Source organism: Ziziphus jujuba, chromosome 6 (genome assembly GCF_031755915.1).
Source record: "Ziziphus jujuba cultivar Dongzao chromosome 6, ASM3175591v1".
NCBI classification, from domain to species: Eukaryota; Viridiplantae; Streptophyta; class Magnoliopsida; order Rosales; family Rhamnaceae; genus Ziziphus; species Ziziphus jujuba.
This window is the reverse complement of record NC_083384.1, coordinates 13,511,987-13,645,594: the sequence shown is the minus strand read 5'-3', so window position 1 is coordinate 13,645,594 and position 133,608 is coordinate 13,511,987. Positions and strand designations below refer to the sequence as shown.

Sequence of the window (133,608 nt, the reverse complement as noted above, 5' to 3'; positions counted from 1 at the left end):
CAAAGATTTAGAAACTCAAAATTCCACATTGCCAAAATCCCCAAAAACTTTTTGGACAAAAAAAAAAAACCTCAAAATATAGAGAAATAAAAAGAGAGAATCAATCAACTCATACAAAGTCTATAGAAAATAACAACTCAGAGAATTTGTATGAGAACCACCAGTAATTATTATTAGTGGTTAATTGGATGCTTTAAAACTTCCCTTTTTTTTTCTTGGTTTTTTGCCTTTTTGTGAAAGGATCTTCTTAAAACTTGATTGAATTTTTTTTTTCCTTCTCATACGTGGCAAGTGCTATGTACGAATGATGCGGGTTTTTATATAAAATCTTGAGGGTCCATAATTACCTTATCAGAATCAAAGAAAGACTGATTTGAGAATATGAAACTCTAATTTGTCATATTTTTTTTTTCCCTAGGTACGCAAACATTGTGCTTGTTGACTGTGGTTGATGCTTAGCTAGGGAGGGCCCTCTTGGCTCTTATCTAAGTCTCTAAGATGTAGCTCCCTCTAATCCGTAGAATAAAGTTGATGAATTTCCCAGAAAGAAAGAGAATAAAAAAACACAAAGCAAAACAACTTATTCCAGATAGCCCACCGCTCACTGGCTTTATCACAACTAGAAAATTCACACACATATTTGAATGGCTTTAGCACCATTTTCCATTGGAAGCTACGATAATTATAATTGAACCATCTTCCATTGGAAGCTACGATAATTATAATTGAACCATCTTTCAAAAAAATTTCAAAAAGAATATACATATATATATATACATAATTGACCCTAGGGACAGTCTATATATATATATTAGTTTTCTATATTATATATTAATTCAAATATAGAAGTAACCATTATTATTATTATTATTATTATTATTTGGATAAACATATAGAAGACTGATGTAGCAGTGAATATACACAAGGGACATGGTCGAGAGTAAAGAAAAAAAAAATACTAATAAATAAATATCAATGATTATTGATGATAATCTCAAATTTTGAATTCAAAAAAAATTCTCCTCCCAGTTATCAAAAAGGTGGTATTTGCAGACTTAGTGTGTGATAAAATCCTTAAGCTGGATAAATTACTAGTTGTAATGAGTTGAAATTTGATAAAATAATAATAATAATAATAATAATTGTGGTAAAGTGGTATGGAGTTTCATTAAATATTTAACATTTAATTTATTTAATATAAAAATTATATATGCCAAAGTGAACCGATTCTATATATCACTAACTGTCACTAACTAAATACAAAAGGGATTAAATATGTAACTGAGTAAGGTTAGCATATGCCTTTATATCTATATTTATAAAGTTACAAATTTAAAAGATGTCAAAAGAAAAAATATTGTAAATGATATAATACATATTTATATATATATATATATATATAATAAAATAAAATAAAATAAAAATCGATTAAGTATCCACGAAATCTCCCATTTAATCCCTACAATAGCAATTGTCTTGTAGTGCACCATGGAAAGAGTTGGTGGTTGAAAGACTATTAAAAGAATATACAGAAAAAAAAAATACCAGCAAACCGACCTGTTCTTTTCTCTTGATGACCAAACACTAGTGGTTTCGTGATTGGAGGGCCCTCTTGGCTCTTGTTTAAGATGAAGCGCTATCTAATTTGTTGAATAAAGTTGATGAATTTAGAGAACAAAAGGAAAAACAATTTATTCGACAGCCCACATTTAAATTCCCATGAATTCTTCAATGCATAATTGGCTCTTTAGCTTCTTACTGTTTTGGGCGTTAGTAAATTGAACCATTTGAAGCACATATGATGCCAAAAACGTATGTTAATTGAGTCTCAACCTATAAGATACGGCAAAAAAAAATGTTATTCATAATCGTTAATATTATTCATTATTGATGGACCCTATATAGTTAATAGGGCAATTTAAATGCAAATATTAAGGATCACTTTTTTCCGATAATTATGACTTTCTTTTTAGTGGTTATGATAGTGACAAATAGATAGTAAAACACATATATAGGTTGCAGAAAAAACTTTGATATCATGACTGGTCCAAACGACTGGCTAGGCAATGGCCAATGGGCACATATTCTTATATAATAAATGAATAACTTATCACAAGGATAACTACTACGTTATAGCGCTCTGTAATGAGAAGCGAGAATAATCGAATGGAATAAAGAAAGCAGATAAGTATGATAAAAGTCACAAACAGACAACGACTCTACAAAAAGACTTGTAGTCCTACCATGACTCGACTTTCTTGCTACAAGACACCTACGAAAGCTCAACCGTGTCAAACAAGAATACAAGATAAGTTCGAGTTATATGATAATGACCACATAATTTGGGCATATTGCATTTTGCTAATTATGCTACTGTAATATGTTAAAGTGATATGCCATTTACGTGAAGACAATTCAATAGCAAAACTATTTATTCTGATAATGATCTGAATTTTGTATATATACCTTCGATATATATAAAAAAAGAAAAAAATTAGATGACTTCTCAAGACATAGATATAATCAATTTAAGATTATCCAATTACTATTATTATTATGATTATTATGTCATGAACATGAATAAAAAGGTTAACAATATTGTTATTAGTTTTGGTGGGATATATTGTAATGAATCAATATCGTTCATGTTTCCCAAAATCTCAACAAATTTGATTTTGAAATTATGAATATCTAGATTTCCTGATCATAAAAAATAAATTATATTATCATAATTTGCATCACTTGATTAAGTTGTAACCAGATTCTACTTATTAAAATTGTATATAAATTTATTTAAACCTCTAATTTTACCTTCATATATTAATATAGTCCATGAGAGAAATAAATCGTACCACTTATGGTCAATGGATTGTATAAAATTACATGAATCTAATGAAAACTGCAAAATTAAATATATAAATCTTAATATATTTTTTCCTTTTTTTTTTTTTTCCATATCACCTAATTTATAAGCAATCACCCATGCCTCTTATAACATTTTACTTCATTACACTGTCTCTCATTTTCAGTTCAAAATTTGTTGTTTTATTTATTTTTTTTTCCAGATAAATGTTTTCCATTACCAATGGTGACTTCATTAGCAGTATAATATTTGACAAACAGTATGAGTTTCACTTGATATATATTTATATATATATATATATATATATTATTTTTATGTCAATAAATAAATTTAAAACTATTACCAAAAAAAATAAATTTAAAACAATATACTAACAATAAAATATACAAATAATCTACTTATATATAAATAAACAATTTTATTATTGTGGCCAGTTTTTGTTAGAGACAACCATCCCATATTACGTGTAATTAACGTTAATTATATGTAACTATATTGAATAGATGGTAGATGCTTGCGCTCATTGCGGCATATATATATATATATATATATATATATATCATGTGTCTAACATTTAGAATAAGAATTTCAAAAAATGAAAACTTTTAAAACAGGTTGGAGCGGAAAAATATTGAAAGAATAAGTTTAATTCAAATAATAATAATAGAAATAGAAATAAATTTTCTCTTTTCTTACATGCTCCCTCCACCTATCTCAATAATGGGTCATCATAAAAATTAAAGTTTCCTTTGACCTTTTTTATTTCTTTTATATTGGAAAAATTCCTTTTTAACTTTTTTTTTTTCCCATAATCAGATTCTGCAGTGCATGGAGATTGGGATATGTTGGTCATTAAAATAATTCATGGGGTGCAATCTAGTCCGTTTAATAGATACAATGTACAAATAAATATAGGTGACCAGTGAAACAAACCTCAAACTTGAAACTGTAGACTACTTAGGTGATTGACAGCTTAACCACATTTAATGAAAATTATATGTACCAAAAAAAAAACAAAAAAGCATAATTGATTGGTGCTCTCATGTTCATGGTGCACACAAAATTTCAGTGGACCCTACTATCCTAACTTATCACCGTCAATCACGTGTCCTGTTCAACCTTCATCAACCTTTCTCTTTCCCACTTTAATTCAGAATGGGGTCCACTTCTTCACGTTCCCCATGCATGATCTGCTGTCTTCTGCACCAATATAATTCCAAAAATATTAAATAATTATTTGGATTTGACTTAATTTTATCTGTCATTTTCTGTTGTTAATTAATAGTGTGATTAGATTTAGTTTGCTTTTTTTTTTTTTTATTGGTAAACGTATTCTACTTGCACTTTGCTTTCACTCTTGTCCAATAAATTACAGTCTGTTTTTTCTTTCTTTGAGGGGATTTTTGCAGGGGGAAAAATCTTGAAAATCTAACACTTTTTCTATGTGAAATGACTAATATACTTTTTTTTTTTTGGCATTAATATACTTGCAATAAAAAGAAAGAGAGGATATTAGGAGTCAGGATTTATGTTTCATTTTGCTATATTCATTTTTGGCCGAATAGTAACATCATGTTATCTTATTTTAAAAATTAAATCACAATTATATTTTTTCTTGCTTTGTTGATTTTGTAAATTTGATACACTTTTTAAATAAAATAACATTGTATTACTGATCATAAAAAACATCATAGTCTGTTTCAATAATGCAAGCTCTAAACTACGAAAGCTCTACGGTCCCTTATATTGCATTTTATTTTCAGAATAATTAAACTGGGGCATGTCATGTGCTTTAAATTCAATTAACCAAAATATGTGGCTGGACTGATAATATTATTCTTATTATAATTTTTGTTAAATGAATATAACAAAATCATTGGAAATTTGGACTTATAAGTTTAATATGATTTAAAAAAAACAACAAATAGTGTAATTTATAAGCCAGTGTGACTACACCATAATTTATAAAGTGAATATATATATATATATATATAGATATTATAATTAAGATCATAAAAATGTAATTAACCCTACAATTATTGATCAGCTCAGCCGTATAAAATTTATAATTGTAACTTTCCTTAATATGAATTAAGCCCAATAAAAAATGAAACTTTTAATTCATAAGAGGAATCTCTACGCGCCCAAGTAGTTTCTTCCTCAGCTGTGCCACCCGCTACTGTTTTAAAACGAGCGCGTGAACCGATAAGATTCTTTGCGGGCTTTTGCTTTGCAGCTGGCTGTGGCTTTGCCTATTCGGGTCGGGTCACCAAAATGACCCAACTGGTTAGTATTTCATATTTTTATTTATTTTTTTTACTTTTTATTAATTATTTTTTTGGGGTTCGAATAAGTGTCGGCTATTGGGTTCTTCGCTTTCCGGGTGCTGAAAACTGGAAGAGCTGTAATTTCGCGAGCTCAAAAAAATATAAAAATAAAAATAAAAACAAAAAAAGTAAATTAAAAAAAAAGCACTTTTGTATTGTATATAAAGCACTTCGTCTTTATACTTTTCCACGGCATCTATTTTACTCTTTTTTTTTTTTTTTTTTTTTTTTTTGGTTTTCCTTATTTTTGGGTCCCCACCATTTCCCAAAACCAGAAGCTGAGCATTGCTTTGTGCTTAAGTAGCCATTGTCTTGAACTGGGTTTCATTCCCATTGAGTCCTTCTTTCAGATTTTCTTTCTTTCTTCATTTTTCATTCAGGTACGAAATAGTGGTTTTGGTGAGCTATTCTAATCTTCTTATATCTTTTTCTGCTAAATGTGGGTGAGCTTAGGAAGAATGTCTATGGTTATGATTTTTTTTTTTTTTCCTTTCTTTTTGTGTTTTAATGAGGCTAGCTAGCTGCTTCTTATGATATAGTTTGTGTGTATATATATAGGAGTGTGTTTTTATGTGTTTATGTATGTATAATATATTTTATCTATAATATAGTTTATTATTTAGTTTTCCTTAATGTTTAAACAATATATTTTATGGGGATTATTTACCAAAAATATATATATATATATATATATATATTATGGGGATTTCTATTGTAGGAAAGCTAGCTAGTACTATACATCTAGCAATACAGAATATGGGTTTTTTATTGGTTGAGTTTAGATTGCAATATCTGATTTGGATTTAACGTATTTCTGATTTTGGTTATGGTTTTTTCCTGAGAAACCCATTGATTGTAGATACATCGTTCATTGCTCACAATCGTCGTGATTTTTTTTGTTTTTATTATGTTTTCTGTTCCTTCTGTAGATTCTAAGATGATAGGTAAATGTGTTTTCACCTTAGAATTCTGTGATTACGGTATATGTAAATAGCTTTGCTGATAATTGATAGTTTTAAAAATGCTTGCTCTGTTTTCCTTTTTCATTTTCTCTCGCAAAAAGTTCAACTTTTTTTTTTTCTTTCACATCCCTTTTTTCTTTTATATTAATTTATTTGCTTTCAAATTATTTTCTGCTCATGATTTTACAATTTAAGATTTCCCATTGAGGTATGACTATGAGCATGAGTAGTCCAGTTCTTAAAGTCGAGGTAATTGGATTCAATTTGAGAAGACAAACTAGTTTTGTTCATTACTCTGCTCGTTACTACTAGTAAGATTTGTGGTCTTGTTGGTTGAGACTCATGAATGTTTTGGATAATCATTTGGGTTGAATGTAATATAATCTTCTTTTCTTCGGTGGAAAACTTATGGAGTATATTATTCTGGCTTCTCTCTTTTTTTTTTCAGTGATCTATTTGTTCTAGTTTTGGTCTTATTGGTGATTTCTTACTTATTAGTGGTGCTCATACCCAAATTTAATCTTCTGTTTTACTTTGTCTTCATTTCCTTTTGCGAGTAGTTTAGTGTGTTAATTGCTAATATATATATATGTGTGTGTGTGTGTGTGTACATGCAGAATGGTCAATACAAGATTAGGTCAATGGTTAAGCCTTTTCGTATGTTTACTGGTATTGCTGAAAGCGGAAGGCATTCCTGTGGGAATCACTTATGTCCAGAGTGCGGTAGCCAAAGGAGCTGGTGAGAAATATTGCTGTACCAGTATCTTAACTAATATCTAGTCTTTTTCTGATGTTGGATTTTGCCTGTAATAACATCTTTCATGCATTCACTCAAAACAAATTTTCAGTATTTTCTTTATTGCTTATGTAAAGTTTCAATGTATTGAACAGTTTGTTTGGATGGAAGCCCACCAGCTTATCACTTTAGTGAGGGATTTGGTGCTGGAATCAACAATTGGTTGGTTCACATCGAGGTTTGTTCTTTTCTAACAGATCATATAGCAATTTCTTTCACCTATTAAAAAAAAATAATTAAAAAAAAAAAAAGACAATAAAAGGAGAGAGAGAGAAGGTACTGAAACTTAGAATATCATTTCTCTATCTTTCTATTCCACCTTGAAATGAAAGAAAGCATAATGGTTTTTTACAGATTTAAGAAAAAGGGAAAGCTGAAAACTGTAATGAAGTTATGTTTAAGACCTTTGAATGTTTAACTTTTCAATCAAAGCTTTCCGAAAGAAATTGTCAAATCTCTTATTTGGATTGGTTCGGTTGTTAGGGAGGAGGATGGTGCAATAATGTAACAACTTGCCTTGCCCGTACAAAGACTCGATTAGGTTCATCTAAGCTAATGGTAAAGGAAGTTGCATTTTCTGGGATGCTAAGCAACAAACAAAAATTTAATCCTGGTATGACTTTTATAATCCATGTATTTTGCTTTTATTTCTGAAGCAAAATTTCCAACAGTGTCTTCATCTTTGACTTTTTAACAAGGGCAAAATTTCGTCTTGGCGCTACTTTGTATCTTGTAAAAATAGATGAAGTTCTTCAATTATCAAGAGCTATTCCTTTAACCAAATTTAAACTCTGTTTCCAATGACAGACTTCTACAACTGGAATAGAATCAAGGTGAGGTATTGTGATGGGGCATCATTCACTGGTGATGTGGAAGCAGTAAACCCAGTAAGTTAATTAAATTAATAGATGGTAAAAATTCCTTCTTTTTTTTATTTTTATTTTTATTTTTATAACTTTTTATTTCTTATAGTTCTTTTACTATGAGGTTTTAATTTGAATAATGATATTTCAGGCTACCAATCTTCACTTCAGAGGAGCAAGGGTGTTTGTTGCCATCATTGAGGATTTATTAGCAAAAGGAATGAAAAATGCTAAAAATGTATGATTGGCTGAATGAGTTGTGTAGTTGTATACTTCTTTTATCTGCATTTATGATAACTTATCAGAACTTTTAACTACAGGCTATCCTTTCTGGTTGTTCTGCTGGTGGATTGACATCTATCCTGCATTGTGATAGATTCCGTTCGCTATTACCTTTGAGTACTAAAGTAAAATGTCTTGCAGATGCTGGTTATTTTATTAATGCGTAAGTAAATGTTCATTGTATTTTTTATTCTAGCTACCACAACCTTCTTTCTTTTGAGAGCTGCTTAAAATTTTTCTACTATATAACAGAAAGGATGTTTCTGGAGCGCAGCACATTGAAAATTTTTACAGTGAAGTTGTTTCAACACATGTAAATCTCTCTTCCCTCCCTCCTTCCTTCCCCTTCTTTTCATATATTTTTCTTTTCTGCTTTATGATATCAATTATGATATTTATGTATAATCCTGTTTCTCCTTTTATTTCTTCAGTTTCTTCTGAAAAGGAAAAGAGATCTTAATTATTTATTTGGAGTCTTCTTATGATGATTTTAACTCCGAAATCTGATTGTAATTTTTTTTTTTTTTTTTTCCCCCTTGAAGAGTTCAGCGAAGAATTTGCCTGCGTCATGTACTTCCAGATTGAGTCCAGGCTTGGTAAGTGTCTCCATGAGGTATAATATTTTACTCTTTAATCTTTTCATCTTCAATGGTAATGATTGTTTGTTTCAATATTGCAGTGCTTCTTCCCGCAAAATGTGGCTCCACAAATCCAGACACCGATATTTTTTGTAAATGCAGCCTATGATTCATGGCAGGTGAGCTTATTTTAATTTTGTTAGGCCTAGTGATCGTATCAATGATTTCTACTTTGATGTAATGTGCAGAAATTTTTTCTAAAAGCTCTAGTTTTTTGCCGTAGAAGAATAAAACGTGCCTACTTTCATTTGTCTTTTGCTGGCATTTAATTAGGCCTAATTAATCTATCCATATCTCTCTCTGATACCTTAAACTGTATTCATACAGATAAAGAACATTTTGGCGCCTGGTGTTGCGGATCCTCATGGGACCTGGCACAGTTGCAAGATTGATGTAAAAAACTGCTCACCAGTTCAACTCAAAACCATGCAAGGTGATTACCAAATAACACTTTTATGCCTACTCTACATGCAGTCCATAGTTCGCAACCTTTTGAAAGCCGTGTGAGTAGGAATGAATTCAGCTCATGTTTCATAATTACCAAATAACACCTCAATGCTTCCTTGTTACCTGGGCTCTTCTCATTTGTCTATGCTCAAATTGAACCGCATTGGATCTTTTAAGTTTTTGAGAAATTTTTTTCCTTTTTGGAAGTTCTTAGCATTTTCTGAAAGGGTGAAAGGGCCTCTAATCCTTTAAGACAAACTAAACAATTCGATAAATCATCGCTTTGCCCACCTCAGCAGATAAAAGAACTGCATGGATAAATGAGTCATGGTCTGCAAGAAACAATTAAGAACTAGTTTATATATAAATTTTTCTAGCTCTGCTGTTTCCATAAAGGCTTACATTGATGATGAGTAAAAGATCAGGGACTTACTAAGGATGTTATCTTGGCATTCATTTTCAGAATTCAGGGTGCAGTTTTTAAGTGCAATCAGTGGACTTAGCACCTCGACATCTAAAGGACTATTCATAGACTCATGCTATGCTCACTGCCAAACTGAAATGCAGGAAACATGGTTAAGAGATGACTCACCAGTGCTGGGCAAAACTGTAAGTGGCCAGCCACTCTTCTATCTCTAAATTTATCTGTTTCTTCATTATAGAATTAATTGCTTTTAAAATATTTCTCATAAAACTATTTTTTTTTATTTTTTTAAGATTTTTTATGACTACATAAAAATGTAATTTTTTTCTTTTGGGTTTTTGACAATTCTGTTTCTGCAGACAATTGCAAAGGCAGTTGGAGACTGGTATTATGATCGAAGTCCTTTCATGAAGATAGATTGTCCTTACCCTTGCAACCCAACCTGCCATAACCGTGTTTTCGATTCAAATGAACACCTAGACTAGACTAGAGTAGTAGAATCATTTTGTGTGAGAGTATATCATTATTTATTAGATACATTGAAAGATTAAATGTGATTGGATAAGATTAAAAACAAAATGAAAAAAAAAAAAAAGTCAGAAGTATTGATCAAGTCTACCAAATAAGTGAAAGACCACCTTTGCAGTACCGAACCTGTGTGCTGTTGCTGCTTGTTTTTCATTGTTTATGTATTAACTAAAATATTCCCCAATAAAATTCCTTCATTTCCATCTTTATTCTAGTACTTCTTGTGTTCTTTGGAGATGATCAAAATTCAATGGAATAATAATAGGTGTTCCTTTTTTTTTTTTTCTTTTTTTTTCTTCCAAATATATATACCTAATATATTTATATAAAGAAATTCTATAGTCAGGATCGACCAGATGAAGTTTCATGCGCACTTGGAGCAAAGTTGATGCAAAATCAGCGTTTTTCAAAGAAGTTGATGTTTTTTTTGTGTAAGGTCTGATTTTCTCCTAAGAGAAAAGCCGATGTTTTTTTCTTGTGTAGTGTTTGCTTTTTACGGGTCTGCATAAAATTTTATCCGGACGGTCTTGACTGTAGAATGACTCTATTTATATATATGTATATATATATATATAAGAAATTTTTATGGTGCGTACGGTCCATATACGGACCACATTAAAATCGATATTTTAAAAAAAAAAAAAAAAAACAGTTTTCGATTATTTTTTTCAAAAAGTATTAAAAAACATCAGCTTTGATGTGTCCACATGTGGACTACATCGTTAAAACTGCTCTATATATATATATATATATTACAAAGATCTTTGATATCCTATCCTTAATAAAAGATTTTTTTTAATCTGGACTGCACCGTAAAATTACTATATATATATATATATATATATTACAAAGATCTTTGATATCCTATCTTTAATAAAAGATTTTTTTTAATCTGGACTGCACCGTAAAATTACTATATATATATATATATATATATATATATATATATAGATATACACACCTTAATGAGAGACTTTTTTTAGCCTAGACCTCCTGTTTTGAAAGTGGGCCGCCTTATGACTCTTCTAGGTGCGATAAAGTTGCATTGAGATATTGATTTCTTAGAAGAAGATTTTAATCAAGTAATAAAGCCCATTTTTAATAAATTATACTACAATATATATATATATATATATGCATAATATTTATCGAGCTCCAGATTTTAACTAAATGAAAGATGCTTATGCTACTACTGTTTAACTATTGAAAGCATTAACAATTTTTATTTGGATTTAAATCCAAAAATCTTTAGGGGATGTGACAATTTTAATTTTTGTTATTTAAAAACCTTTCATAATAAAAGAAATGGGAGCTTCTCTGGTTAGGGAAAAAAAAGAAGAAGAAAAAGATCATATTCATTGGCAAAATTTCAAAAATTGATTTTTTTTGCTAAAATTTTGTCAAAATTTCAATTTTTTTAAAGGATGAAAAGGAAATTGATGTTAAAATGAAAACAAATAAAATTTTCATAATATCTATTGAAATTTTTATAATTTTTTTTTTCAAAATATCTATACTAAATCCTTAACCATTTAATTAAAAAATCCATAATTTATATAAAAAATTTCAAAATTTTCATAAAAATTTTGAAAGTATCTATAATTTTTTTTTTAAAAAATTTGTTATCAAAAAGAATTCATAAAATATTATTATTGATGTTTAGTATTTTCTTTTTATTAAATTAACAACTTTTTAATTGTTTTCAAATATTTACTGATATAAGTAAAACACAGTGTATTATATTGAATAATTTGATAGGTTTTGTTGCTTAATAAAGTTAATAGTTGATTATATAAAGATAAAAAATAATAATATAAAATAATAATATGAAAATAAATGATTTATTAGAATCTTATAATTATAAATTAATAATTGACTCTATAAGAATGAAAAAATAATGACATAAAATAAAAAAATAAAAATACAATATTGTAAATAATTGATATTGATGGTATTCAAATTAATAATATTAAACAAATAAAAGGATATGAAATATATTATACTAGACATTAAGAGTAACAACATTTAATATAAGATCCATATGGTTAGCATATAAATAATTATATGGAAACTTATCATGAAGATACATTTTTAATAATTACTTTTTATATTTTATATTTCAAAATAAAAATAAAAAAAGACCAATAAAAAATTCTATATGGCATTAGAATGATATTTATAAAATATAATATAATTGTAATAATTATTTTATATATCTTAATTAATAAATAATTTTATCAAATATATATTTTTATATATTTTTATTAATAATAATTTATTTATAATTATTATTATTTATTATAAATTAATTAATTAAAAATTATAATATTTATTTAATTATTTTAATAATTTTATAGTTAGATTGATAATTGATTGGTTAAATAAATTAATCTTAAAATTTTAATAAATTTTTTTATTTTTTTAAATATTTTTATCGATATTTGTTATTTTTTAATATTTTTATATTTTAAATTTTCAACATTCTTGTTCATATCGAGATATAAACTTTGTATGTTGGCCACATTGAAAAAGATCTTACATTAATAAAAAAATTAAATGCAGTTAGAAAGATTTTATGCTTCCTTTAACTTTCAATTCCATTTGCTAAAGAAAAAAAAAAAAATCAACTCAATGTTATTTTTGCAGAATTATCAAAATAATAAATATTTGCATTTGATAATAATTCGAATTTGAATATCAATATCAAAAATTTATATAAAATAAAATTGCAGATGTTCATTTGCAATATGCAAAAATGCAAATGGTAGGACACCCGTTAAAAATGATTCTATGGATAAAACAAATAAATAAATAAAAATTTTCTATAACCTTTTAAAATCAAATTAAAAGGGTAAATATAGGAAATTAAAGAAGAAAATAGAAGAACATGGTAAGGCAATAACACGAATTTTTACAAATGAAATCAAATTTTCTTTTTTTGGGTGATTACAATATATATATATTCTAATTCTGAGAAATTCTATAGAAAATAACCCCTTTATGCAATTAGAGAGGAGGTTTCGATATTCGATTGTCTCTGCCAAAGGAGGTTTACAGTTGAAGGTTTTACTTCCTTTATCTTATACTTCTTTTCTACATGTATGCGACTATTTCTTTCACTTTCCCCACATTTTCTCGGCAACCAAACGGGCGGCTTTTAGGTTTTATTATTATATTATTATTAGTTTAGTCAAGCAAAAAAAAAAAAAAAAAAAAAAAAGGTTTTGATTTTACATGACGGGTTTGGTTGCTGAGAAAATGCAGAGAGATGAAAAACCAGTATAATCAGAATACAAAATCGCTTGCTTAAATGTTTCTTTTGTTGGTTTTTACATCAACAAACAGAGGATTATATAAATTTATTTGCAATTTCAGTAAGGTCGCAATGGATTGGAGTTTTGTAAATAAAGCTTGGGACAAGTGGGCTTCTGTCAATATTGGCTCTTCTGGTAAGCAAGCTCTTGCTTCTCAAATTTTCAATGAAAGATTTGGGTATTTAAAGATTTTGGCTTTTTGTATTAAAATCATGTAGTTGAGCCATTGAAAGCTGCTCTTCTAATCAACTATGATCCAACCGGACCGTCTCGATTGCTGTCCACCATGTAAGTGAAATTGGAACTAACTTTGCTTTTTTTTGTATTATTTGTCATGTATAATGCTGTTATCAATAAAAGATTTAGTGGTGTTGTAATTTAAAGTTAATTCTTTTTAGTAAATGGAATCTTTTATAAAAAATTCATGCTTGCTAAATTAGAGAGGACAGATGTGGTGTTCCGACGATGATTTTTGTGAAATATATTGTCTGTAATGTAGGGTAGGGGGTATACAAACTCCCTATGAAGTAATGCCAATGAATTTGAATCTTCAAACCCAACTAGTTCCTACATAGACAGAGACCAAAATAATACTTTACTGTTTGTCTAGCTTGAGAGATATCATGATCTATTCAAATCAATTAATATCTTCCTTATTTTGTATTTCTTTCTATCGCTGGGTATGAATTAATTCTTTGAGCTTTCTGCGTATTCTGACCTTTTTGACAAATCCATGGATTATATAGAGGTCGAAAAATCCGGTTTAGAAGGAGCAATGGTATGTGATGTACTAAGATGGGTGCATTGGAGCAAAATTGGAATCTTAAGAATTCTTTTGTCATCCCAGCTTCAGAGTGGTTTGGAATTTTTGTGCCTAAAAATTACTGAACTTAGCCATTCTTCCTGATTACCAAGTACCGATTAAATAATTTCCCACCCGTGTAATTTGCAAGCGTCATGAGCTGGAGATTGATCACTTATTGGTAATGGAGATAAATTAAGCATAATATAATATGGTAACATCGTTGAATGGTCTCTTCTAACTGCCCTGTATGTGTGACTGATATGCTGTTGATTTCTTTACTTAATCAAGAGCATATATACTTTTTTATCTCTTCCACAGGGTACGTCATATATCATCAAAACCCATTTATCTCTTCCAGTCTAAAAATGATTGAATTGTTTTTAAATTTGGATTTCTGGTATGGAGTTATGTTATGGACTTCTTAAGAAATATGTGCCTGTGAATATATTCCTATGGTCAATAATGATCTTCATTTCATCACTGTAGGTCTGTAGCTAATAATGAACTTTTCTTTTCTTTAGTGGTGGTGAGTCGTTTGCATATTTCTCTGAGTGCTTGACTAATCGCAAGAGAATGTCTATTTTGGTTCATCTTTATCATTTTGTTTGTTTTGAATTACTGCTATTGAAGGTTGCTGATTGATACAGTGCAGCACAAGAAGGAATAAAAGTAACACCCATTGAGTTGGCCCATTTTATGGATTTTATCAAAGGTGACAAGATCCAGACAGAGAGCTTCATTATTGGGTTAAATCAATGTAAGTATTTTTGAAAATTTAATGTAAGCTTTAGTTTGGATGCAACCTGTAGTTTTAATGCTAAGTTTTGTTTGCTTTCATTGGTGGGGCATGTTGCTTTATCATTTAATTAGGTCTTCTGCATTTTCACCTGTCTCTACAATCAATATTGCAATTACTTGAGACAGGCTTGACTTTCTCCTGTACCTACACCTTGGTGTTTCAATTCTTTAGTGAATATTATCCAACCATGCACTGAACATTTTGGTCCAACCATATGGATTGAATATCCTTCTCAATAGATGAGGATTTGCTGAACATGTTGTCTTAGAGTCTAAGGCATGTGCTTGTTTCTAAGGAGGCAAATTACAGTTTTGTAGTTTCTGCAGCTTATGCTGTTTGCTTCTTCATCTTCACCTGTCTCCACAATCAGTATTTCCATTACTTGAGCTGGTGATAAAATTTCTCTGCTACATAGTCCTAAGTATTTTGAATCTTTATTGAATACTATTTAGTTGTACGCTGAACATTCTGATCCAAAAAGCAGAGGGTCGTAACCAAAATAGAGTGAATATTCTCAGCTCATGAGGATTGTAAAACATGTTTTCTATAAATAAATAATTTTAAAACATTGCTTGCAAGGAAAACTAAGTCGAGGCCAAGTACTCTTTCGCATTTCATATTTCCTAGTTTTATGGTGAGAGTACAGTACTTTTCAGATTGTGGTTTGCTGAATATATATTGTTCTTTTTAATGTTTTAAATTGCTACAAAGTTCATTGTTTTTAATTTTAATGACAGATATTATCACTTCAATTCATGAGAATTGGTTTTGCGCAAGGTGCATGAACACATCAAAGCCTGCTGGTGAAGGTGCTATTGTTATGCAAACAGCAGCATTTATCTTGGTTGCACTGTAAGTACACTAATATGTTTAAATTTGCTTTAAAGCAGACTTCCAAAACAAGGTTTAGGAATGAGAATCTACGTTATGTGTAGCATGAGGAAGTCAATACATTGTTTAGGTGTTTAAATCCTTTTTCATAACAGGTATGATGGTTCTATTGGCTCAGCATCTCGCGCTATGAGTGCAGTTGATCAGTTTGCATCACAATTGTGTCGAAGAAATCTATAACCATGTTTTCATCTATTATGTGATTGTATTCACTCTTTTTTGTGTTTGATTAATTTTTCTATTGTTTATCCTCAATTTTGATGCAGTTGTAGTCATCACCATCATTAATCATGATAAGGAATATAGTCAGATGTGTTTTTTTTTTTTTTTTTTTCTTTTTCTTTTCCTTGATTTGTACTGTATGTGATTTTTCCTAGTCACAAATGAAGCTATAACGTGACTGATGGAAGAAATGAATTTAACCCCTGATTATGTTTTTCATGCATCGATGCTTTTTAAGTTTTTGTTCTGTGTTGGGTTGCAATTTTAACCAAAGCAAACCAGGTTCTGGAGGATCAATCTCAATTCAATTTATGCAAGCGCTTTTTTTTTTTTTTTTTTTTTTTTGTGTGTGTCCTTTATCTGCAAGTAAATACGTTACATTTCCTTAGTAATACAAATTTTCCACATCCAAACTTCATATTCCTTCTCCCATGTGAAAATAAAATCAAATAAAATATGTGAAAATTAGCCCACAATCTGTGAAAAAATGGGTCCGGCAGAGAATCTGCGAGGCATTAAATGAATAAATGATACAACTTAGCTGTAATACAACAACAGAGCTTTTGGCTTTGTCATATTCACAGTAATTTTTCCATTGGAAACAAACCTCTCTTCCACGTCTCTCCCCGAATTCAGGCTATGGCCAAAAAAGCAGATCTCAAGTAGTTCAGCCTATTTCTACCAGCTTTCTATATACACTAAACAATTTTAGTTTATATTTGGGAATGAAAATACAATTAGCAGAAAGGACTGAACTTCAAAGCATCATGCTAAAAATGAATCAGTTTTTCATTGTCAAAGGTGATATAATCATCTGAGAGGACTGAACTTCCAAGCACCATGCTAAAAAAGAATCAGTTTTCATTGTCAAAAAGCAGAAAGCTTTGATTCCCAAGAGTTCCATAGATCTTTGAGAAGTAGGTATTCACCAACTTAGTTCTCTGTTGGCAGTGAATCAGATCTGCATATATCCCCGCGACAAAGAGGGCATACCCTGCATATCATACACATAAGCAATAAAAAATAGCAGCAAGCAGATATACTGATATCCTTCGATCATAAACGTTAGAGATATGATACAACAAGCACACAACCATGAAATATAGACAACATGAGCAGCTTTCATATTCTTCTACTTTATTCATGGAATCGTTTGATCTAGCGTTAGAGATATGATTCGACAAGCACACAACCATGAAATATAGACAACATGAGCAGCTTCATATTCTTTTTACTTTATTCATGGAATCTTGTGATCTCGAAAATTTATCATTCATTAAATCAACCTTTAGTTTGGATTGATAGACTTCAAAAGGTCAAGAAACATAATTTGACTGCTTATGGAACAAACCATAAATTAAACCAATAAACACCCATAAAATGTAATTAGAACAGCAATCCCAACAGAATAGAAAAATAAAAGAAACGATAGCATGTGTGCGCAAGAGTGTGTGTAGATTAGAAATATTAGAACAACCCAAAAGTAGCAAATTTGTTCTATACCTATGAATCTCCTTTAGCCACTTGTCAACACATGATTTGTGAAATTCATGATGGCAAGGCAATATTCGCATTCTGTCTCCTTCCTCGTACTCCACAAGGCATATATAACATCTATTAAATTGAAGGAGTCCCCAAGGGAAAGGAAAAATGAAGGTTAGTTCAGTATAAATAAGACAACATCGAATAAATTTATTGTAAATTGAAGAAAAACAATGGGTTGCAAAACTACGTTTAACAAACAATATCTTCAAAGCATTAATGTCAACACATATTTATGCAAAAGGTCTTCCATAATTTATTAGGAAAAAAAAATGTGCCACTAAGAACGTGTGTATATATATATATATATTTATTTAATATGATGTCAGATTTACCAACTGACAAAAATGACATTACTTTAGCATGCCACACAATTCAATGAGCTATCGTTCAACTGTTCTAATTACCATACAATTATCCCAACGGAAAGGAAAAATCAAGGTTGTTCAGTACAAATAAGGTACCACATCGAATAAATTTATCGTAAATTGAAGAAAAATAATGGGTTGCTATTTAACAAACAATAGCTTCAAAGCATCAATGTCAACACATATTTATTCAAAAGGACTTCAATAATTTATTAGGATAAAAAATGTGTCACTAAGAACATATATATCTATATCTATAGTCAGATTTACCAACTCACAAAAATGACATTATCTTGGCATGCCACACAAGTCAATAAGCTATTGTTCTACTGTTCTAATTACCATACAATTATCATTAACATTACCACTATTTGACAGCCAGGGTTGTAGAAAAGAGGGTTGAGACATGGTCGTTTTCCAAAGAAACATAGGTCAATGCTCCAATAGCTGAACGCTTTCGCAATAGACCATATAACGACTCTCAATAGGTAGTATCAATAAATACTGATTCCACAAAGTTACATGATTAAAACTACAAATTTAGCATATCACACACAAGAAAATTTACTATTTATTTGTACAAATAAATATATGCGTATATCTATATCTGTATCTATATCTATATGGGGCTGGCCTAACCCTCATGCCATCCAGGCCATCCTAACCCTGGGGACAAATTCTTTCAACCCCTCCAACCTTCCATGACAAAACAACCCTCATTATCCATTCCTTCCCTCAGGATATTTTCACATCCCTACCCCTCAACTTGCTTAACCACAAACGTACCATATTCCCTTCAACAATCTGTATAATTGACCACAAAGAAAATGCAACTGCCAGACTTTATCTAGATACAAGACAGGAAGAGACTACAGGATATGGACTCAAAAATCAAAATGTACTAAATGAATCAAGACCTGAAAAAGGATCTAAACAGAACTGCCATATTAATTAGCAAAAGGAAAACACAACATTTTGGTGTCTAATTATGCAAGGATATGGCAAATATAAGCTAACATTTTTATGAATTGCATTTATAAAATTATTCCTCCAAATAATCACATTTCACACAACACCACCAGCCATTTGAAATAATAGTGAAACGAAAATTTAAGGCACATCAACACTGTTTAGTAAAATAAAAAAGAAAATTAATATTAAACTACCACCATTGTTATTGTGTAGTGAAATAATACCAAAGCAGCCAAAGAGTCAATGAATTTGGTACTTACTGTGCAGCCTCCTCATTCTGCTGTCTTTGTAACTTGGTGTATAACTTGACAGGCAAAGATTCAACAACTTCAATTGGTGCAGGAACAGATCCAATTGAAGATACAGAAGGTCGGGAGGATAAAACCACAGATTGCTGGTGAATTTCATCCAGAACCTAATTAAATTAGGTACAAAGATTCAACTTATATCAAAAATAGGAAAAACGACCATCACAAAGCCAACCACACATGAAGGTTACCTCGAACAGAGCCTCAGCGAGCATGACAATTCTTGATATGCTAGCCCTTGCACTGGTTTCATCATTTACATGGGAATCCCGGCTACTCATACGACAAGTACAACGGCCTGTTCTATGTTGTCCAGATACAATACAAGACCTCTCATGTCCAGACAGGTTTTCAAAACGGCTTCCCAACCGCTGAAGAGCACGAACCTGCATCATTTTACATGGTATTAACCGGACTCAATATATGACATCGAGCAACGAATAAAACAAAGATGGCCTGGAAGAAGTATCTAGCATAGCATATTGTAAAAATGCCATCTAGAATAAATAATATTAGGTTCTGCCTAAAGCAGAATACAGCATCCTTACCAACTGCAGGGTTTTGGACTTGGTATGTTTTTAAGTCCTAAAAAGGAGAGAGGTGCTGGGATCCAATCAGATTATAACCTATACAGTATTTGCTAAATGCTCTATTTGGGTTTAAAATAGTAAAATGATGATAAATTAATAATTATAAAGCTTAGCAAAGAAGTGATAAGCCTTAATTTGTTTATGTTCTGCTTAGTGCTCATTATGTCTTACACTAGACCACAAAATTATGCATGCATACAAACCTGGGATCGTATCCTTCTTCTCCTTTCAAGGAAATTCGACCTATGTTCCAGTAGATCATGATACCTGGCTTCCCTTGACTGCGATGCTTCTGCCTCATAATCTTGGATACCAAATAATGAGCTAGACATACTAGGTGGAGGATAACCAGATACATTTGGGGAGGTTACCCCATTACCTTCAGATGCCAAGGTTCTCGACTCATCCCCCCAAGCCTGTGTCCCACTACCCTGACTGGTTTCTCTCACTTCTCCCACTTGCTGCATGGGACAAAATGTGAAGTCAGACAATGATGATCGTCGGAGAACTCTATCACGTAGTCTTCCCACACTAAGAGTTCTACTAAAACGAACATTCCGCTCAACAGGTTCTCTAGCTCCAGCATGCCTATCAGCAATTCTAGTTCCAATGCTTTCCATTTCAGTATGAGTTCTTTGAGAGCAAGAGTTTATATCAAACCCCACTCCCATACAATCACCATGTCTAACAACATCTTGAGTAGAAGAACTTGTCTGCTCATCTCCCAAGTTGTCAGAAAAAACAGATGCTGGAGTGTCGAGTTGCAAGTTAGCAGAAGTATCTTCACAATAAAGTGTAGGCCTTTGATTACTCAGTGAAGTAGTAAGCCGGTTGTTATTTCGTGGACTTTCATCTCTATCAGCCAAACCATTGGCAGATCCTGTGTGTAGCTGAACCTCGTCTTCATTGTTCAATATTGTGACACTTGTTGAAGGAAGAGGATAAGATCTGGATGACCCTAAACTGGTTGCCCTGCTTAGTCTGAAGCTTACATTACCTGGAATGAAACTAAAGCGAGAGAGGAAGCGACTAGAAGGATGCAAGGATTGATTAGAAGAAGCTCGAGCAGAGCTACTACCACTTCTGGCTGCAGAATCGGTAAGATTACCTTGACCCCACTCCACATTTGAAGATATAGAAGGCACTTCATCAGACTTCTCAACCTTGACCTTTCTGTAACACTCAATTTTTTCTTGATCTGACTCAGACCCATTACGATTTCTGTACAGGGAATTACTTCCATTTTCTTTATTCCGAGGATCACAAACCTGAATCATGAATCACACACCACTTTAGTTCCTTGAGAACTTTCGGCCAATTGACCTCATGCTAGACTACTAAACAAATAAAATTGATACACTTGCAGTTACATGGAATTCTAACGATGGGGAAAGAAAATAAGTTGCTTGAAGCATCTAAAAACCAAAATATAATAATAATAAAAATAAATGAAACAAAATTCTACTTGTGCAAATATATTATATGTAATCATGTGAAAGCTTCAATAAGGCTAAGGAGGTCCAAAATCTACAACAGCAGAGAAGTACAAAATTTTAATTTTCAAAGCGGTTGCATATTCTACTTCTTCTGTGTAAGTGCATCTTGCTGTAGCTAAAGTTCCTATTTTCAAAGGGTCAACACAATATAGAATTAAATTCTGATTAGAAACCCAAAAAAAAAAAATCCTGCTTTTTTCTTTTTTTTTTTTGCTTTTTTCTTCTCAGATAAGTTTCACCACGACAAACTTTCTATTTACCAACAATATGCACAATGCCAAATATTAACATCTAACAATTTCTAACCAAGGTGAAGATTTTATCTGAAAGTACACACGCAGTATACTTACCAAAACAACAAATATACCCCTCCAAAAAAAACAAACTCCCAGTTCGCAAACAACCCAACAAAAGAACAATACTAATAATTCCACATTGCTGATAAAAAAATAAAATAAAATAAAAAATCCAAGCACAAAAATTTATAAATAAATAAGAATAAAACGAAGGAAAAAAGAAAAAGAAAAGAAAAACAGAGACTAAAGTTCGAAAAATGGGTGGATAAAGAAGTAATGGTGAACCTGGTCATCATTGTCGCTTTCGTGAGATCGAGAAGTGGTTCCGAGACAAGAGTATTGGAAAACTCTGTGCCCTTTAGATCGACCCCTCCGACCACTACCACTTCCAGACGACGAAGACCATGTTGTTGTCGCAGTCGAAGACGGCGTCGACGACGACGAGGACGACGATGACGTCGCTTTGCTACCACTGGATCCCATCTCTCCCTTCCAATGCCTCTTCACCCCCAAGATTTAAAAAAAAATAAAAAAATAAAAAAAAAAGTACCTTCAAATGCGATTCGAATTTACATCGAACCCACCACGCATTTCGGATCTAGATGAAGCCGCGGATATGTTCACGATGAACATTTTCGGATTTTGAATCGCATTCAACAATCTCACTGAAATAGTTTTACATTATACCAAAAAAAAAAAAAAACCAAAAAAGAAAGAAGAGAGAGAGAGAAGTGTGGCAGTGGCTGAGAGAATGGGACAGAGTAACTGGCAGAGAGATGTAGAAACGAAAGGCTTTTAAGTCCAAGCGAATGAGTGAGTGAGTTTTCATGGAGGAAGAGGCAAAATAAAAAATAAAAAATAAAATTGTGGAGCTTTTTCTAGGCCTATAAATTTTTTGTGGGATTCAAATTTTATTTATTTATTTTATTTTTTAAATTTTGCTTGATGAGGTGGGGGGTGATTGGGATTTGGGATAATAAAGAAAGTGACACAATTTTTTTGGGCCGTCTTTTCCTTTTACTATTGACTGACAGACATAGCTGGTCATGGGCCCAGTGATGGAGCCCAATCTTGCTTGCCCTTCTCTACCTTTTCAAATTTTTATATTTTAAAAATAAAATGACAGTGAGAACAATAATTCAATCATATCCAATACGCATATGATTCAAACATTGTGATGTATAAGAAATTTGCATTTTCTAGTGACATCTTATATATATATATATATATATATATATATATGTATATGCAAGACATGAATGGCTGGCTCTCACCAAATTTTTTTTTTTCTTTTAAATACAAATTTTCATTTGTACATATATTTTTCACATAAAGATTATTTATTGTTACAATTATGTTAGGAAAACAATATAATCAAACCCAAACTATAAATTAGTAGAACTGACCAAATCAAGACATTAAACAATTTCTAACTATGTGGATAGTTTTTGTAATTTCTTTCCAAAATGGTATTAATAATACCAGAATTTACAATCTATTAAATATGGGTATGCATAATTTGTTAACTGAGTTTTCATTTGATATTTTTTACATTTGAGTATCTCTTAGAAAACTATTATAATTCTTATAAGATAATGCTAAACTTTGATTATGCTGGGATGTTATAAGATATACGAACAGCATTTTTATTTTGTATATATGAACTTCTACTTTTTTGAGAGTATAGAAATACCCCTTCGATCACGAAAAACCAAAAAAATAAAATAAAAATTTGAATATATATATATATATATATAGAAGATAAGATTATACTATGAATAATTTACATGCTGATCAGTACCAAAGTTAATATGTTTTTAAAAAAATATCAATTTTACAATTATACATACATAATTAAATTAATATTTTTTTTTAAAATATCAATTTTAATATTGATCTAAACTATAATCTTGTCAAATATATATATATATATATATATATTTAAAATTTCACTTACAAATCAAAATATCAATTTATCTAGGGTTTAGTGGTGTAAAAAAGAATCAAAATATCAATTTATCTAGGGTTTAGTGGTGTAAAAAAGAAGAAGAAGAAGAAGAAGAAGAAGAAGAAGAAGAAGAAGGAGGGAGATAATAAATATTTTTAGTGGTTCTGACATTAAAAAAAAAAAATTAATGATAATATTAATAATAATATTTAGTGGCAATATTAAAGAGAAAAATGCTACACAGTAAAACAGTAAGAAGCGACGGGATAAGACTGTGTCGAAGTTGAACGAAAAGCTGTGCTCTCCGGAGCGTTAAAACTTCACAGGAAAAAGGAAAAAAGGAGGAAACGACACAAAAACAACATGAACGACGACAGCCTGAGAAACGATCTGGACCCCCAAAGCGACCAGAGCTCCGACTACTTGTCGCATTCACATCCCCATCCCCATCCCCACCACCCTCTTCAGCCCCACCAGCTCCAGCCCCAGTCACAGCCTCAGACTCAGACTCAGACTCGCCGGCCCCGGGGTTTTGCTGCCGCGGCGGCTGCTGCTGCGGCTGCCGGAATGGGCACTGCCTCCGGCGCCAGCTCTGCGGATGCCGCCGCAACTTCGAGTGCCGGGAAGGGCAAAAGAGAGAGGGAGAAGGAGAAGGAGAGGACGAAGCTGCGGGAGCGTCACCGCCGAGCCATCACCAGCCGGATGCTCGCTGGGCTCAGACAGTACGGAAACTTCCCTCTCCCGGCTCGCGCCGACATGAATGACGTGCTGGCGGCGTTGGCTCGCGAAGCCGGATGGGTCGTCGAGGCCGATGGTACCACCTATAGACAGTCTCCCCCTCCATCTCAACTGGTTCGTTCACTTTTTTTTTTTTTTAATAATTTAAATTTGAGTTTTTTGTGGCGATTTTCTGGGTAATTTTAATGCTTGGTCGCCGAGAAAATCGATTGGGAAAGAAAGGAAGCTGAAATTTTAGAAGAAAAAATAAAAATAAAAATTGATTGTCGATTGTATATATACATTTCCTCGGCCACTCAGAAGTTATGTTAAGCTATAAGGGTTTTTTAATTTTTTAGAGGTTTGGGTGGTTGATATTGAAACAATGAAAGAGAAAATTCATTATTGTTCTTAGGGATTGGACTTTTTAATCCAAATATTTGATCAGGATTTTTCAGAAATTCAGCAACCGCGTTATTAGTTCATTAATGATTTTGTTTTCTTTATTTCTTTATTATTATTATTTTTTTTTTATCACGTCAATTAGTAAGGTAGTTTGTTAATTCAGAGCTTTAAAGAAAAATAGAAGAAAAAAGAGAAGGAACAAGAGAAAAGAAGAAAACTGGGAACAACTATGACCTTTTTGAATCCAAACATTCAAAATTCAGTATCTATGTATGCTATTCATAGGTCTTGAACTATAATTTTTCCTTCTGTGACTATCCTTATCTTTTGGTAGATACTTTTATGGCATGATGCTTTTATTAGTGCATTAGACTGGCAAAAATGTTAAATGGAGAAAGTGTCAGATATATAACGTTGATAACTAATTTGTTGCCATAGCTGATCGGAAAACACAATAGTTTGATCAAATTACCTAATTGTTATGTTTTTTTTAACTTGTTTTTATGCAGTGGACTTGAGCTACGTGTTTATCATGCAAATGCATTTACTTTCGTGCTTACATGAAACTTGAGTATTATATTGCTTAATAACCTGTGGCCTTTAATATTACGAAGACAATAGCATATCCTGTGAACTTTGTTTGTTGCATGATAGTTGAGTACTGTTCTAAATAATCATCTGTTTCCTTATAATATTATGCAGACAACAACATATCCTCTGAGGTCAGTTGAAAGCCCACTCTCAGCTAGTTCCTTGAAGAATTGCTCTGTGAAAGCAACATTAGACAGTCAGCCACCATCGGTGCTCAGAATTGATGAGAGCTTGTCACCAGCATCTCTTGATTCTGTTGTAATAGCAGAGAGGGATACAAAGAATGAGAAATATGCTAGTACCAGCCCCATAAATTCGGTTGAATGCCTAGAGGCTGATCAAGTAATATTTTTGACTCATTGCACGAATTAAATCTTTTATAAAGTGTGTGTGGTTCTTTTTTTTTTTTTTTTTTTTTTTTCTTTTGGGTCCTCTGAAAAATGTTATTTAGTTTACTTAGTTATCTAGAAGATTTGAAAATATGCTAGATTCTGATTTTTCTTTGATTGGTACAGCTTATGCAAGATATTCATTCCGGGGAGCATGGGAATGATTTTACAGGCACACCTTATGTTCCTGTGTATGTAATGCTTGCAGTAAGTTTGAGACTTTGCTCCTTCAATTAAATTGCATTGGGGTTTGGAAACGCTGGCAGGCACTCAATATCTGTTTAAATTTATTTCCTTCTTTTTTGTTTTTTTTGGGGGTAATTATCCATTCCTTGTTACCTCATTTTGTTTTGTATATGAATCTATATAAATATAAATCTTTGGAATTTTGTGGCAGACTGGTGTTATCAATAATTTCTGCCAGTTGGTTGATCCTGAAGGTGTGAGACAGCAGCTAAGTCATATGCAGTCTTTAAATGTAGATGGTGTTGTTGTTGATTGTTGGTGGGGAATCGTTGAAGGCTGGAGCCCACAAAAATACACTTGGTCTGGTTATAGAGATCTTTTCAACATCATACGGGAGTTCAAATTAAAATTGCAGGTAGTTTTTTGTACACACACACACAGAGACACACACACACAAAGACATTATATATGTATATACATATATCTATATATATATATATATGTGTGTGTGTGTATATGTGTGTGTATATATATATATATATATATTAAATTTTGCTATGTTGAGCTTGCATGTGCATTTTATGGTAAACTTTGCCTACTTATATTTGCCTATCACTCAGGCGGATATAATGGGGTGATGCCCACCATAACATACGCATGCAAGCCCACTATAGCCGGAATGTATATATATTATAATTTATGATGTTGACTGATATTTTATGTGTTTATGCGCGTTTTATCATATTCTTAGTATCAATGACTTAATTTGCAGATTCAAGACATTTTGTAAGATTAAAAAAAATAAGGATTTGCTTACTAAATTTTCGTGGATTTAAGGAATTTGCACCTTTTCCTTGTACGAACATAAAAACCCCAAGAATGCATCGGCACATATGCTCTCGTTCATTCTTACCTCTTGAAATGAAATTAGCATATTGTGAATGTTTCACTAAATTCTGTCTCTCTGTTAAATGACTTGTAGATTTCTTAGTATTGTTTCTTGGAGTAGATAGTGAACCTGCTGACAATAAAGTATCCTCATTCAATCAAATTGTCAGTTTTGGATAAGATTATTTTATTGTAAAAGTGCTGAATGAGCATATTTCCATGAAATGGAGCTACCTAAATCTAAACACTCTTAAAAAGAAAAAAAAAAAAAAAATGCAATTCATTGGTCAGCAGTATGTTATATTCAATTACATGGTAGTGGGTTCGTGCAATCTTGTCTGTTTGTTGTGTTTTCTCCTTACTAGGCTGTATGTGAATTACCATACTATTTTGTGAAAAATTATATATGCTCTTTATTTTCTATACAGAAACAAATTTCTTGAGATATTTATGTATTACTACATGGTAGTTGGTATTATATAGGGTGCTAGTTTTGAGAATTTCTTGTGTCTTGTTTTACAACAGAATTAGAACCTTCTTATAAGCCTAAGTATTTTTATACGTCTATGGTGCTGATTTAATGTGTATAAGTATTTCTATGTTTTCAAGGTTCTGATTTTTATTTTTTATTTTTGTAATTAATACATGTATAAGTTCCATTCCTAGATATTTTATCTCTATACTGAGTGGTTCAAAAGGAAAAGGTTAGACATATAATTTGTACAAACATCGCTATAGTGCATGTTTTTGTTGGTATCTCAAGTACAAGAGTCACTGCTTCCTTGGATAAGTAAAGTAGTTTATGTTGCATTGTTGTTTATTTTGTGTCTTCTACTGCCATCTACTAGAGTGAGATTCTAACTTCTTGTGAGAATCCGTCTTGTTCGCACAGTTCTATAAAGAATTGTCTATGTTTATTGAGGCATCTTACATTTGGAGTGATATCTAAATTCTATTTTCTTGAAGGTTGTAATGGCGTTTCATGAATATGGTGGAAGTGAGGCTGGTGATGCACTGATCACAATTCCGCAGTGGGTTTTAGAGATTGGAAAGGACAATCAAGACATATTCTTCACTGATCGTGAAGGGAGGAGGAATACTGAATGTCTATCTTGGGGCATTGACAAAGAACGGGTTTTACTAGGAAGGACTGCTATTGAGGTATTGAAAGATTAGATCATATGGTATCTGATCATTCTTTTCCTACAATGGAGCATAAAACTTATAATATATTTGCATATCTTTTATTTTCATTTAAATATTTTATAAATAGTTAATTTGAAATGTTTGTGCTTGTTGTGACTTCATTCATGCATTGGACCTATTTTTGTCAGCTAGATCTCCTAGGTGGTTAGGGCTGGTAGGTTCATTTTCTTTGATGGTAAACATACACACACAACTGAGTGGAACCCTGCTTGGCTTGACAGATGCAAATAACATTTTCCATCCCAACTATCCCATATATGGGACAGCCTACTGTCTTTGTAGGCTCACTTATCTCATTATCATCAATGTGCAGGTCTATTTTGATTTCATGAGAAGCTTCCGCACCGAGTTTGATGACCTGTTTGCTGAGGGGCTCATTTGTGCAGTAGAAATTGGACTTGGAGCATCTGGGGAGCTTAAGTATCCATCTTTTTCAGAAAGAATGGGATGGAGATATCCTGGTATCGGTGAGTTCCAGGTATCTGTAGAAGCTTATTCCATTTTATCCATGTGTCACTTCTATTGAATTCATCGTCTATCATGAAGCCTCATGGTCATATATGTGCAACTTAATTTATTGAGAGGAGTCTTAACCATCTATTCTTCAAAAGCTGCTACCTTAGAATGTTACCAATTTTTTGGCTGAGGTTCTGTGCATTTTGATTTTATGTATGCCATGAATTTTTTCAAAGCCTGCATTGCTCCATGTTTCAACATTTAATCTTATGTTGTATTTCTTGAACTTGTGTTGGTCACTTTTGGACAGTGCTATGATAAATACCTACAACAAAGTCTTAGGAAAGCAGCAAAATTGCGTGGGCACTCATTTTGGGCTAGGGGACCTGATAATTCTGGTCAATACAATTCTAGGCCACATGAAACTGGCTTTTTTTGTGAAAGAGGTGATTATGACAGCTATTATGGGAGATTTTTCCTCAATTGGTATGCCCAGTCACTAATTGACCATGCAGATAATGTTTTGTCTCTTGCAAGCCTTGCATTTGAGGAAACAAAAATTGTTGTTAAGGTAAGAGGGTGTCCAGTGTGATCTAATCTCATTTAATGTTTTAGTATGTTGATTCCTTGTACTTGCTAGAGATAGTGTTTTCTTCTGGTGTCTGCCATGTATTTGTGTATTTTCTTCTGGTGTTTGTCATGCATTTCAATCCAAGGTCCACTTTTTGATAGTATTTAAGTTCAAAAGTAAGTCCATAAACCATTACTGGTTACTCAAATCTTTAGTGTTATGGATAATGGACATGGCTTTGTATGTTAACTGATGTATCAATGGGGCTATTGATGATGAAATAAAAGGGAACTTGTGAGTGATTATTAGATGATACCACCTAATACTTACTTCATATAGGAACTGACTTTTGGCATGTTGAGAAAAGCTCAGATGCTGTCTTAAAAATGAGATACTAATGGTATGTTTGGATATTTGGATGAAAAAGAAGGGAAACAAAGGAAGGGGGAGAGGAGATCATAAAGCATATAATTAAATGGTATTGGAAGAGCGTTGTTAAGGAGTCTAATCTTTTTGAGAAATGTATGCATGCCTATCTATTTTTAAAAATAATAAGAATTTTGAATAATGAAGTTAGATTTTGGTTTATCAGTTGAACCTGGGAAAGGAATGGGCTTTATTGGAATGCCAATGCACAAATAATAAGGTTTTATTCAGTGATTGCTGGCTAATTAAGGTCCGATGTCCAACATGGGGATGGTGGGTGAATATTTGTTAATTGAAGATGAATGGCATTTTTGTCTTTTATACATCAAGCTTTTGACTTAGGAACTAAAACTAAATGGATTCACATTATCAATGGTTCAACATAATGGCATTGGCATGAAGTACAATACTTGAAAAGACGCCTATGTGCAGGTTCCAGCAGTTTATTGGTGGTACAGGACTTCTAGTCATGCAGCAGAGCTTACTTCTGGATACTACAACCCTACAAATCAGGATGGTTATGCTCCAGTTTTTGATGTTTTAAGGAAATATTCTGTGACAGTGAAATTTGTTTGCCCAGGCATGCAGATTTCCAGTCAGGATAATGATGAAGCTTTGGCTGATCCAGAAAGTTTAAGTTGGCAGGTGATGGCTTCCTTACTTTTAAGACTCAGTTTTTTACTGTATTGGGTATTGCAAGCATCCTGTAACATAAGTCAATGTTGAGTAAACCCTGGTTTTTCCTACTATTTGAAACTTATACTCAAGTAATGTTAAGAGTTCGGATGATTGGACTATATGGATTATTTTTCCCACTTTAATCATGCTGATAAAATTTTCTAATATCCCTACAGGTTTTAAACTCTGCCTGGGATCGAGGATTGATTATAGCAGGTGAAAATGCACTATCATGTTATGATAGGGAAGGATGCATGAGAGCTGTTCAGATGGCCAAGCCAAGAAATGATCCTGATCATCATCATTTCTTATTCTTTGTATATCATCAGCCATCTCCTCTTGTTCAAGGAACTATTTGCTTCTCAGAGTTGGATTACTTCATAAAGTGCATGCATGGTAAGGGTTTCTTCACTTTAATCTATTTGCTTGAAGGTATTTTACTAATGGTTGTATGGATGAAAAATTAAATTAAATTCTTTCATTATATTCACTCTCATATCCTTCCTTTCACTTGTGGAGGCATAATAGAAATGTAGCATACTTCAAGCCCTTTTCTACATGAAAATGAAAAATCAATTCATTTCAGTCACTGACAATTCATAAACTTGTTTTCAATGCAATTTAGACCACAAAGCAGTAATAGTAATTGGATATCAAGAAGTAATTTCACAGTAGCTACTTCCTAAATAAAGTCGGTCTAGACCAACTTGCTTAATTAGTTAATATTATATGGTATGGACAAACATATCATTACTGTACCTTTGTAAATAGGCACTGGCAGCAATATTCTGACATTAAGTCTTAACTATTTCCAGTGTGGTAATAGCCAATAGGTGCATTCATCATTCCACTAATTTTCAAAGGGTAAAGGAAAAACATTGAAAGAAATAATTTTATTAGTAATCGTAATGGTAAAAGAATAAAATGAGAGAAATAGGAAAATGCTGAAATGGATTTGTCTCTGTCTAACAATTGTAAAAATATTCTACAAGATCTCAACGATGATTAGATTGTCTGATCGTACAAATTAACTTCCTAGGTACAGCTGCTCTTGACCTGTGGTCTTCCACATTGCTTGTAATGGTAAAAACTATTTATCTTTAATTTTATTGTTAAAAACAGAAACAGAAACAGAAAAAAATAAAAATAAAAATAAGACATATAGATGCATGAGTGTGAGTTAGTGAGTTCTTCATAATGCTTATTATTAATCCTTTGCAGGTGAAATAGCAGGTGATCTTGTATCCTGATAAGTGTGTGAGATTTCTGTTTTGTGTGGGATGGTGTTCAACGATTACAGCAGATCTCAACTGCTTGACATCAGGGAAATTAGAGAGGTAAAGATGGTTTAGTTTTGGTTTAAAAGCATCAGCATAGGCTTCCCAACTTAAGGAAGTTTTGTCTGGTTTTTTTATAGTTCTTATTGACTTTGCTTTATATTATGAACTGTCATCTAGTGCCCAAGGAGAGGCAGTTGGTAAATACTTTGTCCAGGAGTTTGATAGGGGTGAGGCAGGTTTTAGATTCTTAGGGTAACAATGTAAAGTGCTTTAATGTCGGGGATGTATCTAGAAAAGCTCTTCGAGAATTTGTACCATTGACTGAAATTTGAATGGTGTAGAACATCAATCATTTTATTTGTTTATTTTTTAAGTACGCTATAATTCCTGGCATAATTGAATGCGGGTTGGAAGTGTTACATGAAAAATGAAAAGATATGTTACCGTTGGCCAAATTATGTTATTCTATCGTTTAAATTCTGTATATGTAATCATTGAAGTTTTAGCATGTAAACAAATTATGTTATTCCATAGTTTAAATTCTGGATATATAATTATTGAAGTTTTAGTATACAAGTTCATTAAGATTGTAATTTTATTGGTCAAAGTATTGAAGAAATTTGATAATCAGGTTATTTCTTCTAAGCGAATTTGTGGATTTATCATATTATTACTGGTTTAGTAAAATGAGAAATTTAATCATGTGTGGTAGTCGGTTTTATTTTGGAATCTAGATTTTTTTTTGCTGGATTGACAATGCTTGGTTAGGATTTAAAAAACAAATATAGTCTATATAGATGAGGATGAAAAAAATTAAAAGACAAACGGATGAGGGCCTTATTTTATTTTTGTTTGTTTGTATTATTTTGTTTTGTTTTGTTTTTTGTTTTGTTTTTTTGTTTTTTTTGTTTTTTGTAACTACTTTTCAATTTTGAATGAGTTCTTAAAAATAATGGTTCAAATTTTTATTTATTTATTTTTTATTAATATTTTTATTTTTTCTGCACTTACGTCTTCACATACGGTGAGCTGAACCATAGAAGAGGTGAGCCGAAAACCAAATCCATGCAGCACCACAAGCAACTGAGACTCAGAAAGAGTTGAAGGCTTAGTTTGGAAAATAAGCAAAAGATTAGCTGAAGCAATAAGCAGGTTTTTTAACAATCTGAATAGTAGTTGGTAAATTGTTATTTTAAAATTGTTAAAAGTTATAAGATTAAAATTTTAGCGTATGATTAAATTGTATATAATATCTATATATATTATTACTATATATAAATGGATAAAAAAAAAATTATTAGTTGAAAGATATAATAGTAATTTTAATTTTAAAATTCTGATTATACTAGAAGGAGAGTTTGAAAAATTATTTTAACTGCTAAGATTTTAGTTTTAGTTTTTGGAAGGGATAAATTATTAAAAAATTTTAAACTTTTAGATTTACTAAACATTATATTTAATGACAAGTTCTTCTATGAGTCAAAAGTGGAAATTTAAAAGCAACCCCAAGTGCAGCCGAAGGCTAAGAGTATACAAAACGGAATCAAATATCCCAATGCATAGATAAAAAGGATATTATTACAAGAGATCTCAATACTATACTTAAAAGTGACATTATTTTTGAAATTTTTTTTTCTTTTTTTTTTTTTGTTAACAAATTGGTCCTAAACTTATTTGTTTCAAAGTTAGTTGCTAACTAACTTTCTTTCCAGCCAAATTTCCATTATCATGAGTGATCATTTGTGCAATAAACACTAAAAAATACTTCTAAATATATTTTTTAAATAAAATATATATTTTTATTGACAATTATTTAAAAATTTTAATTTTTTATTAGAAAATCATCAAAATAAAATTGGAAAAGTACTTTATCTTTGCAATATATTCTTAAAAAAGAAATAAAAATTTTAAAATATATAAAGATTATTTATTAATGATTTTATTTTTAAAATCAAATATCATTCAGTAAAGTTTCATCTTGCTTCATTCATTTATTTATTATAAAATATAGATTTTTTTTTTTAATTTATGGGAATGATTTACAAACATTTTGAAATTTGTATATTGGTTTTTTATTTTATATTCTCTTAGAAAATTTCAAACTTTTAATGCTCAATTCAATTTTTAGATATGGTTTTATAGACCCCGATTTATCAAAAAAAAAAAAAAAAAAAAAGAGATATGGTTTTGTATAAAAAGTATAACTTTTAGATTTTTATTGGTCATAAAGAAATTATCTTTTAGATTTTTATGAGGCATAAAGAAATTATCTTTAAAAAAAGATCTTTTCAAAAAATATTTTTCTCTTACATTTTTTGATTATTAGCACATATGATTTGCGAATTTTAATAATTTTAAAAAAATTTACAATAAATAAATGAAGTATATAAAATGAAACTTAACTAAATAGCATTTGATTTTAAGAATAATTTTTTTTTGAAAATAATTTATACATATTTTAAATTTTTTATCTTTTTTAAAAATATTTCAAAAGATAAAGTATTTTACCAATTTTATTTTAATGATTTTCCATAAAAAAAAATGAAGATTTTAAAATAATTGTTGATAAAAATATTTATTTTATTAAAAAATATATTTAAAAACATTTTTAGGTTTTTCTTAATGTTTATTGCATATGTGGTTTATAAACTATATAAAAATTTCATTTTAGTTCCTCATGGTAATAAAATTTTGAATGGAAAATTGGCTTGAGACTAACAGTAGTGAAACAAAATTGTACTTGTTAAAAAAATAGTTTAATGACCCAAGTGCCAGAATAGTTTAATAACCAAAGTGTCACTGACACTATAGTTTACCTTAGGGACTTCTGGTAATCTCTAGATAAAACGACAATTGTTAACCTTCATTCATAGCAAATAACACCAAGAATATATATATATATATACATATATATTTTATAACCTTTCTATAGTGATAATTTATATTGAAATGACCTCTACATAGTTATATGAAAATTCTGATTCTAACTTGAGCTAGTTATAAACAATAATGAACTTCATATTGTAATAAGTTTTTAAGATCATATCTTAAAAATGATATTTGTCTCCATTTAGTAATAATTATCTGTATATTGCCATATATATATATATATATATATGCTATGTTACATTAATTAAAAGTTTGACATGAAACAAAATATTAATCTAAAGTTGTTTGGAACAATATATTTATAAAATTTATATTTGAGAGAAAAATATTGAAGAGAATAAAAAAATTTAGTCTTTTGATATCATTTTCATATTTACAATACTACATAAATACATATGTTAGTTTTTAAAATTTATATTTATCTCTTTTGTCAATGTCAGTACTTTGAATTTGGCATGCTCCATTAATTAACTATTAATGTGGTGCATAATTTATTTTTGTGCACCTTGTACTAGGATAACAAAGTAAAAACAATAATTTTTATAACTACATTTTTGATAAACTATATGCTGCTCATAGTAATAAGATTAGTTTGGTCCCAACATTATGATTCTCTCTCTCTCTCTCTCTCTCTTTTTATATATATATATATATATATATATTCCTTTATCCATCTAGATTCCTCAGGTTTTATATTATGCTAAAAATATTTGATCCTTGGATTTTTAATTTTAAGTTAGCCTAAATCATCCTTAAATTTGTAAGGAAAATTGATATCGTTGCATGCCGAACTTGATTGAAACTGATACTTTGCACCTGAAAGAATTTTTTTGGCAATATACACCGTGAACTCACAATATTCTAACACTGTTGGTCCTTCTATCAAATACTTAACCAAAATGAATGCACAAAGTACAATTTTTATATAGTTTAGAGTACAAATTGCAAAACTTTTCAAACAAAAAGTAATGAGAAATAAAAAATAATTAAAAAGAGGATCATTATTTTTTTAATAAGTTAGTTAAAAACTTTAAAAAAAAATTGCAAATGTAATTTTTCAAATATAAAAATAAAAATAAAAATATTCTACATATAATAAATATTCTAAAAAATAAAAAAATTCGAATATTTATAACAAAATTCCATAGATTATTATAAAAATGCAAATATAATTTTTCAAAATATCAAAACAATACTTTGTGCATATTTTAGAGATTAAAAAAAAAAACTATAAAAGAAAGTGATAAAGTATTTCTAACATATAAAAGAAAACTTTGCAAATCAATTTTTTATAAAATATGTTCTTTTATTTATATATATTTTTATACTTATATTTTATAAAAATAATTTTCAAAGTTTTTTTTTAATATTTTAGATATAATTAATCACTTTTTTTTATTGGTCTTTATGCTTTTTTTTAATATCTCAAATATGCACAAGTTATTCTTTTTATTTTTATTGAAAAATTAAATTTGCATTTTTATAATAATCTATGCAATTTTTGTATAATTTTGTTTTATTTTTTAGAAAATTTATCATTTGTAAATTTTTTTATTTTTATTTTTGAAATTTTTTTATTTTTGAAAAAGTACATTTATAATTGTTCAAAGTTTTTATTAAATTAATTAAAAAATAATAATCATTTTTGTAATCTTTTTGTTTCTCATTACTTTTTATTTGAAATTTTTGTAATTTAAACCCTAAACTATATAAAAATTGCATTTTAAACCCTCAGTTTCGTTACTTATTTGACAAAAGGACCAATGATGTAAGGAAGTTGTGAGTTCGGGGTACAAATTGCCAGAAAGAAAAATCTTTAAGGTGTAAAATGTCAATCCTAATAAAGTTCAGAATGCAACTATATCAATTTCTCAAATCAGTAAAAAAGCAAAATTTGATTTGGTTTATTATTATTATTATTTTGATCTAGAAGCGGACCAAATTTTCCATGCCTGAAGGTACTAGAATTTTTTCCCTTGAAGTGAAAGGATTCGAATTATGGATGTTGGTTAGAAGAAATAAAGGCTGATAATCCACTCATGGAATATATCAAAGTTTAAAATATCTGATATTTCTTCGAAATGTTTTCGATATTTTTTTTTTGAAGGGGTCGAAATAAAATTTAGGTTCGAAATGAAAATGGATAGAATTTCCATAATATCCATTGAAATTTCGAAAATTTTGCCAAAATTTCCATGAAAATTTTTGTAAAATATCCACATCAAATCCTTAATGATTTGGTTAAAAAATCTATAATTTCCACGGAAATTTCTGAAATTTTGAAAATATCCAAGGAATTTTTTAATTTTTTTAAAAAAATTCATAAATATTATTGATATTTAGTAAAAAGTTTTACCAAATTAACTTCATTGATAATTTTTTTAACCCTTTAATTGCTTTTTAAACATTTAGTGCTATAAGCAAAATAGAATGAATTAAATTGAATAATATTAATAAGTTCTACTTATTGAATATCGATAAAGCAAAAATATAAAGATTGTAGATTGTATTTTTTAATCTGGCAAATTTTATTATCGGAAATATCTGTTTTACAAATGTGGGTAAATAGATGATGAAATATATAAATGTGAAATAATAATGTTCGTTTGAAAAATAAAAATTTCTGACAATTCACAATTTATTTTTTTTTTTCAATATATTTTTGAAGAAGTTAGGAGAGGTAGTGGCTAAAAGGAATCACCAGTTCGAGAAGTTGGATTAAGTCTGTTTACTGGTGAACAATATTACACACATGCAACACAAGATAAAGATCATGTGAGTAGAGATGTAAGTCAAGGATTCGATACTGTTAAAACAAGCTATATATGTAAAGAAAAACCTATAATGGAGATGTTACAACAAGAAAAAGATTCAATTTCTATGAATTTTGGATCTATGAGGATTAGAAGTCATTTTTATAACCCTTATTCAATGGATATTTATGGAATGTCATCAAGTAGTAACTCATGGGTACCATATCAAACTCAACCATCAGAGAGTAGTATTTATGCACACAGTCAACCAATAATACAAGATCCATATAGTTAACATATTAATAATTATATGCAAAATCATCAGAGAGATACATCTTTTCATAATTACTTCTCACATTTCACATCTCAAAATCAAAATGAGAAACAAACCGATGATTTTCAACCATCCAGAAGTTCTATGTGGTATTAAGATGACATTTACGAACTACAATGTAATTGTAATAATTGTTTTATATATTTTAGTTAATAAATAATTTTATCATATATGTATTTTTTGATCTATTTTTATTAATAATAATTCATCTATGATCATTAATGCTTATTATAATCAATTCACTAAGAAGAATATAATATCTATTCAATATTTTAGCAAGTTTTATAATTAATTTGATAATTGATGGATTAAATAAGCTAATTCAAAGTTTCAATAAAAATTTCCATTTTTTAAAATAAATTTCCACCATTTTTTATAATTTTTTTTATTGATATTCAATATTTTTTGATATTTTTAAAAAAAAATTTCGTATTTTAAACTCTCAATATTTCCACCGATATCGATTTTTTAAACCTTGTAATATATCTTGGCTAGATTGTCTATTTTAATGGACTATATATACAAAATTATATAACATCTAGTTATAAAAATTTATATAAAATTAAATTAATAAAAACATGTTTGATATATGTAATAATTATTTCTAATAAAATAGGAATACATATCCATGACAATTAAGAAAGGGTAAAATATATATATATATATATATATTTCTATTAATATGTTTGGTTATTATCTTAAATTAGGTTCAATGTTTAAATTTTACCCAAAAAAAAAATCTTCCAAAAATATTAAATTTTGTAAAAATTAATCAAAGTCAAAATTTATAGTTATTTTTGTATTTTAATTTAAAATAATCAATCCATATTTAAATATATTTTGAATATAGTAAGGATATTTATCATTCAAATAAAGTAATAACAATTGAGTTTTTTAAAAGAAATAGTTATTCCTTAATATAGGTATTTCTATCCTAAAATTTAAAATATATCAAATATAAGATTAATTAATTTTATAAAATAACTATTTAATTCCTATATTTATTCTTATTACAAACGTGCATTAAATAAAGAAATTATCGGTTAGGATTAAAAAGTAAACAAAAATTACATAACTAAATCAAATATTTTTGTTTTCTAACCATCCCTTCGGCACCTTTTACCAGTCCCTTTATGCTTATTGGACATTTGGAGAACAATAAAGCCAAAAATATATATATATATATATATATATAGGTGTATACATTTGAAGACATATGATTAGATATATGGGTTATAAATTGATAAAAAATCAAAAACTTAATTGATAAAAAATCAAAAACTTACTTAAAACCAATTCCAATTTGTTTTTGTTTTGTTATTACACCTTGTAGAGTAGCATTGTATATTTATATTTGTGTATTATAATGGAAGGGAAAAAAAAGGTTCAATTTTTTGTTTTAGTACTTAAGTTTAGATTGATTGTAATTCTACTTTTTTTTTTAAATAAAAAAATTTAGATTTTATTAGGGTTAGGCTAAAGATATAACATCTAGAATTTATGAATTCGTAAATTAATAAGATATGATTTTATTAGGGTTAGGTTAAAGAGATAACATCTAGAATTTATGAATTCATAAATTAATAAGGTATGTTAAAATTGATATATAATTAGCATCTTTTTTTAGTAAAAATATATATAATTAGCATTGAATAGATAACATTGAAAATTTACCAAAAAACAACAACAACAACAATAATAACATTGTAAAGAAATTGAAAAATTAATGGGGCCATATGTAAAATTATACCTAATTATGGGAGGACAGGGCCATGACCCTATAATAGTTCTATCCATGAGATAAGTATTAGCTAATGGTAATTTGTTAAATATCTTAAGCAACTATTAAATTAAGAGAAAGAAAAAAATAAAAAAGCCAACATAATTTAAAATTATGTTCAAATTTTTTTTCCCCTTGACTTTATTATTAATTTAGGTACCTAATAAACTTTAAACTATGACTAACACTTGACATAAGTAAATTATACATAATTAGGTAGATAAAAATGCAAAACAAAAATAAAAGCCGACCATGTTATCAAATAACACTGGATGCACAGAATATGGCAACCAAAAACAAGAAGAAATGAGGGCTAAAAAATTTGATCCTTTGTATTATAATTATTAATGGAATGAGAGTCATATCACATAACGAACATGCACTAAGATTCTGGTTATAAGGGTAATTTCGTCCTGGCCACCAACGTCACATATACTTTTGTCTCTCTTCACTACCTAGTTTTAACAATTTCAAAATCAATCGCCATTTTATTCTCTCTATAAGTAGCTCAATTTGATCGGATCATCTTAAGCTACTTTCCATCGTTTTCAATGGCAATGTACTCAATTGGTTTTATGATAACTATTATCGTTTTCGTTGGCAATGTACTTGATTGGCTTTATAACAAATATTTCCTAACTTATATTGAGAGATATGATAATGTAACAAATGCTAAAAGTTATTTCATTTTCATTCCTAAACTTATGACAAATATTTCCTAACTTCTAATAAAAGATATATGAAAATATAATAAGTGCTAAAAGTTATCTTATTTTCATCCTCAATAAAGCTTTTTAATTACTTTTAAATCACTAACTGAGATTTCGCCTATAAAGCTTATTATAGTTCTTGCACTACAAAGACACCGGACTACATGCCTCGAAAGTTTGTTTGCTCTGCTCCTTTTTTTTTTTTTCTTCTATTTTTCATTGTATTGATATTATAAATTACAAGCACAAATGCTTGAATCCAGAAAGTGCTACATTAGAGGGATAGCTTTACGAGCTGCTTTTATTTTATTTTATTTTTGATAGTATGATGACCTTTTAATGCTCAAATGCTTAAGTGAGAAAAATGGCATAAATAATATATATAGTAAACAATTGAAGCACCTAAATCCCAATAAAATGGAAAAGGGAGAGAAAATCTAAAATTGATGTTTTTGAGGCTGAAAATTGGTGCATATATGGGCCACTCTTCTACATTAAATATTAAATATATACAACCATTTAATATGCAGTGATACTTGAGACTTGGGAATTTTATTTTATTTTTAATTGAAGAAATAAGATTAATTCATTAAACTATAAAAATCATCAAGAACAAACGGAAGTGGCCACTCGGGCTCCTTCTTCATCCTTCCAAGTACATTAATAACGATTACAATGAAAAGCAAATTTAGCCCATCCATGAGCTACTTTATTTGTAGAACTGAGCTTTCTTTTTTTTTTTTTTTAAATTTATTTATTTATAAAAAAAATTATAATATATATATATATATATATATGAGATGTGGAGACTCAATTTCATAATATTATTTAAAAAAAACAATGATTTTTATGGTTTTGGATTGTTCTTGAAAAAAAACTTAATTGAGCCTAAACTAGTATTTTAAAAGGCTAAAACGTAAACGAAGCGTTTACGTTGTTATGAGGCGAGACATAAATCTTAGAGCTTTGGGGCATAAGCTTTTTGGAAATTAAGTTATAATATTAAAAAATAAAATATATATTTAAATTGATATGAAAAATAAAAGATAAAAACATAAATAATTTCTATAGTGTAAAATAAATCAATTAAAATTTAAGTAAATGTAAAATTAATAAATTATAAATAAATATACAATAAAATATGCACTTTTAATTTATAAAGATAAGCTAATTTTTTTATAAAATAAAATATTAAAAAAATTAGATTTAATTATATTTATGAAGTATACATCTTACTGTTTGAGACATAAAAGAATACATTTTTATACCCATGATATATATATGCCCTGTCTTTTAAAATGTGTGCCTCCAAATTTTGAACCTCACCATTTTTTGTTAGCTTTGCCTCGAAGTGAGTCCTGAACTTAGCCCTGCGCTTCTTTTAAGACAATGGCTTAAACAGCTTCAAACATAAAACAAACTGCCAATAAACGCCATGTTTGTCAACCTAACATTTTAATAACGACCATTGAATCAGATTCCACTTGTTCATTGGAGCAAAATCATAGTCCGGAGCAAAGTGAATGCCCTTAGTCGCTATTTGGGAAGAAAATCTTGCATACCACCTTGTATAAATTAGGTACCTTAATTGCCGTAATTATCTTTTCCAATTCAGAAAATGAAACTGGCACCATTTGGTCTCATTGCATTCTGACTCATAATCCAATTTAATATTAACAATCCCCCAAAGTTTTTTGCGTTAATTTTCATCCAATTAGTTTTTCTAACTTTGCAAAGCTAACTAAGCATGCTTCTCATATATATAGTTTGAGCATATATAAACATAATTTTTTTTTTTTTTTTTTTTGAATCCAACAACTTTATCAATTGGAAATCTCTATTTGTTGCCCACCAAGTGGAAAACAAGCAGCTCTACGGATTTTCCTCTCATATGCGTTATATTGTACGAATTAAGTTTGTTTAATCGGGAAAAACATTATAGCCCCTTCAACATTTATCAATTGGATCAACTATGCTAATTTTTTTCTTTTTCTTTTTTTTTTTGGAAAAAAAATATATTTAATTTTGTCAATTCAAAGTAGTTATCACTGTGTATCACCACTGGTGACTATTACCACTTTATATGTCAGTGGATTTAATATTTATGTGGTTTTTATATATGCATGAACTCACTACCGTATAGACTGTTTTTACTTATTATATACATAGAATCCACTGCTATGTAGGATAGCAACAATCATCATTGATGATAAATATTATTTTTCATATATATATATATATATATAACACGTTGATAGTGCAAATATTATCATGATCATCTTTTCTATTTCAGGATATGAAATTGACACCTTTTGTTCTGATTGGGTCTGACTCACAATCCAATTTCAGTGATAATATTCCCCTATAGTCAGTGTTTCCAACTTTGCAGAGCTAGCTTTTTCTTTTTTTTAATCCAACAACTATATCAATATATAACATTTTTTTTTTTTTTAATCCAACAACTTTATCAATTGGAAATCTTTATTTGTTGCCCACCAAGTGGAAAACAAGCAGTTCTACGGATTTTCCTCTCATATGCATTATATTGTACGAATTAAGTTCGTTTAATAGGGAAAAACATTATAGCCCCTTCGACATTTATCAATTGGATCAACTAATGCTAATTTTTTCTTTTTCTTTTTCTTTTTCTTTTTTTTTTTTGGGAAAAAAAACACAGTTAAATTTGTCAATTCGAAGTAGTTACCAATTGTGGTTAGCAAGGGAACTAATTGTTATTGCCAATTTTTTTCTTTTTTTCTTTTTTTTTTTTCAAGGGAACTTATTGTTGATTGAAATATATATATATATATATATATACACACCGCACGTTGATAGTGCAAATATTATCATGATCATAATATTATCATGATCATCTTTTCTATTTCAGGATATGAAATTGGCACCATTTGGATCTCACTCACAATCCAATTTCAATGATAATATTCCCCTATAGTTTTTTTCCGTTTAATTTTCAATCCAATCAGTGTTTCCAACTTTGCAAAGCTAGCTCGGTTTGTTTCAGCTAAAAAGAAAAATAAAGCTAACTAGGCTTGCTTCTCATGGTTTGAACATATATAAACATAAAATTAGTCAGGTTTGAACATATATAAACATAAAATTAGTCAGGTCTCCTTTTGTTTCAATTAGTCAGGTCTCCTTTTGTTTCCTGTCAAGTTTATTTTCTACTTGTTTCACACCAACTTGAAAATAAGCAGCTCTGCCTACAATAAGCATGCTCTATCTATAATAAGCATACACTTCAAGGTTTGGTTAAGTGGGGCCCAGCTTTCAAACCTTGACATGAATAAAAAATTCTACCTCTTCCAAAGTTGTAATATATATATATACGAAAATTCTATGATGAGGACGGTCAACATAAGAACCGCAGTATTAGTGACCGTTTTTTATAATATTAATGGCGGTTTCTTAGAAAATCATCACCAATATTATAAAAAACCGTCACCAATACCGTGGTCCGCATGAGGACCGTCTGCACCATAGACGGACTGTATATATATATATATATATATAAAACCAAGTGCAGGGACTTTCCTCTCATATCCATTATATTATACTAATTATTTTTTATTTGCAAAAGTATTATGGACCTCCCACAACATTTATAAATTGTATCTCACTTATGCTATTAAAAAAAAAGAAAAAAAAAAAAAGGAACTTAGTTTCGACAATTTAAATTTACCAATTGTAGTTATCGATACATGAACCAATTGTAATTGTTGATTAATATGTCAAAACTCTAAAGGAACCCTACAATTGATTATGGGTTTTTTAAAATCAATGGCAACTTTTGTATTTATGCAAAATCTAAAGGGAGGTTAAAAAAAATTATATATGTTATAAATTTGCAAAAATATAGTATAAACAACAGAAAACTAAAATATAGAAGGTAAGATAATATAAAAATGGTGAAGAGAATTCTATTTTATTGTATATATCACTTCTTGTTTCATGGTCTCTATTTAGTCTATACATAGTAAAAATTACAAATAATATTGATGGGTATTAATAATAAATTGATCAAGTTTATATATGTCATATAAGAGTTTAGGTATTATGAAAAACTTATCAATCTTATGTTATTTATTATTTATTTTATGATGAATAGCTTATCAATCTTGTTGAGTAAACGAAATAAATAAGTATATATATACACATATATACACACAAGTGCTTCCAAAGATGAGATACATGGCAACCTTATCTTAATGTTCACGAAATAACCAAATAAGGCAATATGCATCTCAATAGAATTGTACTATATATATATATACAAGTGCTTCCAAAGATGATATACATGGCAACGTTATCTTAATGTTTAAGAAATAACTAAATAAGGTAATATACACCACAATAGAATTATACAATTACACATGTGTCTTAATATGTTACATTATGAGTGTTGAATTACCATTAATTCTAAAAGTTTAAGCTTATGAAATGTGGACTTTCAATTGATTTATATTTTTTTATAACAATGAGTATATATCATTTTCTAAGTTACAATGGGGTAGAGGAATAGTGAATTCCACATGCATATTCATAACAATATCCATTTTATTTTTATCAATTTTCTTCCATTATTGTGGTGTGTATGTCATATATATGCCCTTGTTGAAATAAGACACTTCATCTCTTGTTAAAATAAGTAAATGGTGTTGATTACTGACATAATGGCATAGTGGATGTGTATAAAAAGCCTCTTGCACAGGCACAGTGGTGATGCACAATACTAATACACTATGTCCACTAATGTTGACTCTTTGTCCCTTGTAAATACAAGACCAACCTTGTGACAATTTTATGCTTGTCTCGTAAGTTTATTCATCGCTCATGAATAGCTCTAACCCAAACTCAAAGCCAAACTTGGTGGTGGTGGAGAGCGTGACGTCATATTTTCACTTGAAGAGCTTATTAGACATTTCATTTCCATATGGAAGAAATGTCATTTTGTGCAAGAGTCGTAACAGAATTTTTGGAAGCAAACCTTCAAATTTTTTTTTTTTTGGGGCTTTGAAATGAAAGTTTTGTAAACAAAAAAATCGTGGAGGCTACAGTCTACAAGTAGGAGTAGGGTACGTTGCCACTCTCCTGGGTGACAAAAGTAGCAAAAATAGTAGGTAGAGAGTCCAAAGACAAGATACAATGATGGCGTTTTTTAGACACCAGTTGCACACAAAATGGGCTAGAAAATTGTCTTTCCTAGGGGACTAAACAAAATACACTTCCTAAAACTTATTTTTCAGTTGTAGAATATCAATGATTATTCCTTCTGCTACTTAATGAGTGGTTTGAGAATCAGGGTTGTTGAGGTTAAGAATTACATTCCTGGCATCTGATTCACACTACACTTTAGTCCAACCTTCCTGTTTTGCTAAAGTCAAGCCCTACAACACACACTAAAGGCTTTGGCCAATTCTAGAATATCTTATTGGAACTAAACAGCCTTGATTTTTATCACTTCACCCAGGTGGTCTCTAGCAACGACTCCGATCATGCTGACTCCATCTTTGATTTCGGCATCCATGTTAATTTTGATAAACTGTAATGGTGGTTTGCTCCATGTAGACCTGTTGGAGTGTAATACCAAACCTTTAGGGCAATTCTTAGAAAATATGGCTTTTGCCTCTTCAAATCTAAGCTTCAACCAAATTATTGTGTTGTCTAGTGAGAAAGTTTTGTTGCCGAATAGGGCATTATTTCTTATTTTCCAAAGTTGGTCCAAAATGAGAGTGGTATAGAGGAAGAAGTCCTTTTTGTCGCTAGTATGGCCCAAAAGAACCCCAGTGGAGTTAATTAACAAATTTAGCTTCTCTTCTAGAGGTTGTTAGCAAGAGAATCCCATTTTACACTCCAAGGTATAGCAAACCATAATGCTTTAGCCACTTGACAATGATAAAATAGATGACTATCAGATTCAAGGCAGCCACAACCATGCATACAATCTTTATAATCGATTGCAATATTTTGAGAGAGAAGGTTGGAAGCAGTTGTAAGACCATAATTGGCTAATTTCCATAAGAAAAACTTTAGTTTTTCATGGATTTTTGAAGTCCAAAGATACTTTCATTAGAAAGAGGTTGGGAAGTTATCCCAATATTCCAACTTGTAGGCTAATTTTACAGAAAAGTAGCCATTGGAATTTCCATTCCATATTAGCTGGTCCTCCAAGTTTAGGTTTGGACTAGGTATCTTACAAATGTTTTTGAAAGTGTCTCTGTCAAACAGGTGATGACGCCTTTCCACATTCCAACTACCATCTGAGAGTCTAAGGGAATTGATCATGCCACACTCTTGACGAGCTTCCTTAAAAATAGGAGTTGGTCCGAAGTTTAGGTTGTTAGGAATCCAAAATTCTTCCTAGATGTTAATTCCATCCCCTATGCCCACTCTAAAACAGAGCCCATTTAAAATGAGCTTCCTGGATAGGAGGATGCCATTCCAAGTCCAAGAACTGCACTTATTCTTTTTGCACCTCGTAAAGGAATTCTAAATATTTGGATTTTAAAGCTTAAACCCACATCTTGTCCAAGTCTGTAGCTAGATACCAACCCAATTTGCTAAGAAACACCAAGTTCATATCCTTTAACCTTCTTATGCCGAGACCTCTAGAGCTTTTAGGCCTATGAATCCTTGACCAAGATATCTGTATGTAGTTCCTGCCATTCACCCCTCTATCCCACAAAAAGTTGCTAGCCATGCTTTCAATGTCATGGCACCATTTCGATGGAAGTTTATAGGTTGACATTGCATACAAGGGAATAATACTGACAACTGACTTTATCAAGGTGAATTTGCCCGTCTGGGAAAGCAACTTGGCCTTCCAATCTTATAGTTTAGCCTCCACCTTCCTCTTCAGATCCTCATAAGCCTTAGAATGATTCCTACTGACAAACATTAGGGGTGGGTTCGGTGCGGTTTGGTTCGGTTTTATAGATTTTTTTAAACCGAACCGACCAATTCGGTTTGGATTGGATACGAACCAAACCAAACCGACCACCATGTTCAACCCGAACCGAACCAAACCGATGATCCTTGGTCGGTTTGGGTTGGGTTAACGGTTTAGATCGGTTTGGATCTCGGTCCAAATTTTTTTATTTATGCTATTTTGAGACAAAAATTGTATACATTGGGTTCAAAATTGTATAAAGTTTTTTTAGGTCTTTTTAATTATCAATCTTCAATCATATTCATGCATTATATTTTGAATTAAGCATCTTTTTCAAGCTATTATCTAAATTAAATAATATCTAAATTAAATAATTTTAATATACATTCAACTAGCAAAAATACCAAATAAACTAACTATTAACTACAATGCAACATGAAACCATACAACTACAATACAAGTAAGATAATACAAAATAAAATCATATAACTATAATATAAGTCTACAACTACAACCTAATTATACAAATACATCATACACCAACAAATAAATTCTATAACAAATCTACAACCATTATTAATTATAAAATAGAATACAATCCATATTTGAAATCTTAAATTTTAAAATGAACTTATAATTAAATAAACTAACAATCCATAAAAATAAAAATTATTTTAAAAAGTCTTCTTCCACACTCTTCAATCCCATTCTCACAATAAATAAAATAATAGTTTTATTTTATAATTATAAACTATATTTATATATAAAAGTAAAATAAAATGTTAGTTTAATTGATGATCGGTTTGGTGCGGGTTGGGTTGGATAAATTTCATCCAACCTACAACCCGAACCGACCGTTTCGGTTTTTTTTTTTATATATTTAACCGAACCAAACCAATTAATAAATTAAAACCAACCCAAACCAAACCAAATATGTCGGTTTGGTCGGTTTGGTCGGTTTGATAGGTCCGGTTCGGTTTTTGCTCACCCCTAACAAACATTGGGTTGCCAAGGTATTTGGCCTCTTTTGACAGCTCATTTAGACCAAATAACTTTTTAATGCTAGCCTTGGTCTTACCCTATGTATTCTTAGAAAAGAAGCACTCAGACTTTGAATGGTTTACTTTCTGTCCCTTCCAACTACAATAAATATTGAAGCATTTGTTCAACTCTCAAACCTCATCCAAGTTAGCCCTGCAAAACAATAAAATGCCATCTGCAAAGAACAGGTGAGAGATTGCTGGGCTGGATCTGCCAATCTTGATTCCGTGATTTTTTCTTCTCTTTCTAGCTTTAGAAGTATCCTGGACAGAAGCTCAAAGTATAGGATGAAAAGAAAAGGGGAAAAGGGGTCACCTTATCTGAGATCTCTTTGCATTTCCATCTTGTTAAAAACACTACCATTCAGCAACCACTCCACATAATCGGTTGATATGCATCCAAGTACAACTGCATCAGCTTGTAAGAGAAGCTAAACTTAGAGATGATTCTAGTTAAAACACCCTAGTCCATCAGGTCGTACACATTCATCATATCAATTTTGAACCTGATAAGACCGTTGCCATTTTTCTTCTTCTTCATCATGTGCAGAATTTTAGCTAAAATGAAGTTTTCACCAATCCATCTGCTGAGGTGAATGCAGCTTGGGAGGGAGAGATGATTTTGTCTAGTAAAGGGCGGATTCTTTCTGCTAAGATCTTGGATACTATCTTGTACATTGTATTGCAGAGGCTTATTGACCTGAGATGGTTAAAGATGCAGACTTGTTTGGCCTTTGGAATAAGCACAATGAATGTTTTGTTGATAGCTCTTGAAATGATAACTGATCGAAAAGCGTTCTAGATCATGGTGACTACATCATCCCCTACTGTGCTCCAATATCTTTGGAAGAAAAGAGCAGATATCTCATCAGGTCCAGGGTCTTTAATGGGATACATGCTCTTAACTATTCTAGAGATTTCATCTGCTGAAGGAAGAGCATCGATCTTTACATTATCTGTGTTTGTAACACCTCCTTAAATGTAGTTATCTAAACAGTTACAGAACACCGTAGGTTTCACTTGAAACAACTCCTAAAACTTCTTTATGAAATAGTTTCCAATTTCTAATCTAGTCTCCAACCAATTACCTTTATCATCTTTAATGGCAGCAATAAAGTTCTCTTTTAATGATCCGACTGCAAATTTTTATCTTCTAGTATTTATATAGATTATAAACTGTCTCCAGCCTAAAAAGATCCCACTAGTTAGGACCCGTATACTTGTTTAGTTATAATAGTACTACTTCAAATTACTTAATGATCCGTGGCATAGTACACTGTAAGTGCTATGCGTATAGTTCATTTATTTTTATTTACAGAGGTACCAATATAACAAAATAAAATGTATTCGGCCAACTTAAAAAGATCCCACTAGTTAGGACCCGTATATTTGTTTAGTTATAATAGTACTACTTCAAATTACTTATCAACAAGCACATATCTCTTATCTACAATATGAACAATATGTTTTTTCTCTTTTCTGCCAAAATATTTCGTACTTTCTTCTTTTTTTTTTTTTTTTTTTTTTTTTGGTCGTTAAATACCAACCTTTTTCATACTACTTTATGCTAAGCTTGCGTGTGCCTGTCCAATACTTAATTTCTTGGTATTAAAAACCAAAAGCCCCTCCTTATATTTTACTCTGTAACAAATAAAGAAATGTCAGTTTCTTCTACAATGAAGGACCAAAACCTGCATTGTGGTGCAAACGCTTAGGCTCCGCACTGCGTACGGCTTTGGCTTGCATCATAGTAGGCTGCACCACACTCTATGGTCCCGTACCTCTCCAGCGCTTGTTAGCCTACCCTGCTTTCTCTTACGTGACCACCATATTGGTAGTTTCGGAAGCAACACTTGGTGACACCTTGAGAAGCTCTTGGCATGTTTTCTATGCCACGGTTTCGGTAATGATCCCTTCTATGTTTAGTCTATGGCTGATTGGCCCGGCACGATTTACAAAGGAATTGGCGGCGGTGGCAGTGGCACTCAATGCGTTCGTGATGGCGTTGCCGGAGTCAACACACTTGATGTCAAAGCAGATTGCTTTTGGTCAGATTGTGATTGTTTATGTAGGCACTGTGGTTCATGGTTCACAAACTGGAGTTTTCATGCACCCAATTCATGTAGCATCAAGCACTGCTGTTGGAGCTTTGGCTTCTGTTTTGGCTATGTTATTTCCATATCCTCGGCTAGCCTATTGCGAGGTAATTTGTTTTGAATTCCTAATTTTTGAATGTTTTAGTAATATTGCATTTCTTTCTTGAAATTTTTTTAAAAGCATATTGGAATGTGAAATTAAGCTTTTTTAGAATGAATTTTTGGTCAACAACATGAGGTCCTACTTGATTTGGCAGTGGCTTCCGCTAGGAAAATATATAAATTAAACTTCTAAATGGACCTTAATTCATAAGACTTAAATGATATAGATACTAGTTTTTATTTTTAAGATTTGTATATAGAAATTTTTATAGTAATGTAATTTGTACTGAAAGACCAAATTACTCTTGATAGAATAAATTATTTTTTAATGCTTTTGCATTATATTTGGAATGACAAGTTCATTATTTTCTTAAGCAAATCTGCCGTTTTCTATGGCAGAAAAACGATGGCTTCTTTTTGCTCATACCTAGGATTGGTATACGAATAGAGCAAAAGAGCAAGCACTTGCTCCTAAGGATAATTTTTAATATATATATATATATATATACATATATATAAATTCGAGTAAGATTTACCGTTAATGATCATTGGATTATATTAAATATTATAATCTAAAATAAAATAAAAAATTAAATATGCTTTTAATAATATAATAAAACTATATTTAGAAAAAATAAATCTTATTGGACTTAAAAATAAAAAATCATTTTAGACCTCTATTAAATATTTTATTTGATCCTGATTATATATATATATATATATAACATTCTCAACCATTTGGTCACTTAAATGTCAGTAAAATATTTTAGTATTTTCTATTAACATAAGGTGTAAATTAAACTTTTTAAGTCAAAACAAAATGTCTTGTCAACTTAAGCATATTAGGACCTCTAGGGAACCCCCCAAAAAAAAAAAAAAAAAAAAAAAAAAAAAAAAAAAAAAAACTCAATCTTCTGCAATGACCTCAAGTTATGCTCCATATTAAAAAAGCAGCATAATGCGTAAAAATTAAAATTAAAGTTCCATTATTTATTAATGCGTAAAAATTAAAATTAAAGTTCCATTATTTATTATTATTAATAGTGCCATCATTAGTTTTTTCCCAGCAAAATGGTTATTACCAAAACAGTGGAGAGTAGCTTAAAGTATGTTCCCTTTCATAAGAAAGCAAATACACGAAACAATAAATAAAACCATGTCGTTGTCGCTAATATAATACATCAAGTCGTATCTTATATGAATTACCAAAATAAAAAAATCGTATCTTATTTGGATTTCCCAGATAGGATAAAGGCACACATCAAATAATCATTGTAGAAACTATGATTTTTAAATGCCCAAGAAGGAATAATCATAGTTACTCCAATGAAAGGCTGAAAAACTAATTGTAGTTACTCCAATGCAAAGCTGAAACCAAGTTCACGGGGTCTGAAACATCGTCCATGATATATCTTTTCTTCTATTGCATCTATTTGGCAGACAACAAGAGCATGCATTAAGCACGTGATGTACCCAGATTATGGTACCTAAAAAATTAGGTCTATCTTTATTTTGTCGCATAAAGGACAGCAAAAAGGACTGGAAGCATAAAGGATTCATCAATCATGCATATTTCTATGAGCTTAAAAGATAAGAATTTTCTGTTTGACAAAAGATGTCCATAAAACTACAATTAGGAGATAATGTCGCTTGGCCAACTTCCTCACAGTTTTTACCATAATCCCTACTGTCTATTCGTAACGCTCTTGTATTTGAACATGGTGCACATTACTTGCAGAGAATAGCATCTTAGGAGGGGGTAAGGAAATAAAATTGATTTTTGCTTCTGTTTCATATGTGATCTTCCTTTTCATAACCAAACAACAGAAACTGAAATGCTTTCCTGTATTCTTTTCCTTTCCCTACTACTTTCATACTAGTAAACATGGTAAAGAAGAAGTAATAACAGTAATTTGTGTATAAAAGTAAAAACTATAAGTTCATCTAATATGACTAGGCTCATAGCAGCTATTAATTGCTGTTTTGCATTCACAGCTTAGGAAAACATGTCGGTCATATGCCAAAATTGCTTCCGATAGGATGACACTTATGGTGGAGGCCATATCTGCCCAAGACAAAACAACTGCAATGGAATTAATTTCTCAAGAGAAGGCTCTTTCCAAATCTGGAGCTAGACTCCTTCAAAGTATCAAAGATAATCTGGTAAGCTTGACATTCAAACATTTATTGCAAACACTAATGTTGGTAATACCCTATGTCAACTTGCTATTTTGCAGTTGAAGCTTGAGATTTTATTTTTATCTTTATTGCACCAAATAGGAACATTAATTTTATTGTAAACAGGCAGGCATGAAGTGGGAAAGATCACAACTGAAATTTCTTAAAGCTGATGACATAGACTTGGGAAAGAGATTGAAAGATATGGAAATACCTCTGAGGGGGATGGAGATAGCCTTATCTTTTTGCCCTTCATTTCCTGTTCAGATGATGGATGATGAACTCGAGCATGTCTTACATATTTCCAAAGTACAAATAGGTTTAAAATTAGAGCAACCCAATTGTCCTGCACCTTTTGATGCAACTACAGTTCCAGAGGAAGAAGCATTAGACAGATCCATTTGGGCAATCAAAACCACCTCTACAACCCAAGAAAATTTGTCAGCTCTGTTCTTCTTATACAACATGGAACTTCTCATAGATGGACCACCCGTTGCCCAAGATTTTCCAAACAGTCTGAAACAGGACACTGAACAATCGAACAAAATGACGTGTGACTTCCAAAAGGCCTGGAGCAATCTAAATAGAGGGGCAAGAAGCCAGAATTTTGGTTTTGCAGTCAAGTGCTCACTGTCATTAGGTCTTGCTGTGTTCTTTGGTTTGCTGTACAATAAAGAAAACGGGTATTGGTCAGGACTCACAATTGCAATCAGTTTTGTAACAGGACGACAAGCCACATTTAATGTTGCAAATACTCGGGCACAAGGAACGGCAATGGGATCAATCTATGGAATTCTATGTTTATTTGTATTCCAAAGATTTTTGGAGCTAAGACTCTTGGCACTACTTCCTTGGATTATCATCACCAGTTTTCTAATTCACAGCAGGATTTATGGCCAAGCTGGTGGGTTTTCAGCAGCCATAGGGGCACTACTGATTGTGGGTAGAAAAGATTATGGCACTCCAAGCGAATTGGCAATTGCTAGAATTACAGAGGCTTCCATTGGATTACTCTGTTTAATTTTAGTAGAGATTCTCTTGAATCCTGTGAGAGCAGCAACTCTTGCAAAAACTCAACTTTCACAGAGTATGGGAGCGCTTGCAGATTGCATCAGCAACATAAGTCTTTGCTCCCAGCAGAAAAACATGCAAGCCTCTAAGCCATTGAGAGATAAGCGGCACCAGCTGAAACACCATGTCAATGAACTAGAAAAGTTCATTCAAGAAGCAGAATTGGAGCCTAATTTTTGGTTCCTACCCTTCCATGGTGCTTGTTACAGTAAGCTCTTGGGATCTTTGTCAACAATGATGAATCTTCTACTTTTTGTTTCCTATCAAATAGAGTTCATTGCAGAAGCATCACAAAATTCTGGAGGTGTTTTAGAGGAGGTCCTACAGAAAATAAATGATGATCTAGAGCATTTCAATGAGAAAGTTGGCTTTTCCTTGAAATCCCTTGAAGAGGCTACCTCAGCATCCTTGCAAGTATTTAAGGAAGCCTCTCAAAGGGATAATGCATCTCATGACATTGAACTTGGAAAATCATCAAACAGAAATTCATTTAACCATTTGACTACAGAAAACAGAGATGTCGAGAACATTTTAGGTTCTTTTCTTCAACATGTGGAGGAATTTGATAAGATATGCATAGAAGAAGGTAAAGACAAGACTATGAGCCAAATGGTTCTTCGTTTGATAGGCCTGGGGTTCTGCATCCAAAGTTTAGCAAGAGAAACTATGGAGATTAAAAATCAAGTGAAAGAACTGGTCAAATGGGAGAATTCTTCAAGCCAGAGAAATTTATACAAAATTCCCAGTAAAATAATTCAGATGCATACCTAATATCAATATCGAATGTTCCCTATTAACATTAAAAAGGTGTGTGTGATAAATTGGTAATATATCAACTTTCATCATCGTGTCTTATTTGAACTAGCTAATTCTACCAATAGATCATATAATCTATATGTGTTTTCCAGTGTCTTATGTAACCCCTTTTGATAAAGGAAACAAGTGCAAATATCAAGCCTTGTTATGAGAGACTAAAATGGCTATTCCTTCCTCGACATTTAAATTAAGATAGCAATATGTGCGTTCATATTCTCTACAAACACAGAGTGGCAACAAAGGAACGCAACATAATAAAATCCTTATGCGAGTCATGAATCTCAAACTCCTGGACAAGTTTTCTCATAATGTTTACATCTATTTAAAACAATACTGCACCACGAGCAGTAAGTACCAATTTCCATTATGCAATCAGAATCTCATCCAATAGAACTGCTACTTCAATAGCATTAAAAAGTCGAGAAATACATGCATTTTGGGGAGAGGGATATATAAAAGAAAAATACAGATCTTAATTGCCTTCATACTTTGGGTCAGCCATTACATAATGATATGCTACTACCAGAACAAATATGAAGATGCCCAAGAAATTGGCGAAGAAACCCAGGTCTTGGTCGTCAAACATTGATGTGGACCTCATGTGGATAATTCATTAACATGCAATTCATGACCACTTGAGCATGGGATCGTCGTAGAAGGAGGTTATAGGAGGAGGTTACTGCCAGTTATTTATTTATATGTATTTATGGAATATATATATATATATATATTTAGAAGTAGGGTTGTAGGAAGGTATTATGAATGAATGAAATTGACTTCCGACCTATCTTGTTCTCTGTCTTCTCTTCCCCTCTGTCTTTCTGTCTCTTAATATCTCTTTCTTGATCTAAATATTTTGGTACACACCAAACATCCGTAAAATCTAGCAGCAGTGTTCAATGCATCACCAAATAATTTTACATACTGTTAAGTAAAACAATATTGACAACACTGAAACAAAACAGATCCAATGCAAAGAAATATATAAATTGCAATGTAGTACAAAAACGACAATTGAGCATACACTAACACAGAGTAAAGATTACCCAATAAATTTAAAACCAAACAAACAAACATACATAGAAGAAAGGACACTCTCATAATACCAGCAACCCTGGTATTACTGCATAAGTTATACTAACTTTCTATATAGCATCAACTCCAAGACTATGCATTTTTCCCTAAAACAAGTGAGATTTTTCTTTTTTCCTTTCTTTGGGAATTCCTAGTTCTAAAAACAAAATATTGCTTCCTTCCACTCTCTTCTCGCCATTGGCCGGGATTTTCATACCCCACAAGAGCTATCTAAATAATTTCCACCCTGAACAAATGGGCATATCAAAAAAAGCCCAGAAATTGATTTTTCCTCTCCACACACACACACACCACCCCCCCCCCCCAAAAAAACCAAAATTAATCTCCAAGTTTAAAATTTCACTACAAAAAAATAAATTTAAACAAATAGTGTAAAAACAACAATAACAACGACCAATGCAAGTTTATTTACCCAAAAAAAAAAAAAAAAAAAAAAGGAAAAACAATGCAGGTCCTTCAAAAAGTTCAAACGTAACTGCATGCACAACCAGATTATACCCCCTAATAAAAATTCTAAACTCTAAATAATTCAGTGATCAAAAATCGCCAAAAAAAAAAAAAGGTGAATATTAAAAGGAATATAATTAAGACAATGAGAAACGAAGAAACCTTAAAGAAGTTGCAGCAATTACTCTGAGCAAAATTGGTAGCCTCGTTACTAAGAAGTTTCTTGTAGGGTTTTTTGGAAAAATAACCACCCCATAAATCGTTTTTTTGAAAAATAGCAAAAAAAATTTTAAAAAAAAACTAGCCAACTTTAGACAAAAATACCTTTAACTAAATTGAAAATTATGCAACATGTTTTTTCTTACCCTTTTCTTTTTCCTCTAAACACCCATTCATGTTTTGTGCAAGACATTCTCTAACAGGTCGCAAATACCCCTTGCATCTCATCTGCTCTCACTCTCTTTTTCTTGTATTTTTTCGTTTTTGAAACTAAATTCAGGTAAAAAATTTTTCTTTTTTCTTGTTAGATGAAACTGAGGAAATATAGATATGTATTTTTTTCTCTTTTTTCTTGTATTTTTAGTTAGTTTTGTATTTTTTAAGATTTATTTAAAATGGATATGTAATAAATTAGTTTATGAGCTGTTATATATGAGTTTAAAGATACTTAGGTTATATGGTTTGAAAATGGGAGAAAAATTGTGTAAAGCTGAAAAATCACGAAAAACAGTAAAAATGGAGAAAAATTGACGAAAAATATGAACTTCAGTCATTTTCCTCAAGTTTGTCAGTTTTCACAAGTTTTCCGCCAGTTTTCTGCTAATTTTCCGTCAGTAGAAAAATGCCATATTTGGCCAAAAAAAAAAAAACAAAATCAACTTTTTTAATACAGTTAATATGTTTGTTTAGTATTATTCAAATTTTTATATAATTATTGATTTAGTTTAACGTTATTCATTGGAGATTGAGAGAACGAGCAAGCATATACATAGTTTTTCCAAAATCTCAAGGATGCCATTGGAGATTTTCCGGATTTGGTGTTTGTGAATGATAGATACTATTCTATTGAAAAGCCAATATGCTGTGCACATACCACATAAGCAGAAATATTAAAGCAAATGGACATACAAAAGATGAAACTATAATACAATGTTTCATGCTCGCAACTAATGCATATTTGGTTGAAAATTTTGAGTTTTATATGGAAAAAATTGAGGCAAAAACATAGTAGGACTGCCCAGTATATCCGATCATGTGACCCTACAAGGTGGGCACGTTCTTTTTCTCCATGTCGAAGGTATACTATCATGACCACCAATTACTCCTTGATCAATATCCTTGTGATCATTGTATTGCTGCTTGCAGAGAACACAAAATTACTCCTTATGGCATGTGTTCTCATTACTACACCGTGGATGCATATCGTGCAGCTTATGCTAAGTCCATTTACCCTGTGTAAGATGAAAACAGTGACATGCTCTGGATGACGTGTCAAGTAGTATTGTTTTTCCACCGAGATAGACATGTAAGCGAGCCGGTAGGCCCAGGATGCAACGCATACCATCTCAAGGTGAAAATGTTATTAGACGTAGATGTAGCCGATGCGGTGGTGTTGGACATTATAGGCAGAGATGTACGAATCCATTGTCTTATGCTTCGAATTAGGAAGTTTTAATTTAGTGTTATGGTTTAATATCTTTTGATAATTATTTCATATCTTGGATGTTATATTTTTTACTCGACAGTAATGATTTATTTATGTTGTAATAATGGTGTAGTACATATTTAGCAATTTTGTTTTTAACAATTTAATCTCAAATGAAAAAAGACATTCTGGAGTTGATTTTGAATCTTTAGTTTACATCTCATTTTATAAAATGTTCAAATGATTTTGAAAAAAAGAAAAAAAAACAAATATATATCATTTTTTTTTCTTCTAATTGGTTATTGATTTTAAAAGTCAATACATTTTTTGTTAAATCCATCTTCATCTTATATAATATTTGTCTCCACTCTCGATTTCCTTACCCCAATATTAATTTAAATAATCTATTAGAAATTTATTTTCCAAGTGGAGAAAATTAGTTTCCGACAGGAGTAAATATTTTCCAACAGGAGGAAATGTTTTCTGACAGGAGGAAAATGATTTCCGCTTAGAGGAAAAAATTTCCGATAGGCAGAAAATTATCCAGAAGCTTGAATTAAGCTGCATATAAGGGGTTTGTGCAAAATGGAATTCTAATAAACATGCCACATTTTGTAGACAGTTAATAGATATCTTTTACATCAAAGCCCATCATTATCTTTGATAAATAAACATCAAAATAATCCATCATTATCTTTACATTTAAATCCATTGGACTTCCATTCATTAGGTTCATGACGTATTTTGTCTCCGCCCTCCTTTTTTTCACCTCAATATTAATTTACTCATCTATTGGAACTTGATTTTCTAACTGGAGAAAATTAGTTCTCGACAGAAGAAAAATATTTCTGTTTGGAGGAAAAAAATTTTGACAAGCGGAAAAATTTACAGAAGCTACAATTGAGCTAGATGTAAGAAGTTTGTGCATAATGGAATTCTAATAAATAAACATGGCACATTTTCTATAAGGTAAATTGGTTTTCCTTACATCAAAATACATCATTATCTATACATAAGAGCAAACTAACAAATGACTTCAACATCATATGAAAATTTCCTTATACTTGGCAAAGACATATGGCAAGGACATCTCCATACCAAACAGAACCCGGCAGAGCAAGCTTCAACCTATACCATGTATTGTCCTATATCCAATCTGCTTTCCTACTTCTATTCCTTGATTGGCCAAACCAAATTAGTGATAAAGCCTAAACCTTGGACCACCATAATCCTAATTATATAAGAATCCAATATTCAAACATGTCAAATCAATATCCAATATCAATAATTACATAGTATTAGCATCCAATATCAACCATAATATCCAACATCACAAGCGGCATAACATATATAATATATTTTCAAAACCACACATCTAGAAATCATCATATGCAATATATGGGCAAAAATAACATGTTTAAAGTGTTCAATTTATATAATAATTTCCCAAAAAAATTATAAATATCAACCCAAATAAAAAAACACACAATTTCCATATCATCACAGCCACCTCAACACTGAGACACCTTAACACGCCACATGGAATACCATATCATGACCATGGCCACATCATCATCTTCTCCAATACCACTTCCAAACCCAATTTCCCACATCTCCAAAATTCAAGAATTTCAACTTCAATCTTCAGGCTATATCTATCAAAATTAGAACTCAAGACTTCAAAACGGAGGATATTTGGAGGGCCAAGATGTTTTACATCTACATGAGGAAAAACAAATATATAAATGAAGGATACCAGATATTAGGTGCAAAGAATCTTGAATACATGCAAAAAGGAAGAATACATGCAAAACTACTCGAAATCGTTTTATTAAGAATTATGTATAAAATGAAAACCAAAAAATAAGTAGAAATTTGCACATATAAATTAGAGTTCTCTTCTTGTAACTCCAAAAGATATGTGAAAATCTAGGATTTATGAAGCATCAGATATACACTTGCAATCACTCATAGCATGCATTGTTATAAACTCTGTCCATAATAGAACATTAGCTTCTCAAAGAACTATAGGGCTTGATAAAGACATACTTAGAAATCTTGCAGTCAATATAGCTTATGATGATACTTATGCTCTACAGTATAAATAAAATCACATATTGCGGAGGCATATAACCGAAATATCACTCATGATAAAAAGAAACCATGAAAGCAATCACCATACGAAGCAACTAATATACAAGTCGGCAACAAAAGGTCATATGCTGATCACCATGTGTACATGAAATGCACCCATAACATTTCATCTATATTTGTTATCAGCAATCAACTCAAATGCTTTTCATCCCCTTCTCTATAAGGCAGCTTATTCCATAGCAACAAAAGTCTATTTTGCAAGGAAATAAGGACCTACCATGACTTAGTAAGGATACATTTTATAGGTTAGCATACAAAGTACATTGGATTTTTTAAAAAAGACACAATCAATGATAACTATGGCTCTTTGCAATTTAAATTGCCAGCTACAAACATATTTACAAATGCATTTTGAAAAGTAAAATTTGAATATGAAATCTTGAAGCTACATAAATTAAAAAGCTGTTTGCTGTCATGAAATCCTATGGCTAACTTGATTTAAATAGTGTAATATATAATATAAAAAAATAGAGTATAAAAAATGTGAAAAGGTAATTTCAAAGTCAAAGCACAGCGACAAATTGACTCGTAAAAAAAAAAAAGGATTGGAATTGCTTCTAGTTTGTTCAAACTTCTAATGGACATGTTCATACAGATGTGAAACACAAAATAAAAAAAAAAACTTGGATAGGTTGGAGGTAACACATCAAAATATAAAGCCATTTTAAAATGGCTTCCCCCCCCCCCCCCCCCAATCATATACCATATCTGTTACATTATGGTGATTATCCCATTAAGTATAAAAAGGCCCAAAACCACGAGCTTCAACATAACTTCTAGAACATTATGGTCATTTTAGTGACCAAAACAAAATACCAATTGCAACAATGTAATAATGATCATCTATTCCATGAGGGCAAAAACACTCTAAAATTTTCAAACAATAACAACTATGAGAAAATAAATAAATAAGTAAATAATAAAACAAAATCAAATAAACCGCATAAAAATCCTACCCTTCAGTAAGCAAATGAAATGTACTAGAAATACGAAGGAATCGAAGCAGAGCTTAATGAATTATTAAATAAAATGATGACAATGAATAAACAAAGACCTACAAGGATTACGAGGGACAAAGGGACAGTGAGGACGAAGATTGCTTCTGGTTTTTGGTGGGACGACGATGGTGTGAGAACAATATTGGCGAACGGGAGGTCAGAGTAAGGCCGATGGTGGTGTGAGAAGGCTCTGCGTGGTGTCTTTTCTCTACCTCTGGGTGGCTCTCACTCTCAATCGCAATTGCCTCTAGCTCTTGGTTAGACGATGGAGGTGCGAGGATGACACTGACAATTGGCAACGATGAAGTGGTCGAAGTGGCTACCAGAGACTATTATTCTTTGAAAGGGAAAGGGAAAGTAGAGGAAAAAAAAAAAACTAGAATGCGTTTTGGATGGAAAGGGGGAAAGTAGAGAAAGACAACCTTAGAACACGGTTGAAATGGCAACAACGATGGTATTTTTGAAAGGGAAAGGGAAACTAGAGAAGAAAAAAAACCCTAGAATGTGTTTTGAAAAAAAACCTAGAATGCATTTTGGAAGGGAAAAGGGAAAAGTAGAGAAACAAAAAACTAAAAAAACAAAACAAACGGTATTTTAGTTAGGATGAAATAAAAGTTGGCTAGTTTTTTTTTAAAGAAAAAATTTTGCTATATTTCAACAATTGAATTGGGGAGTGGTTACTTTTCAAAAAAACCCTTTCTTGTATTTGGAAGAGGGTACAAAATACGAGTCACTACTCACTGCTTGCTGCAAATGCAATTGACAGATGTCGTCATTGTTGGACTAAAAGTTCGGCCGTTAAGAGTGGTGGCCCAAAGAGTTTTATTTTAGGTTTTTTTTGAAAAATAGCCACTTCACATATTCAAACTTGAAAAATAGCCCAAAAAAAAAAATTTAAAAACTAGCCAACTTTTAACACATCTGGACCAAAATATCCTTCATTACCTTTTTTTTATCTTCTTTATTTACCAATACACAGCTGGTTTGCTTTTCTTGTTTTTGGTTTTTTTCTCTACTTTCCCTTTCCCTTTCCTTTTCAAAACACAGCTAGGTTAGGGCTCATTGCAAGTCATTTTTAAGCTGGTATGTTCTCATTCGATTCTTTTGCAAGAATGATGGGATTCATTGGGGTTTTTGTTTTGAAGAAGATGGGTTTTCGATTGGGACTATGTGCTCAAAGAGCTTGGATTTAGCTCTGCCAAAAAAAAAATTGGGTCTTTTTACTTACTGGGTTCTTATAAAGGTTTGGGTTTTTTTTTTTTTTTTGGTTTCTTTGTTTCATGTACTTATAATTTTTTTTTCTTTTCCCATCTCACGTTTCTATGTCTGTTTGTTTCCCGAGAAAGTTGAAGAAATGAGAATTTGGATTTTTTTTATTTTTATATTTTTTTGGCTATTTTGTTTGTTAACATAATCGAAAATTCAGCTTGGGTTGAGGAATTTTTTTGGCTGTTTTATTTGGCTGTTTTGGTCAATGAAGTTTGAAAGAAGTAAACAAAGGATGGTAGCATCATCTGGGAAACTTTCTTCATTCAAAGTTTTATATACAGTCTTTTTCTTTTCTCTCCACCATTTTGATGCATTTTCTGGAAGAGTGGCAGAAAAAAAATTAAAAAACCAAACTGGGTGTTTCATATTCTAGTTTTTCTTCTAGTGAACAATTGTTCATATTATCTTGAATAGAATTTATGACTTTTATTCTTCAAATGTGAAAACTCGTGTGTGGAATGGTAAGATTTATCTGTTTTATTGGCTTTGGGAAATTGTATTTATTGGTTGCAGCTGTGCAAAAAGGTTCCTTGTGGTTGTCTTTTATATATATATATATATATATATATATGTAATATGTTCTTTTATTTGAGAAATTTTCTATTTTAAGGTATCCTAAAGCTTTATCTTTCTCTGCTTCTTCTCTTTCACTGTTATATTGCTTCGGTTCTTGTTCGTGTTTATAACCTTCTCTTCTGTTTTATTTCCCTTTTCGTGTTGTTGTTTAGAATTTACTTTTAATTTGTTATACCACTGTATTGGGGCCTTTTTTTCTTCTTTTTATAGGACATTGTGCATTTTCAATGATAGAATTTAGAGTGTCTTGTTTTCATCCAGAATTCTGAGAATTAGTAATATATTTGATTGAATCAGTATTGTTCTATACAAAATTTTCCTTGGTTCTCTGGCTTTTTATTTTTAATTTTGTGTGGTGATGTTTATCTAGGCTCATTATCCATGATACTGGATTTAGTATTGTATAAGTATTACATAATTGGTTCTCTTCTGAGTTTTTGTTTGAATTAGTAACAACTTTGCTATCAATTAATATTAGACACTATTTCACTACTATTTCAGGAAGAAGTATGCTCATGAGGTTTTACAACAAAGAACTAAGCATATGAGTTAGGTGGTTGATTCATGAACAACATAATATCATTTTTACTTCTTTGTTTTTATTACTTTCATTATGTTTATAATTGCATCTTTTTCTTATATTAGCATTTTAAATGTAAAGATAATGATGGGTTTTGATGTTCATTTAATGAAGATAATTATGGGTTTTTATGTAAAAATATCTAATTAACTGTCTACAAAATGTGGCATGTTTATTAGAATTCCATTTTCCACAAACCCCTTATATGCAAGTCAATTCAAGCTTTTGGATAATTTTCCGCATGTTGAAAATTTTTTTCTCCAAGCGGAAATCATTTTCCTCCTGTCGGAAAATATTTTCTCCTGTGGGAAATTGTCGGAAAATATTTCCTCCTGTCGGAAACTAATTTCCTACACTTGGAAAATCAATTTCTAATAGATTATTTAAATTAATATTGGGATAAAAAAATTTGAGAGTGGAGACAAATATTATACAAGATGAAGATGGATTTAACAAAAAATTTATTGACTTTTAAAATCAATAACCAATTAAAAGAAAATAAAAAATGATATATATTTGTTTTTCTTTTCAAAATCATTTGGACATTTCATAAAATGATATGTAAACTAAATATTCAAAATCAACTCCAGGATGCCTATTTTAAATTGGGATTAAATTCTTAAAAAAAAAATTTGCTAAATACGTACTACACCATTATCACAACATAAATAAATCATTACCGTTGAGTAGAATATATAATATCCAATATATGAAATAAGTATCAAAAGATATTAAACCGTAGCATTAAATTAAAACTTCCTAATTAGAAGCATAAGACAACGGATTCGTAGATCTCTGCCTATAATGTCCAACACCACCGCATCGGCTACATCTACGTCTAATAACATCTTCACTTTGAGATGGTATGAGTTGCATCCTCGGCCTACTGGCTTGCCTATGTGTCCATCTCGGTGGAAGAACAATACGACTTGACATGTCATTCGGAGCATGCCACTAATTTTCATCTACCACAAGATAAATGGATTCAGCATAAGCTGCACGATATGCATCCACGGTGTAGTAATGAGAACATATGCCATAAGAAGTACTTTGTGCTCTTTGCAAGCAGCAATACAATGATCACAAGGATACATGTAGTAATGAGAACACATGCCAAAGGCTATTTCATAAACATTTTTAGATACATGTTCAACTTTCGAAATCACCTCAACATACAATGGAGGCCGCATCATTGTCATCCCTCCATTCCTTACTTCTTGAAGAAAGCATTTCACATCCCTATCACTGCGTATTTCTGTAGGATCCAACTTTTATGCACATTGTCCATATATCCATTTTAGCTTTAGCAAATATTCATTTCGATCTATCTCAATAGAATTGAAAATCTCATACTCTAACTCTGATTTTGTGCATTTCTTGCCGATGGAAACCATTATATTTTTACCATTTCGATACTCTCAATTACCACCATCATTTTGTACCAATGTTACATTATATAAAACTGCAATTACAATATCATCATCTTTCATTTTACTACAAAATTAAATGAATAACATTAAACTAAATTAATAAATATATAAAAATATGAATAATACTAAACAAACATATTAACTGTCTTAAAAAAGTCGATTCTGTTTTTTTTTTTTTGGCCAAATATAATGTTTTCCTACTGGCGGAAAATTGGCAGAAAACTAGCGAAAAATTAGCGGAAAACTTGCGAAAACCGACAAACTGGAGGAAAATGGCGGAAATTCATCTTTTTCGCCAATTTTCCTCCGATTTTACTAGTTTTTGCGATTTTTCATTTCTACATAATTTTTTCCCTATTTCCACACTATTATCACCTAAGTATCTTTAAACTCAAATACAACAACTCATAAACTAATTTATTACATACCCATGTTAAAAAAGAACTTAAAAATTACAAAAGAGATCAAATATGGGAATAAGAGAAAAAGAGAAAAAAAATTTACCTGCCTTTAGCTTCAAAAGTGAGAAAATACAAGAAAAAGAGAGTGAGAGCAGATGAAATGCCAAGGAGAACAAGCTCACTAGCAGATGAAATGCACGGGTTATTTGAAAAAGGAGGAAAAAAGAAAGGGTAAGAGAAAAGGGGGGGGGTGTTGTTGGGTTGGTGGGGCTGAATTTTTAGGTCTTTCTTCTTAGTTCTTAGATAACACCTTTTTTATTCACAAACATTTTCAAAAATATCCTTATTCATTAAAATATTGGATAGAGTTGGATATTTGCTGCTCTGTTCTTGATTTTCAAAAAAAAAATTCTATTTTAAAATCCAAAATAAAATAAAATAAATAAAATTATTAGCTAACACAGAAGAAAATTATTAATTATTTGGTTGAAAGTATGAAGTTTCACCTCCTTGGCGTGCCACATGTCCTATTATAAGTTCATAGAAGATCTAATAATAAAATCATGCATTATTAAATTTTAGCCATGTAATCTTAATTATTTGATATGGATTTGAGTGCATTCCTAATAAAAACTAAGGATTGTAAAAATAAATATATCACATAAATAATATAAATAGTTTTCTAGTAAATTTTCTGTATAGAATAAATGTCCAACTAATATGGCTTAGGCATTATCAAAATAAATATTTACTTTTAGAAGTTTTTTGTTAAATATTTATTTAAAAAGTCGATTATGAAAAAAATTAATTAAATATATAATTAATTAATAGTTTTAAATAAGCTAAGGCACATTATCATTTAAGAACAATTTTATATTTATTTATACATTTATACCAATTCAAAAAATATCAATTTTATAATACATTAAAATCAATCTATATTTATTATTGAAAATGTTATGTGCATCAAAACAAGGTTTAAAATATCCAATATTATTTTCAAAATTTCCTCGATATTTTTATTTTTGGAAGAGGTCGAAATAAAATTTAAGGTCGAAACAGAAATAGATAGAATTTCCACAATATCCATTAAAATTTTTAAAATTTCGTTAAAATTTCCATAAAATATCCATATCAAATCCTTAACGATTTGATTAAAAAAAATCTATAATTTCTATGAAAATTTCTATTGAAATTTGAAAAATATCCAGGGAATTTTTAAATTTTTTTAAAAAAATTCATAAATATTATTGATATTTAGTAAAAATATTTATCAAATTAACTTCATTGATAATTTTTTTACCTTTTAATTGCTTTTTAAAAATTTAGTGATATAAGCAAAATAGAATAAATTGAATTGAATAACATTAATAAGTTCTACTTATTGAATATCAATAAAGCAAAAATATAAGGATTGTACATTATATTTTTTAACCTGGCAAATTTTATTATCGGGAATATTTGTTTTACAAATGTGGGTAAATAGATGATGAAATATATACATATAAAATAACAATGTTTGTTTGAAAATAAAAAAATTCCTGATAATTCACAATTTTTTTTTTTTTTAAACATTTTTGAAAAAGTTAAAAGAGGTAGTGGCAAATGGAATCACCAGGTCGAGAAGATGGATTAAGTCCATTTACTGGTAAACAATATTACATACATGCAACACAAGATGAAGATCATGAAAGTAGAGATGCAGGTCAAGGATTCGGTATTATTGGAAAAGACTATATATGTAAAGAAAAATCTATAATAGAGATGTCACAACAAGAAGAATATTCGATTTCTATGAATTTTGGATCTATGAGGTTTGAAAGTCATTTTCATAACTCTTATTCAATGGATATTTATAGAATATCATCAAGTAGCAACTCATGGGTACCATCTCAAACTCAACCATCAGAGAGTAGTAGTTATGCACGTAGTCAACCAATAATGCAAGATCCATATGATTGGTATATTAATAATTATATGCAAAATTATCAAGAAGATACATTTTTTCATAACTGCTTCTCACATTTCACATTTCAAAATCAAAATAAGCAAGAAACCGATGATTTTCAACCATCTAAAAGTTCTATGTGGTATTAAAATGACATTTATGAACTACAATTTAATTGTAATAATTGTTTTATATATTTTAATTCATAAATAATTTTATCATAAATGTATTTTTTGACATATTTTTATTAATAATAATTCATCTATGCTAATTCATGTTTATTATAAATTAATTCACTAAGAAGAATATAACATCCATTCAATATTTTAGCAAGTTTTATAATCAATTTAATAATTGATGGATTAAATAAGCTTATTCTAAAGTTTGAATAAAAATTTTTATTTTTTAAAATAAATTTTCATCATTTTTTATGATTTTTTATTGATATTCAATATTTTTCGACATTTTAATAGAAATTTTCGTATTTTAAATTCTCGATATTTTTATGGATATCGATTTTTTGGATTTTGCATCAAAATCTAACACATCATCAACTCAGAAAGTTTGAAATTGATAATAGTACCGTCAATGACCCTATAAGGAGAAACCTTCAACGACCATGTATTAATTGCTTTCTATGAAAATGAAGATGAGAATCCATTTAATTTTAACCACAAAAAAAAAAAAAAAAAAAAAAAAAACTTGCGTAACATGCCATAGGGCGTACTATTTGATAGGAAAATTTCCATGGTAGCTCTCCACGTATAGATAATATATTATATATGCCACATACCCTATGTCAGAGGGAACTCTTTCCACCATGGGTGGCCAAAAATCATCTAAATTAATGAATTTGATTTCTCTGAACCCTAGTTGCAGATTGATAATTCCTAATTGAATTTTGTCCACTCTCTGCATATGACTTGACAATCTGATTGTCATTTGAGAGACAACCAGCTCTTCTTCACCAAGAAACTAGAATTACCATAATGTTGAAAATGATGGTTTTTTTATTTTTTTTATTTTTTTTATATATAGTGTTAAATTCTACCTTACCAGATTCATCAAAAACCACACAAATAGCTAAAGCATACTAGGCATGAATGATGAGTTCAAAATCAGAGCTACAACATATTCTTCCGGAGCTTGCTTTTTCAATCCATAAGTCTTTACACTTTGTTTTCTTGGTCAACAGGCAGTGAAATGCTACACCTAGAGGGATAGAAGAGCTAGCTTCAGTACCGTTTGTTACGATAGTTTGGGAGGATGCATGTACATGTGTCCATGACATGCTTTATTGTTTTGTAATTCTTGAAGAAATACAAAAGAAAAGCCAAAAGGTATGAGCTCTAAATAATCACATGATTTACGTGCTATTAACCATATCATTAAGAATTTTATGTTACATTTACAAGTATTTCTATTTAGTTTCTAAATTTTATGATTTTATTATTGTTTCTAAGCCATGCATATAACTTTTTTTTTCTAATATTAATTTTCTTGTTAATAAATACTAGACAGTTTCCTTAAACAATAATATTCAAATTCCCCAATCTCAAAAAAAAAAAAATGAAAATTCAAAATGTTAATTGCTGTTTTAATTTCATGTTTTCCTTTTCTTTTTTAATTTTAATTTTGTTTTTCCCTATGTTCAGTTTGTTAATGTGTGTAGTTTGTTTACATGGTATTTGTTAATGTTTTTTCTTACTAATTGTGTGTAGTTTATATATTTTAATTATTTGTTAGAATAGTTTCTATTCATTAAAATTTGTTAGACATATCAAATAACTACAAATGTAAATAAAAAGGAAAAAAATAAAAACCAACATAATTTCAAAATGCGTTTTATTTGTTTTTTTTTTTTTTTCTCTCTTCTTTAGATTTATAATTATTTAAAATGTCTAATAAACTTTAATTATCACTAACTAATACTAACAAATAATTAAAGCAAGCAAACTACACATAATTTATGAACATCTTAACAAATGGCGCATCAAATGTTAATTTCATTTTAAAATAAATAAATTTCCCCCTATTACTTGCTTAATCCCAAACATACGAATATTAGTGATCGTCACCTAACCATGGGAATGATTGCCGACCCATATATGTGGTATTGATAGCATCTTTGAAATGAGAAAGTAAGTAAGCTATTTGTGTGGCAAGAGAGAGGGGGGGGGGGGGGGGGGGGGGGGGGGGGGGGGGTTGTTGGGTGGGGCGCATATTCTGTGTACATGTGCTATTGGCATATATTTTTGTGCCAGCTTAATAAATTGGCATATTGCATAGAAAGTTTTAAAACCATGTTGCTTCAATCGAACATTCTCTCATTGGCTGTTTTAAAATAATTGGTCCACCATCCCTCATGCTCCTCAACACCAAATACCCTAATAATAATTACCTTCTCTACCTCTACAACATACAAATATCTTAGTTACAAGATTCTTGAAATTAATGTCTTAATTTGGATACAAACAACAATTTCTGTCATATACTCCAACATAAAGAGAACAATTTAAAACTTTTTTCCAGCAATTGAGAATTTTTAACGTCCCAAAAATGACACAGTTTGGTGGTAAAAGTGCAACCAATCCTTGTTATAATCAACCCTTTAAGGTTTTATTATATGCATGTATTTTAATTTTAATTTTACTACATGTCCCTTTGTGTGTTTTGGGGTAAATTTACACTAACAATGATGATTGTTATGCCACAACCCAGCCAAACTTTGCTCCATTGGCTATATTTGAATTCTCAAATCAAACTACATATTAATCATCATCTTTTACTTAAACATATTTATGTATGAATTATATATAGATTTAACATTGTATTGACCTAAAAATGGCCATTTATGTCAATCAATATGATAAAGTAAAATAAAATGTATTCGGCCAACTTTACAAAGATCCAACTGGTTTAGGAGGATATTCACCAGAAAAAAAAAAACTTGTTTAGGAGTATTGAACTGGCATATAACTTTTGAATACAGTTCTTCAATTATAGAATACTACTTGTAATCACTCATCAACTAGCGGAGAGATCTTTTATCCTCCATGAGAAGAACAATATGTTTTTTACCTCTTTATTTGCCAACCCTTTTCATACTAGTTTATGCTAAGCTTCGATGCCCTCAAAGCCTTAATTTCTCGATATATATATTAAAATAAAATAAAAAAGCCCCAGAAGCCAATCCTGATACATTTTACTCTATAGGTAATCAATAAAAAGAAAAGTCAGTTTCTTCAACAATGAGGTACCAAAATTACCATGCATGGTTGTGGCGCAAACGCCTAGGCTCCGCACTGCGGACGAGTTTGGCTTGCATCATAGTAGGCTGCACCACACTCTATGGTCCGGTACCTCTCCGGCGGTTATTAACCTACCCGGCTTTCTCTTACGTGACCACCATATTGGTTGTTTCGGAAGCAACACTTGGTGACACCTTGAGAAGCTCTTGGCATGTTCTCTATGCCACGGTTCAGGTTGTGATCCCTTCTATGCTTAGTCTCTGGCTGATTGGACCGGCAAGGTTTAAGAACGAATTGGTGGCAGCAGTGGCAGTGGCAATCAATGCGTTTTTGGTAGCGTTGCCGGAATCAACACACTTGATGTCAAAGCGGATTGCTTTTGGTCAGATCGTGATTGTTTATGTAGGCACTGTGGTTCATGGTTCGCAAACTGGTGTTTTCATGCACCCAATTCATGTAGCATCAAGCACTGCTGTTGGAGCTTTGGCTTCTGTTTTGGCTATGTTATTTCCATATCCTCGGCTAGCTTACTGTGAGGTAATTAATTTTGACTTGCTAATTTTGGTGTTTTAGAAATATTGCAATTCTTTATTAAAGCAAATTGGAATGTACAAAATTAAGCTTGTAAGAATGAATCCATGGCACATATCTTAAAATCTTAAGCTTGTAAGAATGAATCCATGGTCAATATTAAATCTCAGGCACATATCTTAAAATCTTAATAGACCTTAATTCATAAGACTTAAATGATAAAGTTAGATATAATTTTTTATTTTTTATTTTTAAATCTGAATACGAAAAAAAATATATATATAACAATGTATTTTATTGAAATACATAAATTACCCTTGATGAATAAATTATTTTTGATGCCTTGGCAGTGCATTTGGAATAATAAGTTTACAAATTTCTTAAGCAAGCCTGCCGCTTGCCACGGCAGAGAAACCATGGCATGCATCTTTTGGTCCAAACCTAGAATTGACATGACAAGAAAAGCAAGAAAAGGAGAAAGGACTAGATGGCAAGGATAAATAAAACATAAGATTCAAAAACATGCTTAGATATTTGCTCATTAAATTTGAGTTAAATATTTTATTAGCATTTCCAATTAAGATAACGGTAGTGCTACAGGCACAAAATTATTAACTAAAAACATTTTCCAAATAAGGAAAGATAGTTAGCCATATTAAATCAACTTAACTTTATATAAGATATTTAGAGGGGGGGGAAGCCTCAATCTATTGTCAAATTCATAAAGAACCAAAAGTTCTTTCTTTAACAATTTTTTTTTTTCCCAGCCAAATGTACCTAAAGGTGAAAGTATATTCCTCTTTTATTGATAATAAAGCAATTACAGAAAATAATAATAATAGATAACTTGAAATAGATTGAGAAATTAAGACATCACAACTAATAATAATAATAATAATGTTGTTGTCGCCACTAATACAAGTGGTATCTTATTTGGATTTCCCAGATTAAGGCACTCATAAAATAATCACGGTATAGATTTGTAAGATTTTAGATGCCAAAGAAGGGAGTAAGAGCATTTAAAAAAACCCAAGAAGGAATAATCATAATCACAGTTGCTTCAATGCAAAGCTGGAAAAACCAAGTCCATGGGGTCTGAAACATTGAATGGCTTGTATATGCAAATCATCAAGATAGTCTTTTTCCTTCTATTGCATCTATTTAGCAGAATAACGATAGCATGTCATGTGTACAGATTAAGCCAACTTCCTAACTCTTTTTCCCATAATACCCTCTGTCTATTAGTAATGCTCTTGCATTTTCAACAAGGTGTCCGTGACTTGTAGAGAATAGAACCTTAAAAGGGGCTAGGGAGAGAATAATAAGGGAGAAAAATAGTACGGAAAAGAAAGAAAAGGAACCCCACATTTGTTTCAAGGTAAAAATAAATTTTATAAGCCGTACACTAATTCTTGTCTCTAGTTCATATATCATCTTCGTTATAATTTTCGCATTTTTGTCTACTACTTTCCTATTGGCAAACATATCATAAAGAAGTGATAATAGTAATAAGTATGGGAAAAAAAAAATATATATATATATATATATAAGGTGAGACTACGGTGCGGACCGTCCGTATGATGACTACACCAAAGCTGACATTTAAAAAAAAAAAAATATCGGTTTTATTGTTACATACACAAAGCAAAGCCGATGTTTAAAAGCATCGACTTTGGTATAGATCTGCATGTGGATGGACCGTATCATAAAATTATCCTATATATATATATATATATTGATCTGATATGACTAATCTAGTTGCTGTTTACATTCACAGCTTAGGAAAACATGTCGGTTGTATGCCGAAAATGCATCCGAGAGGATGACACTTATGGTGGAGGCCATATCTGCCCAAGACCAGACAGCTGCAAGGGAATTAATTTGTCAAGAAAAGGCTCTCTCCAAATCTGGAGCTAGACTCCTTCAAGATATCAAAAATAATCTGGTAAGCTTGATATTCAAAAATTTATTGCATTGACTAATGTTCGTAGTACAGTTGAGACTTGAGATTTTTGTTTATTTCAGCCTAATAAAAAAAACATTAATTTCCTTCTAACCAGGGAGGCATGAAGTGGGAAAGACCACAGTTGAAATTTCTAAAAGCTAATGACATAGACTTGGTAAAGAAATTGCAAGAAATGGAATTACCTTTAAGGGGGATGGAGATATCCTTATCTTTTTGCCCTTCAATTCCTGTTCAAATGATGGATGATGGACTAAAGCATGTGTTACATGTTTCCAAAGTACAAGCTGGCTTAAAATTAGAGCAAGCCAAGTGCTCAGCACCTTTTGATGGAACTACAGCTCCAGAGGGCAAGGGAGAAACTTTAGACAGACCTATTTGGACAACTAAAACGACCTCCACAACCCAAGAGGATTTGTCAGCTATGTTCCTCTTATACTGTATGGCACTTCTCACAGATGGACCACCAGTTTCCCAAGATCTTCCAAACAATCTAAACGAGGACAGTGAAGAATCAAAGGAAATACTATACAACTTCCGAAAGGCCTGGAGCAATCTCAATATAAGAGCAAGAAGCCAGAAATTCAGTTTTGCACTCAAGTGCTCACTGTCATTAGGTCTTGCTGTATTCTTTGGATTGCTTTACCAAAAAGAAAATGGATATTGGTCAGGACTCACGATTGCAATCAGTTTTGTAACAGGAAGGCAAGCCACATTTAATGTTGCAAATGCTAGGGCACAAGGAACGGTGATGGGATCAATCTATGGAATTCTATGTTTATTTGTATTCCAAAGATTTTTGGAGCTAAGACTCTTAGCCCTACTTCCTTGGATCATTATCTCCAGTTTCCTAATTCATAGCAGAATTTATGGCCAAGCTGGTGGGTTTTCAGCAGCTATAGGGGCACTATTGATTGTGGGTAGAAAAGATTATGGCGCTCCAAGTGAGTTTGCAATTGCTAGAATTATAGAGGCTTCAATTGGATTACTCTGTTTCATTTTAGTAGAGATACTCTTGAATCCTGTGAGAGCAGCAACTCTTGCAAAAACTGAACTTTCACAGAGCATAGGAGCACTTGGAGATTGCATCAGAAATATAACTCTTTGCAGCCAGCAGAAAAACATGCCAGCCTCTAAGCCATTGAGTGATAAGCAGCACCAGCTTACACATCATGTCAATGAACTAGAAAAGTTCATTCAAGAAGCACAACTGGAGCCTAATTTTTGGTTCTTGCCCTTCCATGGTGCTTGTTACACTAAGCTCTTGGAATCTTTATCAGCAATGGTGAATCTTCTACTTTTCATTTCCTATCAAATAGAATTCCTCACAGAAGCATCACAGAATTTTGAAGGTCCTTTAAGGGAGCTACTACAGCACATGAATGATGATCTAGAGCGTTTCACTAAGAAAGTTGGCTCTTCCTTGAAATCCCTTCAAGAGGCTACTTCAGCATCCTTTCAAGTATTCGAGGAAGCCTCACAAAGGGATAATACATCTCATGACATTGAGCTTGGAAAGTCATCAAATAGAAATGCATTTAAGCGTTTGACTACAGAAAATAGAGAAGTACAGAACATTTTAAGTTCTTTTCTTCAACACTTGGACGAATTTGATAAGATATGCATAGAAGAAGGTAAAGAGCCTAAGAGCCAAATGGTTCTCTGTTCGACAGGCCTGGGGTTCTGCATCCAAAATGTAGCAAGGGAAACTATGGAGATCGAAAATCAAGTGAAAGAACTGGTTCAATGGGAGAATCCGTCAAGTCAGAGAAATTTATACAAAATTCTCTGTAAAATAATTTGGATGCATACCTAATATCAATATCCAATGCCCCCTATATTAAATAGGCGTGTTTGGGTAATACATCAACTTTCATAAATCATGTCCTATTTGAACTGACTAATTCAACCAATAGATCATATATTCTATGTGTGCTTTCGCAATGCCTAATGTAAATTTGATAGATCCAAGGAAAAAAGTGCAAATATCTAACCATATTGCGAGTGACTAAAACAGTTATTCTTTCCTCAATACTATCTATAAACAGAGTTTGCAACATTGGAAGAACACCAGACAATTACATGATGAAATCCTTAAATGAGTCATGAATCTCAAACTCCAGGAAAAGTTTTCTCATATGGTTTACACCTATTCAAAATCGCACTGCATCACCAGCAGTAAGTACCAATTTCCACTACACAATCAGAATTCCTCCAAGAAAAAATGCTACTTCAACAGCATTAAAAAGTCAAGCAGCATATGCATGTTAGGGAGGGGGAATATTAAAAAACAAAACAAAACAAAACAAAAAAAAATGAAAAATTCAGATCTTAATTGCCTTCATACTTTGGGTCAGCCATCACATAATGATATGCTACTACCAGAACAAAAATGAAGATGCCCAGAAAATGGGCAAAGAAACCCAGGTCTTGATCTTCGAACATCTGTAAAATCACATGCAGGATAGCAAATTAGTAGCAGTCTTCAATGCATCACCAAATACTTTTACATACTGTAAGTAAAACAATATTAATAACATTGAAACAAACCGTTCCAACATAAAGAAACGTATAAACTGCAAAGAAGTACAAAAATGACTTTTGAGCATATATTAACACAAACAGTAAAGACTACCCAATAAATTAAAAACCAAGCAAATGTACATGGATCAAGGGCATCCTCATACATACTAGTATCGCCAGTATTACAACAGTACATATATCACAGCATTAGTTATACTAACTTTCTATATGGCAGCAACTCCAAAGGCCATATGCATTTTTCCAGAAAACAAATGAGATTTCCTTCCTCCCTTCTACTGGGATTCCAAGCTCTAAAAGTAAAATATTGTTTCCCACCGTTTTCTTCTCAATATTGAGTCTAGCAACCATTCCTTGATTTACATATCCCACAAGAGCCGTCTAAATAATTTTCCATCCTGAGCAAATGGGCATATCACCAAAAGCCTAGAAATGGATTCTTTCCACCAAATTAATAATCTCCCAGTTTGAAATTTCACCAAAACTAAATAATTACTGTAAAACAACAATAACAACAACCTATGCAAACCCTTCACACCGTTCAATACAAAACAAAACTACATGCACAACCAGATTATTCAATTATCATAAACCGAAAATCAACCCCATGACAAAAAATTTCTAAAACTCTTTTAACATTTCACTGAGAAAAAAAAAAAAAAGTAAGAAACCAGAGAATTACTCAATAAAATAAATAAATAAATATTATAAGGAATATAATTAAGAGAATGACAAATGAAGAACCTTAAAAGTTTCAGCAATCACACTGAACAAAATTTTGGTAAGGTGCACTCGTTTCTAGTGGAGGCTATGATACGAGTTGCACTGCTCGCTTATTATAATTTAAAAATGTCATTGTTGGACTAAAACTAAGGTCGTCAGAGACAGGCTGCCCAAAAGGGGTTTCAATTTGGGTTCCATATTCAAACTTCTTATGGCCCATGTCCAACAATGAAGTATGAGCCAAGACCAAATTAACTTCCAACCCACTTGAACCTTTGTCCTCAATCTGTTATCACCTGAGTGTTGAAATCTTATACAAATAAAATAAAGATTTGCATTTTGCTTTGCCTGCCCTTAAAGTCAATGTTTGGGAGAACTTTTAATTCTGCTTTTTACTTTTAGAGCTTCAGTTTTCCTTCCAAAGAAGCTACATTACACTTCAAGAAGAGCTGTGGCAAAAACTCTTTCAAGAAATCTGTATAAACACTTTTTAGAAGCTGCTTCTAAAACTTGAAAAGAAATTTTTCAGAAACTGAAGCCAAGAAGGGATTAGAGTGGAGAAGAAAGTTGTCATTTCTTTGGAAACGAAAGGGTGTGTGTAGATGCAGAAGCTAACCATTTTGTTGTCCTTTTGGATTTGGGTGAAGTGAAGGTTGTCAGTATGTGTAGTTTTCAATTAACGTTGGCACTCGGATTTAGGCACACATTTCTTAACGTACCATTACCCACACTTTATTACTTACCACTTTCAAACGTTAAAAAAAAAAAAAAAAAATTTAAAAAATCATTCACTTATCATATTTACGAGTTTAGAAATTATAGTTTGAGTTTTGACAAACTCTGCCATTACTTTGAAGTTTCATATAGCAATCACATGTGGCGCATTACTTGCATCTGATGCCTATAATACCATCGAAAAGCATCTTTCTTATTCACTCAAAAAAGCTTTCAACTGTTTTTTTTCTTTTTTTTCTTTTTTTTTTTTTTTGGGTAATAACTACTTTCAACTTTTCTTCATCTGCCGTTTGTACACTCATTTTCATTTAATTATTTTTTTTCATTTGTAATCTTCTTCGGTACTTGTCCTTTTCGTATATTATAATTAGATATATTGGACCACATTGATGAAAAAGACTAGAATCCTTTTTTCTTTTCTTTGTTTGAACAAAAAATTTCGATTCTTTGGGTATATATAGCTTTTTAAAAAGATTGAGAATAAGGCGATGAACTTTACCATATAAAAATACCACTAAAGGACAACTACTAAAATTCTTAGCTATGTTATTAATAAACAGTCAAGAAATGAAAAAAAAAAAATCAATGCTTTAGTTCTTGTTTATATCCATATAATTTCGTTTTTTATTCGAAGGAATTGATACAAGGGAAGGTAACAAAATAAAGAACAAATGGATGCAAATTTTTGCAAAAACATGCATGGCCGTTACTTTCCAGCTAAAATTATGAATATGTCCATCTCTCAGTACAATTTACGACCTTATATATTTAATGACCTATCCTTACATATTTAATAACATATTGTCCTTCAACAAGTTGGACTTTAATTACAAGAACGAACCTTACAAGTTTTTACTGTAACATCCTCGCAACTTCTTCGTTAGGACAAAATCATACACACACTATAACATCCTCCCAACCACCGAGGATGGTAATTTAGCAAAAGGAAGTCGTTTAGGTTTCGCACTTGCGAGTCTGGAAGTTAAGGTTCGAGTCTTGGCATACCTCGTTATTATCTTGGATGATCCCATGTCGCGTGGTGCATAACTACGGCCTGATGCCTATGATATTATCGGGAAGTCTTTTTTTTTTTAGTCAAAAAAAAAAAAAAACTATAACATCCTTGCAACTTCTTTGTTAGGACAAAATCACACACACACACAAATATGTGGTTTGTGATTATTAGATGATAATTTAAATTATTATTATTAAATGATTTATTTTTAATTTTATTATTAAAAATAATAAAATTAAATATTTTAATTATAATTTATCATATAAGATGGTGGTTACTTATGATAACAAATAGTAAAACTATATATGTATATATATATATATATATTGTCAATCACAAATCAAGTTCTAATATTAGAATTTTTTTTAAAATTTTTTAATTCATATTAACGGTTAAAATTTAAAATTATTGAAATCTGATAAAGTTTATTTTATGTAAATAAAGATGTAGTTATTTAATATGTTACTAAATCTATATTAAACTAGCTTTTAAATTTTAAATTTTAGTTATTAATATAATCCAAAAGTTAATAAAAAAAACTTAATTACTAAAATATATTGTTTTAATGTGAGCATTTTATATATATATATATATATATATATATGTATGTATTATGCATTCTTGGGAGCTAAGCACGAGTAAAATCAAACATGTCATGATGCATTGAAAAGAAGTGTAGCAGGAACGTATTTGGAATGCAATTTTATCAATGAGAGACCAACAAGGTAATCATACGGAGGTCGAGAAGGAATTGTAACCACCGGCACAAGGGGAAAGCGAATTTCAATGTAGGTGGGACTTTACTAGTTGTAATCAAGGAAGAAAAAGTCATCGAGAACTTTGAAATTTCGGTGACAATATCGGTTTTTGGTGACCGACGACACCGACAAAGGGGGGGAAGAAATATCTATACGTGGTGCCGGAGAAATATCGTCGTTGCCATAAAATATAGCCGATATCGTCAGAAATCGATAGAAATCTCAAATTTCCGATGGATAATGGTGGAAATCTGGTGGAAATGTCAGTTGTCGGTCGGAAAATTTTAGAAATCTCGGTTGTCTCGCTTTCTCATCTCTCTCGGTGGAAGAGAGAAGGGGACCTGATTACTTGGTTAGAGAAGAGAGAAAAAAAAAAAAAAAAAAAGAAAGAAAGAAAGAGAAGGAGAAGTCCGTTGGAGCAGTGGTCAGAGAGAGAGAGCTTCTGTTCTTCATGGATTCTTCTTTTGGCTTTAGTTTGGCTTTCTTTATATCTGCCAAAATGAAACAAGAAAACATACTCTTCTTTTTTTGTCTTTCTCTTTTTTCCTTGTTCTTCCCGGACCTCAAAACCAACTTAAACTTGGTTTAATTCACTTTCATTGTGCTAAAAAGCTTCCATGCTTCTTTTACTATTCTGAATTGTTCATGATTGGTGATGAATGATTCGTGATTGGTGCAAAAAAAGCTTCCATAATAATTTCCACATTGGAATATATATTTTCTTCATAAATTTAAATTTAATTTGTTTATGATTTATCAAAACTAATTTTACACTTAATTTAAATAAAAAACAATAATATCTAATAAATCATATGTGAAAAAGTAAAAATTAAATAAATAAATAAATTTAGAGATAAAGTTTTTAAAAATATGGGAATGCAGTAAATTGTATTTAAGAATTTAATGTATTTTGATATTATTTGTTAAAATTTTTATATTTTAATGTTAATAGATACTATATTTTTTTAATCTATAATAAATTTTAATATTTATAAACTATTTTATTATCATTATATTTTAATTAATATTTTTTAAAATTATTTTACTATATTAATTATTTTATATATAAAAATTTGTATTCTAAATTAAATATTTACAGTTTCTATAATTTTATCGATATTTCTATCGATATCGACATTTCCATCGATATTTCTATAAAATCATATTTTTGATATTTATATCGATATCGATATTTTTATCACTGGTTTAATTACTCTAATCATGAAAATAATAATAATAATAATTTCAAAGAATGCAATATATATATATATATATATATAGCCACTGGCTTAGCGGAGGGGCAATTATGGATTTGATGATTTTTTTAATTCGTGTGATACATATATTGACTGTTTAAACTTTTAATTTTTATATTTATTGTAGATTAGGTAAATTTTTAATTTGACCAAATAGATTGATAAAAGTTTTTATTTACATGACTATTTTATTTTCATTGATTAACACTTTAATCTTATTTCTCACAAACTTTGCTATAAATTTTTTGATGAAATTATTACCAATTTATTCGGCCATATTGAAGATTGAAATAATATATGACAAATTATAATATGGAGAATATGAATCGCTATTTTTATAATTTAAAAATTTAAATTGCAAAACTTTATAAATTGAGAATACTAAATATAATTAATTTAAAAATTATATATTTTAAATATTAAATTTTTCTATTTGTAACCATTAATTGATAATTATTAATGGAATCATTACAATATGACAATTAATAATTGGTTGCATTTGATTATGTATTGATTTTTTATTATAAACATTTTTTTTTGTTTTTTGATAAATCTATCTATAAATTTTAATTTGAAAAAGCAAACTTTGTTGAACAGCTATTTAAAATGCCTAACGTTATGAGTCCCACTTATGAAATTACTTGACAAATGGCATTTTTTTCTATTTTTTTTTTTTTAAATAGCTTCCAAAGAAAACGCTGTACTTTGCTTTCTTCCAAAATTAAAACAAGCTGATCTTTTATGACGGCCATTAAAGATTGTTAAATGAATATATGGTATATTAAACTATTAGAGAAAACTTGAAAAGAGGCAAAGTAACTAACCTAGCTACCATTACAAGAGGACTAGTCTAGTCTGCCATTAGTAAATTACCTGTTTGATTATAACTTGAAGGGCTTAATCCATCTGAACGAGACCAAGGGAAATTCCCCTCATACTTACATGTATCATGTCCATTAATTATCCATAACCATCAGCTTTTGGGAACATTATTTAGTAGAGATTCCCATTTTCTGATGGTGAATAATAAAACTATATACATTATTGTCGTGGATATAATTTCTATATATGAATGTTTCTTTGGGGACAATTCAACTGCAAAATTTTTTGATTATATATTGAGAAAGCTTAAGTTCATATCCTTCACCTTCACCTTTAATATTAAAAAAAAAAAAAATGAAAGAAAAGAAATGTGGTAGTGATGGACCTAGCAAGTTTTTTAAGAGGGGACACCGTTATATGATAATGTTTGATTTTTTTTTTTTTTTCTCTTTTTAAAATCTTCACTAAACTAGGTAGGATTAAATATTCTTTTTCATTTTTATTCAAAATTTTTGAGAAAAAAATATAATTTCAATTATTTTGACAAATTTGATTTGCCTTCCACTCTAAATTTATTACAAATTTATAAAACAAAACAAACATTTATAATCTTTGAAGAAGAATTAAAGTAAATTAAATATTTTTATTAGAAGAATACTAATTGGAAGAAATATGTAATTAAATTCATAAATTTGGCAAAAACAAAATGTTAGTAGATAAATAAGTATTGTAATAATAATCTTTTTGCTTTAATTACATATCTTTTGTTGTTTAATAATTATAATGAATATATTTCATATATAGGTAAAGTAATGGTTATTTTGCTAAAAAGATTATATGTATATATATATATATATATATATTTATTATATATAGGTTAATAAGTATAATATAGGTTAGAAAAAATACTAAAATAGGAAAAAAAAAAAAAGACAAATAAGTTATGGGATGTTTGGTAAAAGGGAAAGTAGTTGAAGGAACTGATTTTTGGGAATCAATTTTCTGGGATTCAGTTTTCCTGAGAATGATTTTCCTGGTATTTACCTTTTTCCTTTAACATTGTTTGGATAATACGAGGAAAACAAGAAGGAAAATAATGTAAATTATTAAAATACCCTCAAAGTTATATATGTATAAATCATATTATTCTTTTTTATTGTCATTGTATTTTAAAGTATATAATTTCTTTCAACTAAAATATATAAATAATATTTTTTATAATTAATCTTAATTACAACCCATAATATGACACCTCATAAATTATATTTCAAAATAAAAAATAATAACAAATACCCTAATATCAAAAAATAATAAATAAAAAAATATATTGCTGTAAATTATATAATGGCAACAATATGAATAATTAAAATGAAGTAAAAATCATGAAATAATATGTATCAATGATTGAATCATTAAAGCATATATGAGTTTGACCCAAAAAAAAAAAAAAGACACATATATGAGTCAACTTAATAAATCCTATAAATTAAAATTGCCTAAGTTATTGAATTTTAAAAAAAAAAAAAAAACATAAGACATTAATAGTCTATGGAGTTGCCAATATTTGGGCAATCATATTGAGACGCAACTCTTCTGGACAAGTTAAGAACATGTTGACATAAGATGGATCCTTCATAATAACTCATGATGCATCCAATTTCTGTTGAAGAGTTAATTCTTCCATATTATGTACAATTGTAGCCACCTTTGCTAAAGGATCTGAAACTTGGTTGAGAGACACAGTAACAGCTTTCATATAATCTTTTGAAATTTCAACAAGAAAAGAAATTGAAGAGGCCATTTCACTTACACTTCAAGATATCTCTTGAGAAGATTTTTTCCTTTTGTGTGATCTTTGAATATTTGTGGATGTTGAAGGATTTTGAGTAGGCATAGTTGGATTTAAAGAATCTTGTTGTGCATTAAAATTATATTGCATATCTTTAAATATAAGATTTTCCATTGTATCTTCTAGACCATCATTAACCTCCATTGCCGATGTAGTTTCAATTTGTTCCTCTGCATCTGCTAATGAATAAGATTCTGCTCCTGTTGCTCGGTCTTTTGCATATATATCAGCTAATGAATCATAGTCTACAAAAGGTTTCATAAACAAACATTTCACTGCCGGACGAGACTACAATGCATAAATAAAAAGAAAATAAAAATTAATATATAAAATTTTGAACTATTAAATAAATAAAAATAATAATGAAATTAACTTTTACTATTTGCCATTGATCAAATACAGCTTTCTCACAAACTACCCATTTGTTTGTGTCACACCAAGTAAATCCACTACCTTGTGTTAACATCTCATGAATAGCCATACATTGTGTCTTGAGAGTTTTGACACATGATTTAATATGTGGGTCTCCCTTAATTTGACAATCTGGCAATTTTGTGTTCAACATTTTTTCAAGCTCAATAAGATAACCATTCTTATATCCAGTGTCAGCTTTCCATTTCCCATTTAAACTTAACTGAACCAAGCATTCCACAAGTGTAGCATCTTGATGAGCATTCCAAGTGAAATTGGTCTTGGCCATTTTAGATCACATACATGAACTGGGAGTTGAATCATTTGCATCCATCCTAAACAAATACAAATATGATAAAAAAAATATTTAAATATAGAATCAATAAAATAATATCATTTAAAATACTATATGTTGCTAATAAACAATACATAGCAAATTCTTCAAACATAAAGCAAATAGCAAATTCTTCAAACATAAAGGAAATATATGCTAGTGAGTCATGCCCCGCCACTTATTCCACATTTGTGTTGCTAAATTTGTCCTAAATGTTTGACTTGAATCTGATGCATCTATAAATTCGATAGCCTCACCTTGTACTTGAACCCATTCTCTTTCTAAATCATCTAATTGAGACTCATAAGGATCAATTGACATCTCTTGCCTAATAAAATTATGTAAAAGAGCACAAGCCATAATTATCCTATTTTGAGTCTTCACAGGATAAAAACTTGGGCTTCTAAGAATTCCCCAATGCATCTTTAATAACCCAAAACATTTTTCAATAACATTTCGTTCCAATCATTTAGATGGTATCTTTGTCCTCTATATGGGGCAAAAAATCCTTCACTATTTGGATATCCAGCATCAACAAGATAATAATAACCTATAAAGAAATATATAAATTCTATTAGCAAAACAAAATATATATATATATATATATATATATTCGAAGTACTATTAAATATTTTACTAAAGAAACATACCATGTGGGACTCTTAACCCATTTCTTCTAGTAATTTCATCTCTAAGTATCTTAGAATCTACAGCGGAACCTACAGCGGAACCTTCCCAGCCTGGTTGTATATATATGAATTGCATGTCGTGAGAGCACACTCCAAGGACATTTGTAGCAATTAGTACGGTACCTAGCTTTGTCGACATCAGGCACATGTAATTTGATATATGTTCCATCTAGGGCCCCTAAGCAGTTCTACAAGTAAAAAAACAAAATAGTTTAAATATTTTTTTCTTCATATTTTAATAAATAATAATAATAATAAAAAGTTAATGAATCTATACCTTGAACCACTTCCATTTGTTGTCAGTTGAGTTTTCAGTCACTGCTTCAAGTTTTTTGAGCAATTGTTTGTGTAGTCGTATGACGCCATCTAATATACTATTAAAGTGTCTACTAATTGTCTCACCTGAACGCATAAATCTATTTTTTATTCCCCTATTTTTGGCATGATTAGCAAGTATATATAAAAACATTGCAACCATCTCATCTACACTTACATTTTTAGTGTCACAAACCTTTCCAATTGTCCTAAGCATATAACATAATTTTTGGAAAGTACGTCTATCCATGCAAAGTTGCTCATTACATGCCAAATCATCCTCGTACACCATTTTATACAAATTGTTAATACGAGAAGGAGGATACCATAATGAGGATGATTTCCTAAAATGCTTAATATTATAGGTTTCAAATAGTACAATCATAATATTATAAAGTATTATAATAAGATTAAATAAAAATCTAAGACCCTCTACTATTAAAATTATTTTTTTTCTCTTCGATACCATCAATCTTGTCATGTTTAAAATGTACTGTTATAACACAAAAAATATGTTTAATTACACATATAATTCTAGCAAAGATAAGAAAATAAAAATAAAACAAATAAAAAAAAAACACAAAAGAAGAAACATAAGAACCAGACGTAAAAGAAACCAGATTGACATACACGCCATTCAATAAACAATAAACAACTATTCTTTATTTTTTATTATTATTATTATTATTTTTTTTTTTGAGAGTGAAAAGGAAAAGGGATGGAGGAGATCACGTTGGAGACTTCTTATGCTCCATTTAATGATGGATAAAAAAATCTTTTATTCTTTTTTTTCATTTTGTGGAGAGAGTGGGGAAAAAGAAAGGGTGGAAGAGTGGGGACAAGGAGGGACTCTGTTCACGTTAAATATCAATTTAACTGCGGATACGTCTTCTTTCTATCATGAACACATAAAAATTCCTTTTTTTTTTTTTTTTTAGAGCGTAGGGCAAAAGGAAGGGGGCGGAAGAGTGGGGGAAAAAGGAGGGGGTGCTGTTCATGTTCTTCTACCATGGACATATTAACATTACCATCATTATATAAAAAATATTAAAATATAAAAAATAATTAATTTACCTCAAAGTGATGTTGAGTATACTGGTGATATTGAGACTTTTGCAGCGATGAAGATGAAAAAAAAAAAAAAAACGGTAGGTTTTTTGTTTTTTTTTTTTTAAATAAAGAACGACAGGATTTAAGAAAAGAAAATAAAAAGTAATTAAATAAATTTATGCATTAAAATTAAAGGATAAAATTATATTTAAAAAAATACGTAAAATTAAATTCTCAATGAATTTCAGAATGACACCTCTTTGTAAGAATCCACTTTCCACCTCAGTTTCCCATATTGTGAGATTTAGTTTCTCCTGGGGCCTACAAATTTCTCCTTTGAAAAACTATTCAAACAAGAGAAAATTTTACTTTCTTAGATAATTTTAAAATTCTACTAACTTTACCATTATCCAAATACCCCATTAGTATATGGAAGAGTTAGTGGAAAGGGCGCAATTGGGATTTGAAGCTTGAATTAGTAAACAACAAAATAAAATAAATAAAAGTTGAAAATTTTTTAGGGGAGCCGGTCCGTCTGTATGTGGATGATCATATATATATATATATATATTTTTTGATAAATGTATGTGGATGATCATTTAGATACCCATAATTCATGATAGTGAATTATCTTTAAATCAGCTAAGAAATAATTAATAGTCAGTTAGGTGGACCCTTAACTGGATTATTACATCAATATAACTTAATTAAAGACACATCACATAAAAAGAAATATAAAGTATGCAAGTCTTTTTCCTTTGTTGTTTACTTTCTATTGTCTAGATCGTGACTTAATTTATAGATATTAATTTAAAGTACTAGACATTGGCAGTTTATAGAACCAATTATTGAAATAAAAGGGATATAGGTTCACTACTAAAAGGAGATTTTTTTTTCCTTTTGTGAAAGAACTATTTTACAAACCTACATATCATAGGTAGGCCATCGACTTGCGTGTGGAATACCCGTCCTTATTCTGAAGTCGTGTTTGGATAATGAAGTTATGTTTAGATAATATTAAAATTATTGAAAATCTTATCATGTTAAGGGAAATGATAATTTTTTTTATTTTGATATTTATTTTGAAATAAAAAAGCGTAAGCCTAGTTAATTAAATTTTCAGCTGCGTGAGAAAATTGTTCCATGTAAAATCTAGAAAATAGTTTTAGAATTTTTTTTAAAACTATAAAATTATTATTAATTTATTATATAATATTAAATTTAATTATTTATCATTTTAAATTTTTTTATTTTTTTATCAATCATATTAAAAGAAAAAACTAATTCATAATAAACTAATTTTTGAAAAATTAAATCATGCTAATTAGCTTCCTTCGAAATTTAAAATTTTTCAAAGAGGGCAAAAATATATAATTTCTCTTAGTCTATATTATATTTGTCTATATTATATTTATGTTTTTTAGGAGGTTAAATGTACATGTCTTAGGAAATATATATAAACCATTAAATGTACCTGAATCATAAAGGACTATCATGACAACCTGTCAAACAGCATTACATTTATAATAATGAACCTCATTCTATACAAAAACCTTTTTATTTTTATTATCTATTTTCAGTATTTAATATTATATAAATCACATACTAAATACTAAATAAGACATGACAGCAAAATTTGTCATTATACTTATTACTCCGTTGGCATCAGATTATTTATCAAATTTATTAAAAAAAATGATATGTGTTCAGATATTATTGATTAATATATTCATATAAATTAAATACGAATAAGTAAATTTTTAAATTGATAAAATGCTTATATAAATAAATGAATAAAAAAATAAACTAATAAAGTATTGCTATATCATGTGCCATTTTATTTGTTAAATAAATTTTGTGAATACTTTAATAATTTTAACATTATAATTTACATTTAAGAAATAAAACTTCTACCACCGAAATGGTTAGTTTATATTACAACCGTAAACCAAAGTAAGCATTCCGAAACCCATTTCCATATTTCTAATATTTTAATTGTTCCCCTCTTTCTATATAAAAAAACTATCCAAAAAAAATTATATATATATATATATATATTTGTTTATTTCGCTTCCAATAAAATAAGAAATAAGAAAACAAAGTCTGAGAGGTATCCAAGATGTAGGACAAAGCAATTTATTTTATAATTCACCAAAAATAAATAAATAGATAAAAGGACAGAGCTATTTTATACATTGATTGGTTCAAAATTACAATAACTTTTTTAGTCTAAAAAGGAGTTATCTACTATCTTAAAGTTTGTGTAAAAGAAATTATCAATGGACTAACCTCATTGTTTCCAAACTAACAAATTTGATCAAACTAAAACTGAACTTTATAGATGCCTGCCATATAATATAAAACGTGCCTCATGGCCATTTCAGCTGGGGCTTATCACCCAATTTTTAGACCAATCCCATTAGGATATGTCTTGTGACTCTTATCAATTGGATTAGGCTTTTGCAAAGGTTCTTCATTGGAATGTGCCTGATAATTGAAAATAATAATAATAATAATAATAAAAAGGTTAGAAAAACTAAAAACAGTAATAAAAGGACGTAGCTAACGGCGTGGTCAAGAAAGGGGAAAAGGATGATACATATGGGAAGAAGTTAGATTAAAAAAACCTCAGAAAAGAGAGTTGCTTTATTGGCGAGTCTATCTGATTTCTGTCATGTCCATAATTGCTTTTGGACCAACAAATAGCGTCAATGCCTTGAAGCCAACACGGCACAATTGACTATGTAGTAAAATGGTAATAATAATAATAATCTATTTGAAATAATCCATAAAACAATAATTGCATTGTGATAATTTTTAAATTTTGAATTCCATCGTATTTGTTTTTAAAATCTCCTCTCTAATTTACCAAAAAAAATATTATATATATATATATATATATATAATGGAAAACAAAACTCAACTATTTAATAATGGTGGCAGATGCAATGAGTTATGACGTAGCGTTACGCGTTACATTTATTTTGAAAGTTTGTTAGGCTTTTGCTGACTGCTTCAGACTTTGACATACATGAATACACTCTTCACTCACTTTTGTTGTGTATCTCTATTTGGTTCTTCATATCCTCCACGTGTTTTCCTTTCTTTCTCCAAATTTTTTTCTTCTCTTTTTCTTATCCATCTATAACAATATAACAATAAAATAATTGGTGATTTGCAGCAGTGTTAAATTTATATATTTATTTTGTATCTGTATATATAAAACCCCCAAGAAACTCTTTCATATTATATTCTCAAAAGGGAAAAAAAAAAAATGTTAGGCAAAAGTATGAACCAAAACGGTGGTAGAGACGCTGCCTTTTCGTCAATGTCAAATGGAAAGCAAGAACACACAGACATCGAGTTGGGAAACAACGGCTACGTTGATACTCAAAGACTCTTACTCGGAGGTGACAAACAGCTCTACGCAAACTCTCTCACCTCCCGCGAAATGCAATCCCTCACAGCTCTATGTGATACCTTCTTGCCTTCCATCCCGGTTTCCGACCTTGTTTCCGACGAATCTGTGATCAAGTTTTACACAGCTTCGGCTTCCATGGCCGGAACTCCACAACGTGTACGACTTCCTTATCTTTTTTTTGTTTATATATATATATATAGAAATTCTATGGCAAGGATGGTTCGCATGAGTACCACAATATTAATGACGGTTTTTTATAGTATTAACGACAGTTTTTTAGAAAATCGTCACCAATACTATGAAAAACCGTCACCAATAGTATGGTCCGTACGAAAACCATCCGCACCATAAACAGATTATATATATATACAGAGGATAACTTTCTTGTCAGAGACCAAGATAAAATATTATATATAAGGTTGTTCTTGATATTCCTAAATAAAACACGTTTAAGCATTTTTAAAACACGCATATCTAAATATATGTATATATGTGTGTATTTATGTATACATGCAGCTAGCAGGATTGATAAGCAATAGACTGAAGCATCCAAAGCAGTGGCTGATGAGACTGACGCTGTGGGCATTATCAACATGGATTGGAACGTTCATACTGTGTGGAAATCTGAGCCTGTCGAGCAGATTTCCATACTTTCAGAGCTTTCCCATGGTGTCCCAAAAGAAACGAGAAGAGATAGCTTTGTCATGGTCTCTCAGTTACTTTTATCTCCTCAGAATGTTTTTCAAGTCTATGAAGCTTCTCACTCTCCTTGTATACTTCACTCAGGTACTTTTTTTTGTTTCTTTCCTCTTTCAGTTTTTGGTAAGCTAAATTATTCATTGATTATTTCAATTAAATGCATTTTATATCCTCGTCTTTATGCAATAAAACATATACATGTCTTTATACGCATCATGTTTGATTTCATTTTGAATAATATATGCAAATTGCAAGAAGATACTTACTGGATCCATGCTTTTTACTTTTATTTTTATTTTTTAAGTATATACATGCATTTTAAAAAAATAAAAACATATAATTTTATTGTTTTATTTTGTGGATCAATAATTATATATACTCTGCATGATCCCCAACCATGGAAAAATATTGGTGATATTTTTCTATTTTCTTAAAAATTAAGTAAGCTATAACAATACGGACCATATAATATACCAGAAGTTTACAGCCTAAGCTATAACAATATGGACCATATAATATACCAGAATTTTACAACCTACCTCTTTCCATATCCAAGAGTATATTAAATAGGTCTTTACCAAAAAAAAAAAAAAAAAAAAAAGAAAAAAATAGGAGAGAGAATATGTTAAGTAGGTATATAAAATATTTTCTTACGTGTAAAAGAAATTCGAAAACAACAATGATGTGTCTAAACTGTGCAAACCATAGCAATGGCTGCAGGTGAAGCACAAAAAATTGATGTCAAAATCACATTAAACGTGAGTTAGGTGGCAAATGCAACCATAATGACCTGCCCTAATCTCACTCTTAAGTCTCAACCAATTCAACATCCTATGACTGGACCGTATAAGTTTTATTAATTAACGAGGATTTAGTTTTCCATCTAATAAACCTTTAAAAAAAAAAACCCAAAAAAAGAAAAAAAAAAAACCGGGGTAAGAATTACTTAATTTAACAAAACTATTTCAATTTCAAAAATTAATATTGTTTAATTTTATAAACGGTACTACTATACAGCGCGGGTTGGCCTGGCACCAACAAGAAAATGCCACATGGCAAGAAGAAATGCCACGGGTACAGATCTGTCGCTTTTTTTTTTTTGGTAAATGGTACAGATCTGTCGCTTGATATAAAGGCATGCATTATAAATTTATATTTCTGTTCCACCTCTTTCTCTGCAAGGACAAATGTTTCAGTTAAAATGGCAGCTGTCTCCGCCATGTGTGTGTATGCATATATACATGCTATGTACGTTGTGTATATGTACATATATAATAAAAATTGATATTTTTTTTTCAAATAACATTAGCATAGGTATAGTTTACATCATAAAACTACTCTCTCTCTCTCTCTCTCTCTCTCTCTCTCTCTCTCTCTCTCTCTCTCTCTCTCTCTCTCTCTCTCTCTATATATATATATATATATATATATATATATATATATATATCTCGAAGAACTTATCCCATAGATTTCAAAAATAAAAATAATGATAATATAAAATAAAAAAGAAACAAAACAAAAGCTCAAGTTGTGCGACTTCCGTAAGAGAATCTATATATATATATATATATATACACACATATGAATGATAATAATAAACATTAAGAAGTGCATGGTTAAAATACAAAATATGCATCTACTTTTTTACATTGGTTTTTATTTGAACAGTAAAAATCTCCACCTACACACATGAATTATGCATCTTGCATCTTACCAAAATGGGAAAGAAATTAAATTATTTTAGGCAAAACAATCCTTTGCTACCACTACCTAAACTAGTATTCAATTTATTATGCAGTAAATTAATCACACTCACCCAAGTACCACTAAACTCGTTTTCAAAATTTTAGAGGGTCAAGATCCACGTGTACTTCTCTGGTTGAGATAGACGCTACGAGCTTACTTGAACTATTAATTTATAAGATTCTCTCATGAAATAGAAATATTTGACTCATTGGAATCCGTCCGTTAATTAAATTATGACTAACGTGCCTTTGTATTAATTGAAAACCGATCAAATTGAAGGACGTAAATCTTCAATTGGACAAAATATCGTTAAAGGACGAATCTGATAGAGATGTTTACCTGTTGAATTGAAAAATGTAGATGGAATAGTAGTCAAAATAATTAAGTGCATCAGATAGACTAGCATCTTTAACGAACATCTATCAACTCTAATTGACTTTTTGGTATATATCAACTTTAATAGACTTATACCATATATAATGCATATATATATATATATATATATATATATATATATATATATATAAAAAAGGCTTCTTATTGTGAATTTCAAAAGCTTATTGTGAGCTTCACTTATTATATAATAAAAAAATAATTTCCTTCTTTTTTTTGTATTTTTTTATTATTTTGCTTTAATAATTTTTTTTTCTTTTTCAATATGAAATTCATAATTCAACATAACAAAATTTACTGATTGACTCATAAATCTAAATCTGAAAATTTGTAAAGTTGAAGGTTATTTTCATATTAAATGAAACATCAACAAAATAATAATAAGACTGTTACATAAAAGATAGAGAAATACCAATGAAATTTTTTTTGTTTGGATTATATGACAAACAAAGCTCATATAAGCTTTTGAAACTCATAATAACAAGCCTTCTATAGAAAAACTCTCCTCTCTCTCTCTCTCTCTCTATATATATATATATATATATTTTTTTTTTTTTTTGTGGATTATATGACAAACAAAGCTCATATACGCCTTTGAAACTCATAATAACAAGCCTTCTATAGAAAAACTCTCCTCTGTCTCCCTCCCTCTCTCTCTCTCTCTCTCTCTCTCTCTCTCTATATATATATATATATATATATATATTATTGAATATAATCTTAGTTGTCGCCAGAGAGGGACATGTTTCTGAATTTAATTCATATTGTTGATATCAAACCCAAATTTACAGTCACTTGATGTGCAGCACTTGATTTGATGCCACTCTTTTTTTGTCCACTCTGGCCTCTTTTTATTTATTTATTTTTGCTGAAAGTCCACTCTGGCCTTTCGATAACTACTTTTCAAAACAGTTTACCACTTTTGTTCCCTCATAATCATTCGCAGCTTATTAATAAACCCTTATGACGTTGTAGGCTTTTACACCAACTATTGATGAATAGGGATTTATTTACCAAAAAAAATATGATAAATAGGGATTTTTCCTTTATCATAAATTAGGGAGTTTTTAATATTTATTTTATAAAGAAAGAAGAATCTGAGCATTATAAAACTGGGGATTTTTTTTTTTTTTAATTTTGGCAAAGTAAAAAACTAGAGAGCTCAGAATTCATTAATAAAAATTTTATTCGTTATAATGATGACAGATGTGACAAAATGTTACTAATTTTCTATGCAGATTTTTAGTTTTAAAAAATAAAAAAGTAAATAAATAATTAGCATATCGGTTTGATAATTACCTGCAGTAATAACATCAATATTGATGCATTAATCATATTTCCCATTTTATTTTAAGTTTCAAGTCAGTCTAAAGGCATGAATCTAATACTCTTCGTATGGAAAAGTTGAAGTGGTAAATTTTTTACCACAAACCTCCCGTATAAACTAGCTTTGTTCTTGCTCATTGAAATAATTGCATGAAAGGTTAAAAAACCGAAAAAAGAAAAAAAGATAAATAAATAAATAAATTTTATTGAAGCCAATTACCAATTCTGAGACAGAGTTTAATTTGAGACTAACATTAAACAAGTTGATTAAGACTGGTTTCAAGCTCCAAGAAAAGTGATTCCAGGAAAACATGAGAAAATTTCAATCACTTACAGCAGCAGATACGAAGACCCTTTTCCTTTATTTTGCAGGCAAATCGATTAGAAAAATTATATATATGAAAAATAAAAAATAAAAAAAATGAGCAAGCCCATAATCTGAATTTCTTCCCAGTTTTCATATGTAAGAACATGTAACAAAAGTAATTAGTGAATTCATTTTTTCAGGTGGATGAGAATGATGAGAACCTGTCATGGAAAGCAATTGGCTATACCGGACCTGATCCACAGTTTAAAATCAAAACCAAACAACTGGAAGAAGCAGCACCAATTGAATATGGAAGATCAAACGAAAAAAAACAAGAACAAAAAGAAGAGATCATTGGACCTCTTTATAGAGGCATTATCAATCTGAGTAATCCAAGAGACATTACTGTTGAGACTCTAAGAAGAAACGGATTTCCTGTCTTTGTTCTTCCTAAGAAAAATAAGCCACCTAGCCTATCCCATCCTTCTCTAATCATCCGATGTGATGCTGTGGTAGTTGGTTCTGGTTCTGGTGGTGGTGTTGTTGCCGGAGTACTAGCCATGGCTGGTTACAAAGTGCTTGTTTTGGAGAAAGGAAATTATCATGCCAGGAACAATCTTACCCTTCTTGAAGGACCTTCCATGGACCAAATGTACTTATCAGGTGGTCTGATTGCAACTGAGAATATGGGTGTTCTACTACTCGCAGGCTCTACAGTTGGAGGAGGCTCTACCATTAACTGGTCAGCTTCAGTTCCAACTCCCCAGCATGTAATCAATGAATGGAGCAATCATCACGAGTTAGAACTTTTCGACAGTAAATTATACCAAGAAGCCTTGGACGCTGTCTCTCAAAGAATGGGAGTTCAACCCGAAATTCATGATGAAGGAATGAACAATGCGGTTTTGAGAAAAGGGTGTCAAGAATTGGGATATCCTGTCGAAAACATTGCCCGGAATTCACCACCTGACCACTACTGCGGTTGGTGCTCTCTTGGCTGCAAGGATGGAAGAAAGAAGGGTACCTCAGAGACATGGCTAGTGGACTTGGTGAATTCAGGGAATGGTGCAATTCTTCCTCAGTGTGAAGCTGTAAAAGTCATGCATAAGAGAAAGAAAGGTAGAGATAAGAACACAGCAACTGGGGTTGCATTCAAATTTGGTTACAAAGGAGCAAAAGATATCTGCATTGTGGAATCTAAGGTCACTATTGTCGCTTGTGGTGCTCTCAGCACTCCACCATTGTTGAAAAGAAGTGGCTTGACGAACAACAACATTGGGAAAAACTTGCATCTCCATCCAGTGGCAATGGCATGTGGCTATTTTCCCCTTTCATCCGATTCATGGCTGGAGAGAGAAAAGAAAAGCTATGAAGGAGGAATAATGACGGCAATGTCAACAGTAGTTGCAGATCATGACAAGTCTGGATACGGTGCATTGTTACAGACACCGTCCCTGCATCCTGGAATGTTCTCAATTGTAATACCGTGGATTTCAGGCAAAGATATAAAAGACAAAATGTGCAGGTTTTCTAGGACAGCCCATATATTTGCACTGGCAAGGGATATAGGATCAGGAACGGTCAAGTCAGAGAGCTCAATTAATTATCAAATGGAAGCTGTCGACGAAGAGAATCTGCAGAAAGGACTAGCAAAGGTACTAAGAATATTAGCTGCAGCCGGAGCTGAAGAAATCGGAACCCATCATGCCAAGGGGAGAACCTTGAATGTAAAGAAAGTGAGCTCACATGAGTTTGAAAGGTTTGTGAAAGAAGAGAGCTCGAGGATGATAAGAGATCTTTCTTCACCAATATGCTCTGCACATCAGATGGGCAGCTGCAGGATGGGAATTGACCCAAATACGTCAGTGGTGAACCAGATGGGGGAAACATGGGAAGTAGAGGGTCTGTTTCTGGCAGATACAAGTGTCTTTCCAACTGCTTTAGGTGTAAATCCAATGCTCACTGTTCAGGCGATTGCTTACTGCACAGCGCAATCTGTTCTTGATATTCTTCGGAGGAAGAAGAGTAGATGAGGACTAGAAAATTTTGAGGAAAACTTGATCCAGAAATTATTGAGGTCCTTCTACCCACCTTGCTATATCTCGATGGAGGAAAACTTAAGAAAAATATAAAATAAAGTTTTTGTAATACTCTGTATATGATTGAAAAGAAACAAACAAGCTATACAGAATATTAAGGATTTAAAATAAAGTGATATTTCAATATTAAGATCAAGTGAATTTTTCTTTACTGTTTTGAGGAAGAACGGCATCCAGATCAACTTTCAAACTTAACAAGTAGTGGAACTCACTGAGTTTTTCCATCATTGACTGAGATAATCCTGGCAAAACCTTCTGAACGTATTCTCTAAACTCAATTTTTTTTTTTTTTTTCTTCATGTCAGTGGCTAAGTTCTGTGTATTAGATTTTAACCCTGCAATGCAATATCTCCATTTTCTTAGTTTCTGGAACACAAAGTTTAAACATTTTTATTGGCTTCCATTGAATTATAAAGTTTCCATACTCTAAAAATAGAGCTATTTAAACTTTCTTTTTGAACTAAATAAGATGTTCAATTTCCATATGGTAATCTGAGAATAGGTAATTGAGATACTCTCAAGAACATAGTTCCCTTGCGTTTCAGAAAAAAAAAAGAGAACACTTTTAAAGGCTCAAATTTATCAACTATTATATTCCAACAAAGACAATAACTTACGGGTACTTGTTTCCATCAAAAATAGTCTTTCTAATGTACAATGTGGCTTTTGAAAATCGAACATTCAGCATGGCAAAATTAAAATCTTGTAATGCTATTAAAGTTGTTTCTATGTTTACCATGCTTCTTATATATCAAAAGTGCCAGCCCAAAAACAATATTAAACAAAACGAAAATTGGAATTCCTAATTCATCTTCCAAAAACTGCTTTACACTTGAGGCAATGTATGATAATACTCTCCTTGTCAATACTACTAGTAAAGTTTTGAATTTCCTGTTTCGAACCATGCCAACTTTGAGCAGAGTGCCTACAAAGAATCCTGAAACTCTGAAACCTAAGTATAAACGCAGAAACTACGAATAGTGCATAACATCTTCAATTCTCATAACTATCAAAATGTAGAAAAGTTGAAAATTTTGTTGCAAGCGATTTCTATTATTACCATTTTGTTTTAAACATTACTTTCTTATCCAACAAATATACTTGATCATTATAAGAACACTACAATGTCCATTGAATGTTTTTTGACATTTTTTTATGTAATGTCTTTTATTTCTATATGTAGTTGACAGCAACTACTAATTCTAATGCATTACTGTCATGTCATTAAAATGTATACATTAGGTAGTGAAAATCTCAAACTTAACTATAAGAAACAAAAAAATTAGAACAAAGAAACATTAAGCAAAAAATGCATTAGTTTAGTTCTGTCTGAACAAGTTAGAACTCCAAACCTGTTAGAAGTCTGGACATGAAGAGAAATGGAAATCCGCAAAAGTGAAAATCTGTGACCACAAAACGTCGTCCATACAACCAACATTAGGACTCACCATTTCTATGGACCATAGACGCGCAATTTCGTGAGCAACTAGGTACCTGGCAAATTGCTGGCAACAAGACCCAACAGAAAATCCCAAGTGGGATTCTAACAAAATCATCTCCAACGCCCTTGAAACGTCATCCACAATAAGCATTACTGCTAATAAAAAAGGGCCCAAGTTTCCATATAACCAGGACAAAATTTCGCTTAATATCGTCTATCATGTGTTCGATGAAAAGCCCAAACGAAGTTCCTCGTCTGGCTTCTTTTTTACATATGACCAATTTGTCAAACTCGAATTGTGCGTCCGTTTGGGAAATGTCTTGGTCAAAAAGTCAAAAAAGAAAAAAACTTTGACTTTTTTTTTTCTTTCGTTTTTTTAAGACTAATTATACCTATTTTGATCCGATTGTTCACTGAATTTTCAAATGAAAAATGTTATTTGATTGTACTTCGTATATTTAAATGAAAAATGTTATTTACTGTTATTGATGAATGATTATCTATAAAATTTATATATTAAATATTAATTTAAATTATTTTTAACATAAAATAATAATATTTAATAATTTTATTTAAAATTTAATAATTAAAATTTACTATATAAATTAAAAATAATAAATAACAAAATTCGTTTTAAATTTAAAATATTTTATATTAAATTTCTTCAATTTAAATTTTTAATTTTTAAATTTTAAATTGAGTAGTAAAATATTAAAATAATAAAAAAATTGATCAATCTTTTTCATTAATTTATCAATTAAATTTTTTTCCATGTATTTTATTTGAAAATTGAAATATTACTTAATTTTTTTTCAATTTTCAAGCTTTGTGTTAAACTGCTCGTCAATTTGGAGATAAAAAGTTTAATGGGAAATAAATTATAAATTATAAATTTAATATGAAATATTTTAAATTTAAGGATTTCAATATGCAATGCACTTTCAATACAGAGATACTAAAATTGCAATTAATTTTTTAAAATATATTTTAGAAACCTCCGTTATAAATCTTTGATCCGAGCCGCGAAATGGTTCTCTATCTGTATCTCTGTGCACATTATTTTTCTTGCATGGTTTTTGAAAACCAATTCCTTGATCAAATATTCAAAAAAAAAAAAAAAAAAAAAAATCTTGATCGATAGCATCAATGGGCTTGCCTAGATTTGGGCGTCCGAAGGGGGTGGGAGGCTCACAGTTGAGCCCCAACCTTTACGTTGCCAACTGCGGCCCGGCGGTGGGAATCTCTTACGAAACAATTGCTCTGGTTTTCGGGGCGTTTGGGGAGGTCAGTGGAGTTCATGCGGCTGATGAGAGCGGCGCTCGTGTCGTTGTGTCTTTTGCTGAAGAGGGTAGTGCTCGGGCAGCCATGGAAGCCTTGGATGGCCGTCCATGTCAGGACCTTGGAGGTCGTTCTTTGCACATTCGTTATTCAGTTCTTCGGCCACCCACTTCCCTGGTAACCATGATTGCAAAGCCCTTTTACTCAATTTGGCACCTTTTGCTTTGTGGGATGGTCCTAATTGATGAAAGTTGAATTGAGAAAGTTCAGCATTTTCGAAAGTTCAGCATTTTCATTTTTTTTTTGGGGGTGAACGTATGCATTTAATATAAATGTCAGAACCTTTTGCTTGTCTAATAAACATGTTGTCAATGACAGATTTCCTCTGTGGATCCTCGAGGTGTTCGAGGAAATGACTCAACCAGCGGAACTTTTAAGTTTCCATGTGATTAAGAGCGTAGTTATAGTTTTATTAAGTGCTAGTAACAACGTTAGGGAATGCTGATTATGTTGTTTTCTAATGCACTATTATCATACTGGAAAAATGGTTGATCGATATTGCCAAATTATTCTAATACAGTTTCAAAATCCACAGGCGGCTTTAATGGTTTATTTTAGCTTCTGACTAATTCAAACTTTGCTTGAAACTAACAAGTTAATCGACTTCTCAATTTAATTTTTGCTTTTTTTTATTTACAAGTTATGTTGCCTTGTGGGACACATTTGGGAACTTCAGGAATCCGTGGATGTTAATGAGTTGGTGGGACTTAAAACGTGTAGTATATTTGTGATCCATGTATTGGAATTCCATATGTGCTTCATTGTTTTCACAGTAACAAGGATTTCTTTCTTTTCAGGGACCGGTGAATGACTCTGTTTCAGTATCTTTAATGGCTTCGGAGCTGAACATTCCTGGCCTTTACTTGCTGCATGACTTTGTCAGTTGTAAAGAAGAGAAGGTGTGAAAACCCTTTTTGTTGTCACGAAACTTGATTCTGCTTTATCCTTGGCTTTCTTGTGCATGATCTTAGTTATATCCTACTCTGTTGCAGGATTTGCTTGCAGCGGTTGATGAAAGGCCTTGGAAAAATCTTTCAAAGAGAAGGGTTCAGCATTATGGATATGAGTTTTGTTATGAAGTAAGCATTGGGCTCTGTGGGATTTAGCCTCTTTTCCACTTTGTTTAGCATGAAATAAATATACATGTTATTGTAATTTGGATGCCTACAATTTTTTTTGTTGCTAAGATTGGATGTCTATATATATCTATTCTTATACACTCATTCACATTATATCAACATTTTGTTAACATGTGATAGCATTGCCCCAAATACTTTATTTATTTTTTTCCAGGATCTTAGACTCAGTAGCATATTTGTGCATCTTTTTGTTTTCCTTTTCTTTGCTATGTGTGGTTGGATATTTCTCTCACAAGCACCTAGCGGTCATAGGCTATCTTGAAATAAACTGATAGATAAAGGACAATATCCATATGTTCATACACTAAAGCAAATCCACTTGAGTGGATAGAACTTTAACAATTGCCTTTGCATGGAGAAGTGTTCCATATTGCAATTCTTTCATGATTATATCCATTAAGAAATCTCACATGATGGGCCACTGTTGTTTTTACTAAATATATTATTTTAGAAAGTATTATAAAAGTAACATTTTGATGTCTTAATTAGTAAATGGTTGTTTGGTTGGAAATACAATTACACTCTCCATTAAAATTAATCTTTTCGAGTTTGGGTGTTTCTGTTCCCTTTTTATCCCTTTTTTTTTTTTTAATCTGGAAACAAGAATTGTCAACAACTTTTTTCAAGGACCAGGGGAACTATGGATGTCTTAACGGTTCTGTTATTCAGTATATAATTGCTCAATATACTCCTTTTTTTTTTTTTTTTTTTTTTTTTTTTTTGGTACTAATACTAAAGTGAAATATGATTTGTCATTGCTGTTTCATTATTGCTTTGTTGCCCTGTTTATGTTGAATACTTATCTAATTTAGAATTTTGAGACATCAACTTTTCATGTGGGCTTAATGCCTTTTTTCCTTTCTTTTAAAATTGTTGGTGCAGACAAGGAATGTTGATTCAAAACAGCACTTAGGTGAGCTTCCATCATTTGTTTCTCCTGTTCTTGAAAAAATCTCAATGTTCCCAAGTCTTGGTGATGCTGCAAACAAAGTTTTGAACCAACTAACGGTATGAAGTCATATTTATATTATCAATAAATATTTGTACAACTTGTCATTGGCTAGTTAAAATCTTGTTAGCTTACTTTTATTGTATAACAGGCTAGCTGTAATATATTAATTGTTGTGCTTTGTTGTAGAATGCTAAATGCTATTCATGCTATGCACTTTGGAATGAACATATTTTGCCATGCTACAGGTTAATGAATATCCACCTGGAGTGGGCTTGTCCCCACATATAGACACCCATTCTGCTTTTGAGGGATTAATTTTCAGCCTTTCATTAGCAGGGCCATGCATCATGGAGTTCAGGAGATATGTAGAACGTGGTTGGCTTCCTAAAGCTTCCTCAAGTACTGATATGAATATCGAAAATCCCGAAAGGAACTCAAATTTCTTGAGAAGGGCAGTCTATCTTCCCCCTCGGTCTATGCTATTATTATCTGGAGAGGCTCGCTATGCATGGCATCACTACATTCCACATCATAAGGTTTATTTTTTAATAATCCTTGAATTTTAATGATACTATATTAGAGAGTTGTTTTATTTTGATCAATTAGCAGTGGTCCAAAGTCCCGTTACATACTATTATTTCATGTCCAAATCTTTGGCCCTTAAAGTGCTTTTTTGATGGAAAAAGATGGAAAAGTATGCAAATTCTTTATGAGAAACAACTTATGCAAATTCTCGGGCAAACTTGGTAAACTTAAGCCGTAGAGGAGGGGCTCAATTAATAAGGTAGAAGAAATCTACTGCTCCTCAGGAAAAATATGAAACCTGATCGTGCTGTTATTATTTTCATTCATGTATAACATAATAAATTCAGACTTCTCCATACATGAAACAACAAAAAAAAAAAAAATACATAAAATACAACTTAAGACATAAAAACATTTTTTCGAACAGTAAATAAAAGATAAGTATCTTCTTTAAACCCCTTTGTAGTGTACGTAAACAAAGAGGCAAAAACTTGATTTCATCAAAAAGAAACAGCATGTCTTGAAACTTTTCTTCACAACTTGAAGTTTCCTTTTTCAGCTAAAGACAAATTGAATCAGTGAAGTTATTCTGGAGTTTCCTTCATGAAGTAAAATAGTTTATAGTTATTAAATTCATGCTTCTCGTTCAGAGCTTCAACCTATGGAACAAAATAATGAAAATGTAAAAGTGCAGAGTTAATCTATTTATAATATATAGTGGGCCATTGTCCTTTGTCAATGTTTTTAATATTTTAATGTTCTCTCATTCACTTTAATTGACATTAGCAAAAGCATAGCTTTGTGTTTTTGCTTTTACATTGCTATTCTCATCCCTCGTGAAAAAGGTTTAACAAGGAATTTTTGCCAGATTGACATGGTAAAGGACAGAATGATAAGAAGAGGTTCAAGGAGGGTGTCTTTCACGTTCCGAGAGGTGCGTATTTTTCAAGTCTTTGGCTTGTTATTTGCCTTTATTTTTACATTCTGATGTTATTTTGCATATGACTTCTTTATATGTCTATGATTTAAGAGAATATTTATGTATTGCATGTCTTATAAAGTATAATTTGAGTAACATGACTGTTGACTGCCCTTTCAGGATTCAACAACTTTTTCCTTTTAAACTCTTTTTTATTATTATCATTATTATTATTATTGTCATCTCATAGTTGATTTACAAATTCCAAAACCTCTTTTACTTCCCTAAAATGCTTGAAACCTAAACCCAGCAATGTCGAACTGTTTATTTTGACCATAAATAATTGTTTTCTTAAAGAATTGTCGAGTCTATTTGGGATATAAATTCTATTGGCTTTGTGCTTCCATAGATCCTCGAACTAATTCACTAGGCAACGCTTGCTGTGCACTCTTTCAGGTAAGAACAACTCCTTGCCAATGTGACTTTCCCCAATATTGCGATTCTCAGAGATAAGAGAAAGGGTTTTGTAGTAATGCAATATGCATGCTTTTACTATTTGGTGAATGTAAAGCATTAAGCATGAGATGGACTTCATTTTTCCAATTGTCAAGTAGATGATTCAGCCGTAGGAGGTCAAGGTACGGAACTAGCCAACCCAATAAGAGGTAAAAGAAAAATGGACATAAGAGTATGGAGCATTTGACTTCATAGGACTAAACATCAGGGGCTTTATAGATGGCAATTCATTTTGGGAATAGTTAGAGATGGAAAGGAGAGTATGGGCATCAGAATTTCTGGGGGGTCATAGGTGGATCCACCTTCTATTTGTTTATTTATTTTTCATATTTTATATTAAATTTTTATTGATTATAACTCTGTCATTTCGAAATATCACGCAATGCATAGCATAGCAAAACCTTTTAGATGCCTTGGTTTAAAAATGGAGAGAAGAAACCAACCGTAAGTGTTGTAATTTTTAATATATGGTACATAATGCTAACGAAAAGCAGAGAACGGAAATGGATGTTTACTCAGTTTCTCTATTGGAGTACTTGAAACTTTGCTCCATGGATTTGAGATTGAGTTCGCAAGTGGCAACATTTTCTCATTGCTCTTTAATATCTAGTTTGTTGTCTTTCTGCATTGCTGTGCTTATAACTGCAAGTCCAGCCCGCACAAAGGCTTGCGGTCCTGCAAATCTAGCCTGCCTATATTGGAGCCGGCCTGCTAGAGCCACCTCCTTTCTGGACGAGCCGGCTCATGACCGTAGTCGGCCTACAATCGTCAGTAGACCCTGCTGGACTTAGTCTGGAGGCCCGAAAGCGTAAAAGCCCAAATTCCTATCTGTGGCCCCAATGGAGGCTTCCTTAAATCACCAAAAGTAGTAATATATTGTATTCAAAAAAATAAAAAAATAAAAAAATGAAAAATAAAAAAACGGTACCTTTCTTTTTTCTTTTTTCTTTTTTTTCTTTTTTCCTATCCGCTAATAGCATGGGCATGTTCATTTCTTCCGATACGTCGTTTCTAAAGTTTTAACAGAATTGGTAACAGTTCGTTGAAAAACCACAAAAAAAAAAAAAAAAAAAAAAGAATCAGTAACCGTTTTTTCATGAAAAAAATTGTTAAATTTAATTTCCAGAAAGAAAAATAAAATGCTTCGGAAAATATTTTCCAATTAAATCATTCCACTGCCGTTTTTGTTTTTGTTTTTATTTTATTTATTTATTTTTTTCCTTTCTAGAAATTTGCATAGCCGTGGCTCATTTTATTTACTACCATCTGGAAGGTACAAATAAAATAAAATGAATAGGATTGACACGGGACTATTAAAATAATACTTAAAATAATTGTTTCCACGAATTTTTTTATTTTTTTATTTTTGAACAAATTGTTTCCACGAATTTATTTTGAGCTTATTGGTCATTAAATGCCCACCTACTACCTATTTCCTACCAATGCACTTGCTCCCGATTCTTTCCCTTTTTTCTAGAAACATTGAATATGAATATCTTATATCTATAAATATAATTTCAAAATATACCACGCATGTCCCAATAAATAAAAAATATATATCTATATATTATAAAATAATATATATAAAAATTAAAATACCAAGCGAAATCTCAAAGCAGAAAAGACAAAAAAAAAAAACAAACAAGAGAAAAATAAAATGAAAAAGAAAATTGTCAACATTGTATCAAATAATAATCAATCAATCAAAGGAAATTGTATTAAATAACCACCGTGTCATTGGCAGCAACGGTAAGTAATCGACGAGAAAGGAAGTTATGTCCAACTCCACGGATATATACAAAGACAGGTTTTAGACGTTGAAACGGCATGCAATTGTGGAAATTCAGCAACTGGGTCTCTCTTTTCTTTCTGGGTTTCGGTCTCTTCTTCTACTATTTCACATACACATCTCCTCCTTCTTACCAAATGGCTGAAGAAACTTCCAAATCCATTTATGATTTCACTGTCAAGGTATCTTTGGGTGTGTTTTTTTTTTTTTTTCATTTAGTTCCTTGTTCTGTGATATAACGTGTTTGGTTGCTGAGAAAGTTTAAGAAAATAAGTGGAAAGAAAGTTTAAATCTTCTCAGCTGTTTTTGACATACAAACAATTTATTCAGTTGTACCTACTGTTGTATTTGGGCTAGATTTTTTCGAAGGGTCCTAATATTGGAGAAATAAATCAAGGGTTCAATGCTCTAACTTGTTTTTTCCATCGAACCAAATAAGATTGGATATTAATTGCTGAATAGTATTATTTTTATCTTGTTTAGCTTTCAATTGCACTGTATATCCCATTTTCTTTCCTCTGGTCGATTATTTGTTTGATGCCCTCCACTTTTATTAATTATTTACACAAAAGTTTCTTTGCCATCATCTTTAGAAATTCTCTTGATTTTGTGATTCGGAAACTTTTGTCTGAATCTTTCTTTTATTATTTACTCTGTTTATTGTTTGTACTTGATGATAAGCTGGATGGTCAATTATCCATTGGGGATTAGTGCGTTGCAGGCTGTTCGGTTATTTGGTTTAAAATTTCATTTTGAGAATTCTTGTTTCATTCTTGAGCTAATTTCTTATTAATGATTGGATATATTTGCAGGATGTTCGTGGAAATGATGTAAGCCTGAGTGAATACAGTGGGAAGGTTCTTCTGTTAGTGAATGTTGCTTCAAAATGGTAATGGTTTTCATCTGTTTTGGAAATAAGAAATTCTAAATTATGATGTAAAAATTGTTAAGGATTTTGCTTAATTATTCTTCAATATTTTTGAGGATCTAGAGAGCATTTCACATGTGGAAAAGTAGAGTTGTTTCATCTGTGAAATTTGGATACAACTTCTGAAAGCAAATTCGACTTACATTTTTACAGTAAAAGTGGTATTAGGAAATGATTTGGTGTCTGTCAAAAGTAGACTTCTGCATATTACTTAAACAGAGAGTGCCTATATAATTGTGTTTGGAAAATGGAGATACATATGTCAGGAATTCTGTCAATTTTAAAACCAGGTATCTCAGCAAAAAATATATATATATATGTTAAAACCAAGCATAGGGTCACTATTTGATATTGAGATGTGACTTTAAAAGAAATGGATTGGATCCTTTATGAATCCCCACCACCAGCTTTCACAAATATATTTTTGTAGATTTCGTGTTCGAGCATGATAAAGAAGAGTTTGGTGAGTTGTAGTTGTGTTCCTGTTGACCTGCTTGGGTGTATAAGTGAAGTTTTGGCTGGAAATTCTCTTAGGCTAATAATATATCCTCTGAAGGTTCTTAAGTTTCCATCCTATATCTATCAAACTTCTAATGGAATATGGGTCATTCTGTTGGTGCTTAATGTACATGTTGCCACTTTATGATGAACTTTTATCAATAAAATTTACTGGTAGACACGATTTATGATTTGTAATTAATGAGACTCGGTATTCAACTTCTGTCAAAATGCTTATGACCTTTCTATAGGATCTTGTGTTCTTATCCATCATCGTTATTTTTCAGTGGTTTTACAAAATCAAACTATGAGGAATTGAATGTTCTATATGAGAAGTACAAAAACAAAGGTATGTAATTTTTCTTGCATAACCATTCTCATTAAATTATTTATTCATGTTTACCAGGAGAAGACTTTGAATATTCTGTTTTTCGGCAGGTTTCGAGATTTTGGCATTTCCTTGCAACCAGTTTGGTGGGCAAGAACCAGAAAACAATGAGAAGATTCAGGAATTTGTGTGCACTCGGTTTAAAGCTGAATTCCCAATCTTTGATAAGGTAATTCTGATAATTGAAAGGCATAATAAAAGCTATTCAACAATTCATATGCAAAGATCTAAGTGGCATTAATTTCCACCTTGCCACTTTTGATTCTCTCTGACAGTAAATTAAATCCTTTTTTCTATGCACTCATGATACTGTTCTTTCTCGATATCATACATTTACATGCATGTGGCGGTTAGGCCCTGCCTTAAAATATATTTGACCACAAAACCACTGTTGATTTTGCTAATGCCTTCTAGTGTACTCATCACTCGTGCCAATTGTTTAGAAAAATTGGGTTTATGTGTTTATCCAAAAATTCTTATGCAAACTTTATATAATGTTTTTTCGTGTGGTATTCTCAGATTGAGGTTAATGGGAAGAATGCAGCTCCCCTTTACAAGTTCCTCAAGTCACAGAAAGGAGGAATCTTTGGAGATGGAATCAAATGGAACTTCACCAAGTTTTTAGTGAACAAAGAGGGGAAGGTTGTGGAGCGCTATGCTCCGATTACTTCACCTCTTAAAATTGAGGTCAGTATATAAAGTCTTCCTCCTTTTGAGCATGTTGGGTTGTAAGGATGTGCAATATTGTTATAGCTAATTGTTATTTCTTTTTCTTCATTTTTTGTCTATGCAGAAAGACATTCAAAATCTGTTGGAATCATCCTGAGCTAGGTTTGTGTGTTTGATTCTGCAGAAAGACATTATAAACAAAATTTACGTTTTTGGTGTTTGATTTCAAAATGGGTAGACATTATTATAGTTTTGAAGGTATAAATAAATGCTTTTATGCGTTGACCTGGGTGTATGAATAATGTTTCAGATGAAAGTTAAAGTGACAGAATAATAATGTTCTTGCTTCTTTCTTTGTAAATGCTGTTTTTGATTTTCCTTTTGATTGCTTGTGATGATATTGTCGAACCAGAATACCGTCTATCCTTACTGTATTGAAAACAAAATTCGTCCTATTTGTCCAAAACTTGGGTTACATGCTTTACAAACCTGTTTGATAATCTCTTGTTTGGATAATGATGATAATGGTGGTTGGTCTTGCGCTTACTTTGGATAATGTCGTAGCTAAAATGCGAGCGACTGTGAGATTTATCAACTTTAAATAATTCATTTATTTCTTGCTGTTCAAAATAATAATAATAATAATAATAATTATGAGACTTGAATGCCTTCTTATTGTATCCTTCTCACTTGGCAATTGCTATTTGAGACAAAAAGTATCTGCTTAACGGTCCTGAAGTTTAAAGTTAAACTATGACTTTAACACAATTTTTTATTTTTTATTTTTTATTTTTTCTCTCTTGAACAGAGAAGTTGCTTTCCAGATTTTAATTTAAGTTATGATTCTCAATCTTATATCAATAGTGATTTTCAATTTTTCTTTTTCCCTTGAAATCCATATGCTGAGGACTTATTAAGCTGTGAACAGTTTCCTGAGCTTATATTGAACGTGGTGGTGTTAAGACTTTAGAAATGAAATGCTACTTAAATTGTCTCTTTTTAAATTAAATAAAAGCAAATATTCACTTGCGCAAGGGAAAGCAGGGATGAGAAGGAAAAATAAGGAAAGAAAGACTTCAATAATTCCATCACCAATGCTGAAAAGTTTCTTTTGTCATAAGCTATTTACTTTTTTATATATCTTGGGGATACATTAACCTGTACATTATCGCTTGCTTTGCTTGGGAGGGTGGCTCAGGCCAGATACAGAAGCCCTAGGAGAGCAATAGCCACTCTATGCGCAAACAAAAATAGCAGCCAAGCAGCCAAGCAGCCATGTAGCCAAGGGAAAAAGGGAGTGGCTGTTAAGTCTGTTTGACGATGAGCTCAGTATTTTTACCTAAGTTGAACCCTCACAATATAGGTTTAGAAAGATTAAATTTATTTTTTCAATTTGGACACATGGTAGATTTTCGTAATATGTTTTCTTTTCAATCTCTAGAGCCAGAGGCACCAGAATTTCATCTTCAATCCCATATGACTAATTTAAAAAATGTTGGCAACGAAAACCATGATGAAATCTGGCTTCCAGGATAGGCTTGGTGAGGATTCCAAAAGGTTGCAAAGATCTGTGTCTCTTTTTCTCATCTGATCAACGAAACCTGTTACATAGAGAAGAGAACAAACCATTAAATTCAACAAAATGTAGAATGGAAAATAATGCACTATAATCCTTTGAAGATCACAGAGCACAGAGACTTTAAGCGCAAGGCAGAGAAACAACTATTGAATGATAATGTTCTAATCAATTTGGAAACGGTTCCATTTCCAAACAGACTCAAGAGACGATATCCAACCTTAATGCCGCAAAAAGAAACTGCCACTGGCTCAAGTAACTAACTACTCACTGTAATCGCTTTCACAGCAACTCCCTTCAGAAGATTGGTGATAACAGTGAACATCTAGATTGTCAAAAACGATGGTATCCTAATTGGAGCAGGACCATACGAGGTATATGTCTTAGATACTGCAACCAATTTAGGAAGTCAAGGTACTGTTTATATTCACATTTCCTAATTAAAGAGTACAGAGACAACAAGCAATGAAATACAGAAAACAGCGATCAATGCCAGAGTGAGAGATTGAGGCATTAAAGAGTACCAAATTTTCAACTCAAAGCATCAACTACACAAGAGCTCCACAAATAAGCTATAAGCATTAGTTAAAAGCCTTAAACAAACTTGGTCTCCATATTTTCTCTAATTTAGAAGATACTGATGTATTAGATAATGTCCAACTAATCTTAAACAATGGAAATCTTAGAATGAAAAGAAGGAACAAAACCAAGTTGACCAATTAACACGTATGACAGGTCAATTTAGCTTTATCTCAAATTCGCAATGCCTAGCTAGGAGAAGAAAAGGTGGTGTACTGAAGCAGAAAGAGAGCTCTTTACCAAAGATAACATTAACAGTAGAAGCGTCTTGGGATGCAGTTTGCTTCTCCATTCTCATTCTTCTCTTTTACATCCCACTTTATGCATAAATTTCTTTTCACACTTTTGACCTGTCAAACTGCACAAAAAGTAGAGGTTTTATAATAAAGCAGAGGACTTATGGTGCTTTCACTAAACTGATGCCTTCTAGAAAAGCAATAGTTAGGAAAGCATTGCAAGGCATCTCTTGATCAGCAAATCAAGATATGAAGTAATAATTGAATTATCAAACGTGTTGAGGTGGACAATGAAGAGTGAGCCTCAAAACTGGTGTTGTAAAACATTTAACTAGAATTATTTATTCTTCTTCTCTTCCCATTTCTACGTCTGTGCGTTTACTCGACTGCAAGCTAGGATGTAACCCAGCACCACAATTTTGTCACCACTTGTAACAAAGCCCGGTGGCTTACGAATTTATTCACTTTCACTTTGTATCATTTTGTGATTTTGATACTCTGAATTACACAAACACAAGATGTTGAAATTTGAAACATGGATGAACATTCTATTAGGCATGCTAGCACTTAATGATGCTACAAACTAATATTCAGCTTTAAATCCTTTAGAGAAAATGTACTTGGATTAAAAAAAAAAAAAAAAAGAATGTCCTCCTGCTATTTACTTATTGTACTCTCTCTCTCTCTCTCTCTCTCTCTCTCTCTCTCTGTATGTATCTGCGACACATATTTACATACAGTAATGAACAATGCAGAAAAAATATTTATTATATATTTATGAACATATTTTCATTTTATCTTGAGTAGGTCTAGATCTGTGGATGAACATACTAGTAAAGTAAAAATTAGAGGGAAGACATCCAGAACATACTGTTATTTTAAATGGAGAAAAAGAAAAAAATTGTTGATATTGCCTTTAAGAAACCTTTAGTTTCTCTCCTTGGGTTTTTTGTGTTTTGTCCATCTTCCCTAGTACTTCACGAGCCATTTGCAATTTGCCACGCTTTTCAAATGCATGTTCAAAAGCATCCCTTACATATGCTGGCGGATAGCATCCCTTTTCAAGCATTGAGTTCAGCTTCTCATAAGCCAACTGTAATCGATTTTCTTTACAGAGTTTGAGCAAATTCTGACTTTCCAACTTCCTTTCCAGTTTATGACACAAAACCATTTTCCCATTTTCTCGCAGAAGCTTATCTACTGCACTGTGCGTGTGAAAATGTGGAGACAAACCCAAACCTAACATTTCTATTAGTAAGCCATAAGCAGCTTCCCAATTCCTAGCTTCAACATAAGCATGGATCAACACAGAATATGTCAAACTATCTGGAAGACATCTGTTCTTGCTCATGATCTTGTAGACCCTTTCAGCACCATCCAAATTCCCTATTTTGCATAGCATACAGATAACAGAATTATAATCTGACAACTTTGGCTTCACCCCTTGGGAGAGCATCCTTCCAAACAAATGGCTAGCTTCCTCCACAAGATGGTGTTTGCACAAAGCTTTCATCACAATGGAGTAACTCTCTTCTAGACAACTCCGCTTCATGTCCTCAACAACCTTTAAGATCTCAACAGCCTCTTCTGTTTTACCCAATCGACAAAGCTCTGATATAAGTTGGATTATGACAAATGAGCTTGGTAATAAACCGAGATGATGAACTGCCCAAAACACTTGAACCGCATGAACTGTAGGCTGTATGGTACCACTCTTTACCCCCACATTTGGAACTAAGATTGTAAAGGGTCTGCGCATACTCTTTACTCTAACTTTCGCAATTTCTCCTTCTTTTTCACTCAACGAACACAACTTACCAATAAGAACATTCACCACAGATCGGGTAGGGACCAAACCAGCCCTATACATTTCAACAAAAACTTCAAGGGCAGTTTCAAACCTACCAAATTTACATAAACCAATAATCACATTACTATATGAATATGTGTCAGGCAGTTCAATCCTCCGAAAAATTGTAAGAGCTAAATCAATTAACTGCCCAGATGATTCCTTCTTACAAAGCACATAAAGCATATTATTGTACACAAAATTATCAGGTTTACACCTAAATTTCGACTCCATTTCTTCAAACAAGCAAAGGGCTTCTCTAATCCTCCCTTGTCTACCCAAAAACCTAATACAAATAGAAAAAGTCCGAGAAGAAATTTGACCATTGCACGAAAACACAGTGACCAAGAGACACTTCATATCATCAAACAGTTTCCTCCTACCCAGAAAATCAGCCATGTACTCAATCACAGAGTCATCAAACTTAAAACCCATCTGCAATCCAGCCCAAGAAAAGAATTCCAAGGTTTTAATCCTACCCAATTGCCTATAATTCATCAATATCTGAAGCACAAGATTTGAACTCAAATTTTCTTTGAAACATTTCAACAGGTTATCAATTGTTACAGTTTGTTGACTATGGTTACAAAGTAAAGAACAGATGGCATTGACTTGAGGACTTACAGTGTCTAAAACCCGTGGAATTGGTGCACTGAGTGAAGTGGGTTTTCTGATCTTGCTTGGTTTGGGGGGTTTGGTGATTGTATCGATAGCTGTGAGAGCAGTATCGGGTTTTGAAGACAGTGTAGAAGAAGAATGAAAGCGTTGTAGAAGAAGAGAGAGAGCTCCATGCTTGGTGCTATGCCTATACAGCATTAGAGGAAATGAATGTGAGAAGAAGAGAAAGAAAGGGAGCGAGACGGAAGAGAAGGAATGAAGACTTCGAAGAAAGTCAAACCTCACCGTTTTCTTTAGTTACACCACACAAAAATAGACCATATAAGGAATATTTTTTTTATAATTTTTTTTTAAATTCTATATATTTTGCTAGAGACCATAATATTTAATTTTTAACATTAAAAATAAAACTAATTTTGCTATACATATATATTTTTAATTATAGACATGTTATTTTAATATAGTACAACAAAAATATCCGCGGGATAAAATTGAAAATCAAAAAATTAAGTGGACAAAAAATAAAAACTTTTTAAAACTCAGTAGATGAAAATTGAATTAACAACCATTTAACGTTAATATTCTTCCATGCCACAAGTGATTTTTTTTTTTTTTTCTTGATAGAGCCACAATTGATTCTTAAGTTAAATGGCTTTTGCAAATTAAGGAGTCTAAAATAAACTGCACATTTTGTTTTAAATTTTTTTGAAAAATTAACTGCGTGTTTGGTTGATGTATCATAACTATAACAATATAACAATTTATGAGCCTCCCTAACAATAAAACAGATGATTTGCACTGAAAAAAAAATGATTGAAAATGTTATACTTTTGCAAAAAATGATTGAAAATGCTATAATAAATAATACCTATTCTCACACTCACAATTTAATGGATCATGCATATATTTGTTAAGTATAATAATGGAAATTTTTAAGACAATTTTATATCGAGGTTTAAAATATAAAAAATTTCATAAAAATATCAAAAAATATCGAATATTAATAAAAACTCACAAAAACTTATGGAAATTAATAGAAATTTATTTAAAAAAATAAAAAATTTTGTTAACTAATCAATTAATTATCAAATTGATTACAAAAATATTGAATAAATATTATTTTTTCTAATCAATTTAATTTATAGTAAACAAAAACGATCATAAATAAATTATTATTGATAAAAATATATAAAAAAAAAGTATATATTTGATGAAATTGTTTATTAATTAAGATAAAATAACTATTACAATTACATTATATTTCATAAATACCATATCAATATTCATAGAACTTCTAGGTAATTGAAATTTATCGATCTCTTCCTTGTTCTCATTTTAAGATGTAAAATATAAAAAATAATTATTAAAACATATAAGTTTTTAATAAATTTTCATTATTAATATATCAATTATAAAGATTTTTGTATTAAATACACCTATTCTTGATGTTTAGTATAATATATTCTATCATCTTTTTATTTTTATTTGTTTAATATTATTAATCTAAATGCTATTAATGCAAATTCTATTAATATTATATTTTCATGTTATTATTTTATATTATTATTTTTCATTCTTATATAATTAATTATTAACTTGTAATTATGATATTTTAATAAATCCATCTTATAAAAAATGTATAGCAAATATATATATATATATATATATATATATATATTATCAATAGAATTTATCAAGGTTATTCAATTTAATTTTCTGTTTTATTTATATTATTGAATATTTGAAAGACAATTAAAAAGTAAAAAAAAAAAGAAATCAATAAAGTTAATTTAGTAAAATAATTTTTTAAACATTAATAATACTTATGGTTTTTTAATTAATTTTTTTTAAAAAAAATTAATAGATATTTACAAAATTTTCATGAAAATTTCTAAAATTTTGATGGATATTATGAATTTTTTAATTAAACCGTTAAAAGATTTGATATGGATATTTTAATAGAAATTTATCCGAAATTCATAAAGTTTTAATATATATTATAGAAATTCTATATGTTTTTATTTGAGACGTAAATTTTTTTTCGACCTCCCAAAAAATAAAAAATTTTAAAAAATTTATATAAAAATTTTGATATTTAAAACGTAACTTTAAATCTCCATAAGAAATTTGTTTACAGTTCACAATTATAGTTCACATACAGATCATGAATTCAAAATATTAAAATAAAAAAATTATTACAAATCATGAAAAATTAAAATAAAATGGTAATTCTATATGGACAGATAATATATATTTTTTATATTATACGCCTGTGACAAATAATATTTTTTTATTTTTATTTTGTATTTCTTAATTTAACAAGCCCATAACTTCTCCACTCCTTTGGGAGGCTCATTGAAATACACATACGAAAAATTATTATTATTGTTTGGGTCCCTCCTATCATTTCATATAATTGAATTGACCTAGAAAATAAGGAAAGTTACGTGGCATTAAAAGTCCAACCATAGTAATTAATCTGCTTGTAATAATAAGGATTGAAAAATAATAATAATAAGGATAGGAAAATCTGTCTATAATATAATTTTGCTTTCCCCTTAAAAAAAAAAAAATGATACAAGCTCATAGACTTTCAATTCCTTTTTCATGACTGAATCACAAGATTAAAAATATTAAAATTTCTTGGGCCATCAATTTTGACGTCTGTTAAGCCAATATAATGCCAAAATCATATAGGGATTGAAATTTGTTAAAAATAAAAATTTGTAAATAATAATTTATTACTTAGTTTGTCATTATATGTGCTTTGTCATTAGCTGCGTTTCTTGGTTAGCATAAAGTAGTTTGGCTGCACCATATAACAATTGCGAAAGTACAGAATGACCAAACCCTGCTTTCTTGGAAAACATCAAAGGTTTGGTTAATATTAACATTGATGTTGTGATTAACCATGTTTGTTGGAGAACAATTTGTTAAAAGAAATATTTGTTGTCGACAACATTTTGAGTACTTTATAATTACAATACATATATATATATATATCAGTGCGTTCCATATATTTTATACATTGAATATCGAAAGTAGAAAGAAGCAAAATAACATTATAGGGTACACAAACCGAAAATTAACACTGGTCTTGAGCTTTCGTTATTGATTATCATCATCATGCATATATTATAATTCAGAAATTAAGGTCACAATTATAGGAAGAAGCAGGTCAGCCATGGAAGGTGGCAACTTCGATTCCTTTGGTGGGTTGTTTAGACAGAGGAGCCTCATATTTGCTGAAAAGTTTGTAGGAAGAAATGAGGGAAAGCATTGCATAGCAAGCTACCACCAAGAAAGTAATTGCCACAGATGCAGTGCCCTTGTGACAGAATCTACCAAACGTTTCGCAAGCTGCAGTCCATGTAATGGCCACATCCCCCTTGTATGCCAGGTACAGCACCTCCGTCGACACCGCCCCCGCACCCAACACTAAGTAAGTCAGCAACTGCATATATAAATATATAATACATACATACATACATACATATATATACATTAATTTCTCTCTTACGAAGGTATCCTGGATAAATTTTTATACAGAATAACGTTATGCAATATGTTTTATGATTTATATATAGAGAAAGAAGAACAGAGAGGTGTGGAAGAATTAATGATTTACTGACCTGATCGAGGAAAAAGAAAGTCCAGGCTTGAGACATGGAAAATGGACGAGGCATGGCTGAAATTATAGCAGAAAGAAGGGAATAGCCCGCGCAAATTGCATTGGCATGGACCAAGTACCTGTGTATTTCTCATCCTTCTACTTAAGTCATCCTTCTCTTCTTCATATATATATATATATATATATATGATGAAGACATTTAAGAGATTTTCAATTTATATAATATAGATCACGTTAACATCTAATAATAAGTACTAACCGTATTAAATTCTTTTGATATATATTCATTTTTTTTATTAGCGCCTTTCTTGTAGAATATTTGATTCCATTGATATATATATCTATATATATATATATATATATATCCTTTTGATTTCGTTCAAATCCAATTGAGGGAAATGATTATAAAAAACACGCTACAAGTTTTTAGTCACAAAATCACCCAACTGGCTATGTATTTAATTGTATTAATCCTAAAGACTCAAACGGTACAGAACTTATGAAAATCTTTCTTAGTCAACCCTCTTTTGTCATGTACTTAACTACCTGAAAATAGGATCATGAAAATCCCCCCAAAAAAATTAAAAAAATTGAAGGATGAAGCAATCCTCGAGTTGAGTTAACTTGTTATTAGAAGCAAAAGAAAGCTTTAATTATGTTATTAAGACACAGAAAAACGAATTTATTATATATACAAAGTTGGTAAAGAAACTAGGAGAGGGGGAGAGAGAGAGAGAGAGAGAGAGAGAGAGAGGACCTGAAACTTCCAAGGTGAGAGTAAGAAATGGAGCCAAACTCATTGGTCTGAGAGTTGTGAAGCGTAAGCACAAGAGCTCCAACACAAGGGGCTATAGGCAAGAGACGAAGCAAGGTCTCGGCGGTGCGCATAGGGTTGGTGGTGTTACTACCTTCTTGATGATCTCCCAACATAGCCATGGGAGAGCTGCTTATTGCTGCTGCTGAACTTGCACTATTTCCTTTCTCTGATCTTATCTTTTCGACCATCATTTTCGATACCGATTGCAAAAGATGGGTGGGAGGTATTGATGGAATATTGGAGGGGCCTGAGCTTGACCTCGAGCTTCTTCCTTCCTACTAAATAATGGTTAAAGGAGTAGGTAATGGAGCATTCAATGTCATAAAAGCTGCCCACGCATTTCCATGTGCATGGATAACTATCTCTCCCCCTTTCTCTTTCTCAAACATTCACACATCTATGCATAATTTACACGCACACCAAGCTAGCTTCAATTTTTTTATTTTTTTTTATTTTTTTTATATATAATAAGTCTTATCATAAATAAATTTTTGTATGAAGCAATGTCTATCTTTAAATTAATAGATAAAAAATTACATAAGTATTATTTTAAGGATACGTATTATTCTAGATAAAAAAATTATCAAGGATTCCCTAATAAGAAAAAAAATCATATACATATATAACCCAATATACATATAATATAAGAATGTATCTTATATATATATATATATATATATATATATATATATATATATATATATCAATAAACATATAATTATAAAGAATTTTATATATGTAACGTTGTATCCATTTCAATTATGAAGTGCAATGTAAATTAAACGAGTTATATATAATTATGCACAACGCTATATAATGTTAAAAGGAAGTATGTGAATCATGTATAAAAATTCATACGTGTTAGACCATGCGTAGAACGTAATCCAATATCATCCGTGTTATCCGTGACATAAAAAAGTCTTAGTTTCTATTTAAGACAATGAAAATTTCGAATTCCTCATCATTAGAAAAATCATATATATACTTAATAATTCACCATTAGGAGTTACATGAAATTCATAAAATGAAGACATAGCAATAAAATGTATCAATCCATATTATCTCTTCCCTTAATATATATGTATATATATATATTATAAAAATCTAGAGTAATTGCATTTTAATATTTTGCATTTTGGTCAAGTTGCACATTAGATTTTCAAGTTTAAAATATTTCACATTATTGTTTCATATTAGTTTATTTCCAAATTAATTAACAAAAAGTTTAAAAAATGAAAAAAATTTACTAGTTTTATCGTATATCAATTAATCAATATTTTTCCTCATTTTATTTGTAAATTGAAAAAAAAAACTAGTTAATTTTTTTTCAAATTCTAAACTTTATATCAGTTAATTTTAGAATTAATTTGAAAATTGAACTAATATAAAATAAATTATAAATTAAGGATCTCATGTGAAATGTTTTAAATTAGATAGTCCAACATATAATCAAGGTTCAAAATTTCAACATCAATAAAAATATTGAAAGTTCAAAATATGAAAATTTCCATGTAAATATCGGAAAGTATTGAATATCGATAAAAATATACAAAAAATATTAAAATTTTATTTTAAGAAATAAAAATTTTTGTTGAAACTTTAGCATTAACTTATTTAAACAATCAATTATCAAATTTAATTATAAAAATTATAAAAATATTGAATAGATATTATATTTTTTTAATCAATTTAATTTATACTAATTAAGATAAAACAGTCATTACAATTATATTATATTTCATAAATATCATCTCAATATTCATAAAACTATTAGGTAATTGAAAATTATTGATCTTTTTCTCATTCTTATTTTAAGATGTAAATGTAAAAAGCAATTATTAAAATATATGTCTCATTAATAATTTTTTATATAATTATTAATATGTCAACCATAGAGATTTTATATTTAATATAGCTATATTTGATGTTTAATAAATATATTCTATCTTTTTTTTTATTTGCTTAATGTTATTAATTTAAATGCTATCAATACAAATTTTATATAACATTGTATTTTTATATTATTAACCCTTTTAACTATATGTGTTAATTAATGTGTTAACACAACCCAATACAACCATAATCCATTTCAATTATGACTTTAGAATATTAAATTTCATTAATAGAAATTTAATTAAAAAATTTATTGCTAAAATTACATACTAATTTAAAATTATATTATTAATTTTCTTTCATCAATTAAAAAATAAAGAAACAAAGACATTATTAAAATAAATATTTTTTACTTAAATATAATATTTTAATAAATATATGTATTTGTGAACAAAAAAATAAAAATTAATATATTAGAGATGTAAAAAATTGCAAACACGATTATTAATTTTTTTTTTTTATGATATTGTTAAAGAAGTATTGTTACTTTTACTCTCTCTCTCTCTCTATATATATAACTATTACATGATATTGTAATGTTATCATATATTATGTTAGTGTGAATTTGTAAGTATAATTAATTATTTGGTTTTCCATGTATATTTTAATTTAAAATTAATGAATGATTAAATTGATTTCAGTGTATTTGAAATAATTATTTAAATAAATTAATTTATACAACTAGATCAATTTCATATAAATGAGTTAATTACTTTTAAACAAATAATGTTGATCCAAATTGATCAATTTAACAAATAAATTATACAAATTATATTAAATTACCTATTTATTAAATTAGCGACTTCAGATTAAAAATTTTTTATTTAATTAATAGATAAATTATATTCAAATTGAACAATTACAATACAATTAATAATCGAATATCAACCCACATCCCAAATTATCCCTAATTAAAGTGGACACGGAGCCAACCGCCTCCATAAACGTCCAAAAGAATTGTTGGCCCAATTCATGGATCTAAGTCTCAACTTTTCTTGGGCCCAAATAACAATTGTGGCTATTAGGCCTTTCTTTTTGAAGAATCAAAACAAGAGGAAATGGGCCCTTCAGAAAATCTGGCCCAAAGAGGAAGGGAAAAGACATCTACGCCTATCAATATATATATATATATATATTTCATAACGTGAGAAGGGATTCTCTTTTTCTTTTATTATTATTTTTTATAAAATGAAAAGGGAAATTTCATCACTAAATTTTGAAATAAAAATTTTATTATTATTATTATTATTTTACAAGAAAAAAATTTATAAATATCATCAGTAATCATTCTCAATTAAACTGTCTAAAAATGATATTTTATACACCAAAATAACAATATAATATTAATAAAGAATATGCTTGTGTTGGACATCCTTGCAAAATATATGTCCACTTTATCAAAAGAAGGTTAGTTAATCAATCTCATAGTCTTAATAGGATTTTCTATTGAAACAATTTAATTAATGATAAAATCATTATTTTTTAGGATAATGATTTTAAACTTAAATTTTTAAAATTTCAATATAAAAAATAAAATGAAAAAAAAAAAGGTTGCATATCATCCTACAAACAACTTACTAATTTCTAGGATAATGATTTTGAGTTTAAATTTCTAAAATTTCAATATATAAAAGAAAATGATAGAAGAAAAAAGAAAAAAAGTTACATATCATCCTACAAACAACTCAACTACTCAAATTGATCTCTAAATATACAAAGCTTCGGTTTATTTTTTTTATTTTTCAAGTTTTTCAGAAACAAATGAATTGAACAGCATGATAAATTTGAATAAATTAATAATACTTTCAGATTAAATAATTGAGACCCAATACGTAAGTTCCATTATAAACCAGCAGGCAACGTGACATTAAATAATCCTAAAGAATTATTAAAAAAAGAAGAAGTTAGAACTCTTAGTAATAATCACCAAATATCACTCTACACATATATACTGTAGTGATGCCATGAATATCAGTAAATTTCACCTGCCATGCTTGTCGTTATCGTTTATTACAAAGAAAACATTGTACATATGAATATACTAGAATATCTTATACTTTAAATATGGAAATTATGATTAATCCGCAACCCCATTATATATATATATATATATATATATATATATATGAATAATTGCCGTCTAGAACAGTCAAAATCAGGAGCTCAATTTGATGGGTTAGTTGAGTTAAACATGAGAATAACATGATCGCCATGGATGGATACCTAAAAAAGTCCTTAGCTTGATCGAATAAGATGGTCCATCCCATGTGAGAATAACATGACCATTAAATGGTTCCGATCATCATCAGCCAGCGTCACAAACATGACATACAACCTATGCTATAGTGTTGGCACCTCCTTATCCATTTATAACCCTACACGCCTGTTTTTATATATATATATATATATATTTATATATCCTAATGCTATCCATCCACAATTCAAGGATATGTATGAAATTCTAGTGATTTTTGGTTTAATTACAAATATCACAATTAAATTAATTAAGCAATTGTTTTTTTTTTTTTTTTTTGGAAATTTTGTAACTATAATTAACCAATTGTTTGGCATTATGGTTGCATTTCTTTTAAAAAAGTATAAAATAAAAAAGGAAAATTAAATGCTTAAAACCTATTTTTTAGAAAATTTTCTGACATGTATGTAGGAAATTGATGTACATTGTGAATAATTCATATATGTTCAGCTTCCATCGGAAAGCTCAAAGAAGCCATTAAATCTAATCTAACTCTCAATTTTGTTTTGCGTTTTCTGAAAGCAGATCATATATATATACATATATATGGAGTTGGTTCATATATATATATATGGAGTTGGTTCTTTGTACTACTAGATTTAACAAGGATTTTTGACCAATAATCTTAACTTTTAAATAACGGTAGACATATATGCTCATTTAAGATAATCTATAAAATTTAATTCAATTTTAAAAACAATATTTATTATAATAATACTAATACAAATTTTAATATTCTCTCTCATAAAAAAATATTTGCTCTCTCCTCATCTCTCCTAATTTGTTTTTGGACAATGGCCAAAAGAGTATCATTTTAACACAAATTATTGTCCTTTATTTGAATTATTTTTTACTTTAATGAAATTTTTTTGAAACTCTGGATTAAGAATTTAGATTACATACTTACAAATAATGGAAGAGAGGCAAATTTCTATTTGTGTTTATCATGTTGATATTTTGATTATTTTTATTGGGGTAAAACTTGGTTTTTGTCTCTTTGACTGGAAAATAATGCTTTTGTGGAGAATTTTTTTTTAGGAGGTTTTTGAGGAGAGATTAAATATATATATATATATATATATTTTTTGAATGCGTAAAGATTAACATTGTTTTTTTTTTTTAAGATAAAAATATATTAACATTTTTTACATAAAATTAATATTGTGGATGAGAAAGAATATTGCAATTATATTATTTTGACAATAATAAATATTATTTTAAATATGGAAATAAAATTGAATAAGTGAATATTTTCTACAAGTAAGAATAAATCTATGTCATGGTATTATATTAGTTTCAAAGTTGAGATTATTTGTTAAAAATTATTGATATAAGGAACGAGTTCTATATATATATATACAATCAAACTCATATCAAAGTTATTTGAAAGTTTTAATATCAGATATTTTTTTATAAATTATTAAATCATATTAAAGATTGAGATTTAAATTAAAAAAGATCAAATTTGGATTTAGTAATTGAAACTCTATTTAAAAAATAAATCTGTTTGGATTCAATAATTAATAAATTAAATATAATTTTACATATCAAAAATATAATTCAAAAGTTGAAAACAAAAGTTTTGAAATTAGTTATGATATTAAAAATTTAATTTGAACTTAGTTTTATATATATATATATATATTGAAATATAGGTCACATAAATTTAATATGGGGCTATACAATATGGAAGGCACTAATCTTAATAATACTTTATGTGGGAAGGAAGATATGTCGATTGGGACATATATCTACTGTATGGTAAAACGTCATGGCCCTTCCATATACATTAATTAGGCATTTTCTTTATTCCCAAAAAAGAAAGAGAGTACATTAATCGTGAAACTTTTTAGTACTGCTATCATTAAGTTCAATATAAGGAAAGATTAGGCGTAAATTTTGCAATAAAGCATATGAATAAAGTGTGTGAATTATTATCTTAATTAATAATTTAAAATTATATTGATTATGCAATATCATCAACTAATATCTGTAATAAGAGGCGGTCAAACTTTGTAGAAAACTATAATTTAGTTTCTTGAGGATTTATTTTTTTCTTTGTAGGATGTTTAGGTAGTGGTAAAGTTAGTAGGAATTTAAAATTATCTAGGAAAGTGAAATTTTCTAATGTTTGGATAATTTTTAAGAAAAATAATTTATAGATCCTAGTGGAAAATAAATATCATAATATATAGGAAAATTGAATCCTACTAAAAAGATGTCATTATAAAATTTTCTGATAAACTGATATTACGTAGTTTTTTAAATACAATTTTATCCTTTAATTTTAATATATTAATTTATTTAATTACTTGTAGATTTTATTTTCCTTTATAATTAACCAAACACTATAAAAAGAATCCCAAAAAATCTCATTCTCAGAAAACTGAATTCTAAGAAACTGATTCTCCTTCAATACTTTCCCTTTTACCAAACACTCCATTAATCTCTGTTAGTAATAAGAATGTTAAAATTGGAAAGTAATTAAATTAGATTTTATATTATAAAAAGGATAAATTTTTGTTTTTAAAAAAATTCCTTGATTAGTTTGCCTTGGATTTTCAAAAAGATATAATTTTAGATAAACAATCGTTGCCATATATTTTTCCCTAAATATGAGTCTAATTTATTGTGTTAAATAATCATCCATCTACAGAAAAATTGTTACTTTTTCAACAGCATTATGTTTTTAAATTTCAAATAAGGCCATGTAAATAAACAAAGAAGCATAAATATGAAAAATATATATGAAGTGGCTGGAGGCAAATTAGGTAATTAACTAGAAAATGTACAAAAATATTACCATATATATATATATATATATATATATATAAAGCAATCAATTATAAAAATCTGCATGTAGACCAACTGCACCGTAATATTACCATATATATATATATATATATATATATATATATATATATATAAATAATACCATCAATTCGAAATAGACTTGTATGTAAAGCGACGAAAAAGGTGGGCTTATTTGGATGTGGTTGTGCCACTCAAATCAATTCCATCCATTCCTCCACAACTCGCGCTGCTTTCTTTGATGGCGGCCAAAGAACACCTTCATTGAAATTTCTAAGATGATGAAAGTTCCACACCTTATAACACGTTAAATGAAGTTCCACACCTTATAACACGTTTATCAACGTCGGCCCCACGGCCACCCATGTTCTAAAGTACTAGAAAGAGAATAGGTATATGTAACATGATGGAGCTCGCTAATGCCACTTTTTTCTTTGATTTAATGGTTTTGAATTTTATATTTTTAAACATTCAATATAAAGAAAAGCCTATATATATTTATATAAATATCATCCCAAGGATAATGTCATTTGTGTATGCATTTTCTACCACATAAACTTAGTAGAAATGTATGTGCAAATCCTATGTCAAATCATGAAGAGGCTAAAAGATTCAGAAAATAAAATAAAACCCAAAAACCCATCAACAATTTGCTTCCATCTCTTCAATTCCTTGACGTCTTGAATCTCTCTGTATATAAATCTCTCACTTCATCTTTCATTGGACAGCCCACCACCGAAGCAGTTGACTTTGCTCCAATTTTCTAAACAAAATTTTTGACAAAAAAAAAAATAATAATAATAATAATAAAAGGCTTAAGCTTCACAAATATTCCAAAACCGTCTAAACACCAAGTAGCAAATAGGAATGGTATCTCTCCTCCAAAGCAATGAAAAACCATTTAGGAAGAAAGTTTCAACCACTACAAAGGATCAAGAACTACTACTGCTGCTTCACCAACGACACCCAATATCTTTCTATTCCTTGAGTAATCTCCAAGCCTTGCTTTTCTTTTCCTTTTATTTATCTTTTGGGTTTCAAAATTTCTTGAAGGAAAACAGAGTTTTCCATCATCAATGGAGAAAAACGGATATGGGTTTTTGCTAATTCTCTCGGTCATTGCCTCTCTCGGTCTCATGTCCTGCGTATCCTGCATAGTTGCCGAATTCAAGAAAACAAAGGTATTGTATTCATTGATAAATTAATTATTAAGGTGTCGTTTGGTGACGCGTTGGTTTTTGTTTTTTCGTTTGGAAGCTTTTATCATTTTTGCTTACAGAATTCGAAAACTTTTGGTGACGATTTGTGTGTGTGTGTGTTTTATTTTTGTAGGTTAAGGACGTCAAACTGGTAGGAAGACTGTGTTATTTGCCAGAAAGTCATGCACTTGGGTTTGGAATTGCAGCATTAATTTGTTTGTCTGTGGCTCAGATAATCGGGAATGTGATAATCTGTGGGAATTTTTGTTCAAAACAGAGAGGAATTAGCTATTGCAAGGCCAATAAGCCATTGATATCGACTTTTCTTCTGCTTATCTCTTGGTTGGTGCTCATTCTCTTTTCCTCTTATTTTCTTCAATATTAGCATACTAGATTACAGCAAAACACAGACACAACATCAAATTTTTTTTGTCCTTTTCCACCTTTTTTTTTTTTTTTCATAAAAACAGTAAAGTTGACGTTTCCTATTTGCAATTCATGAGTTGGAAAAACTGCTGTAGTTAATTAGTTGGAAATTTGCAGAATCTCATCATGCTTAGTGGCATAATAAATACTTTTTTTTATAATTAAATTTCGAATCTCAGTAAATCAATAAATATTGTTTATTATTATTATTTTTTTTGTGAATGATAGTTATTTGTAATTAGTAGTGATAAAATATCATTATGTATACTAAAAAAAAAAATAGCCACTAAGAACCATCACCAGTTGAGATTCATTTTTCTACTATTAGGATTTTAGTTTTAAAAAATTAAAATGCAACCAATTAATTATCACATCAACAGTAGATTCTATTAGTGATGATGAAGAAAATTCATTAGAATACGAAACGAGTTTAAACAAATATAAAAAAACTAGTCATTAACCGACATACAATTAGAGAGGTGGGTTATCACCCAAAAAATATGGAAAATTATTGAGGTAGGGTCACAATGAGGCCACAAGGTTGACAACGTAGAAATAGTGTTGGAAAGAGTACCTAAGAAGAAAAAAATAAAATAAAAAATAAAAAAGTGGAAAATTCCAAGAACGTGGACAGCTAGAAATGTCTCAAATTTCCATCACTCTGTAGTTCTTAGGTCCAGTACGAAACATATAACAATACTAAAAAAGTTGTTCACCGAAACACCGTTTTTTGAATATGTCCAAATATATTATAGTCTTTTTTTATCATCATCTTGCAGGATCAGCTTTGGAATTGCAGTTGCTTTAATAAGTACTGCCACAAGCATGAGCTTAAAACAAGCCTATGGAACTGGCTGGTTAGACGGTGAATGCTACCTCGTAAAAGATGGTGTATATATTGGTTCAGCTTTCTTGGTCTTATTCACTGTAGTGTCCATCCTTGGCTCTACCTTAACAACAATCAGGAGAACCCAGGTTGATCAAGGGTCTCAAATACATCAACCACTTGAATCCAAAATCTTGGGATAGTTTTTGGCAAGTCTAATTTTGGGTTCAAATTTGTTACCCAGAATTTTTTTTTTTTTTTTAATATTTTTGTGTGCCCTTTTTGAAGATGAATATAGAGAAACCCAACCCTACACAAGGCTTCAACTTGAAGATATTTTTATTGCTTTTGGGAAAGGGAAGGCCATAAATTAAAAAAAAGAAATGCCCATCCACAAACCCCAACAACAAGCATTAGAGCCCTTCAATGATAGAATGAATAATTATTTAATAAAAAAATGAAACCTTTTTGGAGCATTTTTTCTTTTTTTGTTAAAAACTTCTCATCCAATATGACATTAATGTATATGCTTCAACCAACAGCTCTATTGCGTATAGAGGGAGCCATTTGTACATTTTTGCATGGTATCATGGGGACAATTTAACGGAATTAAAAATTTAAGACTATCAGAGGGAAAAAAATAAAATAAAAATTAATAGACTACGAAGGAAATCAAAATTTGGCGGCAAGTTAATAACATAATTAGAGATACTTGTGAACATAATTATTAATTGAGTATGATGTAGAGTTCTAAAAACTTGAAATTAAATTAAATTTTTAATTTATAGTGTTGTCAAAAAACTATTTAATATATAGTCATGGGTAACTCCAATAATTGAACATCCTTTCCTTACTTATATCTATTCTTACTCATGTTTTTGAGAGCACGAGTTCGAATTATGGGAAAGAAGGATTTTGATTAGTTTGTAATTAGGTGAATTGTCCAAAAAAAAAATTTGTGTATATATATATATATATAGTCATGGTATAGATTGTCATATGTCACAACATTTAATATACAAGAATTAAATTTAACCAAATAGGACAAAATATAAAATTATATACATTCCAATGCAATCACTTATAAGAACCGAATCCAGTCTAACCCAACCTAACGAAAATGGCCTAAACTGCTCCAAATTTGTTCATATATGCACGTATGATAAAATAGCCACAAAAACTAAAAAGCCAGAAACTGTAAAAGCTACGGCTAATCCAGAACGTGGAAAATTGATTTCCTTTCTAACAATTTATTTCAAGGACAACAGAATCTTGAAACAGAAGATGGTAAATGCAAGTTCATGGGCACCAAAAAAAGACATGAACTAGCAATAATGGGTACTTTGACTCCCTTACCCAAGCATCTTAACGAGGGAAAAAAAAAAAAAAAAGAAAAGAAAAAGAAACACAAAAGATGTTTACAATATTATCTTTGCTATCCAACACTCGTTAAGCAAAGGACTACTAAGAGTGTAAGAGACGAGAAGAAAGATCTGTGACTCGCAGAAACAAACCATGGTATTTTCAGAGACATCAAAATGTTTGATTGGGATTAGAACGGAACATTACCACCACGTCCTCTCCTACCATGGACGTATCCCCTCCCCCAGTTATGTGAACCCCGGAAAGCATCACCACGACCACGACCATAACCATAACCACCATATCCAAAATTAGGTCTCTGTTGGAAGCCAAATGTCTGAAAAAAGTCGAACACAAATGGAAGCTATTAAATTTATTGATATTTCATGATCTTCGCTTTAAGGTTTAAAATTGATACCCAGAAAAAGAAGGGGGAAAAAAAAAAAAAGGTCTGCAAACCTCAGTATCCAGCTTCATCCGCTCAGAAAACAGATTCTGCACATTCCTTTGTCCACGGTTGAGTGAATTACATGAAATTGTGTCAAAGAATTCATCCTTGTTATATGCAGGCTGCATGATGAATAAATAAGGTTTCTGAGAAAAGCTTAAAATACCTTCAAAGCACTAACAACGGAATTCGAAACCTGAAAATACAACAGATTCCAAGTCCTACCTTTTGGTTGGCTACCAGACCCTGACCTTCTATGCCTTCCAAGTTATGACCAGTTGCTCTTTCCTCTGCTCCCTCTGTTTTATCCTTTTCTTTTCCCTTTCCAAGGTGACCCCATACTTCATCCTTCTTAAACTTCTCATTCATGGCCATAAAATCAAACTCTTCAGTATACTGTGCTTTAGCATATTGAGACTGCAAACAGAAAAGCAAATAAATAACTGAATAAGTAAAGACAGAAACAGAAAAAAATTAATATTAACAAGAAAAGAAAGAGAATTAAAGAAGAAACTTCCCAGATTTAAAGCAAAGCATTGAGACAAAAAAATAAAATAATAAAAAAAATGACATGGAACAAAAGTAGCTCTTTTCCCTTTAATTCTGAGCCCAAGCAGTATTTTCACAAGGAAGTAATTTGTTTGAGGAGGAAATAGGTCTCTATGGTGGACCTTGCAATAGTTTACAATATTTAACTGCTAAAGGATTAAAAAAGGTTAATAGTTTAAATATTGATCAGGTCTAAAACAAACTTAGACTCACATTAGGCTAAATTCACTTGATAAAATAGAACAATTAAATAAATGCGATTTGTTGTCTTTCATTTATTCCATCCCCTTAATTTTTTTTATTTTTTCTGATAAGCACATCACGTAATCATATATTTAACTACTAAAATGCATAGATGATAACAAAACACACAATATGACAGACAAATGCAGCACAACAAATTTGAAATTACCCAACACAGTGTATATATATATAGAGAGAGAAAGAGAGAGAGAGAGAGAGAGAGAGAGAGAGAGAGAGAGAGAGAGAGAGAGAGAGAGAATGTCAAACCTTTTGAATGGAATCTGGAAGTGGCAGTAATGGCGGTTGAGTTACAGGAGTAGGAATCAAGGGCAAAGTAGATGATGCTGGTGGAAAAGCACCCACATCTTTCTGCTCCGGGAACACTTCCTGTGTAGAAGATAGATTATACAGTCCAGACTGTGTTAATTGGTCTGGAGTTACCAAAGATGAGGATTGTGATTGCGAGGGACTTGAATTCAAACCCATAAAAGAAGATACAGAATACGGAACTGACTGGACAGGTAAGACAGGCATTGAGTTAGAAACAGGTTTGCCAGCAATTTCAGTTTCATTTACGTTAAAGTCTTGGCGAGGTGAAGCAAATGAAGTCATAGATAGTTCATTATGATGAGATGGTTGAAATGCCTGTTTGGGCAAGGATGATGGCTTATCAAGAGACATAGAAAATTGTACAGGAGTAAGTGAGGGTGAAAATTTTGGATGTACAGAGGTAGAAGTAGAAGATGAAGATACAGGAATTATACATTCTGATGCATCAGTCAAACTCATAGCTGTAGATGCCCCAATATTAGGAGACTGCAGCACTTGCTGTGCTGTCAAGAGATGCGACATTAGGGAAGGGGCTTGAACAGTAAATTGATTCTGCGGAGAATGTGAAATGTCAATAGATGTCCCATTATACAACATTGCCATAGAAGGAGATGGGAGATTAGTAGTTTTAATCATTGGTGGAAGTTCCAATGGAACTGCTTGGCCAACAGACTGATTTGAAGACAACAAGCTAGGATAGCCTCTACTGAACAAAGCTGGGGTATCCTGCCACCTCGTTGAATCTGGCAAACCAGTTAATGCTGATGGTGAAACACTAACAGGGGTACCTGCATGTGACTGATAAGAAGAGAAAACAAACACAACTAAATCAATCAAGTCAAATCAAATTTACCTTTCAAAACTATAATTCTAACCTGCATATGCAAAAATGCACTAATACCCCACATGCCATACCTGGATAATAGCAGGATCATTGTAGATCTGTTCTTCAGTCTGGGTAGGCGGGGTTGACTTAACTTGTAAATCCTGAAAAAATTTGAATAAACACATAAAGTGCAAACCAACATATTTAGCACACCACCAACTCTTTTACACTGTCATAATAATACCGGGTCAGAGAGATGAGGTATAAACCTTGTGTTCTCAGTAAAAGTTGGAGCATATTTCAATGTTCACTACCACATCCTATTACTATGCATAATTTTCAACATTGGATTAATACTCATGCTGTAAATCACAAAGGATACTAGGTGACCATTTAGTACTCAAAACACTCTTAGAACTCTAAGCTCCATTCAAGTTTATAAAAATCTAAACCATGGATGAATCACCCAGCACAAAGCTATTATAAAACTTGCAAGAGAAACATTATAAAACATATTAGGAAGTTCTATAACAAAAGCATGGCTAATATACATGGGAACATAAGTAAATATTAACAATATGAATTGCAGGATATAAGTTATATTAGACATCAGATACTTCAAAAGTGTATCGGAATTTTAAATGAATTATATCAGATACTTCAAAGTGTATTGGAAGTTTAAATGAACACAAAATATAACTCCATCAACAAGATGCAGAACATATGATAGATCTTAAATGGATGAAAGTGAAAAGAAAGAACAAGAACAAAAATGTAGACAATGTTAATTCTCTTGCTAAAATACTTTATGAAACAAACAAAAGCGTATATCAGCAAGGACTAAACATCACAGAACTCTGATGATATAAAATGGAAAATCAAATAAACTCTCCTTTAACTTTGTAAGCTTATCCAAAATTTATATATTATACTATTACATTCTCTTTACCTTAATGTCACTTCCTCTAAACAGTATGTATTCATACACCTTATCGCTTGGAGGAATTTGTGGACCCTCTTTCCTCCTTCCTTCCGTACCATACGACCTAACTGCAACATCAAATTGCCAGCAACGCATTTAACTTGTTAAATTTTCAGAAACCAACATAAGGAACATTTATTTAAGTTGAGCTGATTCTACTATCCAGTAAATTACGCACGAAAAGATAATAGAATATTCTAGGCATCTCCATCTGAAAATATATATCAATTCTAACCATGCTTCATCTACCAGCATATCCTTTTTGTTCTTCATTATTTTAATTTCCCTAGAATGCAAAACTGCAACAGGTATTCACAAGTATGTATTCAACCAAATGGAAACCTACTTCATCTAATAGAGCATTATTATTCTGTAAAACATAATACTAACTTAAAGTCCATGATTCTTCTCAACATATTAGTACAACATATCAAACTTTCTTTTAAAAGTATGGATATATTACAAACTAAAAATGAGCAGGAAAAGCAAGTAGAAAATAAGACAAATAGTGTATGATCAGGATGTAAAAATAAAACAAATTGCATATGGTCAAAGGAAAGCCCAGGCTTTAGATGCAAGCAGCCACAGTCAGTAAGTACCGGCTACATCTCACAGGGATAAACCAAAAGAAGCAACCATCTGCAAATATTGAGCATATTACAAATATTGGAAACTTTCTGATCTCTCTCTCTCTCTCTCTCTCTCTCTCTCTCTACATGGGACTTCTGTGTTAGTTTTCTTCTTCATTTCTATAATTACCATGTAAGCATCCCAGTATTACAGTATAAGCAACCAATTGGAAGCAACCAATTGGAAGCAACCAATTGGACAAGGAAATGCATCATTACAGTGAAGACAAATTCTTATGTTCCTAAATAACCAGTAAAAATTTTCCATCATTTTAGCTTTTCTTGCTAAAATTTAAGAAAGCGAAAATCTTACAATTGTAAAAAGAATTATTTAGTAACAAATAAAGCACTGGAAATTACATTAAAACATTACTGTCAAATAAATAATCATCGCGAACAAATTAAGCTTTCTTATCAAAGACCAGAAAGGATAACATTATACGAACCATTTTATCATCATAAACCATACAGATTTCAATGTCCGTACGTCAAAACACATAAACGATACAAATATGATATTATGCATTAAAAAAAAGAAAAAAGAAAATGTATGAAAACCTAGATTGAAGAAGAAATAAAATATACCGTTTTTGAGGCCGAGAGTAGAATCCTGACCATTGAGGTAATAGAGAACGCCTTCGTAACGTATTTCGTACTTAGAAACAAGGCTAATGAAGCTTCCAATGTAGGAATCGCCACCGCTGAGCCCGGAATCGCTCGCCATTAAAAAAAAAAAAAAAAGAGTTTCGCTCCTAACCGAAAAAACAAAAGTTAAATATTAAAAAGGAAAAATCGACGAGAAAAAGATAACGAAAATGGAAGAAAAGCGGAGGGAAAATCGTAGAGAACCGTTCTTCTTTCTTTGATTTTTGTCTCCTCGCCAAGATTAGGGCTCGGGGGATTTTTGTCTGTTTGTGGGAAAAGTTGCTTCAGGCAAGACTGGAATTGCTATTGCCACGTTAATATCCAAGCCGTAAAGCGGTAAGAGCCATTTCAAATGCTGAGACGATTATACGACGTCGTCTTTTCTTGTTGGACGTCGGCCCATTATTTGGGCCGTTGCCTGGGCTCTTAATTAATCTTAATACACCAAACAAAAAGTCACTCCAGTCACCGCCGATAAGTCATTAACATGTCATAATTTTTTTTCCTTTTTCTTTTTTTTTTTTATGAAAATTATTTTTTCTCTTTTTTCAGTTTTTGTTTTAAATACATATACATTATAGACATCAGGAAAATTTCAGAGAAAATTTATTCGTAAATTCCTTCAATTTTAATTGTATAAAAATCATGTTATCTTTTTATTTTTTTTTCCCCTTTTATTCAATCCCCTTAGTTCAACTAATTTTATAGAAATATATTTATATTTTCATATATCGCGGAAACACAACCTTGTATTATATATTTTATTTTTGTTGCAGTATCACCTTTCTTGTAGGTACACATATTTTTTTTTTGAAAAAAATCACTTATGAACTGTCAAATTCTATTTTTGTGGAAGTACAATTAACTAATATATTATTGACATTTGCACATATTTTAGATCAATTTTATGTATGCAAAAGCATTTCTACAAAATTAATAAACAAAAGGGGGTGTTATTGTTATAATTATAATATTCCCTTTTTGAAACAGTATCTCAAAAAACTCAAAACCATACTGACCAATGAAAAAAACAATATAATTCCTTGTATGCTTAAAGAAAATTATTAATTTGAAAGTTGGCATATATTCTAAGAAGCTATTCTCTTTCTATAGACTTTGAAATCACTTGAATAAATAAATATAAACCAAATTAATTCTATATATACATACCTCAATAAAAACTTTTTTTTTATCAAATAAACATAAATAAACTTTAATTGTTAAACGAGTATATTTTCATTAATTTTGAGTACAAAATGAAAACCAATAAGTTAGATGAGTAAAATAAAATGTGATACTCATCACACACACACACATACACAGTGTAGATGAAGATTTTGAAAATATTCCCAATTAATTTTTTTTTTTTAAGACAAGATCAATTACTATTTTTTTTTTATATTGATCATTTATAATAATTTTTTCATTTATTTTAATATTTTGAATTCATAATTTTTCAATTTATAAATGTGAGTGATTTATCAATTAAACTAATCTCCTTTAACAAATATTAAATATGTTGACATAGAAACATAGAGATATTAATTTTTACTCATGTTTAAAATAAAATAAAAACAACTTGATTACCAAATACGTTGACATAGAAACATAGTGACATTAATTTTAACTTATGTTTAAAGTAAAATAAGAACAACTTGATTTACCAAATACGTTGACATAGAAACATAGTGACATTAATTTTAACTCATGCCCATTAGTGTATGTTTTAATTAAAATAAGAACAACTTGATAAAAGTGGTAACTTTTTCTACTTTAAGGAATCTTATGCTGTGGTGTAAAGTTTACTCGATAAAAGCGCTGCTGTTTCACAGATTTTGTGGGCTACAAGTAGTGGGCTAGAAGTTCTTCATGGCCTACAGATCCTAGTGGCTTTCCCGCTTATTTCCATGGAGGAGTTATATTTTAGATAAAAATAGGGAAAGCAGCAGCATATACAGCGTTGTTTATTTGTCCCAGATATATATTTACAAAAAAAAAAAAAAAAGAGGCTTAGCATTGTTTTTGAAAAATGAAAAAGGAAACTTCTTAATTAGCAATATTCTTGATGCTAATCATTTCTTTATTCCTTATAAATTATAGCTTTTTTCCAAGTTGGAAAAAAGAAAATTGGTGTTAGCCAGAAAATCGCATGGTGTAGGTGTTATCTGATTCTTTGTTGAAATTTATTTTTTCCTTGATTATAGAAAGTTTTCTTATTCTGGATTGGTCTGGCAAATAAAGGTTTAAAATGACCGAGTTTTATTTTCTCAATTCCAAGCAAATTTCAAGTGATCTTGGAATTATGTAGGTCCTTTTCACAAAAATTACTACATTATGTAGAACTGCTATGTGGGAGAGGATTATGAGATCCAAGGCATAATTATTTTTGCTAAATTCCCAATTTCGTGTTCAAAGACCTAGCTAGCTAGGCTATAACCCCTAGGGTTTCCTTAAACCAAAAAGGGAATCGAATTGAAAGTGACTCAACCTTATTCTAATTAGAGTTTCAGATTAATTTTAGTGTTCTTTATTTGTTGTGCTGAAACTTTTAATTTTATTTATCATTATCATTAGTTGGTAGAGAAATAAAAATTTAAATGCATGCCTAGAATGAAAATGACAAAACATCATCACCACGTTTGATACTACACAATTTTATAATGCTCGATGGACATATATAGGGTCTCGGCTAGATGTGGTAGCTATAGGTAGTTTTGAGTTCTAAATTATACAAAAGCAATATAATATTTGAACGATGTGACATTCTACATAAGATAGTAGATTGAAATATATTTAATAATGAAAAAATAATTGTACCACTTCTTTTTTATTTTTACAATCTACTTTCCT

At 30.5% G+C, this 133,608-nt stretch overlaps 15 protein-coding genes across 30 annotated transcripts; 9 read left to right on the top strand and 6 right to left on the bottom strand.

Moving 5' to 3' along the window:
- The first annotated feature begins 5,411 nt into the window (after positions 1-5,411).
- LOC107430580 (pectin acetylesterase 8) lies at positions 5,412-10,344 on the top strand. Of its 3 annotated transcripts, none has more exons than XM_048463783.2 (13): positions 5,412-5,570; positions 6,770-6,891; positions 7,044-7,126; positions 7,432-7,561; positions 7,756-7,835; positions 7,963-8,049; positions 8,132-8,256; positions 8,346-8,406; positions 8,636-8,689; positions 8,773-8,850; positions 9,059-9,164; positions 9,642-9,787; positions 9,962-10,344. In XM_048463783.2, exons 2-13 carry the CDS (start codon positions 6,771-6,773, stop codon positions 10,085-10,087), a joined length of 1,197 nt encoding a protein of 398 aa, XP_048319740.2. In that variant the 5' UTR covers positions 5,412-5,570; position 6,770; the 3' UTR covers positions 10,088-10,344. The 3 variants fall into 3 exon arrangements, with proteins under 3 accessions (XP_048319740.2, XP_048319741.2, XP_048319742.2); XM_048463784.2 differs by having other exon boundaries at positions 5,439-5,589; XM_048463785.2 differs by lacking the exon at positions 5,412-5,570 and adding an exon at positions 5,924-6,134.
- A 2,695-nt stretch (positions 10,345-13,039) lies between these two features.
- On the top strand, positions 13,040-16,384 carry LOC107430581 (uncharacterized). Of its 2 annotated transcripts, XM_016041431.4 has the most exons (6): positions 13,040-13,193; positions 13,506-13,579; positions 13,663-13,732; positions 14,897-15,006; positions 15,786-15,900; positions 16,035-16,384. In XM_016041431.4, exons 2-6 carry the CDS (start codon positions 13,516-13,518, stop codon positions 16,117-16,119), a joined length of 444 nt encoding a protein of 147 aa, XP_015896917.3. In that variant the 5' UTR covers positions 13,040-13,193; positions 13,506-13,515; the 3' UTR covers positions 16,120-16,384. The 2 variants fall into 2 exon arrangements, with proteins under 2 accessions (XP_015896917.3, XP_015896916.3); XM_016041430.4 differs by lacking the exon at positions 13,040-13,193 and having other exon boundaries at positions 13,256-13,579.
- A 255-nt stretch (positions 16,385-16,639) lies between these two features.
- On the bottom strand, positions 16,640-22,611 carry LOC107430579 (uncharacterized). 2 transcript variants are annotated; one of them, XM_016041428.4, is made up of 6 exons: positions 22,019-22,611; positions 20,145-21,209; positions 19,543-19,737; positions 19,304-19,437; positions 17,665-17,775; positions 16,640-17,155 (listed from the first exon to the last, which is right to left on the bottom strand). In XM_016041428.4, the coding sequence occupies exons 1-6, from the start codon at positions 22,214-22,216 to the stop codon at positions 17,095-17,097; spliced, it is 1,764 nt and encodes a 587-aa protein (XP_015896914.3). In that variant the 5' UTR covers positions 22,217-22,611; the 3' UTR covers positions 16,640-17,094. The 2 variants fall into 2 exon arrangements, with proteins under 2 accessions (XP_015896914.3, XP_015896913.3); XM_016041427.4 differs by having other exon boundaries at positions 19,304-19,458; positions 22,019-22,609.
- Positions 22,612-23,884: 1,273 nt separating this feature from the next.
- Positions 23,885-32,781, top strand: LOC107430525 (beta-amylase 8). Of its 3 annotated transcripts, none has more exons than XR_009639373.1 (11): positions 23,885-24,533; positions 25,506-25,736; positions 25,910-25,990; positions 26,181-26,384; positions 27,824-28,018; positions 28,377-28,541; positions 28,830-29,090; positions 29,949-30,161; positions 30,371-30,590; positions 31,416-31,531; positions 32,515-32,781. XR_009639373.1 is itself a non-coding variant. In XM_048464047.2 (10 exons), the coding sequence occupies exons 1-10, from the start codon at positions 24,045-24,047 to the stop codon at positions 31,442-31,444; spliced, it is 2,088 nt and encodes a 695-aa protein (XP_048320004.1). In that variant the 5' UTR covers positions 23,885-24,044; the 3' UTR covers positions 31,445-32,036. The 3 variants fall into 3 exon arrangements, 1 of the variants encoding a protein (XP_048320004.1); XR_007238022.2 differs by lacking the exon at positions 32,515-32,781 and adding an exon at positions 31,652-32,036; XM_048464047.2 differs by lacking the exon at positions 32,515-32,781 and having other exon boundaries at positions 31,416-32,036.
- A 19,136-nt stretch (positions 32,782-51,917) lies between these two features.
- Positions 51,918-54,235, top strand: LOC107430524 (uncharacterized). Its single transcript, XM_048464422.2, has 2 exons — positions 51,918-52,248; positions 52,390-54,235. The coding sequence occupies exons 1-2, from the start codon at positions 52,126-52,128 to the stop codon at positions 54,103-54,105; spliced, it is 1,839 nt and encodes a 612-aa protein (XP_048320379.2). The 5' UTR covers positions 51,918-52,125; the 3' UTR covers positions 54,106-54,235.
- Positions 54,236-54,622: 387 nt separating this feature from the next.
- LOC107430522 (dolichyl-diphosphooligosaccharide--protein glycosyltransferase subunit 4A) lies at positions 54,623-54,736 on the bottom strand. Its single transcript, XM_025079199.1, has one exon. It carries the CDS (start codon positions 54,734-54,736, stop codon positions 54,623-54,625), a length of 114 nt encoding a protein of 37 aa, XP_024934967.1.
- A 12,859-nt stretch (positions 54,737-67,595) lies between these two features.
- On the top strand, positions 67,596-74,269 carry LOC107430559 (uncharacterized). The gene is made up of 4 exons (XM_016041406.4): positions 67,596-68,033; positions 69,910-70,481; positions 72,253-72,420; positions 72,536-74,269. The coding sequence occupies exons 2-4, from the start codon at positions 69,945-69,947 to the stop codon at positions 74,252-74,254; spliced, it is 2,424 nt and encodes an 807-aa protein (XP_015896892.3). The 5' UTR covers positions 67,596-68,033; positions 69,910-69,944; the 3' UTR covers positions 74,255-74,269.
- Positions 74,270-74,754: 485 nt separating this feature from the next.
- On the bottom strand, positions 74,755-76,273 carry LOC107430560 (dolichyl-diphosphooligosaccharide--protein glycosyltransferase subunit 4A-like). 2 transcript variants are annotated; one of them, XM_060818072.1, is made up of 2 exons: positions 75,183-75,653; positions 74,755-74,883 (listed from the first exon to the last, which is right to left on the bottom strand). In XM_060818072.1, exon 2 carries the CDS (start codon positions 74,881-74,883, stop codon positions 74,770-74,772), a length of 114 nt encoding a protein of 37 aa, XP_060674055.1. In that variant the 5' UTR covers positions 75,183-75,653; the 3' UTR covers positions 74,755-74,769. The 2 variants fall into 2 exon arrangements, 1 of the variants encoding a protein (XP_060674055.1); XR_009639278.1 differs by lacking the exon at positions 75,183-75,653 and adding an exon at positions 75,724-76,273 and having other exon boundaries at positions 74,762-74,883.
- An 11,764-nt stretch (positions 76,274-88,037) lies between these two features.
- On the top strand, positions 88,038-95,057 carry LOC107430598 (long-chain-alcohol oxidase FAO4A). The gene is made up of 3 exons (XM_048464388.2): positions 88,038-88,513; positions 88,874-89,143; positions 93,029-95,057. The coding sequence occupies exons 1-3, from the start codon at positions 88,211-88,213 to the stop codon at positions 94,859-94,861; spliced, it is 2,406 nt and encodes an 801-aa protein (XP_048320345.2). The 5' UTR covers positions 88,038-88,210; the 3' UTR covers positions 94,862-95,057.
- Positions 95,058-97,368: 2,311 nt separating this feature from the next.
- LOC107430520 (alkylated DNA repair protein ALKBH8 homolog) lies at positions 97,369-102,697 on the top strand. 3 transcript variants are annotated; one of them, XM_060818529.1, is made up of 7 exons: positions 97,369-97,823; positions 98,504-98,605; positions 98,699-98,785; positions 99,728-99,758; positions 100,134-100,333; positions 101,191-101,256; positions 101,698-102,697. In XM_060818529.1, exons 1-7 carry the CDS (start codon positions 97,515-97,517, stop codon positions 101,752-101,754), a joined length of 852 nt encoding a protein of 283 aa, XP_060674512.1. In that variant the 5' UTR covers positions 97,369-97,514; the 3' UTR covers positions 101,755-102,697. The 3 variants fall into 3 exon arrangements, with proteins under 3 accessions (XP_060674512.1, XP_048320348.1, XP_048320347.1); XM_048464391.2 differs by having other exon boundaries at positions 97,370-97,823; positions 99,728-99,853; positions 100,043-100,333; positions 101,651-102,697; XM_048464390.2 differs by having other exon boundaries at positions 97,373-97,823; positions 99,728-99,853; positions 100,043-100,333.
- An 807-nt stretch (positions 102,698-103,504) lies between these two features.
- Positions 103,505-106,390, top strand: LOC107430547 (probable phospholipid hydroperoxide glutathione peroxidase). Its single transcript, XM_016041389.4, has 6 exons — positions 103,505-103,728; positions 104,359-104,435; positions 105,260-105,321; positions 105,411-105,529; positions 105,880-106,047; positions 106,154-106,390. The coding sequence occupies exons 1-6, from the start codon at positions 103,585-103,587 to the stop codon at positions 106,184-106,186; spliced, it is 603 nt and encodes a 200-aa protein (XP_015896875.1). The 5' UTR covers positions 103,505-103,584; the 3' UTR covers positions 106,187-106,390.
- Positions 106,391-107,078: 688 nt separating this feature from the next.
- LOC107430543 (pentatricopeptide repeat-containing protein At1g12775, mitochondrial) lies at positions 107,079-111,192 on the bottom strand. 5 transcript variants are annotated; one of them, XM_060818528.1, is made up of 4 exons: positions 109,335-111,192; positions 108,425-108,542; positions 107,826-107,995; positions 107,079-107,630 (listed from the first exon to the last, which is right to left on the bottom strand). In XM_060818528.1, the coding sequence occupies exon 1, from the start codon at positions 111,083-111,085 to the stop codon at positions 109,337-109,339; it is 1,749 nt and encodes a 582-aa protein (XP_060674511.1). In that variant the 5' UTR covers positions 111,086-111,192; the 3' UTR covers positions 107,079-107,630; positions 107,826-107,995; positions 108,425-108,542; positions 109,335-109,336. The 5 variants fall into 5 exon arrangements, with proteins under 5 accessions (XP_060674511.1, XP_024934953.1, XP_024934954.1 ...); XM_025079185.3 differs by having other exon boundaries at positions 109,346-111,192; XM_025079186.3 differs by having other exon boundaries at positions 107,877-107,995; positions 109,346-111,192.
- A 2,656-nt stretch (positions 111,193-113,848) lies between these two features.
- Positions 113,849-115,665, bottom strand: LOC107430584 (CASP-like protein 2A1). The gene is made up of 3 exons (XM_016041434.4): positions 115,276-115,665; positions 114,520-114,637; positions 113,849-114,341 (listed from the first exon to the last, which is right to left on the bottom strand). Exons 1-3 carry the CDS (start codon positions 115,524-115,526, stop codon positions 114,066-114,068), a joined length of 645 nt encoding a protein of 214 aa, XP_015896920.1. The 5' UTR covers positions 115,527-115,665; the 3' UTR covers positions 113,849-114,065.
- A 7,147-nt stretch (positions 115,666-122,812) lies between these two features.
- LOC107430585 (protein MODIFYING WALL LIGNIN-1) lies at positions 122,813-125,081 on the top strand. 2 transcript variants are annotated; one of them, XM_016041436.4, is made up of 4 exons: positions 122,813-123,474; positions 123,626-123,643; positions 123,725-123,834; positions 124,698-125,081. In XM_016041436.4, exons 1-4 carry the CDS (start codon positions 123,370-123,372, stop codon positions 124,945-124,947), a joined length of 483 nt encoding a protein of 160 aa, XP_015896922.3. In that variant the 5' UTR covers positions 122,813-123,369; the 3' UTR covers positions 124,948-125,081. The 2 variants fall into 2 exon arrangements, with proteins under 2 accessions (XP_015896922.3, XP_015896921.3); XM_016041435.4 differs by having other exon boundaries at positions 122,829-123,474; positions 123,626-123,834.
- Positions 125,082-125,784: 703 nt separating this feature from the next.
- LOC107430583 (protein decapping 5) lies at positions 125,785-131,065 on the bottom strand. Of its 2 annotated transcripts, XM_060818425.1 has the most exons (8): positions 130,963-131,065; positions 130,699-130,865; positions 129,452-129,552; positions 128,592-128,663; positions 127,614-128,474; positions 126,780-126,971; positions 126,566-126,676; positions 125,785-126,443 (listed from the first exon to the last, which is right to left on the bottom strand). In XM_060818425.1, the coding sequence occupies exons 2-8, from the start codon at positions 130,835-130,837 to the stop codon at positions 126,297-126,299; spliced, it is 1,623 nt and encodes a 540-aa protein (XP_060674408.1). In that variant the 5' UTR covers positions 130,838-130,865; positions 130,963-131,065; the 3' UTR covers positions 125,785-126,296. The 2 variants fall into 2 exon arrangements, with proteins under 2 accessions (XP_060674408.1, XP_015896919.3); XM_016041433.4 differs by having other exon boundaries at positions 130,699-131,051.
- Between the last annotated feature and the right edge of the window lie 2,543 nt (positions 131,066-133,608).

What these genes read in the sequence shown, in the direction of transcription:
- LOC107430580 (XM_048463783.2), top strand. Translation starts at nt 6,771, where the DNA reads ATGGTCAATACAAGATTAGGTCAATGGTTAAGCCTTTTCGTATGTTTA. An exon ending in ATTGGTTGGTTCACATCGAG is followed by an intron (nt 7,127 to 7,431) that starts GTTTGTTCTTTT and finishes TTCGGTTGTTAG; the next exon opens with GGAGGAGGATGGTGCAATAA. An exon ending in CAAACAAAAATTTAATCCTG is followed by an intron (nt 7,562 to 7,755) that starts GTATGACTTTTA and finishes TTCCAATGACAG; the next exon opens with ACTTCTACAACTGGAATAGA.
- LOC107430581 (XM_016041430.4), top strand. Translation starts at nt 13,441, where the DNA reads ATGTTTCTTTTGTTGGTTTTTACATCAACAAACAGAGGATTATATAAA. An exon ending in TGTCAATATTGGCTCTTCTG is followed by an intron (nt 13,580 to 13,662) that starts GTAAGCAAGCTC and finishes AAAATCATGTAG; the next exon opens with TTGAGCCATTGAAAGCTGCT. An exon ending in CATTATTGGGTTAAATCAAT is followed by an intron (nt 15,007 to 15,785) that starts GTAAGTATTTTT and finishes TTTTAATGACAG; the next exon opens with ATATTATCACTTCAATTCAT.
- LOC107430579 (XM_016041427.4), bottom strand. Translation starts at nt 22,216, where the DNA reads ATGGGATCCAGTGGTAGCAAAGCGACGTCATCGTCGTCCTCGTCGTCG. An exon ending in CAGAATGAGGAGGCTGCACA is followed by an intron (nt 17,776 to 19,303) that starts GTAAGTACCAAA and finishes TCAATTTAATAG; the next exon opens with ATGTTATATATGCCTTGTGG. An exon ending in TGGCTAAAGGAGATTCATAG is followed by an intron (nt 17,156 to 17,664) that starts GTATAGAACAAA and finishes TATGATATGCAG; the next exon opens with GGTATGCCCTCTTTGTCGCG.
- LOC107430525 (XM_048464047.2), top strand. Translation starts at nt 24,045, where the DNA reads ATGAACGACGACAGCCTGAGAAACGATCTGGACCCCCAAAGCGACCAG. An exon ending in TAGGAAGGACTGCTATTGAG is followed by an intron (nt 28,019 to 28,376) that starts GTATTGAAAGAT and finishes ATCAATGTGCAG; the next exon opens with GTCTATTTTGATTTCATGAG. An exon ending in CTGGTATCGGTGAGTTCCAG is followed by an intron (nt 28,542 to 28,829) that starts GTATCTGTAGAA and finishes ACTTTTGGACAG; the next exon opens with TGCTATGATAAATACCTACA.
- LOC107430524 (XM_048464422.2), top strand. Translation starts at nt 52,126, where the DNA reads ATGACACTTATGGTGGAGGCCATATCTGCCCAAGACAAAACAACTGCA. An exon ending in AAAGTATCAAAGATAATCTG is followed by an intron (nt 52,249 to 52,389) that starts GTAAGCTTGACA and finishes TATTGTAAACAG; the next exon opens with GCAGGCATGAAGTGGGAAAG.
- LOC107430522 (XM_025079199.1), bottom strand. Translation starts at nt 54,736, where the DNA reads ATGTTTGACGACCAAGACCTGGGTTTCTTCGCCAATTTCTTGGGCATC.
- LOC107430559 (XM_016041406.4), top strand. Translation starts at nt 69,945, where the DNA reads ATGAGGTACCAAAATTACCATGCATGGTTGTGGCGCAAACGCCTAGGC. An exon ending in CTCGGCTAGCTTACTGTGAG is followed by an intron (nt 70,482 to 72,252) that starts GTAATTAATTTT and finishes TTACATTCACAG; the next exon opens with CTTAGGAAAACATGTCGGTT. An exon ending in AAGATATCAAAAATAATCTG is followed by an intron (nt 72,421 to 72,535) that starts GTAAGCTTGATA and finishes CCTTCTAACCAG; the next exon opens with GGAGGCATGAAGTGGGAAAG.
- LOC107430560 (XM_060818072.1), bottom strand. Translation starts at nt 74,883, where the DNA reads ATGTTCGAAGATCAAGACCTGGGTTTCTTTGCCCATTTTCTGGGCATC.
- LOC107430598 (XM_048464388.2), top strand. Translation starts at nt 88,211, where the DNA reads ATGTTAGGCAAAAGTATGAACCAAAACGGTGGTAGAGACGCTGCCTTT. An exon ending in TGGCCGGAACTCCACAACGT is followed by an intron (nt 88,514 to 88,873) that starts GTACGACTTCCT and finishes GTATACATGCAG; the next exon opens with CTAGCAGGATTGATAAGCAA. An exon ending in TCCTTGTATACTTCACTCAG is followed by an intron (nt 89,144 to 93,028) that starts GTACTTTTTTTT and finishes TCATTTTTTCAG; the next exon opens with GTGGATGAGAATGATGAGAA.
- LOC107430520 (XM_048464390.2), top strand. Translation starts at nt 97,515, where the DNA reads ATGGGCTTGCCTAGATTTGGGCGTCCGAAGGGGGTGGGAGGCTCACAG. An exon ending in GATATGAGTTTTGTTATGAA is followed by an intron (nt 98,786 to 99,727) that starts GTAAGCATTGGG and finishes TTGTTGGTGCAG; the next exon opens with ACAAGGAATGTTGATTCAAA. An exon ending in TGTCTTTCACGTTCCGAGAG is followed by an intron (nt 101,257 to 101,697) that starts GTGCGTATTTTT and finishes GCACTCTTTCAG; the next exon opens with GTAAGAACAACTCCTTGCCA.
- LOC107430547 (XM_016041389.4), top strand. Translation starts at nt 103,585, where the DNA reads ATGCAATTGTGGAAATTCAGCAACTGGGTCTCTCTTTTCTTTCTGGGT. An exon ending in TTTATGATTTCACTGTCAAG is followed by an intron (nt 103,729 to 104,358) that starts GTATCTTTGGGT and finishes ATATATTTGCAG; the next exon opens with GATGTTCGTGGAAATGATGT. An exon ending in AATTCCCAATCTTTGATAAG is followed by an intron (nt 105,530 to 105,879) that starts GTAATTCTGATA and finishes TGGTATTCTCAG; the next exon opens with ATTGAGGTTAATGGGAAGAA.
- LOC107430543 (XM_025079185.3), bottom strand. Translation starts at nt 111,085, where the DNA reads ATGCTGTATAGGCATAGCACCAAGCATGGAGCTCTCTCTCTTCTTCTA. An exon ending in CCCAAGGAGAGAAACTAAAG is followed by an intron (nt 108,543 to 109,345) that starts GTTTCTTAAAGG and finishes CTTTTTGTGCAG; the next exon opens with TTTGACAGGTCAAAAGTGTG.
- LOC107430584 (XM_016041434.4), bottom strand. Translation starts at nt 115,526, where the DNA reads ATGATGGTCGAAAAGATAAGATCAGAGAAAGGAAATAGTGCAAGTTCA. An exon ending in TCTCACCTTGGAAGTTTCAG is followed by an intron (nt 114,638 to 115,275) that starts GTCCTCTCTCTC and finishes AGAAATACACAG; the next exon opens with GTACTTGGTCCATGCCAATG. An exon ending in CTTTCTTTTTCCTCGATCAG is followed by an intron (nt 114,342 to 114,519) that starts GTCAGTAAATCA and finishes TTATATATGCAG; the next exon opens with TTGCTGACTTACTTAGTGTT.
- LOC107430585 (XM_016041435.4), top strand. Translation starts at nt 123,370, where the DNA reads ATGGAGAAAAACGGATATGGGTTTTTGCTAATTCTCTCGGTCATTGCC. An exon ending in CCGAATTCAAGAAAACAAAG is followed by an intron (nt 123,475 to 123,625) that starts GTATTGTATTCA and finishes TTATTTTTGTAG; the next exon opens with GTTAAGGACGTCAAACTGGT. An exon ending in TTTCTTCTGCTTATCTCTTG is followed by an intron (nt 123,835 to 124,697) that starts GTTGGTGCTCAT and finishes ATCATCTTGCAG; the next exon opens with GATCAGCTTTGGAATTGCAG.
- LOC107430583 (XM_060818425.1), bottom strand. Translation starts at nt 130,837, where the DNA reads ATGGCGAGCGATTCCGGGCTCAGCGGTGGCGATTCCTACATTGGAAGC. An exon ending in GTCTGGTAGCCAACCAAAAG is followed by an intron (nt 126,677 to 126,779) that starts GTAGGACTTGGA and finishes TTCATCATGCAG; the next exon opens with CCTGCATATAACAAGGATGA. An exon ending in GGATGAAGCTGGATACTGAG is followed by an intron (nt 126,444 to 126,565) that starts GTTTGCAGACCT and finishes GACTTTTTTCAG; the next exon opens with ACATTTGGCTTCCAACAGAG.